Source organism: Aedes aegypti, chromosome 2, assembly GCF_002204515.2.
Source record: "Aedes aegypti strain LVP_AGWG chromosome 2, AaegL5.0 Primary Assembly, whole genome shotgun sequence".
Classification (NCBI taxonomy): Eukaryota; Metazoa; Arthropoda; class Insecta; order Diptera; family Culicidae; genus Aedes; species Aedes aegypti.
Window position 1 is genome coordinate 301,631,074 of NC_035108.1, and position 120,678 is coordinate 301,751,751.

The following is a 120,678-nucleotide window of genomic DNA, read 5'->3' on the forward strand; positions in this document are numbered from 1 at the left end:
CACATCTCGCATAACCTGTGATCTCGCCCTAAAAGCCATTGGTAATATACTACCGATTTGAATATAAATTTATAAGCGTATATGTTTATTGAACAGAAATCATAAATGTCTATTTCTACTTAAACATGTTAACTCCACTTCTACAATCAATTTGACGTTGAAAAAAATGAAATATTATTGCTCTGAATATTTCTTTACAAGCATAAATATCTATCAAACTTGGTTTTGCGTAGTTTTTTGGGCAAAATAAATACTGAGTGTAATTAAAAAATTGTATTACTCCTCAAACATATTAACTTGACTTTCAAAACAATTTAATACTCGAAAACATAACATACTATACTATTTGAATTTTTATTTGCAAGTATATATATTAAGTAAACAGGGTTTGACGAAGTTTCTTGGGTAATATACATTTTAGTGTATTCAGGAATATCTATTTCTACTTAAACATATTAACCTAACTTCTATAAATTATCTATAATATTTTTTTTTTTCGAAAAACCCATGAGCCATTGCTTTGAATTCAGATTTACTGATAAACAAGCTCATTAAATAGGGTTTCTCTTAGATTCTTAAGTTAAATAAATTAGAAATGTTATCATAAAATGTCATTTCTACTCAAAAATGTTCACTTAACTTCCATAAGCAAGTTCATGTCAAGATAACTATTTGCCATTGCTTTGGATTTCGATCTACCGGCAGACATACTCATAAAATTGAGTTTTAAGCAGTTTCTTTTGTAAAATAAATTTTAAGTGTAATCAGAAGTTTTTTTCTTATTCAAACATCTTCACTTGACTTGTGAAATTAATTGAATGGCGAAAAAAGTACATGTAGTTGCTTTGAATTTTAAGCTACAGACAATCATGTTAAAAAAATTTCGTAATATTTCAGGTGAAATAAATTTTTAGTGTTTAGTGTTTTCAAAAATGTGTATCTTCATTGAAATTTATCAAGTTCACTTCGACAATCAACAATATGGAGAAAAAAACTACATGTCATAGCTATGAATTTCAATTTACAGGCAAACTGGACCAAGAAATATGGGATACCCCTTAAAAACCTTATATCTTACTACGACTATGTGTAATATTATTTTTCTCTGAAATACACAACTATAAGCATTGAAATGGTGAAAGAAAATCGAAAATCGGTTGGCTCATTATAAAGTTATGGTTTTTTGAAGTTTTTAATCAATTTTTTAATGGGAGCCGCTTATTCCTGTTTTTCCTCGCTTCGACCATGTTGAGTATTTTTCATTTAAAGACCTGCACTAGAAGTGTCGAATTGTGAAACAAATTCGAAAATTGATTGCATAGTGGCACTGAAATATTTTTTTATAGGTTTGGTAAACATTCCAAATAGGAGCCCCCCATTCTCCATTTGCCTTGCTACGACAATGTTTGGAATTTTTCCCTGCAAGGCTGGTCTTCAATGTTTTCAACGGTGAAATAAAATTATAATAGGGCCCATTCACAAATTTCATAACGCTGAAGGGGGTGGGTGGGTGTTCTAACAATGTTACGGCCCATACAAAAACTGAAAAATATTCATACAAAAAGCGTTACAAGGGGGTGGGTGGGTGTCAAAAATGGCCAATTTCAGCGTTATGAAATAAATGAATGAGCCCACATTGTTGTCTGATGGCTGAGATATAAGCTCTGAACCATTGTAACGCTGTTTTTTTTCTGAGTTTGACCATCTTTGCTCAGCCCCTCACGGACCTTCTACCTTGCTACGATCATGTGTGTTATTTTTCTATAAGCGTTTGACCACAATGTAGCGAAAAACTTTTAGCATTTGGACAAATATTTGTGAAGTCATGATTTTTTGAAAAGTCCGTGTAACGCTGTTTTGGGGTCACCGTTGTCTACGGTTTTTTTTTTTCTCACAGTAGCGTGACCAGGGATGCCAAGTCATTTTTTTTTAAATCTGGAAGATTTTGGAAATTTGTCTGGAAAAGTCAGGATCGTTTATGTCGTACATGGAGAACCTTACAAATTATTTACAAAATCTTACAAATTCATTTAAAATTTTATCTGGATCTTCCAGATTTTTGTAAAATGGGACCTCAAAAATCTGGAATGTTCTAGACAAATCTGGAAGGTTGGCAACGCTGAGCGTGACAGTTAATACGATCGTAGCAAACAATGCTATCGCAGTTGGCTGGTTGAATGGGCCGCTTCTCCACACGCTGTTGGGTGGATCAAAGTAGCCTTCGATGACGACGACGGCGGAGCGAGATCGAACCGTTGGATTTCTTGACAACATCGGAACTCAGTAACGTCAGTGACGTCCGGAATTCTTTGGCTGTCGAAGACTTGAACTTGGTATTTCATTAGAAACACGATACAGAAGTAGCTTGAAATTCTTCATTCAACATGTTCACTACCGCCACCTAGTGACAATTATTAATTAAGAGCTAAACTGTTTACTTTTCGGATTACCTTGACCTTATCAAAATTATGAGATAGAACTTGTATGCAGTTGTTTATAAAAACATCTGTTTTTCGGATGCCCTTGACTTCGATCTTTCTATCTTATTTGTATCAAAAGATAAAACTAGCTAAGGATGTTCAATTTCACATGCTCACTAGCGCCACCTAGCAGCAACATTTAGAACCAATATGCAATTTGCATTTCGGATGTCCTTGAACTTATAATCATGATTATCAGAGATCTCTGCTTAGCATTTTTTCGCTCCCTCGAAATAAGACAAAGGCACCACGCTGCTCTAGAGTATGTCACCGAACTCTGATGATGTTGAGGAGTATTATCAAGCCTGGTACCACTTTCCTACGCACCACCTGTTCATCGATTTCAAAGCGGTATACGACAGTATTGACCATGGACGAGAACAGCTTTGCGAGGGAAGCTCACAAGATTGATTGAATCAACGATGGACGGTATCCGATCTAACAAATCTGAAGGCTATTCTACTGGTCTTGCTCTTCTAGAAATAGAAAAAGCATTCGACAGTGTTTGGCATGAAGGTTTGATAGTAAAATTAAAAAACTTTAATTTTCCAACAAACATTGCTAGAATAATTCAAAGCTAATTGCCAAATCGCACACTTCAGGTTAATTATCAGAACTCCAGGTCTGAAAGACTTCCTGTAAGAGCTGGTGTTCCTCAAGGCAGCATTTTGGGACCAATATTATACAATATTTTCACATTTGACTTACCTGAGTTACCTCAGGGATGTCAAAAATCCATGTTTGCGGATAACACAGGCTTCTCCGACAAAGGACGAAGCCTGCGTGTCATGTGTCGTCGATTGCAAAAAAGTTTGGATATTTTTTCTTCATACTTGCAAAAATGGTAAATTTCTCCTTATGCTTCCAAAACTCAACTAATAATATTCCCACATAAACCAAAAGCTCTTTATTTGAAACCTTCAAGTAGACATGTTGTCAATAAATTGGTCAGATGAAGTTAAGTATCAGCTAGATAAAAATTTTCAAAATTTTCAAAAATCACATTGAAAGCATTCAATCCAAATGTAACAAATATGTAAAATGTCTCTATCCCCTCAAAAAAAAATCAAAACTTTGTCTTAAGAACAAGCTTTCAGCATACAAATTTTCAGACCAGCCATGTTGTATGCTGTACCAATATGGTCTAGCTGTTGTAATACCAGGAAGAAAGCTCAGAAAGGATTCAAAATAAAATTTTGAAAATGATTCTGAAGCTTCCTCCCTGGTATAGTACCAATTAGTTGCATAGAATATCCAGTGTTGAAACATTGGAACAAATGTCAAATAAAATAATGATAATTTCAGGCAAAAATCGTTACATTCTATTGCCACGATTAATGCGTTATATATTTAGGTTAAGTTAGATTAAGTAAATTGAAAACGTGTTTTTTTTTCTCTCTTATAAGCACGTGAAATCAACTCACCTGTAAAAAATCTGAACTGCTACGGCAAATGGAATGTAATATGTTGTTAACAAAATATTAATAAAATCTTAAATTTGTTTTACCAAATTAGGATGGTAGTGTTCTCTAACACAGAACACCTAGATATAAGAAATGAATGTAATGTTTGGAATGATACTAATAAATAAAAAATGTTCTGTTGCCTCACCGCTACATTTTGTATCAAAAGTTGTAAAAAAAATTGATAAGTGAAACTATTGTATTAAGACATAGGCCCTTGAATTTCTCAACTTTCTATGCAGAACTAACTTCCGACGAGGAAAATAATAAAGAAAACAACATTTATTTGGGAATGTTGAATTGTCTATTTTTACAATGATTTTGTTCTGGTTTCGTTTCTCCTTCGTCTTTTGTCGTCTTCAATTAAAATATTTTTGCTAAATCTTTAATATGACTTCTCCAACGTTTCCCGCCGCACTTCTGTCTACCTCTTTATACTACTATAGTGTGGAAGTGTGTCTGTGTATGTGTTTGTAACATTGTGTGTGTATGTGTGATCTGAGTACACGAAAGTGGTTGCTCTATTCAAAATTAGCACGACTTTCCTTCCATTCGCAATTGTTAGTATCGTACTTGAGTATTATTCCAAAATGTTAACAATGGTGGCCAAAAGGTGAATATGTGATTGTGAGTGCCACCGGAAACAGTGCACTTCTAAGCGGTGCACACTTCCGAGGAATGGGAGCTTACGTGAGGAAACAATATTCTGTTGGTTTGTAATAGTTTGACTGGCTTTGTATACTTCCAAAAGGGGAAAACCTATGATTTTGTGAATTGTAGTTTTGTGAGTAGAGATTACATCAGAGATAAATAGAGAAATGTTGCCTAGAAAGCAGTTGTGCCTATATGTTTGCAACGTCGGCGCAGGAGGGATTGCTCGGTGAACAAAATAGTGTTGTAAGGACCGTGGTTGTAGTGCTTTCACTTACGGGGAGAGAATCTATCGAAAAAACTGTTCGTTAAAGAGATTGTTTGGAGAAGACTATATTGTCTAAAATTAGGCACTTTCCTCTATTACAAATCGATAGAAGCATTTACGACTATTAGTGTCTATAACCGGGAATAAGGAAAGAAATCGATTGCACGTTGACTTTCTAGGAATACAAGCTGTTTGATGGGGGTAGATTCTATAGTAATAATTAATTGAAAATTAAAGCAATGTCTTTACAATGTAGAAACGATAGCACTGTAATGCTGCTACTTTTTCCTTTACTTCTAAAGTACTGTACTCCAACTGGTTCTCTTATGTTCACAAGCTTATGTGGAATTTACGTTTGTTTATACAGGTTTATTTTTCGTTTGTCGGCTTTTTTCACAAATTACGATGCCCACATGATTTCATATTTAACAATTCTATCTACATCGTTTTTTTTTTGTTTTGTCAAAACCGTACTTTATGCTTAAATATTGAATTGGTTTCCTGTTTTCAAATTTCCATCACTGGCGCGTGTCTTCTACTTCGCTCTTCCGGACTGTATTTAGACCCACTTATTAATTGCGGAGAGTTACCGTATCGTGTTTCCGATCAGAGTTGCTTGTTTCTTTTTTCCGATTTTTAGTTTTGTTCTTACACAATAGGTTGTCATGTTCAAATCACATTTGAAACGTAATTTTACCTCGATACCCTGTAAAATTATGGTATATAAAACTGGAATCTTACTCATGGTTGATTTTCTCCTATTTTACTTTAAACCTTAATTTTGATTACACTTTTTTTGAAGAAAGAAATATTTCACATTCGCATTTGCTATATCGTTTCGTTAAGAATTTATGCAAAGATTATACAAAAGGGTAAGAAATGTTTTTTTTTTGTTTTACTTTTTATTTCGTTTGTGCTTGTGCTTTTTTCTAAGCGAAATATTTTAATCGAGATGTAAGATTTTGGTTTCTCTGATTGTAAGAATCGAATTTCGTTTGGAAATCAATACCAATTGCCTAAAAGGGAAAAATTATATTCGAGTAAACATGGTTGAATTTTATTCTCTAAGTTAAATAAAAAAATGTTTACGGTTGTTTTGTTGCTTTCAATTTTCATTGTTATCACTAAAGACGACTATCGTTTCAGGATAATTCTTTGGCAGTAGTTCTCTTCTATTTTATTGGTATGTTACTCTTCATTTTGTTTTTGTTTTATATAAATCTTTCTACAACCGTCTTCAAAACTATCTAAAACTATATTTACATCCATACTGTTCGCGTTATATACGAAGTACATATGTCAAACTTTGTGTCTTTTTGTTTTATGTTTTTTTTTTTGCTTTTCGTTTACAATTGGACATTCTAGTGTCTATAACGAATGTGCCAATTTTTACTAATTTCCTAATGTTTCACCACTCTCGTGTTAAAGCCATTAAATTTCTCTATGTTGCTGGTTGTTGTTTTTTTAATAGGAAAAGTAAAGTTATGTTATCGTTTTCAAAGGCACTGTGCACAAGACTGGAGAACTGTAATGGAACATCCTTTTCAGCATCCACCAATCATGAATACAGTGCCTTTTTTAACTCTACCGAACGAATAAAAGAAGATACCCAGAATATCTATGATCGATTCAACGCAGAACGAGAAAACACTATTTGAAACCATAACAAGTAATTCATTTGTTATTGGACCATGTCTGCCAACTATTGATAATTTAAGTACTGTACTTTTTCATTCTTAGAAACGTAACTATATGACTAGTTACTTGGAAGAACAGGAAGTTAATCATTAATGTTAACTTCTCTCCTGATTTATGGCCATTAAGGCTAAGTAAACATTCAGTACCAGGGAACCCTCCACAGTATTGTGCCCTTCTTGAGCTACGTAACGATGCAGGTGTTCTTGTGTTTTTATCCAAGATAAATGAAAATCCTTCTTCTTTCTCATAACTGCTGGTGAGTAAGTTGTTATTTGCTTTGAATGGCAGTAAAATCCTGATTATGGTATACTGGCCGCAACCAACATGGACACGATACGTATAGACTCCGATAATGCAGAGCTGACAGCCGTGCTACTCCACTTCCCTAGTAAGGATGGATGACACCTCCCCGAACCCGAAACGGCGAGTGGGCTTATAGTGCGGTTGCCCCCTTCCCATTAAAACTTTGGCAAGCCTCCAAATACGTTCCAAATCGACCACCTTAGCCGGCGGAAGTATTTAGGCCCAGTTGTATGTTTCCTGTCCTGTGCCGATCTGGCTCTAAACACGGTACCCCATGATGGACCGGTCAACCCTGGCTCTCACTGCTTGCAAAGATCACCATGAATTCACGAAGGCGACTACTTACGACGGAGGAAGCTAGCGGCTTGGAGAGGGGACCCAACAAAATGGAGAACATCAGTAAACCTTTTGAAGGTAAATGTTCCACTTAGTCAACTTTATAATAAAGTTCTCTTATCATTATTCCAATCTATGTAGACGTACTTTTTCAATAGTTGGCAAACTATGGTCCCACTAAATCGAAAGTTATTCGATAACGACCGTAACAAAACTAATCCATTTATCTTGTTATACGGCAATTATAGTAGTAATCAGTATGGGAGGGAAGTAAAAAACTGACATTTTCCCATACAGTAAAAATAATACTCTCCGTTAGAACAGGTAGAAACTGTAATTAGTAGGGACCTCATTAATACCGGTGCGGTTTGATTCAGTAATGCTAGGGAAAATCAGGTGTTGATCTTTAAATTTACTCATGTCCATAGAAAGTTGAAATCAAGCTACTGTTACTTCTATTGCACTAATCAAAAGGGCACAGTGGGCATGTGAAGCATCGCAGTATTTCAAGTTCAACCAATTTATTTATTGTCCTTGGATGGTATTTATCATGTTTGGTGATGGAGGATGATCGATGATGAAGCCTGAACTATGGTGATATTGCAACAAATGTATGTGAGTGTTTGTGTGTATGATACAAATGCGATCGTGGAAACGTAAAATTCTTTATTGTCCAACCGATCGTTGTGCGTGACGCGCTTTCTACAAAACGGATTCTTCTAACAGTGTCGAAAAATAGTGGGCGGATCTCTCGGCTTCTGTTCTGTCCTATCCTTTTACTATTCTTCTCTAGAGTTTTCTCCAATAATATCGGTTGAGTTCGGGTTACGCCTTTTTCTTTACTATATGGACGGCAGATAAGATAAATATTCCAAAAAACTGACTCAGTTGCGTACCTTGGCTCTCGCTCTACAGAGAGATTTTAATGTAGATGAAAGATTCAACTAAATTTGAAAATTCCTATAAAATATTTGCACTGGGACGGATGTGGCGTATGTTATAATGTCGTAAGTCGAAAAGTATTTAAGCAGGTCTCACCTATGCTGTTGTACACGTAGCTATGATATAGGATTGAATATAGGAGAAAAATACAGATCTTTGCCATCGAACAACTCTAAACTGATTTTCTATACGCTACGGATAGGGCTAAGCAGCATTTTGCGAAAAACATACTGCTGAAAGTACTTGCCCAGAACTAGCTTTGCTATTCGGGAGCATTCCCAAAATGGAACTGATACTGCAAGGTAATGGGCATAAGATAAACCAATGGTTCTACTATCGAAATTGTAAATAAATTGTTTGCCACTTTTGCCCACTGTGCAAGTAAATAGTGATTTAAACCTGATTATACAGATATATTTATGGAAAATAAGATCTGAAAGACTGAAGATCTTTCCTCGAAACAATATGATATGTTAATGAGTTAAACAAATATAAACTCTTCGTCTTAGTAGATTGGTAAATGACAATAATATTCTCACAACACTTCACCTAGTTCTTCTCTCTTCGAATCTCGTTAGGATGTGTCATCGTTTCACACCCATCTTATTCGGTTTGCTGTTACTACATAGCCTGTGTGACTGTTTAAACCTCGTTTACAGCGGAAATCCTTTTTGTTCATGATGGTTTTCTACAACTTTTTAATCACCTTTTTTCCACCATAAAACCAATCACCTAGTTTGCTGCTTCTAGTTAATGTAAATGCGTTACGAAATTATACACTTTGAAGTATTTTCTTCGCACTTCAGGCTTCAATTTCATACAACTGGTTATCCAAAACGTGTTCTTCATTCTGCCTACCATTATTACTTTTAACTCTTCCATCTATTACTGTACGAAATCTTCTTCTTGCTAAATTAATATAATTCATATCTTGTATTGTTGTCTCTGGTTTGCTTTCATATTCTTCCCCATATCAAACTTCTTTTACACTTTTACACGAAAACTGAACCAATGTATGCAAATTACCTCACATACAAAAGTCTAGATTCAGGATCCAGATCCCAGAAACACCTTCCGTAACTACCTTGAACCGCTTGCGAAAAAAGAAACTAGTGGATCAAAGAACGTAACTGGAAAATCCGCTTAAACCTAACCCCTTAAGGTAATGTGACCTACGTACTACTGCATTGATGTTACTTGTTATGATCAGTTGAGTTACCGGTATAGCCGTCCCGAAAGGTACTGATGATTACTAGTTCCGTTCGGTAGAGAAGAAAAGGTCGAATAAATATGGTCGTACACGCTATATAATCCTATGAACGTTTCTTTGTATCGCTTGCACCGCTGCGATGGAGAAAAAGTGATGGTAGACCCTCTGTGAACTTGCTACGCTAGTACTTCTTCGTCTTCTGTGGGGTGTTGGCAAGCCAAGTCCAGGATGTGGTGTATAGGGGGCAAAACAAGAAGAACAGCTCCTCTAATTATCACGCGCTGGAGTAGTCGAGGGATCGGTTCGACGGTCCCGGAATGGCGTCGTCGTCCAGGACAAACGTGGGACTTTGCCGTGAGGTTGAGGCAATTGGTTGGTAGTGGTAACCCTGACGGTTGCGGTGATTCGATTTCTGCATATTACCTAAGGTAGGACGCTGATTATACGATTGGTCGGGACGTTTCACTGCAATGGAAGATAAATGGCATATAAATGGAAATTCATTCACTGCGTAATTTAAACTGGCCAAAAGGGTTTGAAATGCACTTGAAAAATACCACGATAATACGTTTGATGTGTATCTACTGGAAGGTGGAAGCCGCACTTCGATGAATACCCGAATGGTGCAGAGAGCAAAGGTCAACAGAGAAAATGTCTACAACTGTAGTGTGGACAATGGGAACTAGTCAGCTCCCCATTTGAGGAAGGTTAGGAATGCCAGTCAATAGCTTGAGAATAATAAAGCAGCTAGTAAGGCTATCCATTTGTCTGGACCGAATGACCTTGCTTACATTCCAAATGCAGTTTACAAAATGTTATCCCAGTCAGATAATCATTCGTCATCTGCCACTAGTAAAGGGCCGTCCATAAATGACGTAGCATTTTTTCACTGATTTTTTACATCCCCCTCCCCCCTCGTAGCATTTCGTCACAAATGCTGATACCCCCCTTGGAAAATACGTAGCATTTCAAGTATCCCCCCTATCTTCTTTTTATTTGTTTTCCTTAGCAATTGGGTTAAAACAAAAAAAAATAATTCAAAAGTTCAATACAAAGTTTGATATTAATTACTGACTGAAACGTCAGGATAATCTAACGAATAATAATTTGATATACAGAAGCGCTCAAAAGTAATTTGGCAAATAGTTTTGAATAAACTTTTTCCTGTCTAAGTTGTTAGCTAATTTGTTTTATTTTTGCTGTTGCTACCATTAAAATAAGTTTACAGCTGAAAATATAAAAAAAAATGATTGGAGCTTACAGTAACGTGTACAATAGATTTTATAATATGTCGAGAAGAAATTTTGTTATATTATTAGAGGATTGTTTTTTTAGTTATTCGATATTAGGAAATAGATTTCAATGAAGATGATCAACAATATATCATAATTTGAAATGGATGTTCGTCACTATTACCCAAATTCAAATCCATTGAGCAATCAGTGGCCAGATATAGAAAAGATAACAATATTATTAATATTTGGAATGTTTAGAAAATCTTAGCGATTATTATAGAAATAATTCATCTATATTAATATTTCAGCTAAACTTCATTATCGTTCCCCATACTGAAATAATCTTACACAGCCTATAATGAAACAATTAAATAAACTATTTATTTATTTATTTGATTTCGTCTTCGATTGGTTCGTACAGACTACTTCTAATTAACTTAAATTAACATAAACAATATTGATTCAACGAGACATGATACAGAATTTGAAACGATATTAAAAACGTAAATAAAACAACGTGAGTCATCAAAACATATTCAACAGAAGTAATGCTAACAGTCAAAACATTCATACAGTTAGTTTGGAACACAATGAAAATTATTCAGATCTATTGTTGAGCAGTTGACGGTCTCCAAGCTCTTCGAGTATAGCTTCGAAATTCGCGACATCTTACTCCATCGGGCCAGCTTGAACTTTTCGTTGCAGTACTCCGGAATTGTGCGTCGACGGTCACTTTATACGAAACGTAGTCCAACGTTGCAATATTCGTCCCATATGCAACTAAACGTTTGATGCCCAATACTTCTCTTGCACCTATGGACTCGCACACCATATCTTTAACCTCATCATCAGATACATCGTTTGCAATATTTGTTACGTACAATTGCAGATTATCATCTGTAGAGGGGCTGTGATTTTCAACTATTGCATCAAGCTTAGTAGACGACAATGGAGAAGTATTCCCGGTAAGCTCCTGGCTACATTGTAATTTCGAAGACTCATTCGGATCAGTGAAATTTCCTTCAATTTTCAAGACCGTTTGGCTGATTCGATTCAATTCACTTTTAATTGAATTTAATTCCGTTATCATGGCGAAATTGTTCACCTCTTTCATTGCCTCCCGACAACGACCCTTTGCGATGACATCTTTGCAGGTATCGCACATCCAAAATATATTTTCATGCAGGCAGGCACATCCTTCATCATAGGATAGTCCAACGCATTTCGCATGGAAGTATCGGAATTGTTCGCAAAATCCTTCGCAGCTTACAACTATGTCTTCTGCAGTAATTTCAACATTGCATGCCGTTCAGTGCGCATCGTACCTTCGTGCTGTGCGTACACGAATTCTCTCTGCTCTTGGAAGTTTTCTTAAAAACTACCTAAAGCAATAAAACAGTACTTTTCAGTGCTACAAAAACAGTACTTTTCAGTGCTAAAATTAAAAACGGTACTTTTCAGTGCTACTAAAACAGTACTTTTCAGTACTATTTTTTCTACTATTGATCCCTTTACGATCCTTGTTTGGACCCGTGCCTTCGATTTTTCGTTGGACCCGTTGGCGAAAGCTAGCGGTGGTAATCCTTCTTGGACACCGTCTTGGGAAAAAACCTTTCGAAGGTCACGTCTTCTTTCGTTTATTAATTAAACATGGTATCAACAACAAACAAAAGGAAGGGTGAATCTCTGAATTCACTACTTCCTTCCAAAAAAGTGGGTTTTAAAACCGTCACTACATGTGGCAAGAATGGAAGAAAGGACGCTTCCCCGGAATGCGAAGTTTCTTCCAAGGGTGAAATGAATAATTGTATCGAAATGAGCAATCAGTTCGATGCTCTAGACAAATTTTCCGAACACCAAATCGAAGCAGCCTCTAGCCCAGGCTCTTTGATTCAAGTGAGGAAGCAAAGAGTGCCGCCTATCGTGGTCAGTTGTTCCGAATTTGGGGGATTTAGGCAGGAGATCTTGAACTCCATTAGGGGAATCAAGGTTTCCTTCCAAATCGCAAAGAAAGGAGACTGTCGCGTTTTGCCGGAAACTCTTAAAGATCGTGAGCTTCTTCTCAAACATCTTGAAGAGAAGAAGCACAAATTTTTTACTTATGACGACAAAACTGAACGTTTGTTCAAAGTTGTCTTGAAAGGTCTCTCAAGTGACTATAAATCACCTGAAGAGATCAAAAATGGAATAAATGATTTACTTGGATTTTCCCCAGTCCAAGTAATCATTATGAAAAAGAGAACCCAATCTGGCATTGTTCGGAAAGGGCTTTCTCAAGAATTTTATTTAGTTCACTTTAACAAAAAAGAACTAAATAATATGAAAGCTTTAGAAAAAGCAAAACTTTTGTTTGATGTCCGTGTGACATGGGAACATTTCCAGAAACCTGGAGGAAATTACCAGAACCCCACTCAGTGCCGTCGGTGCCAAAAGTGGGGTCATGGTACAAAAAATTGTCGCATGGATGCTAAATGCATGATTTGCGGAGGTTCTTCTCACGCCAAAGACGTCTGTCCAGTGAAGGAAGATACCACCAAATTCATATGTTGTAATTGCGGGGCTAACCATAAGTCCAATTTTTGGAATTGTCCTTCACGAAAAAAGGTCATTGAGGCTCGTGCCAGGCAGATGAAAGATAATATCCGTTACGATAACGGTCGTTTCCGGAATTTGCCTGGTAGAGTATCGAACAATGCTCATTTTTCAGTTAACGATCGCTTGATCATGAATCATACCCATCAGGAAGATCATAATCATGCTCAGTCACAAACTAATTTTAATCCGTCGGGTAGCCATTCGAATCTTTCTATTTCGAATGTATCTACCCACGGTAAATCCTTTGCCGATATCGTAGCAGGAAATTCGAACTCCTCCCCTGTTCGATCCATGGGTACCCATTCTACTAGTTTCAAATCAAATGGAAAAAACCCTACCGCCACAGGTAACTCCGCTTCTTCGTCTACCGAAAATTCCAATGGGAAATCACATGACATGTCTGCCTCTGATTTTAATTTTCTAACTGAACAATTGAATCTAATGATTGATGCAATGTTCAAAGCCACCACTATGACTGAAGCAGTCCAAGTAGGTGTAAAATTTACTAATCAAATTGTTATTGGATTACGTTTTTCTAATGGATCCAAATAATAATATAAATATTTTAAATTGGAATGCTCGTTCTCTGAATGGTAAAGAGGACGAGCTGTTTAATTTTCTTACGGTTAATAACGTGCATATAGCAGTTATTACCGAAACGTATTTAAAACCTGGATCTAAACTCAAAAGAGATCCTAACTTTTTTGTTTATCGTAATGATCGACTTGATGGGGCATGTGGGGGAGTTGCAATCATCATTCATAGGCGTATAAAACATCAACTGTTTTCATCATTTGAAACTAAAGTTTTTGAAACTTTAGGTGTTTCTGTTGAAACACAGTTTGGTAAATATACTTTCATAGCTGCCTATTTGCCTTTTCAATGCTCTGGTGAGCAAGTTAATTTGCTCCAAACTGACTTGCGTAAATTGACTCGCAATAAGTCAAAATTTTTTGTCATTGGTGACTTTAATGCCAAACATCGGTCATGGAATAATTCTCAAAGTAATTCCAACGGCAGAATTTTATTTGATGAGTGCTCTTCAGGATATTTCTCAATTCAATACCCTGATAGCCCCACATGTTTTTCCTCTTCTAGAAATCCATCTACGATTGATTTGGTCTTAACCGACTCTAGTCATCTTTGTAGCCAACTGATTACTCATGCTGATTTTGATTCTGATCATGTCCCTGTTACATTTCAAATATCCCAAGAAGCGATTCTCAATCCTATCAGCTCCACTTTCAATTATTTACGAGCCGACTGGAATATATATAAAACGTATGTTGACTCCAATCTTGATGTTAACATTTCTTTAGAAACTAAACTTGATATTGACAATGCTCTTGAAACTTTGACAAATTCCATTGTTGAAGCCCGGAGCATTGCAATTCCAAAATGTGAAGTAAAATTTGAATCCGTGATTATAGACGATGATCTTAAACTCTTGATCCGTCTTAAAAACGTGAGGAGAAGGCAATTTCAACGCACTCGCGATCCTGCTATGAAAATTATATGGCAGGATTTGCAGAAAGAAATCAAGAAACGTTTTGCTCAATTGAGAAACAAAAATTTTGAAAATAAAATTTCTCAATTGGACCCTGGCTCTAAGCCCTTTTGGAAATTATCGAAAATCTTGAAAAAACCTCAGAAGCCAATACCGGCATTGAAAGAGGAAAACAAATTATTACTAACTAATTGCGAAAAAGCTCAAAAACTTGCTATGCAGTTTGAAAGTGCGCACAATTTTAATTTAGGACTTACTAGTCCAATTGAAATGAAGTTACTCAGGAGTTAGAAAATATTCTCAATCAAGAGAACGTTTTCGAAAATGCCTGGGAGACTGATTTGGAAGAAGTGAGAACTATTATTAAAAAATTCAAAAACATGAAAGCTCCTGGCGATGATGGAATTTTCTACATCCTCATCAAGAAACTTCCAGAAAGTAGCTTATCATTTTTAGTTGATATATTTAACAAATGTTTTCAATTAGCATATTTTCCTGACAAATGGAAAAATGCTAAGGTTGTTCCAATTTTAAAACCAGACAAAAATCCTGCAGAAGCTTCTAGCTATCGTCCAATCAGTTTGCTTTCCTCCATCAGTAAACTTTTTGAAAAGGTTATTTTGAACAGAATGATAGCCCACATCAACGAAAATTCAATTTTTGCCAATGAACAGTTCGGATTCCGCCATGGACATTCGACCACTCATCAACTTTTACGTGTAACAAATTTGATCCGTTCCAACAAATCTGAAGGCTATTCTACTGGTCTTGCTCTTCTAGACATAGAAAAAGCATTCGACAGTGTTTGGCATGAAGGTTTGATTGTAAAATTGAAAAACTTTAATTTTCCAACATACATTGTTAGAATAATTCAAAGTTATCTGTCAAATCGTACACTTCAGGTTAATTATCAGAACTCCAGATCTGAAAGACTTCCTGTAAGAGCTGGAGTTCCTCAAGGCAGCATTTTGGGACCAATATTATACAATATTTTCACATCTGACTTACCTGAGTTACCTCAGGAATGTCAAAAATCTTTGTTTGCGGATGACACAGGCCTCTCCGCCAAAGGACGAAGCCTGCGTGTCATCTGTAGTCGATTGCAAAAAAGTTTGGATATTTTTTCTTCATACTTGCAAAAATGGAAGATTTCTCCTAATGCTTCCAAAACTCAACTAATAATATTCCCACATAAACCAAAAGCTCTTTATTTGAAACCTTCAAGTAGACATGTTGTCACGATGAGAGGGGTTCCAATAAATTGGTCAGATGAAGTTAAGTATCTAGGGCTCATGCTAGATAAGAATTTAACTTTCAAAAATCACATTGAGGGCATTCAAGCCAAATGTAATAAATATGTAAAATGTCTTTATCCCCTTATTAATAGAAAATCAAAACTTTGTCTTAAGAACAAGCTGTTGATATTCAAACAAATTTTCAGGCCAGCCATGTTGTATGCTGTACCAATATGGACTAGCTGTTGTAATACCAGGAAGAAAGCTCTGCAGAGAATTCAAAATAAAATTTTGAAAATGATTCTGAGGCTTCCTCCCTGGTATAGTACCAATGAGTTACATAGAATATCCAATGTTGAAACATTGGAACAAATGTCAAATACAATCATTAATAATTTCAGGCAAAAATCGTTACAATCTTCTATTGCCACGATTAATGCGTTATATGTTTAGGTTAAGTTAGGTTAAGTATATTAAAAAACATTTTTTTTTCTCTTATAAGCAGGTGAAATCAACTCACCTGTAAAAAAAACTGAACTGCTACGGCAAATGAAATGTAATATGTTGTTAACAAAATGTTAATTAAATCTTAAATTTGTTTTACCAAATTAGGATGATAGTGTTGTCAAATAACACAGAACACCTAGATATAAGAAATGAATGTAATGTTTGGAATGATACTAATAAAGAAATTACAAAAAAAAAAAAAAACATTGCATGCCGTGCATTGGTTTCTCATTTTGAAGTTTCGTGAACCCTAGCGTCTATCTTCCACGGTAGTTCACAATATCACGACTAGATGGCAAATGCACTGCGAGTGTTGAGGCGGTCGGCGTAGTTCGGTGTAAATATCTAGATAATCAGAAATGGCAGCACCGGTGTTGTTCGATCGTTGTTTAGGTTTCTCTTCGGAGTGAAAAAAAGAAACAGGGAATGATCAGCAGCTAGTTGATGTGAAAATCCACTACTTATTGCACTTGAAGCACAAGGAAAAGCGGAGCAGAATGATGAGCAAAACAATATCGAAGCAGCAGAAAAACGATCGATTTTTGCGGAAACAAGAGCGATTGAATCAAACACGATCAACAAAGCAATGACGCACACTGCACTGTAAAGTAATAAACTTTCTTCGAATTATCGAATTATTAAGAAAATTGAATGATAGAACAATTTGGATAACACTCGAATCTGTTGTCCATGCTATTCCATCAAGAGCATTGATATATCGAAACAAATCGATGAGTTGATTGGGTCAAGTTCTCCTGCAACATTGAAAGCACAATTCACGAAATAAATATCTTGTTTTAATGTAATATTTGAAAACTGAAACTGAACTCTAACCGAAAATATAAATAGAACTAAAACAAAGTTTTCCAAGTCGTTAAAGCATAAAGTATGCTGATACTTTTTCAGCTATGTTCCAACTGATTTTCTTTGATTCGAAATCGTGAGATGAATTAGCAATAATCATTAACGACGCGTACAAATTTCAATGATGGCCTACTTCGCCTTAATTTATTTTTTTTAACTTTTAATGTGTTTATTTATAAATTAATTTAGTTAGACATCCATATAATATAATGTTTACATAATTATTTGAAGCTTTGAAAAAAATCTGTTGGATTGCATTCATCAAGAAAATATGAAATATCTTATTTTTTTCAATCTTGTCATATGCATGTTTTGAAGCTGAATCATCATTAAATAATCCAACTTTCTAAGTCACACAAAAAAAATAGTTTGATAAAAAATAATAATTGTATGTCATTTTTTCATCGCCTCTAATTTTACCGAAGTGATTCAAAATGCTACGTCCACTAGCTGAGACCCCTCCCTCCCCCTCGTCACACATCGTCATAAATTCGTGAAGACCCCCCTCCCCCCTAAAAAGCTACGTCATTTATGGACGACCCCTAACTTGCTTGAACTTGAGCTTGATTGGTCGCGCGTGGTTGCAACTCCAGTATCGCCATATCAGCTGCACTTACACAAGGAATCAACCAGATGACATCTTGGGACTAACAGGTACCCTCAGTGTATAAGTGCTGGTGATCGATCTTCTATTTTTTTCTAACAATGCCTAGCAACAATGACGCCTGCCCCGTCAGAATGCAAACCAATATGGGGAAGGGGGATGAATTGATGATGCATTATACTGACTTCCCACAGTAGACTGGATATACCCCTGCATCTACGCCAGTTTATGCGGGAAGATTTAGGGGTGGTAAATTCATGGCAGAGAGGCTTGCTGTTTGGTTAACAGACTGCCTATGTATCAGGCGTAAGGAAAAGCGTGCTAAATATAATGATGAAAGAATGGAAGCCTAGGGAAACGGTTTTTTTTTTTGTCCGACTCTAGTTCTAGCAAATACCTTGAGCTGTGTTAGATCGACTGTAATATATTAAGAGTGGAAGATAGAAGCCAGTGAAAGATACAACTACAAAGTACGAGGAAAGGGACGAGCCCCATGACCTTCTGCATATGAAGCAGTAGCGATAGCCATAGGACCACCAACCCTGTAATCATTTCTCGTGTGTCGCTTGTAGTAGTTCATGAGAAACTAACAAGCCAGCTTCGTTGACGACCAATCGACAACGGACCAATGTTTCACTCTACAGAGTCCATAAAACATGTTATGAATACAAAGATCCAACGCATCATCTTTTCAACGCTTTTAATACGGCATACGAAAATGTCATTCGCGTAGAGGTACACAAAGGCATACTGCAGCCCACAGATTCTAAAACTACGAAGAAGAGATTTTTGAGATCTTGTTTAAACATGGTCCAACAATATTGAAAAACAAAAAAGTTGTCACGATTTGAATATTTTTTGCGGAGGGGTAAACTATTGGCGAATCGGTCGGCCAAAATCAAATGAGTTTTATTTAACTCAAACCACCAGTGGGCAAAGCCAAATGTTTAGCGAACTGATCGTACTGTCTCTTTGGATGTTGCACGAACGCCGACGTCAGCTAGACAGATGCGGGGCAAGTTAAAATGCGTGAATTTACGCAGCGTCGACGCCATGGTGATGAAGGAAATGTGCACGATTGAGTTGTTTCTATATATTTCACTAGCGTTTTCTACACAATCTTTAAACAATTTCTATAGCAAATCCACTAGGGATTCTTTGAAAAATTCCTCAAAATTTTCCTCCAGAATTACACAGAAACCACCAACAGTTCTACCTATGATTCGATCAAAAATTCTTCAAGAGATTGTACCAGGAATTTCTACAGGGATTTCATTAGGGATTTCACCTGGAACTTAACCAGATAATGTATCGAAAATTTGTTTAGGAATTCTACCAAAATTCTTTCATTGATCTTTTTCTTCTTCTTTCTGGCGTTACGTCCCAACTGGGACAAAGCCTGCTTCTCAGCTTAGTGTTCTTATGAGCACTTCCACAGTTATTAACTGAGAGCTTTCTTTGTCGATTGACCATGTGTATATCGTTTGGCAGGTACAAAGATAATGCCCTGGAGAAAATTTGGAGAAAATTATCCGAGAAAATTTCCTTTACGAAAAGACCCTCGACCAGCGGGATTCGAACCCACGACCCTCAGCATGGTTATGCTGAACAACTGCGCGTTAACCGCTACGGCTATCTGGGCCCCTATATCATCATTGATATCATCAGTAATTTCTTTCTTGATTCCACCAGGTGGTTGGGTTAGTGGGATAAGGTAAAGATTTGGGAGTCACCAGTGGTTTGTGATGTGATCCATGATATAACCACGTCTAATCGGATTCACGATATAATTCGATAATCGCGTTGTACGCCGAACAAGTGTTCATAAATCGCTCACACAAGAGCAAGCGACGCGATCAATAAATCTATCACTACTAACGATCCGCGGCGCATTTTCATTTTACTACTCGCGGACGCGCGACATGTTTGATCCTGCCCTCATCGCCCGCCCCCACAGGAGCAAGCGTCAAGGTCGAAGGATCAATTCTGCACTCCATGTAAGGAGCGGCTCACAATAACGTCTCTTCCCCATGTTAGGGGCAGCTAATCATCGTCCGAGTCCCAGAGAAAGACTCTAAGCTTGCGCACTATGGTCCTCCGAGCATTTAGGGTGAATGGTCCTCCGGAAATCTAGGGAGTTGGTGTCAGGCCCTGCAAGCCAGCCGTAAAAAAATCAAGCAACAAATAATCAACTAAAGAATACGAACCGGGACAATCGGCGAAAAGCACAGCGACGTAAAGGGACTAGCGAATGGAAGCTCGATACGTGGAACTGTGAATCTCTCAACTTCATCGGAAGCATGCGCATACTCGCCGACGTGCTGAAGGACCGCGGCTTCAGCATCGTAGCGTTGCAGGAAGTGTGCTGGAAAAGACCAATGGTGCGAACGTTTAGAGGCAACCATACCATCTAGAGCTACGGCAACACACACGAGCTGGGAACAGCTTTTATAGCGATGGGTGATATGCAGAGGCGCGCGATCGGGTGGTGGCCGATCAATGAGAGAATGTGCAAGTTGAGGCTCAAAGGCCGGTTCTTCAATTTCAGCATTATAAACGTGCACAGTCCTCACTCCGGAAGCACTGATGATGACAAAGACGCTTTTTACGCGCAGCTTGAACGTGAATACGACCGCTCAGGTTGGCCAGAAGAAAGAGTTCGGACCGAATATTGGAAAGTTCAGCGCCCACCAGCTGACAAACAAAAACGGCTTACGACTAATTGATTTCGCCGCCTCCAAGAATATGGCCATTCGTAGCACCTGGAAGTAGATGCAGCCTTCCATACCGATACACCTGGAGATCATCACAGCAGACATAATCGCAAATCGACCACGTTCTAATTGATGACGGGTCTTCTCCGACATTATCGATGAATGTCGCCAATGCGTACGCGCAGCACCTCGAGGTTGCTTTACCGGAAAAGGGTGAGCTGGATGAAGCCCCTCTTGAGGACTGCTGGAGAACAGTGGAGGCAGCCATCAACAATGCAGCTGAGAGCAACGTCGGGTACGTGGGTCCCCAAGTAACCACTAGTCCGCTAATTCGCCTTTTTGGACTTATAGGACTGTTATACGGCTAATATAGGGCATGTCAGCTCCATTATAGCCCAAAATTAGCACGGAAAGCGAATTAAAGTGCTATCTAGTAACATGGGACAGAGTCGACGGAACGATTGGTTCGACGAGGAATGTAGGCAGATTCTGGAGGAGACGAATGCAGTGCGGGCGGTCATACTACAGCAAGGGACCCGACAGAACGTGGAACGTTATAGACAGAAGCGGCAACAGCAGACCCGTTTCTTTCGGAAGAAAAAAGAAGCCACCTGGAGGAGACGGAGTGCGAGGAGATGGAACAGCTGTACCGGTCTCAAGAAACAAGTAAGTTTTATCAGAAGCTCAACACATCCCGCAACGGCTTCGTGCCGCGAGCCGACATGTGCAGGGATAAGGATAGGAGCATTTCGACGAACATGAGGTGATCGAAAGGTGGAAGCAACACTTAGACAAACACCTGAATGGCACTGAGAGCACAGGCAATGAAGAACGGGACAACGGAGGAAATGCATTCGTAAGTACTGCTGGCGATGGAAACCAACTAGCCCCCACTTTGAGGGAGGTTAAGGATGCCATTCATCAACTCAAGAACAATAAAGCTGCTGGATAGGATAGTATGGGGGGCCCAGATAGCCATAGCGGTAAACGCACAGCTATTCAGCAAGACCAAGCTGAGGGTCATGGGTTCGAATCCCACTGGTCGAGGATCTTTTCGGTTTGGAAATTTTCTCGACTTCCCAGGGCATAGAGTATCTTCGTACCTGCCACACGATATACACATGCAAAAATGGTCATTGGCATAGTAAGCTCTCAGTTAATAACTGTAGAAGTGCTCATAAGAACACTAAGCTGAGATGCAGGCTCTGACCTAGTGGGGACGTAATGCCAGAAAGAAGAAGAAGAAAGGATTGTATCGGAGCTGAACTCATAAAGATGGGCCCGGCTGATAAGCACAATTTGGGAAACAGAACAGCTACCAGATGAGTGGAAGGAAGGAGTAATATATCCCATCTACAAGAAAGGCGACAAGTTAGATTGTGAGAATTTTCGAGCAATCACCATTCTAAATGCGGCCTACACAGTACTATCCCAGACTATCTTCCGTCCTGTAGTAAACGAGTTCGTGGGAAGTTATCAAGCCGGCTTCGTTGACGGCCGATCGACAACGGACCAGATCTTTACTGTACAGTATGGCCCATAAAAATATGCGAAAATCGTCATATCAGGTGTTACGGTAGTTTTTACATAGAAAATGTGAATGAAACATAGGGTAGGTGTACCAGTTATGGCCATAGTGGTTCCCTATTTCGCCATACGTGATAATTTGAATGTCTCAACATTTTGGAAAGTTTTTTTGTATTTTAGCAGTAAGATATAGGATATATCTTGATGTTAAAACATTCAAAAAGATTAAAAATGTGAAAGCTATCTGGATTTCGCATATGGCCAAATAGGGAACCACTATGTCCATAACTGGTACACTTTCCCTAAATATTATTCATTACTTGTATTGTTTAATCTATTTAGACTCAGTTTTTCGCTTTGGACATGATTTTTATCTGTTACTTTCACCTTACCAGAGAGGAATTGGAAGCATACCTTCAAATTTTATTATGCGGACGTCGAGTTCAATATCTGTGTGATGAAAGCTTCTAAAATATCAACGATGGCGTGAGATTCTTCACAGACCTTGTCTCCAACAAACGCCCATATCAAATGATTGAATTGGTTCATACTTGGGTAAATGGAGACTTAAACATAGTTTCGTAAAAACGGCTCATTTTGGAAAGCTTCGATTGAACCTTCATATAAGTGTGATAAGCGGCTCCGTTTTGCTCAAAACCTATGAGCTAGTATTGATATAAGTTGTCTCTAACCGAAGGAACAAATTTCATCCTCAAAAATCTGTTATAGGCCTCCGTATATATTTTTTATTCAACCTTAACAAAAAATAAAGGCATATCAAACCTATAAGACGCAAATGCCCTCAAAACTATGACCCTGGCAAAATATTTTATTGTGATCATGAAAAACACGTTCTCTAAGAACTCCTCCATCCTCTGATACCAAACAAACTAAAAGTTTCAACAATAAAGTGTGATTTACGAAGGCGGAAAGTTTATCACCAGAGTATACGACAATCAGACGCTGTTTCTAGCTTTGGGCGGACAAAACCTTTGAATTTATTTGCTTTATTACATTATTTAGAACAGTAAGAAAAATATGACAAAAATAGTCCTTCATAGTGAAGTTGTCTCAGAATATACTACAATAATCAGAAATTACATTCACTATCAAAAACAATGAAAATATCGCTTGTGAATGCTATATTCACGTTCAAACAATTTTCGCATTTTTTTATGGGCCATACTGTACGGCAAATCCTCCAAAAATGTCGTCAATACTAGGTCCTAATGCATCACCTTATCGTCGATTTCAAGGCGGCATACGATAGTATCGACCGCGTAGAGCTATGGAATATCATGGACGAGAACAGCTTTCCCGGGAAGCTCACGAGACTGATAAGAGCGACGATGGAAGGTGTGCCAAATTGTGTGAAGGTTTCAGGCGAACATTCCAGTTCATTTGGATCCCGCCGGGGACTACGACAAGGTGATGGACCGTGCCTGTTGTTCAATATTGTGCTAGAAGGTGTTATGCGGAGAGCCGGGCTTAACAGCCGGGGTACGATTTTAATGAGATCCAGTCAATTTGTTTGCTTCGTGGATAATATGGACATTGTCGGCCGAACATTTGAAAAGTTTGCAGACCCGCCTGAAACGCGAGGCTGCAAAAGTTGGACTGGTAGTGAATGCGACCAAGACAAAGTACATGCTAGCTGGTGATGCCGAGCGCGACAGAGCTTGTCTAGGTGGCAGTGTTACGATAGACGGGGATACGTTCGAGGTGATCGACGAGTTTGTCTACTTTGGATCCTTGCTGACGGCTGACAATAACGTTAGCCGTGAAATACGGAGGCGCATCATCAGTGGAAGTCGGACCGACTATGGCCTCCAGAAGAAGCTGCGTTCAAAAAAGATTCACGCCCGCACCAAATGTACCATGTACAAAACGCTCATAAGGCCGGTAGTCCTCTACGGGCATAAGACGTGGACGATGCTCGAGGAGGACTTGCAAGCACTTGGAGTCTTCGCACGTCGGGTGCTTTGGCGGTGTGCAGGAAAGCGGTGTGTGGCGGCGAAGGATGAACCTCGAGCTCGCCCAACTCTACGGCGAACCCTGTATCCAGAAGGTGGCCAAAGATGGAAGGATACGATGGGCAGGGCATGTTGCAAGAATGCCGGACAGCAATTCTGCAAAGATGGTGTTCGCTTCGGATCCGGTTGGTACAATTCCATCATTCCATCAGAAGTTCCTTAAGAGATTCCATCTGGAGTTTCTCTAGAAAATTCTGTTAGGAGTTCTTCTAGGGATTCCAATAGGAGTTCATATATGGATTCCATCATTTGTATCTCTAGGGATTCTATCAGAAATTCTTCTGGGAACTTCATCAAGAGTCCCTATAGCAATTCAATCAAAAGTCCCTATACGAATTCCATCAGGAGTTTCTTCAAAGATTCCACCTGGAATTCCCCCATAGATTATATTTATCAGGAGTTTCTAATGAAATTGCATCAATATCTATTTTATAGATTTTATAAGGAGTTCATAAGGGATTCCATCAGGTTCTTCATCAGGAATCTTATCAGGAAAGGGTTTTTTACAGGAGTTCCTGTAGGGATTCCATGAGGAGTACTTCTAGAGATTCCATTAGAAGTTCCTTTAGAGATTCTCTCTTCTCCAGGAATTACATCAAAAGGTTTTCTACGGATTACACCAAGAGTACTTCTGGGGATTGCATCAGGAGTTCTTTTAGGAAATTCATCAAGATTGCCTCAGCAGTTCCCCTAAGTTTTCATCATTAGTTATTCTAGGGATTTCATCAGTAGTTCCTCCAGGGATCAGAAGTTGCCATAGTTCCTGAAAGAATTCATTATATGATTCCTGGAGTAATGCGTGATGGAGTCCTTGGAAATAACTCCTAGAAGAATTCCTAAAGCAATCTTAAAATAACTTGAGGAATCTTTTGAATCGATCTTTAAAGGAATCAGTGGAGGAAATTATGAATAATTTAGAAAAGAATCTTTGAGGGAATCTCTGGAAAAATGTCTGGATGTATATCTGAAGGTATGCCTTAGGGATTTTTCTCGAAGGAATTTGTGATTAAATCTGTGGATAAATTTCCAGAGGAATTACACTGCGGCACACGATTTCGTTTCATGCACCAAAATACCGCTATTTACTTAATTTAAGGTTGCTGAATCCACTGCCATTTTCAAAAATATCATAGCACGTCTAGTTTTTGAGATATTAGCTAATGTGATAGCATAATTTGACGATTTTAACCAACTTGCATGCAAGTTCACCAGCTTGTATGGCTATTTATTTGCTTAATTTACCACATAATTCAAAGTTTATGTGTTAAAAATGCTTATCAACAAAGTTCATAATATTAAGTATGTTTAAAGTTTATGTTTTGATTGTTAAAAAATGTATTGTATTTTACCATATAAGAGAAACGAAGAATTATGTATGGAGACTGCAAGCGTGTTGAAAAAGTCGGTTTAATCAAAATATAATCGCACAATTCAAATAAAATTATATCTTTTATAAAAGTTGAAGCTCTGTTTTGCATGCTTGGTAGATGAGATCACTAAAAAAATCATATGAATCATACTTAAAATTTCATGTAAACATCTATGAAACCAATGTTTTATATAACTTTGGCGACGTGTAGCTCAAAATTGTGACGTGCTGGAACATTTATGAAAACAGCATCAGATTCAGCAACCCCAAATCTACTCGAGACACATAATTTGATCCATGAGACACGCAAAAATGTCATTTTTGTAACGCTGTGTTATTGGTGAAATTTATGGTTGAATCCCAGCAATTTCTGGAAAAATTTCAAAACATAAGCATAAGCATTGATGACCGTACAATTCGTAGTTGCTACTCCGTGGTTAACCGGAATCAAAATCCCACATAGTATCAACAAAAGGAGCTTGGGAGTAGCATGCCATCTTCAATGTACAATTTCGAAGACTCCAAACTTAGTAATGTCAATAACATCGCTGACCACTTGCCCACGGCCATCTGGGAGGGAAAGGAATGTTAGTGTGACGTCCATTGTTACTAAAGACCGAGATCACCTCTGCATTTCCTTGGTTTTCATGGAAAGTAGTTTTGTTAGTGGGAAGGTTCATTAGCTACATGATCAGGATTCACCTTGGTAAGTGATGCGATTCATAAAGCCTCAATTCGAAAAAAGCTATCTATCAGTATGTCGACAATTTTAATGTCGAACTATTCAAAGGGCATTTTTAGAAATTGCAACAAATATATAGAATAATATGTGCGTATAGCTCATACATTTATAAAACTGAAATAAGAGCTTATGCCGACACTTACAGTGACGAAGCACCCATGATACAAATTTGTGTTATCACAAACATGGAACGATTACACAAGTGGATTCCACGTAAGTTTCCATATAAGAAAAAACGGGGAACATAAATAAATGATCAAAAATCGGGGGAAAATTTGAATTATTTCTTTGAAGGAACCTTGTAGGCTTGTCAGCTTGCCAAAGCCAAAAATCTAAACTTGCTTCACAAAACTTCAATCGCACTCCAAAATTTAGAAATAATTTCCAAAATAACTAGAAGAAACCACTAAGATATTCTAAATAGAATTTTCGAATGAATTTTTGAACCAAACAAAAGATTTCAACAAAAGTATTTTCAGCATCTGTGCTCTTGCAGTTCACAAATTAGGAGAACGAAAATTTTGTGCTACTGAGAACTCCTGGAAAATGGTTAGAAAGTCCAGCCACACAATCTGTAATCTGAGGATGATTTCATGCCATAAGAGTAAAAGGTATAACAATATCCGTATAAATGAACGCACCCAAAAGACGAAGGGAGGAACAAACGGGAAAACTTTTCCGGAATATCAACTCCAAAATTAGCAAATTAGATGAACCCAGATCAACCAGAAACTGCTGATGCAATTTCAATCGATACAAATACCTAAATAATGTGGTGGTAATAGTGTGCCCCTGAACCATCTACACTCACCTGGTATATATGGTTTCTGATTACACGTTGGTGTTACACTATCACCCGTTTCCGTTTTGTTATTATAGTTCCGATGATTCGTTAGCTCGGTCGCGTTAATGTTGTTATTATCGGTAGCAGCGGTAGTGTTGTTGGCGATATTCGTTAACTCGTTACTACAGATAGGACTGAGTTCGCGCTCCTCCAGGCACATGTCACTGTAGTCGTCGATCACGTGACGGTACTGGGAGGGGCATTTCGTTAGGGCCGCCAGGATCACGGCTTCGATGGAGCAAACGTAACCAATTATCTGAAATGAAGGTTATGGTGAGTGAGATCGTTTCCCGATTCCGGAAGCAAATCCTTACCGCTGATATGAACAATGTGTCCTTCGTGTGCTTTGGCACCCACATAAATTCCTCAGCAAAAAACACCATGTGTATTAGCAATGATGAACCAACGAGAAATAATAAACCGATTGTCAGGTACATCCATGCATTCTGGAAAGATGCTAGTGATTAATTTCACGAAATGGCCTTAGTTGAGATGCCATGCTTACCAATTTTCCCCAGTTGAAGGGAAACATTAACGCTATATGTGATATATCCAAAAATAGCATTAAACACGTTACTAACAGCGAGAACAGGGCGCAAAAGACCTAAAATTAAGAATTCAAGAGACAAGTTAGTGAAAATGTAGCTGATTTATTGAAGCAATTGAAGAACCTTATACTACGTAACCAATAGAATAATAAATGCAGCTGTTATTCCGTAAAATTGCGAATTGATAAATAGGATGCATATTTTCGTCATTCAGGCACCATTGGTTATTTATTTATTTGAAGGATCAAATAAGTAAGTAATCAAATGAAAATGGTGCCTGAACAACGTAAATGTGCCAGTTCTAATTTTTAAACGTGACTTTCTAAAATCTTATTTCACTTCAATTGGCCTCCGTATCAACCGGAACACTCTGATTTATGCTCTAAATCATCCGTGCGTGATAAAAATTTATTGAAATTTGTTTTTCTATGTACATTTTACCATCACTTCCCCTACCTCTTTCCTTTGGATAACCAGAACATACGCAGAAATTCTCCCTTACGCAGTCCTTCTCAGGTCATGGATGTTCCCGAAAATATAGGGGGAGATCCCCCAGTACCGGACACTTAAGCCACTAAATTCATAATTCGAAAAATATTGATTTTATGGACTCGTATTACCCATTTATGATAAATATTATCATTTTTATAGTGTACAAAAATAAATTTGAAAATATAAATACGAATTATGACAATGCATTTTGATGATGTATTTTAGTATCAAATTGATCGATCTTGAAAGGTGGCACCCAATACCGGACACGATCTGGAAATGCCTCGAATTCTGCAAATATGAACATCATTGAATGTGTACACTATAGGAATAGTTTATAATTACCAGTTCAATGCATTTGCAACATTAACAAGAATAATTTGCGTTTTTCTTAGTTTGAAAGATGCCTATCAAATACCTCTTCCATATATGATGAAAAATAGCACATTTTACGATGTTGTTCTGAATGTTCATTCTTTTTAATTTTATTGCATGTTTGATACCATGCTCGACGGAACCCATGAAATATGAAAGTATTTTGAGACACTGGTGCAAAAATTACAAAGATATCATATAACAAATCAAGCTGTCCGAAACTGAGGGACAGGAGGTGCTTATCTAAAATTGTAATTTGTCCATATTTAGTTCAATTATGGTACAAAATACATTCATGCTATCAAATAAGGATTATGTTCGATCATGCTTGCGTGATCCAAAGTATTTTTTCATATTCAAAATAATTACTAAATAGGCTCAAAATTAAGAGAATACGTCAATTTTTTAAAGATTTTCAAACTTTTCTACTTTTTTAAAAAGGCATGCATATTTCAAGGATGTGTTATTCTACGCAAACATTAGTCTACATAATAGCTTTCTTTTCTACTAATACACCATCTTGATTGGACCGTGATTTCTCAATGTTTCGACTTTGTCCGGTATTGGGTGCTGTCCGGCACTGGGGGATCTCCCCCTATGCATAGATTCGGGCACGCAGTCTACAGACTTTGGCACTTTACACTTTATACGATACTACTTCGTCAGCGATGTGTTTGCAGGAGTATACTAACTCCTCGGTCGAGTACAAGGACGAGTAGCACCGATCGTAACGAATCACTAATATCATAAGACCGACCTCGGCATCCAACGTGTCAAACTAAAGAGCTCGAAAGCAAACAAATTTTCAGCAACAGCTGCAGAAGACAAAGCTTGATCAGCAAGCACAGAAGTGCCCAGTAGAAGTCAAACGTAGAACGCGTAGTGTGAACGAGTTTCAGAAATATCCTCGCGAGATGTGATTGGTGATGGTTAACGACGAAAACAAATTAATTGATTCGATGAAGAGTGCCAGAGAGTGACTCTGTCAAGTAGTTTTCAAGATACGTTCGAAACAACAAACTGGATCTTGGGCGTGATGATCGATAATCCTGGTCAGTCGCACAGATGGATCGGCAAAAGGCTTGGAATCCACCATTCCACCGTGTCCCGCGTTGTGAAGATGTTCCAGGAGACGAAGACCATCGAGCGGCGCGCTGCAAGCGACCGAAAATCGAAAACGGAACACCCAAAGAAGGCGCGGTATATAAGGCTGTACTTTAAGAATAACCCTTACCCGAGACGTGGCCAAAAAGGTCAATTCGTCGAAGTGGTTTGTCCAGCAAACGATGAAGTGGGCTGCGTTACGTGTTTTTAAGGTCAGGAAGGTGCCAAACCGGACTGACAAGCAAAACATGGTGGCCGAATTGCGTGCGCGCAAGGTGTACCGTGAGTGTCTGGTCAGGTCAGGACGACGAGACATACATCGAGGCGGACACCAAACAAATCCCCGGTGTCGAGTTTTTTGTCGGTCGTCCCGCATGGAGATTCCGGAAAAGTTCCGGAAGAGAAAGATGGACAAACTCGCGAAGAAGTACTTATTGTAGCAGGTGATCTGCGAGTGCGAACGGTACAGCAAGCCGTTCGTTACAACCGGCACCATAAACGGGCAGATTTATCGAGAGGATTGCTTGCAGAAGCGCTTGCTGCCCTTCCTTTGCTCTCACCGTGGTTCCACGCTGTTCTGGCCGAATCTCGCTTAGTGCCATTTCGCCAAACCTGTAATGGATTGGTACGAAACAAAGGGCGTTAATGTGGTCTCGAAGGAGGCGCACCCGCCAAATACACCAGAACTTCGTCCGATCGAAAAGTGTTGGGCGATAATGAAGAAGAAGTTGAAGAAAAGTGGGAAAACATTAAAAACCGATGAAGCTTTGAAGAAAAACTGGGAGAAATTGTGTAAGAAATATGGGCAAAGCCTCGCCCAAGATCTCATGAGCAGTGTTAAGAGAAATGTACGAGCATTCAACTTGGGGGATAAAATCCAATAAATTAATTATGCCAAAACATAGCTAATATATAGTTATTTAATCCCTGAAAATTTGAAAGCATCGATTTAAAAAGAATTTTTGGTGATCATTTTTGTGTGTCTCTTGTTTCTCGATTCCAGTCTTTATTACGCAACTTTAGTTTGGTACATTCTTAAGTTGAGTGTACTATACTCAAAACATTGAAACTTGTACTAAGCCAAGGGAACATTTTTGTGGTTATATCCTCCGTGTAGATCATCAGGAATGTCTTCTTGAACTCATGAACTCCTTAGAGTATAGGTATTCATATTCATAGAGGTAATCAGTAGGGTAGTTCAAAAAGTAATTTTGCTCCACACCGCTCTTTCGATTAAATAGTAAATTTTGAGTATCCTCCGAAAGCTTGAGCTTATGTGGATGAAAACTGAGATTGCACAAGCCCCTCAAAGTTTGGATGGGTATTACTATGGGAAAAACAACCAATTCATACAATCGGTCATAGTGTTTGCCCACGTGCTCTTGAGGGTTGGTACAATGCTGATGCTGTCAATAGCTGTCAATTACCAATTACTGAGACGTCCGATTTGAATACGGTCTTCGGCAAAGTTGTAGCTGGCAAATGTATCAGTGTTAATCTAACCCTCAAAAGCACATAGGCAAACAATAGAACCGATTGAATGAATTGCATGCTTTTCCCGTAGCAACAAACGTAACCAGTAATCTCTTGACGATAAACCAACAAGGTTTACACTCTTATGGGTTCATTATATTATAGTAAACCTAGTTAAACATTTTCCGGCAACCATTGAATTCCTTAGAGTTGAAACTTTCAGATCTACAAGCGTAGCTTGTAACGTTTCTGTTACTAATGGATAAGATTCATAGCCATACAGGCTCAATAAAAATGTCCTACTTAGCAGAGTGTCGTATTTCTCATGTATACCTGAATGAGCTAGTGTGCCATGCGATATTCCATATCGCATCTCACAGATTATGTGAGGCACGAGATTCATATAGGTACAAAATATATCTTAGTGAGCAAGTCTCATGAGACGTCTCGTGAGGCTCGTCACATGCGCTTACTAGGAGTACTTCCATGCAGTTATGTTTGCCTGGTAAAATAGCCCCACGGAAGCATACGGCTTCGGTCTATGACTATGCTTCTTTGGTGATAAACACAAGTGCTAGAATCCTAACAGCGTTGAATGTAAATGTGACATGTCAGACCTTTCAAACTGATTGCGGGCAGTTTAATCCATGGTTTACACACTAAACACACTACGGTGAATTTCACCGTAATCTCAACAGCTGAACAGTTCGGTGAAATCAAACACCGTATTTCGTCGGAATTTAACGGATTACGGGAATTTTTTACCGAATGCTGTAAAAATTTACCGTACTCCGTTAATTTATTTCACCGAACTGTTCAGCTGTTGAGATTTAACAGGAATCCGTAAAATAAGTTATTGAGCATTTTGCCCCTTATTAGACTACTGTGCAGATTTTTTTGCACAGTGAACATTTGCACACCTCACACATTAATTTGGCAGCATACTTGGATACTAACTTTTTTCGTCTTTGTTTTGATTTTGTGTGCCAAAAATTGACTCATCCACCGGTGCACACTGAGGCAGAATCGAAAAAACGCGGAAACAACCTGTAGTTCTTCGGAATGAAGAGATAGACGTTTGATGTCTTCTGCGAAAATGATCCTTCCAATAAGGCCGATGTTTTGACATAAAGTCATATTTTTTAGTGTTAAATAAATGACTCAAATACCATTTCGGCCAAATGGCAGTTTAGGTGTATGGTTTCTTCGGCAAAGTTGATCGTTATTTTATGCTGAAAATAATTGCTGAAGACGTCATATTTGCAACGCCTACTATTTTTTGAAATATTGACACTTTAAAAAAATGTACTCAAAACCGAAATAGTTGAGTTTTGCTTGTAAATTTTCAATTAAAATACCATATATCGCCTATGACTATGTGATTAACTAACATAAAGCAGGTCTGGTGAAAATTTGATCGTAGAAATTCGATTTTGTTTGATTTTTTTAGTAAAATTTAAAAAAAAGGAATATTGCGTATAGGCCATCCTTGCGATCGGGCAAGTTCGGGCAGGTTTTTTCATCGCCATCCACTTACGAAAGGTCAGAACTATCAAAATTTTGTTTGTTTCTCAAAAATAGTAGGCTTTGGAAATTTGACGCATAGGGCATTTTTGCGAATAGCAAGCATACAAGCAATGTAAAAAGCAAATGATTAAGTACATTTAGCTATAAGTAAACCGCAAGAATGTTCATGATTATGTTGAACTTTTGTTTTTACTGTAAAACTGTTACATTGTCATGTAAAATAATTTTGAACTTTTTTATAGGCTTAGCATACTTTCAGATCGCATAGAAAAAATATATTAAATATCATATCCTTGAAAAAATTAGACATGAATGTTCTGACCTTTTGTAAGTGGATGGCGATGAAAACACCTGCCCGAACTTGCCCGATCGCAAGAATGGCCTATACGCAATATTCCTGTTTTTTGGGAATTTTACTAAAAAAAATCAAACAAATTTTTATTTTAACCACCAATTTTTCACCAGAACTGCTTTATGTTAGTTATTCACATAGTCATAGACGATATATGGTATTTTAATTGAAAAATACAAGCAAAACTCAAATATTTCGGTTTTAAGTACATTTTTTTTAAGTGTCAATATTTCAAAAAAATAGTAGGCGTTGCAAATTTGACGTCTTCACCAATTATTTTCAGCATAAAATAACGATCAACTTTGCCGAAGAAACCATAACCTAAACTACCATTTGGCCGAAATGGCATTTTAGTCATTTATGCGAATAACACTATGAAATATGACTTTATGTCAAAACATCGGCCTTATTGGAAGGATCATTTTCGCAGAAGACATCAAACGTCTATCTCTACATTCCGAAGAACTACAGGTTGTTTCCGCGTTTTTTCGATTCTGCCCCAGTGTGCGGTGGATTAAATTCATTCAGTCAATGAATGGTAATGATCGGAGCCAGAAACAATGGTACAGTGCCCAGTGCAGAATGACGAGTTAAGTTCGTTTCTCAACGTGGAGTACTTGGGTGAACCGTTAGAGAACGAAGTAGATCAAGTTGCTAAAAGTTCTTCCGTTAACAGGAATGCTGAACCACTAAACGATTACGTACTGAATCTTGGGGACACAGATCTGATGACTAAATTTTTTTGGATCCAACAAACAATATCTTCTCGAAGGAAAAACTTCCCAATGAACTTTACAGCTGCTGGCTACTGGCCGTTTGAGCTTTCAAAGACCATACAAAAGGAGTAATGTAAAATAAGTCTGCTAGTGGTGTGTAGCTCTCAATACGATGGAGACTTTTTTACCTCAATGCTAATTGCTTTCTAACAAACATAACCATAAAGAAACTTTCATGCAATTTATTTGACTGGTTTGAATTATTCTGAAACGTCAATAGCTTTAAAACCATACGCCTTCTAAGTTAGTGGGTGTGCAAATTGTATCACGCACATGATTAATTTCTCTAGAATCTAAAAATTCGTGGAATAGTCAATACGTGTGTAACCACTTTTCTTTGCTTTTGAATCTTTTGCCTGCGGGTTTCAAATGCGCTGTCACATTGAGATTTTCTCATGAGATGGCGCATGAGCCAGTGCAGATGTGATTGTTTGAGCAAGTACATTGCTACATGAGGTCTAAAAAAATGTGTCTCACCATAGCACGTGCTCAAGCACGCGGATATTTTTGTGCGCTCATGGCAAGCTGATCACAAGCTCTTGATATGAAGCGCGTATACATATGTCTGCTACTTAGTTTCGAAATCAATGATTGTTTACGGTTGTCCAAAAACTTCTGTAATTGAAGACCTTTGTATATACATGCCATTATTATCATTTAAATCTTTCGAGCCGAAGCTTATGGTCCTTTAACCAAACCAGTAATCTTTCTGGAGCAATAAAACAAGTTTTTGCTCGAACAGACTCAATAAAATATGTTTTATCAAGTTTTGACATCTAGAACTGTGTGCGGTTATCCATACATTTGTTTGAGTGAAAGCCTTCGTATCTATAGGCGTAACCAGATATCTATCGGAGACTTACAAACATATTCCATCAAATTTGAAGGTCAACGGTTTTCTGAAGTTATCCAAGAAAACAATACTTGATAGAACCTATTATTGTAGTTTGCAAGGTTCTGAAACGGCACTTATGACCTATACTCCAAGTAGTAATTGTGCAACCTTAAACAGTTGTTGAACTCAAATCTTGGTAGAGTATAATTATGTAAGTATGTATAGGTATCAACCTTGTTGTGCAATCTTCAAAAGATTACTAGTTATACTTGTAGATCTGAAGCCCTGTACTCAAAGAAGTTCTTGCATAATCTTGTTCATGAACCTATTTGTGTAAAGTGTCCTTTCGGTTTTGAAAATTTTACCGTTCATATTTGGTAAAACATTGAATTTCATTGTTCTAAAGTTTTTCTTGTAACTGAACGCCACAAACACGTTGGCCGTGCGCAGTGAAAGAGCATCGCTAAACATTCGAAGCATCTGGATAAGTATTCCCCAAGAATGATGAAGATGGATGCGTCCGGTAATGACGTAACTCAAGTAACATTAGTAGCTGGACAACCGTTTATTCAGCTAAAATCTGCTTGAGAGTAATTTGTTCAGCTCTTATTCCACCAAAATGTTTGTTGGGAAATCTACTGAGATATAAGGTAGGCAACTTCATCAGAGTAAAGTTAGAAAACATCGGTAAGCAATCTTCTCCGCTTTTGAAGCGATCAAGAGAGGTAGAACAATATGACTTGATAATTCTCTGACCAAACCAGTCGACAAAGCGAGTAATATAATATATTAATTTTTCGCGAAGGGTTATCACATTATCTCATTATCATTATCCAATACATTCATTTTTCCAGTCAACGCTTATAAAACCCTTAAATCATCTCAAGCACATACTTACCATTAACCTCAACCGCCCGATCAATGGCAGTAAAAATAGTCCTACTTGTACGGTACCAGCCGAACATTCACAAGCAAGACAGGCTGCTGATGATATCTAAAATCAAGGGAAAATCTCTTTAGATGAAAGCGCTACTTGTAGCTATAATCAGTTGCGTCAGCTTACCACCAGCAATATCCTCACGATGCCCGTAGGACTGGTAAGATGTGAGGCGTCGCAGTGCAGCGCAACGCCCCACGGTAGCGGTGTATTCCCTATCCTTTGACGATAATGTACATGCGAGTCCCAGGATGTGCAGGTGCCCAACGGTGATTCGAGCGAGATTGAAAGCTCACCAGCTCTGCTGCCAGCTATCTCGAAATCCTGTGCAGAACGAAAAGAAATCATCAAATACTGTTATTAGTTTAAACTCTTACATTATTCCAAACAAAGAAAAAACGCACTCGATTTGTTCGAGCGATATTGGCAAAATCTTTTTTTTGTTGTCCAAAATGACATTTGTCAAACGTGACCTGGTGCTCTTATTTCTGAAAAAGTTCAAAAATTCAATTGTAGCACGTACACTACCCACCATAAGTATGGAATCGCATCACTTAGTATTGCAACACCCCAGTTGAATATTGCAGCACCCCAAAAAGTTTAGCATCACCTAAGCACTACCATATTAATGATGCAGTACCTCGGAATCCTTACTTTCTACGAGGTTGCGGTCTTCAGCAAAGTTTTCCAGCAGCCTTATGGATGGCATTTTTGATGCGCAATTTTGCCGCTACGTGGCGCTAGTACACATGTAGTTCGATCATATTCTAGCAGGTTCTAGCTCATGGTCCCGACCACCTAGAAAGTTCCTATCTTCAGCCAAGTTGTTAAAACACTAGAGAGAAATTTGAGTCAGCACTGTTTAGTAAGCAATTTTGCCGCTTTGTGGCGCTAGTGTACATGTAAATATGGTCATCTTTTAGAAGGCTCTAGCACATGATCCTGGTTCAGAAGCTTAAAAGCAATTTGAGGTAGTACTGCTAAGTAAGCAACTGCGTCGCTACGTGGCGGTAGTGTACATTTAAATTTGGACATATTCTAGGAGGCTCTAGCTTATGATCCCGACCACCTAAAAAGTTCGTGTTTTAAGCAAAGTTGTATAGAAGCTTGAAAGCAATTTGACGCGGCACTGTTTAGTCAGAAATTTCGCTGCTATGTGGCGCCAGTGTGCATATTAATATGATCAAGTTTAAGATGGCTCCAGCTCATGATCCTGGCCACCTAGAAAGTTCGTGTTTTAAGCAAATTTGTTCAGAAGCTTGGAAGAAGTTTGAGGCAACATTGTTTGGTTAACAAGTTTGCCATTACGTGGAGCTAGTGTGCATGTAAATTTGGTCATATTCCAGTTGAGTCTAGTTCGTAATCCTGTCCACATAGAAAGTTCGTGTCTTCAGAAAAGTTAGCGTTAGCGTTAGCGTAGTTACGGTATACTTCGTAGATTGGATACAAGCAACATTCATGTTTCTGTTTAATAATCTCATCCTGACTGCTTTCAGGAACAAGGCAGGGGAGTATACCTTGTTCTAATGATAAACAAGAATACTAAAAGCATGAACATCGCTATTCCCGGCCACGCCCATTTTTACCTAACTAGGGATAGGGGAAGGAAATGTTGATGTAGCACTTACTTGATGAGAGGACACCGACTCAGGGACACCCTCATAAGTGCTACAGAGTTGGAGGTTGGGGGAGGTATATGATCAGGATTCGCCTAGAAAGCTGGCGATAGACGGTGAGCATTTGTTGTTAAGTGTTTTCAATTTAATCTTTTGGATGCCGGCACTCAAAAAAGAGAATAGTTTATTTATTGTATAAATAGTATTTCGCGTAATGCTTGTCGATTGTACAGTAATATTTCTTGCTCGATAGCCAGTAAAAAGCAAAACCGATCCCTCCAGGGTCATCGGATTGTAAAACCCAAACATTTAAAACCGCTTGTAAAAAAAATAATTAATAAAAATCCGGCGGTACGGTATTCTTGGATATACGAAAAAAGAAAGAAAGCGCGTTCGTACTAAACACCCGAGGATAACACAGTCTGTTTTTCTGCTCAGAATTCTACGTTCCAGGGTCATCGAACGGTTAAAAAGCACCCACAACCGATTGTTAGCTGCGTAACACCCGCCTGGATAGAACGCGCAATCTGATCATAAAAAAACACACTTTTTCCGTCCAAGAAACGACCTGAACTTCCACGACACGAAAAAATACGGTCCGGAAGACTCACATAAGGAAAACTATCAAACTGGAACAAACTCACCGGATTGATTCACTCCAATGTGTTGCCGGTAACTTCCGGATGGTTCGTTGAGCTTGGGGCAGTACAGTCACAGTACCGAGGACAAAAGTTAACGAAATCACTTTTTCATTCTTCACTTTTCACTGTTACATTTCATGAGATTTTGACGATAAAATTCACTTATTATTACAAAAAAGAATCTCAGCTTTACTTGAATCAGCCTTTTTGAATTTTCAGTTCGTGTCTTCAGCAAAGTTAATCAGAAACTTGAAAATAATTTTAGACAGCTGTTGTGATTGCGATTTTGCCGCTACGTGGCGTTAGCCATATTCTACAAGGCTTTATCTCATGATCCTGGCCACCTATAAAGTTCGTATCATCAGCAAAGTTGTTCAGAAACTTGAAACAGTTTGGGACATATTTTTTTAGTTAGCAATTTTGCAACTACGTGGCGCTAGTGTGCATGTCAATTGCCCATATTCTAGAAAGCTCTAGCTTATGATGAAATTGATCAGAACAATTTTGATGAAGACATGAACCAAACAGAGCTGCCCCAAAATCCTCCAATATCTTAAGCTAATCCAACTGAAATTGAAACCGTTTTTTAATCTAAGGTACCGCGGGGCAAGTGGGAACGAAAAAAACGATAGTTCAAACAAATTGTTCAATAAAATTTTCAAATGTCAATATTTTTCAAATCCAACAACACAATCACGTTTTGGCAACATATTTGCTGGTGTGTGCATGAAACTAATCGAATAATTTCGAAATTGTGAAAACCTTGGAAGAAAGTTTTAGAATGAGCCAATGGACGCAGTTACCTCGCTAAGCGGGGCAAGTGGGACACATCCAGTTTCATGCGTCAATCCACATCAGTAAGTCAACCAGTACAATAATAGGATTGATAAGTCATAGATTTTTAATTTTAAGTACATATTGGATGTACATAAGGAATCGACCATAAAATACGTTACGTTTTAGAAAGAAACCCTTTATTTAATAGTATGTCGCCTCACATTTAATATTAACTGAAAATTCCTCAATAAAAGCGTACAGAGGAATTAAAAATGTTCAAAATATATCATTTATAAGTTGTTAATTAAAATGTAGCACATAAACATTCAATAATTGACGAAATTATAAATATGTTTTGTTATTATTTATATGCATGGCAGAAAACCACCTTATGGGATGGAATTGTTTTCCATCACTACTTAATTTGGTAGAAATAACAAATAAAGTTCAAATAACATAGAAAAGTAATCGCTCTCATGATGCATTTCAAATTTCAGCTGTGTGTTTGTTCAATTTTGAAGTCGTATTTCAAAAATAAAAAAAAATAATTAAAAAATAAAGAATAATAACACTTTTCTTCTCCCTCTTATGCAATTACGTAGTTTGAGGTTGATCTTTTTTGATAAAAATCACTTGTTTGAATGTTTAAGTGCTACTCTCTAGCAAAATGTATGAAACGTGTACGAAAAGTTTTGATTCTGGTTTTTGTTTTGATAGGTCCCACTTACCCCAGGTACAAATATATTTTGGGGTAAGATAGACCATCGAAAATTTCATATGAAATGAAAACAAAATACTGGTTTATCGTTAGCAGCTTGTAATAATACTAAAAATTATAGCTTATTGATGGAAATTCGATTTAAAACACATTTATTTTTTGCGAGTCAATGCAAGACGTGAAACGTGTCACAATTTGTCATGCAAGTTGAAAATGGCGCTGAACTGACAACTGGTACATGAACCACATGGTAATAAAAATAACAATATGTTTAGTACTAAATACATTCCTTGTCATTGTATCTTCAACTTTCTAGAAGAATACCCCCATGAAAAACTTTTCCTAGTTGAGCTATGACGAAACGCCCCACTTACCCCGGATTCTCACTTGCCCCGGGGTACCTTATAAAACTAGCGTTTTTTGAATGATTGACACTTTGAAATGTTTACTTAATTATACAGTAGGGCGATTCAAAATTTAAAAATGATTGGAAATTCAATCTCACATATCTTCCTTACCATCCTTACCATAAAAATAGTGTTCTGTCAAATTTTCAGCTTTTTCTTAAGTGATTTAAAGGTGGCCCAAAGACAATGTGGGTTTGTATAGAAATTGCTATGCTGTCTACCGGCAATCATGTACTTTGTTTCACTGGTATTGACAGTGAGTCCAATCCTCGCCTCTTCTACGACTTGACGATCAATTTCGATTATAAGGATATAATCCGCAAACCCCAGGAGCATATGCGACCGGATGACAATGGTCTCTTCTTCGAGAGCAATGTTGAACAAAAGGTTTGAAAGCGCATCTCCTTGCTTCAATCCATCTAAGGTTACGAAGGAGGTCAAAATCTTATCCGCAACCCGCACACTTGGTTTCGATCCATCTAAGGTTACGAAGGAGGTCAAAATCTTATCCGCAACCCGCACACTTGGTTTCGATCCATCTAACGTTGTTAGTCTAATCAGTTTCGTCGGAAAACCGTGGTCTATCATTACCTGCAATAACTCATTACTCTTTACTGAATCATACGCCACCTTAAAATCAATGAACAGATGGTGAGTCTGCAAGTTGTATTTCTAGAACATATCAAGGATTTGTCTCAAGGTAAACGTTTGATCCCTCGTTGATAGGTTGACAACTAGCTTTATTTTGTACGCAGAATTGAGGAGCGTTCTTCTTCTTTCTGGCGTTACGTCCCCACTGGGACAGAGCCTGCTTCTCAGCTCAATGTTCTTATGAGCACTTCCACAGTTATTAACTGAGAGCTTACTATGCCAATGACCATTTTTGCATGTGTATATCGTGTGGCAGGTACGAAGATACTCTATGCCCTGGGAAGTCGAGAAAATTTCCTTTACGAAAAGATCCTCGACCGGTGGGATTCGAACCCACGACCCTCAGCTTGGTCATGTTGAATAGCTGCGCGTTTACCGCTACGGCTATCTGGGCCCCTCACGTTATTCCTCGGTAATTAGCGCCCTCCAGTCTGTGTCCCTTCTTATACAGGTAGGGGCAGGTGAGGCCTTCCAGCCACCTAGCAGGTAATTCTTCCTCCCATATTCTTATCAGAGTACGATACAGTATTTCGTACAGATGCTCACTACCGTGCTTGAAAAGTTCGGCCGGGAGCTCGTCTTTTCCAGCAGCCTTACAGTTCTTCAACTCCTCGATCGCTCTTCTAACCTCCTCTAGCTTCGAGGGCTCCGCAGATTGTCCATCGTTGCTGATGGTTAATCTGTTCTCAGACGCGCTCGTGTTCTCTCCGTTCAACAAATGCTCAAAGTGCTCAAACGGCGCTGTCGCCTCAGTAATGATATCTTCTTCATACTGCTTTTTCTTTCGGTTGTGAATTCTTTTCTCGATTGCTCTCACTTTCTTATACTGCTCTCTATTCTTCTCTATGACATCCGGCTTCTGGTAACATTATTCTCATCCGTCACATTCTGGCACTCCTTTTCAAATCCTGTAAACTCCCCAGAGCTACAACAAATTGAAAGATTTTTAGCCATCGTGGCGCAAAATCACGTAAAAATAAAAGATGAGACAAATAATGAGAAAGGTTTTGCGAAAAAGAGGGGATATATTCCAAAACTGTAACTAACAGCACTGATACTCGATTTTTAAGGTCATATAACTCGCAAAACTCAATATATAAAGCAAAAGAATGGCCAGCCAATTTTCATGTAGTAAAATTATCTATAATTTTGCCCAAAACACTGTTGCTGTATTTTCACTTTTGTGATGACGGCTATTCCGTGATTGACCAGAATAAAAGAAGTTGCACAAGGAACCAAACGATGTAGCTTGGGAATAGCTTTCAATCTTCAATGTACACTATCGAGAAGCCAAAACATTAAAAAGTCAATAACGGCGCCGGCCACATCCTTACGGTCATCGGGGAAGGGAAGGAATGTTAGTGTGACATCCAATTTTACTAGAGACTGAGATCACCTCTGCATCCAGTGAATCAATTGTCACCCAACCCGCAGCAACATAGACATTGTCATCTCCTATTCTTGTTGCAACAATTTAATTCTGCAACAACAGTTTGAATATGACAATGATCGATCACCACGTGCGCAGCGATTTTCTGGGCTTCGCATTGCAATTTTCGAGCTCTTTCTTCGTGTTGGTAAACATTGACACATTATGAAACAGCATTTATAGAACAAATTTGGTTTTGTGTTTAAGATAACTGAGTGATTTTCATGACAATTTTGCTTTTGATTGTATTCCAATCCCCACAAGTTAGGACGAACGGTTGTGATAAAGCTTGCTGTTTTGTTTGTTTTTCATCTGTTTCGATGACAATGGGTGATATGAATAAAAAACATTGAACTTTACTACATGTAGCATCTACTCAAAAACAAAATCCACAAAGTTTACTACACTTTTGGTATGAATAAAAAACTTTTCGAACATGTAGTACTTACTACTTTCGAACATGAGCGGTGACTGAAGCTGCACGTTAAGAAATTTCCATTCAGAATGCAGAGTGATTCTGCACGTAAAGAACAATCTATTCAGAGTGATGCTTAAAATTAATACAATCACGCATATGAAGGAAATGCATGGAATCTAATCGATTAAGCGACAATTTGCACACAATCATGAAGGTACTGCAAGGGGTGGATCACTTGTTCAATGCACATTGGATGTACATCTGTTTGCATCAAATGCATTTTTTGGACGTTCACATCAACTTAGCCCTGGCCCGTTGTTGCCATATAGCAACGCGCCATTGTTTGTTGTGGAAGTCTTGAAACTGTTTCTAACAAAAACAAGCTTTCTCTGATACTATGCAATTAATCGCAAACTTTATTTGTTTCAGGTTATCAAGCAGCTGTTTAAAACTGTAAATATATAAAATTGGAAATAGAAGCCCGACTGATGGCGCTCAGGAATCTTTGAGCCATTGGGCATCTGATTTTTGAGGATATAATACATTTGTTCAAGGAAGATCACGGCGAACAATATAGGGGATAAAATAATGGCTTATCAGAAATAAATTGTCCTTCGCTCTCATAAAAGCAGTGCCCTTTAAAATCAGGATTGATTGGAACATCCTATCCGATCAACCAAAGGTATATGCTTCCAATCCGAACCTAAATGAAAATCTTTAAACATTGACCACATCCAGGGTCTTCCGGAGATCCCGAACAACTGTTGTTGTTGAGGTGTGGTTTAGTAAAGTGAAAAATATTATAATAAAAAGGTTCGAGTCTTCGTCAATTCAATTTATTTCATGACCTTGCAATCATCCTTCCATAATCCACAATCGTTTTAAAAAATATCGTAACACAGCCTTTTTTAATCCTAAACAGACATACAGCTACCCCTTCAATCTGCCGTCTAGGAATTATAAGCTTCGAAAAGAAAACTATTTACTATCATGGACAGGTTTGCTTCCTCGTTGAGCACGCCAACAATCTGCTAATGTGTTTCGCGCTCCCCCGTAGCCGGGGTCCACCTTGTCGTCAGCCTTATTGTCTAAGAGGGGATTTGAAGATTTTTAAAAATAATTAGGTATCCAAATGACGGTATCCAAAACTGATACAAGGTACTTGCTGAAAACCACGTTTTAGTCCCTCTTGGAACTGTTTTGGGTGAGGAGGCAGCTCCTCTTGAGTTTATGGAAGATAAAGTTTGACACTTCAAAAAGGATAACAGTTAGCTGGAGCAAGCCATGAATTAAAAATTTGTTGAGTGTGCATTTAAATGCATTTCAATGCATGAAATTATTCTGATTTATCAGATGCATCAGAAGTGATCCACCCCTTGAGGTACTGTAATTTGACAATATTTGTAGTGTAATTTTGCGAATAGTCTGGTATTCTCTTTATGTCTATGACAGTAAAAAATAGCACAAAACATCACGGAAACATTTTCGCTTATAATTTATTTTGAGTAAAATTGTTTACGTGATGTTTTGAGTTGATTTTTGTTGTTATTTTGTCATTTAAAGTCAGCTGATTCATAAATTGTGGACGATTCTTAATTGTGGATCCACTGTACATCAAAGAATTTTCTGGGTAGTTTTCGGTCTTCGCCAACGCCAATTTTTTTTTTTTTGTTTTTTTTTTTTTGATATTAGCTTAACATCTATCTTGAGATTACAGCTATCAAATTAGGAACCACATATTTTCTAACAACAGTACTGAGATTCTGGTGAGATTGCGGTAGAATTTTGATGCTCCCCGTTTGTGTTCTTAACAGCATGTTGAATTTCGGAAGTTATAAGTGTTTCTGTGATATTATCGTTATTTTGGTGGGGTTTCTGATAGTATCCTTAGAATTTCTAGAACTTAGAATGTAGAAATTTTTATGGGAATTGTAGTGATTCCATTGGTAGTCGTTAGAATTCAATGAGGATCTTTCCTAAAACACCTGGGTTACATTTGAAATAATTAAAATTTTTATCGATTTCACAAAAAATCCCATTGAAATCTTTAAAATATTTACCGACATTCAAAAGGTTTATATTAAAGCTTTGCTTTGAAATTCCAACGGAACTGGAAATCTGACATCCCTATCGGAATCTAAAAGTTCCTACAGGAATTCCGGAATTCCAAAGGAAATCTGAGAATCTGAGATGTCAGTATTTACACGTAAAATTCAGAATTACATTATAAATATATGAATTCCAACCAACATCCTAAAATTCCTAGAAAATAACATAATTATCGTAATGCCAGAATTCACACGGATATTCCAAATTGCTGCTGCCGGTAATCATACCGGAATCTCAGCATTGGCGGGGCGAATGTTTTCGTAGCCTCAAAATTCCTAAGTAAAACTCAAAATACCTTCCGAAATATCAAAACTTATATCGTTTTCCCATGATTTTTACTCGAAAGTAAATTATTCCATTCAATTCCGCAATCTCAAAGCATGTGTAGCAACCTCTGAAGCTAACTACCAGTAGCTTTGTAGTAAATGCTACCTTTATTCATAGCAATGCGTTGTTTGTAGTATGTTCGAAAGGTGTAGAAAGGAAAATGACACAAACATGTTCCACTCGTGTTCCACATATAGCGTTTACTACCGAGAATGTAGAAAACTCAACTTTACTACATTTTATTCATACGGCCCAATGTGATTCACTGTCTGCATCTCCAGGGTTGTCATTGGAAGAAACTTTGTTAGTGGGAAGGGATCATAGCTGCATGATCAGGATTCACCTTGGTAAGTGATGCGATTCATGCAACTTAAGTTCAAAAAATCTTTTATCAGTACTCTAACAACAACGTGAGCATACGGTAAGTCGACACTACCAGCGTCGAAAAATTCAAAAGTTATTTTTTATAATGATAAAAATCGTGTAAAAAGAAATACAGTGGGGATTCGCGCCATGGGGGTCCGCTACATGGAATGACTCGATGGTTGGATGTTCGCTGGTTGGAAAAAATGCCAACTAAAAAGCACTCGAATGTCAAGAGAAGATGTCAAACTGACGACGTCTGAGTACAGTCGCATTGAAGTCTCCTTATACAGAACAAATGTGTATGTATACGTGCGTTTCGTGACGTTTTGCGCTCCAGATGCGTTAGTCTGGTGCATTTTTGCCAGCTGTCAGTCGTTCCAACTAACGGGTCGGATTTGCTAGATAGAAGGCAGTCGTGTTCCAACCAGCGAATCCCCGCTGTATATGAGGTTTTTAATGTTAATGTATGTACAAGAGTTTATGTCGACTCTTACAGTGACGATCTGTTTATATTTTATTGAATCATTTAACTTAAATAACATTCCAACCGTTGTCATGATAAAAATAAGGTTCGTAGTACATTTATTGTACGTTTAAAATAAAAGCATGATACGAGCTCACCAAATTGATCATCCATTCTTGATTGAGCAGCTGAAGCTACTTTAATCGCACTTTCAGAAAAGCAAAACATCACTCTGGCAACGCGCAAACTTGAGCTCTATTGCACTCAGAACATGTGCAAACTAAAACGAAAAAAATTCCAGCAGCATAACGACGCAATAAAAAAAAGATTTTTCTGGTGACGATGAAACGAAGCCAAAACTCAAACCATCAAGAGCACAAATCGAAAGAACCAGACAGCGGTTCAATGGCCGTGTAGTTCCGGCGTCCAGAATAGAACTACGGACAACCCGTTCCGGTGGTAAGAGTCCACCAAACGGGGTAACCCCAATTCAAGGTGTGATGCGAAAAACCGTGCTGAGGAATGAATGGTCGAAGGGGTGAAAAAGATGTTCGGCCATTAACGGAGCCTGTGGGGCACCTGGGCACCCCTCACAGTATTTTGTCCCTTACCGCGTTAATGCAGGGCTCTGGCGTGGTGGACCTCTTTTCCCGTGCTACTCGTGGGATTCAAAAATGAGTACAATATCTAATCAAAACAATAGTAGTAGTGCAGGTAGTAGCAGTAGTAGGGAAGCGAACCCCTTCGCAAGAAGTGGGCTAGCTAGATCTCCGTTGAGGAGAGTAGAAGCAGGAGGAGGCAGCAGTGCACGTAGTGCCAGTGCTGGAACCCATATTTCATCCCCGGCTAACGCATCGGGTGAAGTTATGGATGGAGCGTGGTTGATGAGGGCCATCAATAAAAGTAGAGATGGGCTCTCTGCGATGGAAGTGGCTGCACAGCAGCTCGACTCCATAATTGACTTTGCGTCCTCGAAGTCTAACATCAGCAAGGACCTCAAGCAGGCCTTGCTTAGACTTCGTAAGTCAATGTTGGCGGCCAAGCAGAACCATGCTGAACCCATGGTGACTGTGGCTGCGGCAGAACCCGTGGAACTGAAGGTGCCGAAGTCTACCCAGACGGAACCCTTCGTTTTCGCGGGCAGCCCCAAAAGCGTGGAAGCGAATGCTTACAGCAAGCAATCGCAGAAGCGCGCGAGGCAGCCGTCAGGGGAGGAGCTACCCGGCGGCGCTCGTAAGGCCAGGCGGATACTGACCCCGAAAACCGGCAGAAGTGCCGGAAAATCGGACCCCAGCCAGGCGTCCCGGAAAGCCGAGAAGGGTGGGCCCGAAAAGGCTGGCCCCTCACGGAGTGATGGGAACAGGGGGTTGCGACCTTTGAGAGGTCCTCCATCACCACAGGTCAGGGCGGAGCAGGGGGGGGACGCCCCCTGGACAACCGTAGTGAGGAAGAAGAAGAAGAAGAAACAGGAGAAACAGGAGCGCAGGGATACCAGACCTAAGAAAGGTAGGAGGGTAGGTGCCAAGCGCGAAAAGGGTGATGCGATCATCATCAAGACGGAAGAGTCCAAGTACTCGGAAGTCCTGAAGGCGATGCGCAGTGACGCGAAGCTTGCGGATCTAGGAGCCGACGTACGCAGTGTCAGACGCACTCGTACAGGTGAAATGATCCTCGAGCTTAAGCGCGACAAGGAGCGCAAGGGCGCCGCCTACAAAAGTTTGGCGGAAGAGGTCCTTGGCGCTGGTGTTGAAGTGAAGGCTCTGACGCAGTCAGTGACTCTGAAGGTGATGAACCTTGACGAGATCACTAACGCAGAAGAGCTCGTCACGGCACTGCGGCAACAGTGCGAAGTGCAGGTGCCCACCACCGCCGTTCAGCTACGGAAAGGTCCGGCAGGTACTCAGGTGGCCTTAGTACACCTACCTGTGGCAGACGCAAATAAGTCCGCTAAGGTAGGTAAGATCAAGGTTGGTTGGTCAGTATGTTCACTGAACATACATGAGCAACCAGTGATCTGCTTTAGGTGCAGGGAACCTGGACACAAATCCTGGGGCTGTAAAGGCCCTGATAGGACTAAGTTGTGCAGGCGTTGTGGTGAGGAAGGTCATAAGGCACTAGGCTGCAAGAACCCTCCCAAGTGCTTGATTTGTTCCGGCAAGTCCGTGAACAACAATCACCCAACGGGAGGCTCAAGGTGCCCGACCTTCAAACGAGCCGTCAACGAAAAATCACAGTGCAGGTAACGCAGCTGAACCTGAACCACTGTGACGCAGCTCAGCAACTGCTGTACCAGTCAGTTGCTGAGTGGGGGACGGACATCGCCATCATATCGGACCCATACCGAGTACCCGCCGGCAACGGCAACTGGGTCGTGGATGGATCCGGAAAAATGGCGGCGATATGGACAACGGGTAAATACCCTGTCCAGCAGTTGGTGTCTACTACCTACGAGGGCTTCGTGATCGCCAAAGTAAACGGGGTCCTCTTCTGTAGCTGCTATGCGCCTCCGAGTTGGTCGACCGAGCGGTTCACGCAGATGCTGGACTGTATGACGACCGCGCTGACAGGGCGAAGGCCAGTTGTAATAGCGGGTGACTTCAATGCCTGGGCCGTGGAATGGGGAAGCCGTAACACGAACCAGCGAGGTCAAATCCTGCTAGAGGCACTGGCCGTGCTAGATGTCGATCTGGCTAATGTTGGTGCCAAAAGTACCTTCAGCCGTAACGGAGCGGAGTCGATTATCGACGTTACTTTTTGTAGTCCTGGCCTAACGAGTAGTTCGAACTGGAGGGTAGACGATGCCTACACTCACAGCGACCACCTGGCGGTTCGCTACAGTATCGACTACAACAACAGCAGGCAGCGGGTTGAGGAAGCGGCTAGGTCAAGGCCAAGCCCTCGTAGGTGGAAGACATCGTACTTCAATGATGAAGTACTTAGGGAGGCGCTCCGCCGTGAGCGTAACCTACTCGGCCTAAGCGGGGACGAACTGGTAGCGGTGCTTACGCGTGCATGCGATGCGACCATGCCTAGAAAAGTCCACCCTAGGAATGGGAGACCACCGACATACTGGTGGACTCAAGCTATTGCGAACCTGCGCCGTGCCTGCCTACGGGCCAGGAGACGGATGCAGCGAGCACGTACCGAGCAGGAGCGTGAAGAACGACGGGCGGTGTTCACCGCTGCCAAAGTCGCGCTGAAGTCTGAGATAAGGGCAAGCAAAAAGGCCTGCTTCGAGGGACTCTGTCAGAGTGCCAACGCGAACCCGTGGGGTGATGCCTACAGGATCGTAATGGCGAAGACAAGAGGTGCAATTGCTCCTACGGAGCAGTCTCCACAGATGCTGGAGGGGATCATCGAGGGGCTCTTCCCGCGCCACAACCCTAGCCCATGGCCTCCTTTTGTAGGACAGCCGGGGATTGGGGCTGGTGATGAGGATAGAGTAACTGATGAGGAACTTGTAGGGATTGCAAAATCCCTAAGCATGGGGAAGGCACCAGGTCCGGACGGAGTTCCAAACCTGGCCCTCAAAGTCGCAATCTTGGAGGCTCCCGGTATGTTCAGATCTGCTTTGCAGATATGCCTGGACGAGGGAGTATTTCCAGATGCGTGGAAGAGGCAGAGCCTGGTACTATTGCCAAAGGCGGGGAAACCACCCGGTGACCCGTCGGCGTATAGACCAATTTGCTTGATTGACACGGTGGGGAAAGTGCTCGAGAAGATCATCCTCAACAGACTGTCGAGGTACACCGAGGGTGTAAATGGTCTCTCAGGCAACCAGTTCGGCTTCCGGAAAGGGAGGTCCACTGTAGACGCTATTCTGGCGGTTAAGAAAACCGCTGAGATAGCACTCCAGCGTAAGAGGAGGGGTATTCGCTACTGCGCAGTAGTGACTCTGGATGTAAGGAATGCATTTAATAGTGCCAGTTGGGCGGCTATTGCTGATGCGCTCCTGCGTCTGGGGATACCCGAGTACCTGTACAAGATTCTCGGAAGTTACTTCCAGAATCGGGTATTAGTCTATGACACAGAGGTGGGTCGGAAGTGCTTTCACATAACCTCAGGAGTCCCGCAAGGTTCCATCCTGGGTCCGGTGTTATGGAATGTCATGTACGACGAGGTGTTGAGATTAAAATTCCCGGCGGGTGTGGTCATCGTTGGCTTTGCCGACGATATTACGCTGGAGGTCTACGGTGAATCGATCGAAGAAGTGGAATTGACTGCAGCCCACTCGATCGCAATTGTGGAGGAGTGGATGAGCTCCAGGAAACTGGAATTGGCTCACCACAAAACGGAGGCTGTTGTTGTCAACAACCGAAAGTCGGCGCAGCAAGCGGTGATCAGTGTAGGCGACTGCACAATCACTTCGAAGCGCTCCGTCAAACACTTGGGGGTGATGATCGACGACAAGCTTACCTTCGGTAGCCATGTCGATTATGCCTGCAAGAGAGCCTCCACAGCTATTGTGGCACTGTCCCGGATGATGTCCAATAGCTCTGCGGTGTACGCCAGCAAGCGTAAGCTTCTGGCCAGTGTCGCCTCGTCCATACTGAGGTATGGTGGCCCGGCTTGGGGCACGGCTTTGAGTACCGATAGCTACCGTAGCAAGCTAGAGAGTACTTATAGGCTAATGTGCCTGAGGGTTGCGAGCGCGTACCGTACCGTGTCACACGATGCACTTTGTGTCATCACCGGTATGATGCCTATTGGTATCCTTATCATGGAAGACATAGAGTGCTTCGAAATGCGCGGCACAAGAGGCATACGCAGGACTGCCAGACTGGCCTCCATGGTCAAATGGCAGCGTGCGTGGGACAGTTCCACCAAGGGAGTGTGGACTCACAGGTTGATTCCGAGGTTAGATATCTGGGTCAATAGGCGCCATGGGGAACTAACATTCCACCTAACACAGGTCCTTTCGGGTCATGGATGCTTTAGACAATATCTACACCGTTTCGGTCATGCGGGTTCTCCCGAATGTCCAGTTTGTGCAGGTTTAGAGGAAACGGCGGAACACGTTTTGTTCGTGTGCCCGCGTTTCCGCACAATGCGTGACCGCATGTTTGCCACATGCGGTCGGGACACGACTCCGGACAATTTGGTCCAGAGGATGTGTGCAGACGAGTTTGGCTGGAATGCCGTTTCATCGGCTATCACCCACATCGTCTCGGAACTCCAAAGGAGGTGGCGTGTGGACTCGAGGAGTGACTAGTGCAGACGCTAATCAACAGGTGGTCCAAGGGTTCGCAGTCGGCTACGTAGGTCATACCGGTGCCCTACGGTCGAAATCGACCCTTACAGCGATTAAGTGGCCGCGGGGAGAACATCCTGGTAGCGCTGCTGTCGTGGCGCCGGCCTACTGGGTGGGTACGAGCCTCTGGTTGTTCGGGGCAGGTGGAGGCCCCTTCGTCAGCAATCCCAGCTCGTGCTAGCTGATAGGGCCTGAGCCTTCAGTAGGTCAAATTGCGAAGCCCGCAGTATCAGTTCTTGATACCTGCGGTGCAGCTGGGCGCGGGCTTAGTGGTCGACCCTGCCCGCCTTCAGCGGACAACGGGAGGTGAGGGCCACCCGGGAAGCTGGCAATGCGCCAGCATGCTACCTTGGTGGACCCCCATAAGCGTGTCATCGATGTTCGTTGCTGCATGGCTACGCAGCTAACCTGGAGGATGCGATGTGCAATAGCCCCTCTCCGAAGCAATGCCTTCTTGGTGGTCCCGGAGAGACGAAGGGTTTGGCGGCAATGGAAATGGTTTAGTGGGTCGGGGGTGTAGTCCTGTTTACTGCTTGTACGTAGTAAATGGTCCCCAACCCCACACTCCCGGACCTCGGTCCGGAGTCTGTTGAGCAGATTATCCCCCCATTGCTTAGAAGGAAAAAAAAAAAAAAAAAAAGACAGCGGTTCAAGCTGAAAACCTGATCGATTGGTCACCATCAGCGAGTCCATCCGTCCGGCTCTCCAGATCTGCGTTCCCGAAAATTTGAGACCCGGCTTCAATGCATCTTCAACTGCTCCTTGGGCATTAACGCAGCACTGCCCAGCAGAACGCGTGCAGAACAAACCGTTTTATTTCCGCCATAGACACATTTTCCAAAAACTACACCAGCCAAATCTAATAATTTGCGGAGACGATCAAAACGTGACAGATCAATTTTCAACACATCCGTTCGCGTGCGCTGCCTACTGCGATCTTTTCTCTTGGGCCAACTTATTGGATTATTTGATCATCAACTCGAAACAATTTCATTGATGACCACTAATTGTAAGCGATGAAAAACTGTAAGCGTCCAGAGCACGGCAAAAAACATCTTCAAAAACCGACAAGGTTGGATACGACATAATCGATTCTAGTGTGAAACTACATTGTAACCAACAAGATACAACATATTCAATATATTCAATGGCCGAACTTTTACCCCATTCTACATACTATGTTCACATCATTTCTCAATTTTTCAAACAACCTTATTAACGGTACCCACACTCTCGAGCCGACTAGATTATTCATGATACCCCGTGGGTGAATAAGCTTGAATATCGTATAGTGTCCCGAAGTTCAAACCATTTAAAGTTTTTTTGTCTGCATTTCCAATTTCCGCCCTTCATCAATGATACATAAACTGCCGCGGCTAGTGTTGGCGCTTTTGGTACTCGCTGATCATAGATGTTCAGTACCCAGTCGTCTTTACAGCACATGTGCCGCCATAAAATGTGTTCCGAGAACAAATACCGCAAAAACAAGCCTCCAAAATGCATGCATTTATTGAATCAGATCAGATGCATCATTATAGCGGGTATTGATTTTGAGTACCACAAACACATATGGTTGCCCACATTACGAATAATCGTCGGCCGAAAACAATTATGATGCACCATTATCCTAGATAGAAAACTTGTTTTTCCCATCCTACTTTCCGGTATCTATTTTTAACGCATTTTTTATGGGCCGATGAACCCTTATTCCTAAGGAAAAATAAATACCTACTTGAATGTCCTCTAGCTGACAGCAGGCAGGTTCGAGATCCCGTATTTCGTCCAGGAGGAATTCTATTTCGTCTGTACCGTATAAATCAGAAACTGACGGTATGTAACGTTGGGGTGGTTGCATCTCCCGTCAGGGGGTACACCCCCATCACCGTGTGCGAAACTGGTCCGGCTGCCAAAACTGTTGGGAGAGAGAAGAGAGAGACCATTGGAAACTATTCAGTTTAAATGCAATTGTACACCATCATTTGAGAATGGCGTAACTGTATCATATACTATTCTGAGAAAAAATCTGTTTGAAGCAGTTGTGCCATTTTCAAATATTTGTGTTTAAATAATTGTTAGCTTTTCTTGCCGGTATGTTATTTAAGGATGTTGTGTTTTTCAGTTTGATCAGAGACGTCTTCGGTTTGATACAAGTAAAAGACAAGGTTCTGGAAGAGTTTCCACATACTACTCATAAAATCAATATCAATCATAGTAATAAATGTTTAGGATTTTAGTCTTTCCCCTATGAGTTCTATCGTAAGATAAATTAGGACTCAAAATATGTGTTTCAGTATAGTCAGGACTGTATCAGAAATAAGCTGGAATCATATAGGGCAAACGCTCCCTTAGTGGAGGTAGCTCCAATAGTGGAGGTAGTGTGTTTTGGCATGTTACGCAGTAATAAATGATTATATGATATTTTTCTGTGATGTGAGATGCAAAAATGATATAAGTAATCGAATAATATTCATGAAATTCAACCGTAAAACTATTTAAAACAATTATTTTGCTTAAAATGTTTGCTCCTTTGCACCTATAGTGGTGCATCAGTACCCATAGTGGAGGGTCCCATAAGAAATCAATGGATTGCGCCACTAAAGGAACCATTCTTAAAACATACCTCCACTAAAGGAACAGTGTCCCTATTATTGGTGCAAGACTTTTTGCAGGGAAAATTCAAATGAATCGTAATTTTTATACATTTGAATGATAGAAGGATTTAAGATCTATCGAATAATACGTTAAAATAATATATTTTATGATTTTATCACCGTGTTTTAGCAGTTTTCCCTTAGGTGCACCACTAATGGTACATTTGCCCTATGCAGGTCCAAAAAAATATGGGTAGATTTAGGAAAGAACTAGATAACGAAGACTTTTAAAGGTCTTTCATATCTGGCACTGATACGTTGACTGATCTATCAACTTAATGTTAAATAGTTAAACTGAATTTCCATCAAACATGAACAAAAGTTCTACTGATATTTCTCAAAACAATCTAACTGAAACATAATCTGGAAACTGAAATTGTAATCCGACGCATTGATATTGCACATTCTTGGTAGGGATCTACGCAAAAAGCAGAATTCTCAATGAATCTGTTAAACTTCTCATAAAATCTCAGGCAAGTTTTTCAGAAAATTTTGGACATGATTTTCAACATAAGCTTGGACAGGATTGTCTCAATTTTCTGAAACTTCAGAAGCATTCCACAAATATTCAGGGATTATTAAGGAATCCGGAATTTAATTTTCAAAATACTATGCTGGCTAAATTCTGAATGAATTTTGATCAGCATTCTCACAAAATCTTGGGCAAGATTTTCACAGAATTCAATGCGAATTCCTGAAACTTCTAAACATCAATGTCACAGAGTCCAGGATATAATTTTGGGAAGATTATGACATAAAAAGTGAGCACAAATCTAACATAAAAATGAGCCATATTAGCACAAATTGCTTACTCAATCCTGAGCAGACATCTTAGCAGCATTTTTTTAATCATTAGAATATTTTACTGACTGACTTTGGGTCCGATTTTACGAAAATGTTAAAATTACTAATTGAATCAACTTAATTGAACTCTGAAAGACATCTTGAAACCATTAAGACGACACTATCTATTTTGAATTATATTAAAAGATTTGAAAGTTTTATAACGATTCCATAAATTCATATTCAATAATCAGACACGAATGCCACTCAGATATGTGGTAAAGTGTCTATAATAAAGCATAATAATAATAATAAGAATAATAATATTCAATAATTAATGACTATTAAATTTCTACTAACTTTTTGGACCGTAACGAAGATGCAAGAAAACGTTAATTTTTTGCTGCAGATCGATTAAAATTAGGAAATTTCAAACTATAATTAGTTTCAATGGTTCAAATGGACCAATGGATATCGTTATAGGTAAGCAGTATCAAATCGAATGAAACGCAGATTCTTCAGTGAATAATAAACCCATGAAGGGAGGCTCTTCCCTCATGGGGGAGGGGGCGGCGGGGGTTGGTAGGCGAGTGCAAGGGGCCATGCCTACCGGACCCACACGTTTTAAGCCCCCAACAAATACCAATAAAAAGCATTAATTGTTGAACATTTTAAAATTATTAGAAACCCATAAAGTGGTACCAACTTTTTTGAGTCATATCGAACGATTTACCGATTTGGAATATTCAAGGTGATCTCGAAAATATTCAAAGTGCTTGGAAACAATAGGTGAGATTTACACTAAATAAATTCAAAGCTAAATAACTAAACAAAATATTATAAATTTTATCTTTGAAATTTAGTTGGCTCTTCGACATCGAAAGAGATTCAGAATGACTCAAAACAGTGGGTTAAAATATTAGAGTGATATGTCTCTACTTGAAATCTGAACAGTGTTTGAGCATTTATGTTGTGTGTAGTATATTTTCCCCATTATTGTGAACCTCGACCAAACAAAACTCTTATAAATAATTTCTAAGATTTCTTATACACATTTCTAAAGAACTTAGTGAGTTCTCATTTTTTTGTTTGGATCATCGTGGTATTTGGTGTACCTATTTCTTGAAGTATTTTTTTAAGAGATCCCTCAATAATATGTTACACTTTAAAATTATAAATAAAAAATGTTATATTGAAATACAATTGATGATCTCGTTACTAAGTTTTAAAATATTAATATTCGACGAGAGTTTCCTCGTGCCCTGATAATTAATCTTTTTTTTCATTTATTTCTCAGGCTCAAGCGCCATTAGGCATAACGAAGCCGAAACATTAATCTTAAAAGATATTTAGAGAAAATACTACCCAGACAACCAGATGTCGCCTAGTAGTTTACGTCATCATCATCATTCATTTATTGGTATTACATTGTTATTACAATAAAACCGCGTTAAAAATTCCACGCAATATAACTCGGTTCGCAGCTGCCCCCCTCCATCCTCGGCTGCGGCCCACACTCGCCAGATCTTGCAGCACCTGGTCAGCCCACCGTGCCCGCTGTGTTCCTCGCCTTCTTGTACCTGGCGGATCGGAAGCGAACACCATTTTTGCAGAGTAAATGGCTGGGCATGAAGTTCAATTGATACCTCGCGTACCTGCAGGAATAATATAGACCCCTTTGAGTAATCCTTAGCCTCTTGCCCAGCAACTCCTATCCCTATCTCCTCACGGCACTAGCTGGGGTACGATTAACCTTAGGGAAGATCGGGTAACCAACCCCGGTGGGAACTTTGGTCGTATGCTGACAGGGAAGGGGTGGGGGTTTGCTTTTGCTCCTGCAAACCTGGAGCGTCAGTACTCCATGTTAGGAGCGGCTCTGTTTCCCATGTCAGGGGCGGCTGATCATCGTCCGAATGCCAGAGAAGGACTCTATGCCAAACTGTGCACTATGGCTCTCTGAACATTTAGGGGGAATGTTCCTCCGGAAATCTAGGGGATTGGTGTCAGGCCATGCAAGCCAACCATAAAAAATAACAAGCACAGGAACGTCAACTGAATAATACGGACCGAAACAATCGGCATAGACCAATGCGACGAAAAAGGACTAACGATTGGATACTCGGTACGTGCAACTGTAAATCCCTCAGTTTCATCGGAAGCACCCGCATACTCTCCGATGCATTGAAACAGTTTACGTAAACACTCGTTTATTCATACAAATCACATCATATCCGCAATACACGGCCGATAAAATCGTCTGATTAATGAATTTCCTCCCATAAAACGCTACTTTTAAAGTTCGTTTGTTCATTTTGGTTTCGTCCCGTATACTCAATCCTTACAAAGTAAGTCGAATCAATCCGTAGTAGCTGACAAATCAACATTTGTTGTCATAAGTTAAATCGCATAAGATTACAGTTCAGTTCGCAACAGTGGCGCGGGAAGTGGGTAGGACAGGTAGGACATGTACTACGCATAAAAAACACCTGGGTAGGACAGGACAGTCAAAGGCTTGCCCTACCCACGATTCAACAAAAATAGGATCAGCAGAAAGCTTGCAAAATATATTAAATTATTTAACATCTGCTCAATATACATATAAAACTCGATCAACATCGCACTTATTCTAATGGTGAATGGAAGACACGATAAGGGTTTTCATGGTTTTCTTATGCCTAGTGAAGCGTGGCATGGTTTGTGCATGACCCCCAACAAGTTCTGACTTGTGTGAAGAATGATTAAGGATATTTATAGTGAAAATCTTAGAAAGCTTACTGTAAGAATTGTTACAAGAAATTTCTTTAACCGTTAGAAAATAAATGGAGCAATCCTCTATGGCATTTCTGAATGAATAAATGATCGGTTTCTAAAGCATATTTACGATCAATCCTGTACGATCTGAACGATTTTTTTGGAGTGTTGCTAAAGTAATTACAGGTGTCTTTTTAGACACTTGGTCTCTATTTTCATGAATTATCAGAAAGATTTTATTAAAAATATTTTCAGAGTCTCCTAATAGGATCGCTCCAAAAATTTTTTATAGAGATTTCTCTACTGATTGACTTAGAATTTCTTCCAGTTTTCAAAGAATGCTTAGAAGAATCTCTTCACCAACAAGCAGAGAACAAGTAAAGGCGCTTAAGCCTACACTTTAGAGTCCAGATACAAGGAAGGAATACCTGCATCCCATCCTAAGAGAATAAACATTTGGACCCATTGGAGTGTGCTTTAACCTTTTTATCTTCACCATTGCCAACCACTCCCTACGCAAATTCCCATTTCCCAAAAATTAAACGTTTAGTGTGGTTGACCCCTTTTTTTTCTGCCAACAAATTCAAAAAATCTCGCCAATCATGTTATTCACGAGTGAATAATCTGATTGCCATTAATTTCAGAATTATCTTCAACTTCATTAGTCTGCACAGTTGACCTGGCCGTTTTAATATTTGTGTCATATTACTGATGATACGTTGCAAATATTGATACTGACAAGAAAATAGGAGTACAAACGTTGATATTTTCAGGATGCTCTTCATTATTGGCTGTGCAAGCGCCAGAGTAGAATAGAATGCTTAGAAGATTTTCCCTCGAGGAAATCCGTAAAGGTTTATCCCAGGGTTTTTTTTAAACAGCTTAGGGGTTTTTTTTTTCAAGAATTCCTCCGGTAGTTCATCATTCACGTTTCCTCCTAGATATACAAAATTCTAGCATTTCCTAAAACGTTTCTCAAATAATTCTCAAATCAAAGGTCTATTTATGTTTAAAGACCAGTTAATACTACAGCAATTTTTCCAATGATTCCTCTAATCATTCCTGCACAAATTTCATCAGAGGTTCTTTCCACTCTTTTTCGAGAAATTCCTTTAGAAAATCCTGCGGAATACTATACCGAGATTCGATTTGTTTTTCTATTATCTCAGCAAATTATTTATGAAATCTTCTAAAACTTCCTCGAAAGTCCAGGAGTTCTTTCAGAGATCCATGTTTATTAAAGATGACTTCAAAGTTTACTTAGTATTTATTAGAGGCTACTTTACTTTTCTTCCAAAAATACTTCATGGATCTATTTTTCAGAAAAAAATAATCTTTACATTTCTCTAAAACAAGAAGAAATTCTGAAAAAATCAAGAAAAAGATTTACTTGAGAAAATCTCAGAATTAGTAGAAATATTAAAAAAAAGCTTCAGAGAAATCTCTTGTTTGAAATCTTATATAAATCCTGAAAAACACTTTCATGTAAATTCCCTAGAAACTACTGGAGACATTTTTGGAGAAGTTATGGATTGAATTTAAGGAGATATTTTGACCAAGAATATTGGACAATTTCCCAGAGAAATCGATGGATGAATCACTGGATAAAATCTTAGATTAGGACCATCTATAAAAAAAAATCTCAAAGATTTTTTGGAAGAATTCCGATGATTTCTGAAAAAAATCTTTCGAGGAATTCCATTTCTGTGGTTATCCTTGAAAAATACAGGTTAAATTCTTGAGGTATCTTAAATATAATTCGTGAAGAAATTCCTTGGAAAATATCACTATATATGCTATTTTAGAAATTTCCAGAGTATTATCTAAACACACCTGAAATCGTTTCTGATAAAATTTCTAAAGAAGGTCATGAGAAAACGCACATTAATACTTGTCGTATTGTCACGAGAAATTCTCGAAAAATGTGTTAGCTCTAAGAAATATATCTGCTCTGATGGTATGAAGAATCAAAATCTTATCCACAGGCTTCTATTAGGTTTCGAATTTTTTTCTTCATTCTTGTTTGGTATCTTTTCGGCCTCGTTTCTGTTTCTTTTGTGTTTCTTTTTGATCTCTTTTTTCAGGCGATAGAGTCTTCTTTCCTATTGTTAAGGTACTCAGTCGTTACCAGTCATGTAAAGACGAAAAACTTTCCTAGTCTACTAGTAATGACTGACACTCTCTGCGTTTGAGCCCCTTAAAAATAGTAATTTCCAATTTCCAGCTTAGGATTCTATAGAGTCAACATATTTCTTAGCTTCACTGTGCACAAAATATTTGTCAACGTTTGTCCTACCCATGGTTCTGAACGTGGATGCGCCTCTGGTTCGCAAGAAAATTTATACTCTCGCATTGTATGGAATCTAAGGCGGCATCCACAAATTACGTAACGCTCTAGGGGGAGGGGGGAGTAGGCTCGAGCGTTACGACTCATACAAAAATTTGAAATTTTTCATACAAAAAGCGTTACGGAGGGGGGGAGGGGGTCGAAAATTTCCAATTTTAGCGTTACGTAATAAATGGACGCCGCCTAAGATCTATTTATATTCTGTGTACTCTTGTCCGTCGTCTCATCTCGAGATGCGGTGAGTGTACCTCTATTGCGTGGAGCAGCTGATGTAGTCGCGGTTGCCTACCCTATCGGGCGGCGTTGTATGTCTATTTCTCCGAGCCATGATCCATTGTTCGATGCCTGGTTTGTTGTACCGTGTATTTCCAATCATGTGCAGGAATACCTGCGAAGAGGGTCATTTTACCTCCATCATCGCTCAATATTGTGGATCATTGAGCAACTGGGCAGTTTTTTGTTGGGGGGCTGGGAATCGAACCCATAACCATCCGCTTATGAAAGCAAACGTGTAGCCAACTACGCCATGGACCCCCCTTAACAAAACGTCTTTTATCATTCACATTAAGCTGAACGGAAATAAAAAAAAACATATCTAACATAATAAATTGATATGTTTTGTTGAGGTTTGAGTCACTTTTGATCTGGTACGTAAATAAATATTTGTGAATTGCTATTGAAAACTGTTTTTTCTATTGTCATCCAAGTGATCAATTTAACAAAGCGTAACACACTGTGGCTTGCAAATTATGTAGAATAGCCTGGATATACACTTTGCTATCTTTTTCTTTTGTACATACAATAATTGTGTACCGTAATCCGGAGGCAAATTGATCACTATTTCATAACTTTTTGTCACGTTTTCCTTCCGAATTCAAAAATTGACAAATTTATTTCGGTAAAATCAGTACTTCATTGATCTCTATCAGCTTATGTAATCGATTTTTTTTTTATGAAATATGACTTAACATATCATAAAACTAGTTATAATATCAAAAAATGAAAATGACATTGGGGCGAAATTGATCACTATATAATAAAGCATATTTTAGAATGTAAAATGTCCCGATCTACTAAATTTGGGTCTCCTGATTCTAAATATGATGTCAAAATTCTTACAACTCGTGTATATCATCATTTTATTGTAAAATTGAACTTTGTGAATCTGCATAATACGCCTAAATGTATGCAATTTACCTTGAAATGAGCACATTATTCAACAATAAACGGTTTTATGAGCAAAAAACTATTTGTGTAATGCTATACGATTTCAAAATGAGTTCAACAGTTCACACTGAAGCTAACACAATAATTTTTACACTTAAAGTTTACATGCAGGCTTGGCACCAGTGGATTGTTTAGTACCGACATTTCCATCAGTATTTCTAACACCTTAAAAAACTGCGAAAATTTCGATGCAAAACTGACCTTAACTAAAATGAAATAGCTTGAAGTCATCATTAGACATCTATAAACTAGAAAACATGGAATATCTGTGATGGCAACGAAGTATTAAGCATCCTTGAAAGGAAATGCTATTTGGTGCGATCTGATCAAATTCACCCCAGTGATCAATTTGCCCCCGGATTACGGTACCTATGGTATTTTTATTTCTATATTACGTGAAAAAATCACTTTTTCTGTACTTTAAAATTATTGTAAAACCATGAACCAACCTCACCAGGTTGGCCATTATGGGATATGTATTATTATAACAAACCATTCATTGCGTTTCTCATTCCATCTTCAAGCTTGAATATTTGGACATCAGGCAGGGTGACCACAACAGAACATCACTGTAATCCACTTCTTTTCTTGAAGTTCTTAGCATATAGAATTTAATTCACTCGACAGCTTTTATTTGTGTTTATGTGAGAAGATTGAGATCATTCAAAGTATTAACAGGAAAAAAATCAATCACTAATCGTTTCTCCACCAGCCGAAAGTTATTTTTCTTCATATGTTCGACTCACGAGACATCGTATTCAAACACCCGAGACATTTCACTCGTCTAAAATAATGATTTGATATCCCATCTGGTTTACAACTGCTTTTATGATTATTTAACTGCATCCAGAGCACTTTTCTTCTTTAGATGTTGTAATCTAGCATCTTGGGTAGTCCCAATTGCAAAGCACACTATGACACAAAGATATCCTTCACATCATTCACTTGCTAACGCTCGACTAGTCGATTATTGTAATCCCAAAATCCATCACCACTACAGCACTCGTTTTATCCTCACAAGACCATTTTTCTCCCATCAGGTTCTCTAAACGGCACTGTGCACTTATGTTGGTCGAACGTCGCGCTGGATATCGCTTCACGCTGCCATTGATGATGGCCTGGAATTCAGGAGAGTTTTCAAACTTCAATAATAATCATAGACGTCCTGCCAATGTCAATAAGAATGTACTGCTCAATGAGTACACCTTTCCATTCACGCGGTAGGCTGTGGAAAAAGGGGGGGGGGGGTTAACATGACCTGCTGATGATACCCACTGAGAGCGCACACTACAGGAAAAGCGTATGTCTCCTGTGATGCGATGTGGGATAACATTTTTCGGGAGTACGAGAGCAGCAATAAGCACAGCGAGTACTGCAGGACTGGTAGCGGTCAGACAGCAAAATAAATTGACTAGAAGGCAGACATTGCAGAATTTGTTCTCATTTGACTTAGAAGCAGGGTTGGGAAAAAATCTGAAATTCGCTCTATAGTAGCCAAACAAAACCAATCACAGTCAGCGAAGCCAGTGAAACTCACGCCCATCACTCCTGTAGGCAAAAAGCCTTGAAAATTGCAAAACACCCGTTGCCAGGGGCAACCCAAAATTACTGTAGAAAAATGTTCTATTTCCCCTGCATTTCCCGCATTTAGAGCCTTCAATGACAGATAATGACACTAACGATTTAGAAAATTCATGCACCCAACATAGGCTACTTGATGAAATTCACGTTTTTGAACTACTATACTGGGAAAAGCCACGTGATTTTCGCGAAAGTCAAGCCTACTACTATTACCATTCCCAGCACTGCTTAGAAGCACGATCAAAGCAAACGCAGAAAATTTCCCATCTGTATCGCTCTATGATCGGCAATGTTTCGCAAGTTGTAACAAGCTTGATAAACAGCAGCAGCAAACGAGGGCCCCAAAGAGAGAGCGATGATAAAATCAATAGTGTCCCCCAGGTTTGGAGCCTATTTAGAAGGGTTTTGTCATGCACGGTTGTATAGACCGCGACTTGTTGTTGCTATTTAGCGACTAGGTCGAAAATAGTGTCCAAGTCACTGTAAAGTGACTCACTACCAGCCCTGTCAAGGAAAAACTACACGCTGAAATGAGGTTATGGAAAACCCGACCGTGCGAGGGGAGGTTTTACATAACAAAAAAGCACCAAACAGTGTGTACGCTTTCCTTGTGCATGTATGAGTTGCCGTAGCACTGCGAAAACGAGACTTTTCCTCGGAAGTTCACACTCTTATCAAACGCTAATAGGTTCCTATCTTTAATCGGAGGCAGTCCACTAACTGACCTGGGCCAGGATGAAATGGTGAAATGCCTTCTTGGATTAATCACATGTCGTTACCCGTACAACCAGTAAGAGAACACTAGAACTGTAAACACACAGGCTACACAATTACGAGCCTACTAATCGATATCCAATGGAAGAAATACACTCGGATTCGGAGTGTAATATCTGTAAGATGTTCGTCCGAATGGACGAAATAGGGTGAACCAGTAATTATAATGCTTGTTGTGGAAAACAATTTATTGCAAATAGAAAAGAACAAAAGCATTTTCACAATTTTATTAACAAACAGAAATAAATAAATAATTATTGACGTATTGTAACTAATAGCTAGATAACATTGTAAATATTAATTTATTAATTTGCAACAAAACAAGAAGACATTAATTCTTAATTGATAAGTTTACCGTTGTAAATGTCAGTTAGACGGTGCATGGGGTTTTACTCAATTGGAAGAGGAGAGGTGGAACGGAAATGGAAAACCTTAAAAAAATATAAGCTATCATGCGTTCCATTGAATTCATTTTTCATATGAGCTACATAGAGCTAAATAGTAGCGAACAAGCGAAAATATGTTATAAGATAATGTGAATGCTGAATTTTAACAGTAAAAACTCAATATTCAGTACTCTCATGCTATGCCTCGACAGCTTCTCAGTTCTCAGAGCCAAAAAGGAGAACTTTTCAGTGTTACTTTTGACACCTATTTATTGCTCTTCGATACTTGTTGGCTATGTGAGGATATTTTTTGGCCTTAGCAGTCTTAAATAACGGCTAAAACAAGTTAGCCTTTACACCCGATGGTTACGGTTGTTTTATTCTACCTTTATCAAGGATTAAAGACACGTTCCTTGAAAAAGGAACACACAACAAAAACAAACCGAAACCGTCGGATTTAAAGGCAAACTTGTTTTCGTCGTTATTCAAGGCTGCTAAGGCCAAAAAATATCGTCAGATAGCTAACTTGTCCAGTCGAAAAACTGTCATTCCGACACTTGTTGGGTCTTGTAGATTTTCCTAGCTGCTAACAACTTTTTGAAGCAGTCAAAATCCTTTTTAACATGTTACAGAATGCTTAAGGTGAAACAGTTTGGAATCAACTTCTAAGATTGCACTAAAAATTCAAAGGCACAAATCTCACGAAGAATGAATCCAACAGCAATGCACTTTTTTTTGGCATTGTGCACTAGCAGAAAGCTTGCCAACTATTTCTCCAGTTTAGTGCCTTTGAAAACGTGCGTAGGAGCACAAGTCGGCCATGTTTGGATTCCAAGATGTTTCACCTTAAATTTACGCACAGTATAGGTGGAAAGCAGGAAAAAATCAAAAATATTCATCAAAATCAACTGGTTTGATACAAAAGTGAATATTTTATCCGAATTTTAAAGGCAATTGCATCATGATAATTTTTTGAACTCAACCCAAATTCATACTTCTGCCAAAGATCTTACCAGAAGGCATCCGAAGATTGTATGTACAACCCGAAATGGATCTAGCGAGTAACCTGCCAAAAAATGTAATGCAACTCAAAAGGTTTCGGTCGAGCATCTGTTAAGTTAACTTGAAATGTGTTCATCCAGGAATTCTTCCAAAAAATCGTCAATGAAAAATATGTATAGATCAGTTCACACTAATTCGAACAAAAAAAAAATTGTAACTAAAATAATTTGAAGAACATTCATCCATTTATACACATAAGCTATACAGAAGTATTGTAGGATTATTCCCAACTATGTTTTCGGAAACAATCGTAGTTTAAATATATTATTTACATTTACTTTTGAATTACAAACTGAAATTCTCCTACTCTATTTATGAATATATTTGTATCATCTGTCTAGAACAATTTATATGGTCAAAAACGGTACGATACTATGCGTTCAATTGGAAAATTAGTATATTTTGCCCTTTTGCAACTCAGCTTACATAAACCACGAAAAGTTTCATGTGAATTTTGAAATTATTATTGTTTTTTATTTTTTTTATACCAGAAATGTTAAAACAATTTTAGGTGTAATAATTTAATTTTTTTTTATGGTCAATTTGAATAATTTAAGCTGGGAATGGAAAAAATAAAGAAAAACAACATTTGCGGATATTCAAACTTAAATGATAATAATGCTTGATCCACTTACCCCACCCCATTAAAAAGTAGGGGTTAGTGTACCATGTACAATATATCTGTATTTATTTATAAAAATCATATATTTTTCATTGTGATTCATTCAATTAGAACTGAAATGCTCACCATGTGTCGAAAAAAATAATAATATTCGATTTTAGACAGAGATACAATGGATTTTTGATTGATGAAAAACAATTTTCAAATTAATCAATATTTGCAGCTAACAAGTTTGCTTGTGTTAGTGTACGTGTAGTAACAGTTTTGCAATAGTATCAGTGTGGGCGTAAGAATATAACCTAAAACAAAGCAATAGTGCGAAAACATTCAACATATTCGAGTCTTTATGCTTAATATTGACGAATGATCCACTTACCCCACTGTACCTTAATTTAAACCAGAAATCCTTCTTGGGATAGCTCGAATATGTCCTTAGCAATATCTTAAGATATTGTCCTGCCACTCAAAATTTGTCCAAAAGGTTGTCCTTGATTTCACCCGAGATTTTTTCATGAAATCTCTACAAAAAAAATCACAAAGGATTACCCTCTATTTCAAGAAATCATCTATAAAATCTTGTCAAATATTTTCCATTATACAAGATATTGTATCATGAATTGTTACGGTAATTCTAGCAAATACCTTTGGGAAATTATCTACTATCCTTTTGGGATTTTTTTCATGCATTTCCTCTTGAATTTGACTGGCAATTACATACACAGTCACGCTTCAGTAATTATTGTTTTAGGAATCAATTCAAAAATATTTTTCTTTTGTTCCTCCTTGAAAATATACCCAGTTTTTTCCTTCATAATCCCCAAGATATTCCTTAAAAAATCATCCTGATTACTCTCCCGGAATTTTGCTTTCAATGTCTCCATGAAGCCCTTCAAACATCCATTTCCTTATTCTCTGGATAACCTTGATAAAATGGAACTTGTGACTAATAAAAAAGTTTGTTCTGAGAATCCCCTGAGAACTCCTACACAATTATTTTGAAAATTCTTTCAGAAATCCCATTTCCTTCGAGAATGAATACAGAATTTACACATATCAGGAATTTCACATAGAACATTCCTAAGCATTGCCAAAGGACTATGGATTCCCAAAAAATCACTCCAAGGATTTTACCAGTAATTTGCTTTAGAAGTTTTAAGACGTTATCTTAGGAATTTATTCAGGAGTATTAAATGGGATTCTACGAGGAAGTTTGTAGAATTCTTGAAATAAATGGAATTATTTTAGAAATTTTTCCGAGCATTCTTTCTTGGATTGTTCTGGAATTTATACCAAGTATCACATACAAAGATCTTTTAATGATTTCCACAAGAATTTCTCCAAGAAATTGTCCTTAATATTATTTTAAAAATATCATAAGAAACTTGGAAATTTTTTAGAGTTTCAAGATATTTTCCAGGTAATATGACAAAATTTGTTCAGATATTGATATTGTAACTGCCCAAGAATATTTATTCTCAGAGTTGCTCCAAATATTGAAACATATTTATTTTATCTATGAATATCGCTAATTTTAATACTACTAAATATAAATCTGCATGATCAAAAAGCTGTTTCTCCGGATATTACTTCTTGGATTCTATAGATTTCTGCAAGATATATTCTTACAATAGATAAATTCTGAATTTCTGAAGTATTCACAAGCTACTGCATGGATTTTTCAAGAACTCTTGGAAAAATAAATGTAGAATGTAAATTTTGCATTGATTTCACCAGAAATTTAATACTGTGTTTTCCCTGTTTTGATTCTGAATACCTTAAAAAGGATTTTTAGATATACATGAAGCAATACTTCAGATTTGTTTCAGAACATCATCCAATGCGTTCTTCAGGTTTGATTTTTGATGATCATTTCTCAATGCATATCTATAAAAACACTACAATCAAACTAATCTGCAGAATCCAAAGGACAATGCTCAAGATATTACTCCATAAATTTCTGCAAGGAATATTCTTAGATGCTGGATGAATCCTTAGAGGTCTTTCTGAAGATTTCCTGAAATATTTTAGAAAAAAAAATCCTGAAGAAACTCCTGCATGATTTTTCCGTCAATTCTTGGGAAAATTTATGTAGAAATCTTTGGATAAAGTTCTGGAGAAATGTTTTAAGGAAGGAATGCTAAGGGTTCATTCATGTATATCATAACGCCAAAAATGGCCATTTTCCGCCTCGTAACACTTTTTGTATGGATATTATACAAATTTTGTATGAGCCGTATCATCATGAGGATAACCACCCACCCCCTCCAGCGTTATAAAATGTGTGAATAAGCCCTACATAGAGCTCCTGAGAAACCCATAGATTATATAGATTATTTATATAGAGAAGCTCTTATATAAACTTCTTTATGGGTATTGATGATTCAAGAGTAATTCTTGATTATTGGAGTAGTTTTTGGTGTTAATTCTAAAATAATCCTTTCTGAAAAATACATTAAGGAATTTTTACAGTTCTTCTCAAAGATATCACCAAAAGAAGTTTTGGATAAATCCTTAGATGTATTAAATAGGGGAACATGGTCCAATTCGGAACTAGTAACAGTTTTTTGGCCATATATTATAAGCACGATAAACGGCATGGAAAGTTTCATGTTTTCGTGGAAGCCTGATTCAGCGCGCACACTTTTCTCTCAGAGATATACCTCTTACCAGGACATGCTTGAACAAAATTCTTCGAGAGGTTCGAATTGGACTAATCCTGTTCCAGTTTGGACTTCCAATTTTCTAATTCAAACCACCATATATATTACCGTTTTCCCCATGGTAGTAATAAACTTTAACTCCGATTTGTTTGGTATCAAGGTTTTTGAACTTTTTCTGTAGAAGCAAGCATATAAAATAAATCAAAGCGTAAGAAATTTTAATTTAATTCCAGTCAGAATAATTCAAGTTAAGGTGAAGGTGAATCGAAGTCAAAGTTCAAATTTCAAGCTGAAAACTTAATCGATTGGTCACTAGCTGATGGTGACCAATCGATTAGGTTTTCAGCTCAAACGGATGTTTGGTTCTCCAGATCCGTGCTATTAAAAATTTGAACTTTGGCTTCGATTCATCTTCACCTTAAATGTAAATTTAATTCAAAAAACGTGGATGAAATCCAAAACAGATTTAAAAATGAGTACAGTCAACTTTCCCCAACTTTATTTTGAAGGGACCATTGCGTATGGGAGGTATCGATATAAAAATCACATATTTTTGAACTTTGAATGTACGTTTTGGTTATTTTGATAGAATACATTTGAAAAAAGTCATTTTATCGTTCAATATGGTTGAATTTCAACACACTGCATGAAAATGTTATGGGAAATTGAAACAAACAACATCGAGTTTCGAGTTGAAGAAGTATCAAGTTACATTTAGAGGTCAAAGTATTGGGGTATTGACACATAATTTCAAGCGGCCTTCCCCTGAAGCAACGACGCACCGCACTTTCTGACCCGTTTACTTGATTCTTATGGGAGAATAATATTGCGTTGTTTGCTCAGAGAAAAATCTTGCAAGGGAGCATACCATCTGCCGCGTGGCGTTTACAAATCAAGGAATCTGACAATACGCTTTATTGAAAGGGCTGCACATTCCATCGAGTTTTTTAACGATTTTCGGATTGTACGGATCATTGAAGGTAGTTTTTGTCAGTGCTCACCGCATCAACACAATGGCGCCACTGTATATGAGATTTAACATTGTGACAGCATTGCTGTTCTGTCAAACACACAAGGCTACGGTGGCGCTATCTATGCTTTCCATAGCGGCCGTTTTGGTTATTTTAATGATCCATTGTCAAACAATTTTTGGTACAGATTGGATGTGGCATTGATGGAGATGCTTTTCAAATAGTTGATATGTTGATTCAATCATTTTTGGTGGTCTACTGTATTTCTTAGATTTTTTTTAAAGACTTTTTCTTGACCACAGTAGAAACAAAGGTATCATTAATCAATATTGCAAATTCTATGATATTCTACCAAGCCGAGGACATTTTTACGTGATGGGGCTCTTGGAATAAGCTGAGTGCTCGTTGAAATTCAAGAGGTTTGTATTGAACCGCACCAAAGCAATTCTCGCTGAAACCAGGCCGCCATCGGCACTCATCGTTAGAATTCCAATTTTATGTCACTGATCGCTAGTATATGCTAAAACAAAAAGGGTGGTTCTTTCGTTTTTCTCAAATTGATGGACCCCTCATACGCCAGCTAGCTAAACAGTTTGCGCAAAAGCCAATTTTTTGATGAATCCCTGGTATTTCTTCACGTGATATGTCTCATATTTCCCATGGAACACATAGCAAACTTAGTGGCATCGTATAGAGGTAGGATATAGCTTTCATCTGAGACTAATTCTGGTGGCCATCTTGAATTTGGCCGCCATATTGAATTTTATTAGAAAACCCGTTTTTTCATCATTAGCGCACCGCTCGTTATGAATGCTGAGGTCACCATCAGAGAGCTGAGAAAAAAATGGGTAAGTTAGGCTACAAAAACTAGGTGAGCAATGGTATTTACTCTATGAAATAAACGATTTTCTAAATCATATTCAACGATTTTGACATACATGTAAGCAACATATTAGAGTTTAAAGGTATTTGCTCGCCTTACTAGTAATTTTTATTATTTTATTTTTACTTTTGCAAAAATGAAGTGAAGTGTTAAAGTTCAATTAGGAGTTTTTTCCAGTCACAAGTTTTCAACGTCTTCTGTAACCTTGATTACAGTGTTTTCACTAATTTTTGTTCTGAAAAGCAGACATTATTTGGAAACTTTTTTTTAATATGCCTTTGTTGCTGCATGTTCGTTGACAATTGATTCACTGATTCCAATTATTTATGCAAAAATAAGTACTCCTCAAATTATCCTTACGATAGACCTAGAAACCGAATATTAAAATTTGAACGCTTAAAAACATCAAAAAGTCTTAACATTTTCCAATTCTCAATAGATTTCTGTAATATTTGGAGTTCAAGTGTCTTACTTGAATAGCATTCGAACCACCTTGATACAGTCGAAGCTCGTTATAACGACAACTTTTATAACGACAAAAGCTCTCTATAGCGACATTTTTCGGTCCCTTGAAAAATATTTCAATGTTATATCTATTCTCTATAACGACTTTTCTCTATTGCGACGGTCCCTTGCGATGTCGTTATAATGCGCTTCGACTGTATTTATAATATTTGTTTTGAATTCAGCTATAAATCTCAAAAAGAAATCTTGAACTATTGCCCTACTTTACTATAACCACTTGAACTATTGCCCTACTTTACTATAAGTGCCTCTAAAAAGCCTCAATTCCTCAAAAATGAAGTGGGGCGTTTTTCCCCTGGGCACACCCAGGTAACATTGCTAACTAAATAACAGTTTATTCGGCTGAAATGAGTTGCATAAACAGCATTGTGGCTGAATACGCAGTTGCCAATGTTTCTTGGGTATTACACCGTATCCAGGACTCTTGTATGCTAGACGAGCGCTTTACCAACTGAGCTACTGAGCCACTCGGTAGCTTAGTTGGTAAAGCGCTCGTATAGCATACAAGAGTCCTGTGTTCGAATCTCAGCCGAGCAAGTGATTTTTTTATAATTTCACCCATACTTTATCCATCTTTACCACGCGTAATGAGTTAATTAATACAATAACCATGCGGATTTGATTACCGAACAGCTCAATATATGTGTCAATATAGTACACCGAGTTACCATAAATCGTTAAGTGTTATTTAGTTCACTTTAAAATGATATGGCAACACAAATCTCAAATTTTGCTGAAGATATGATAGAAAAAATGTTTTCCTAAAATTTCAGCTCCCTTGCATATTGTTCCTCCTGCTAAACATGAATTGAAAGCTTTCGTTTAGTATATTTACAATATTCAAAAGTATATTGATCAGTTTATTAAAATAATGTTTCCTTAGGGCGTCGAACACTGGTACACCCACCCTATAAAAAGTTATACAATAGTGATCAATTTGCCCCCGGTACAACGAGTAACTTCACAGGCTCATGTGCATAGAGTTCAAAATTCAATGACCCTTATATTCGGTTGGAATTGATCACTCGTTAAAATGATGTCGTTTGTTTCAAAAACTATTGTATTTGCTAAATTTCTCGATCCCCGAATCCAAATATGCCAACTGAATAAAATAAATAAGAATCAATAATGTAATAAAATAACCACGCATAATGTAGAAAATAATTTTTGAAGTTGCTATACGTCTTTCCATAACCACTGTGCCATTTAAAAATAAAATAATTTCGAAAAGTATTAGTATATCATCCAAAATAACTTATTTTTCGACACTATGGGGCAAGACGGCCACCGAATGAATTGAATATCGCATGTAATTCTACTTGTAATGAAATTTTTTTTTTCCTATTAATATTACTTACAAAGCAGACCCAAATGACGTGAATTTGTGTCACATTTTAAATACGATGGTGTCTGATTTGGAAAATTTCAATCATAGTGGCATAGTTTTCATGTCCTTCATCATGTAAAATTACATTTTTTTGTTCAATGAATTTTTCAGAACACATTTTTACGTCATTTCATCACTCACATCATGTGTCATTCAGTCATAATGTGAATTACTTCCGCAGTGATTTTCATTATTTTTAAGAGTGTATGTAGATCAGCTCTAAATAACGGTAAAATATTGATGTAGATATGTAAAACGGTACTTAATAAGCCGAAAAACATTTTTTTTTTTTTCTTTATTAGAGTGTATTTTAACGCACTAGGGCTAGTTCTACACTCCGAAAAACATGTTATTATTGAATATTTTGAGAAAAAATCACTTTGGGGAGCAAAAATGTTAGTTACTCCCCTACTTTACTTCAGAAACTACTACTACTGGTGCCTCATTTTGGTTTACTATTATGATTTTGTTGATGATGTTTACATTTTTATTTAGTTTCACGATGTACAGTACATTAGAAAAATCTGTTTATATTTTACCTTTCACCATGCTAGTTAGAAAAACGATATCTTATAAAAATCCACTCAAATTTGGTTGTCTTTGCACAAGTCGATTCAAATACGTGAAAAATAGAGCAATTTTCATCATATTTTGATCATTGTATTGTGAATTATAAGGGAACATATTGTTAAGCTCAAAGAGAAAATATATATTGTAGTTTTTATGAAAAGCAGGGGTGACACACTTGCCCCAAAGTCCGCTATAGAGAATCAAGTATTTTAACAAAATAAACAAATTCTTGAAACTTTAGACATGTGTTCAAATCTTCAAACAGCGACCAAGTCAAATCAGCAGTTTTACACAGATATAAACATCTGATAACGCATGAAACTTTATAAACTATAATTCAATAACACAGCTTATACAAATTCTCATGTAGCATTAGTTACATTGATGTTGTTGTTACTAAGTTATGCAATCATTTTGTTCTAGATGAGATGTTGTTATAATGTCAAGCAATTACTAGCCCACTTAGACTGGACTGGACAAAAAAGTTGAAAAACTCAACGAGGCACCCCCTAGATATAACCTTAAGGTAAGAAAAAAATTCCCTCAAAATTTCAACTCAATTGGTTGCTTCGTTTCTATTATATTGAAAATTGATCGTAAGTCACTGTTTCGTTCCGTATAATAGTTGATCGCGTTCAATTGAGCCCAGAATGACAAATATACTATTTAGTACCATTAAAAACATAATCGCAGAAGGTTGCATCTGGATTTAAGCTTATTTTCATTAAATCACTTATATGCATGTGTCTTGCGCAGCGGTTTGCCCAGCGTCATACACACTTAAATTATTTTACGGATTCCTGTAAAATCTCAACAGCTGAACAGTACGGTAAATTTTGACAGTATTCCGTGAAAAATCATCGGAATCCGTAAAATTTCGACGGAATTACGGTGTTTTATTTCACCGAACTGTTCAGCTGTTGAGATTACGGAGAAATTCACCGTATGAGCTTAGTGTGTAGGTGTGGCTTAGTGGCTACCATCAAGCTTTGCTGAACAAATACAAAGCAGTATTGCCAATCTACTTCAGATAGTTTAAACGCCAACTTTTTCAATTTTGATCATGATACAACCTTCTACAATTCTGAGTTCTTCTGACATTCTGGGTTGAATAGAACGCGATCAACAATTTTCTTGAATCAAACAGTAGATGATATGCTGCTTCCCATATGTTTGAGCTGGATGTCCTATATAAACTTCAATTCAAATTCGACCAAATGAGCTGAAATTTTCAGGAAGTCTTCCTCTAAATAATCCTGGGGGATGCCCCGTGGAATAATGCAACTTGATTTCTCTCCCATACTGAGCTGGGCTAGTTTAAGCCCACATTATAATACATTTTGTTACAAAAATTGTATTAACTTAGTGATGAATATTGAAAGATCTGGTAGATGTTATTAAAAGTCTTCCCAAGACCTTCTGTTTCATAACTCAATTGTTTTACGATAATCCTAAAAACCATCGCATGAAAACATGCCATCAGATGTTTACAAATTTTAATGCTTTCTATTGGATATATTGATACACATCACAAACATATTTTGGACCACCCTAGTAGCGTGGCACAGCAGCACAGAAAGCTACCGATACCGGAGCAAAAGAAAGAGAGCTCGAGGCCCAAGCAGCCACCGAAATGACGACGACATGGAGCTGTCCGGTCCGAGGAAGAGAAAGAAAGGTATCCGGCGAGGAAAAGCCATAGAAAACGTGAGAATGTGAGTGACCTATAATTTTTCCACCACTTGAGGTTTTTCATCAATTTTCCATCGAAGAGGGCTGCGCTTTTTCTCTATTTTCACGGGAGGGTTGGAATTTCTCTGGCTGCTACGATGAAACACTCCGCGAAATACGCACCGACGAATCACGCACCGAAAGCTCAGAACCACAACCGGAGGAACGCAAAGTATGAAACACGGCGCCGTCGTTTTTTCTGTAGGAATTTGCAGCAGCAGCACACGGACGCACGCACGCACGCACGACAGACTCCAAATTTCTCAGTAGCAGACCATGCTTCTTCGTTCGGAGAAAATGTCCTTTCGCTTATCACCACACACAACACACGCGCTGCCGACGACCGATGATGACTGTTCTGCTGCTGCTATTTAATACTGATGGTGAAGGCTTCACGCGTATCCTTAGTCCTTACGGCCCACAACTGGCGCACACACACCATTATACTGCCTATCTAACACACACGCGCGGCAGGACAATTCACAAGACATCAGAGATAATGGTGCTCTATCCTCATGGTGAATAGTGCCTTGCAGTGGGTGGGAGTGGGACTGGGAGGGCCGATACTGACACGGAATGCGGTCAGGATGGAAGGCGCTTGACGGAATGTTTTACTTGTATGTGCGAGTATGCGCTCTGAGATGGATAAAACTGGATACAGTCGCAGTTCGAGGGGTATCATACGGAGAAAATTGAAAATTATTTGTTCGATTTGTATTGGAAAAATTAAAAAAAAAACTAAAAGGGAACAAATTTAAAACGAAGGGTATGAAAGTTTGATCGATTGATTACTTGTTGGTAATGACCAATTGCTCAATTTTTTTTTCGAAAATTCCTGGGGAACTGTTTTGGAAGTAGTGAGAACTATGATTAAAATATATAAAGTCCCCTGGCGATGATGGAATTGTGTACATTCTCATGAAGAAACTTTGAAAAAGTAAATGATCATTCTTGTTGATATATTTAACAAAAAATTCCAGTTGACATATTTTCTTGGCAAATAGAAAAATTCCAAGGTTGTACCAATTTTGAAACTGGACAAAAATCTCGCTGAAGCTTCTACCTATCGTCCAATCAGCTTACTCTCCTCCATCAGTAAACTTATTGAAAAGGTCATTTTGAATAGAATTATGGTTGAACCAACATCAACGAAAATTCAATTTTTGCCAATGAACAGTTTTAATTCCGACATGGACATTCGACCACTCATCAAATCTTACGTGTAAAAAAATCGATTCTTTCCAACAAATCTGAAGGGTGTTCTACTGATCTTGCTCTTCTAGACAAAGAAAAGGCATTCGACAGTGTTAGGCATGAAGGCTCGATTGTAAAATTTAGAAAAAATATTAATTTTCCGACATACATTGTTAGAATAATTCAAAGTTATCTGACAAATCGTACACTTTAGGTTAATTATCAGAACTCCAAGTCTCAAAGACTTCCTGTAAGAGCTGGTGTTCCTCAAGGAATCAGGTATCAGGTATCGGAAGGCCGGCTTCAAAGGCACATTCCCCACCAGTTGGAAGATTTATGCCAACGCCATATTTGAGCCTATTTTATCATCTACCCGATGGGTGAGGAAAAGGAAGGGAAAGATGGGACGAAATAGCAGTGGGGCCCCTTGAAGAGGGAAGATCGCATTAACGAAATGAGAGCATGTAGCTCCACACCACAATAACAGAATGTCCTGAAGTTTAAAGCTTCTGCATTCAGTTTCACTTAATAAGTATTTACCAAGTAATTTGAATTTGCGCAAAAACTGGACAGTTACATATCATGTGATACGAAGTTCCATAATCGGAGTCACAAGTATTACAAACAAATGAGTCAGCACGCTGAATATTTGCCATGTGATAGTTGAGTCGGCAGTGGCCAACCAACGCTCTGATCAAGAGAGTGCAATTCTGCTTTGACATATTTGTTAAATACTTCGCCATCCTTTTTCCGCATGAAAAACGGTACAGTGTCTACCAAGTGAGTAAAACTGATTCAGCGAGAATATACACCTGCACCAGCTCTACCTTCAAGAAGGGAGCCATCAGTGTAACATACTATATTGTTTGATATACTTCTTTCGAAATAGCCACTCTTCTCGTGAAGGGAATTGTGTGGTAAATGTCCTGTGAGGAAAGTGACAAGCAATTGAGAGATCACTTGGAGCAAGGACAAATTTGTCCCAATTCACCAAAAGTGGAAAAAACGAAGTGTGTGCAGATCTACGATTCACTGGATCGCTCCAGTAGATCCAGTACCCATGAACGGTAATAATCTAATCTAACCTAATCTAAGCGCTTGCACAGTCCATATTGAAAAGCATCCTGGAAATACCTAAAATTAATCAGATATTTTCTTGTCAGTATTAATATTTGCAGAATATCAGCGATATGATACAAATATTAAAATGGCCAGGCCCACTGTGCAGACTTTGGGGTTGAAACAATCATGACAATTAGGCTACCCACGCATGAATAAACTAATAGACAAAAAATTTTAATTCAAGAAAAGAAGAAACGGGGAAAACCGTACCAACCGTTTCAATTCAGGGTTAATGTTAATATCGTTGGGAGTGGCGTTGCTAAGAAAGTTAATGCATATTCCATTGTTGTTCTCCTGGATTGTGACATAGGCATTTCTTCCTTATGTCCTGGCTCAAGAGCCTTGGCTTAAGCGCCTTTGCTCGCTCTCTGAAACTAAATTAAAACTTATGTTGCCCCTTTCCCGCAATAAAGGAACCAAATATAAATCTTGATTCATCTGACCAAATATGAGACCATGTGTGCAATTTGAACAAAAGTTGAGTATTAAAAACGATCTCACCAAATTTCAGTAGTAAAGGGTAACGTATATAACTTGGACATGCATATAATTTGGACAGGCGTGGATCCGATGATATTTGCTTGCATTACATGAAATTATTGATTATCACTAATATACACATAATATAAACGAAAAAATGCATAAGTCACATGTAAACTCCTAAAATTTTATGATATGATCGTCTTTTTAAGAAACCATTGCATGGATATTGAGATAACGCCTCTGTCCAAATTATATTCACATGAGGGTGTCCAAAATGTATATTTGGTGTCCGAAATGTATATCAGGCAGGTCGCCAAAAAACGCTATTTTGGAAGCTAATACTACAGTTTGTAAGCTTTTGCTCCCCAGAAACTCAAAATACAATGGAACAATAAGTATGTAAGTAACATTAGGTAATAAAATATTAGTATCTTATGCAGTTAATCAATCGCCGTTTCCAGACATATCCTTAGCCTGTCCAAAATACATAATTTACCCTACCGCCGTCTAGTGTGCTTGTACTCCTGGATTGTGGATCCCGCTGTTACCATCTATTGCGGAAACGTCTGCAAAAACAGCATTTTTCACTTCTAGGGGCCTTGGTCTAGTGGTGCTTATTGTCGTCTGCTTTGAATGTACTCGGACGCCAAGATTCACAATAAATTTTGCTTCTTGTTGATCCACAAGACAACGCAACTTCCTTCGACTGAACTCGGGCTCACACATTGATGAAAGTTCGGCAGCAGGAAAAACAGCAGCGCTTGAAAAATCTTCTCACTAAGAACAATTTGTATCACTGCTTGATGCACACACTTTAATATTGGACTTCATAAGGTAATAAATGCAACAAACAACCAAATATTAAAAATTACAAAATAATAGAAAATTATTGAATTTGACGAACGGAAATTTTTTCGCAATTTGGAATAGATTGTTCTCATATGCGCGGGGCATGGAGCACGAGTTTCCCATTTCAAGTTTGCTGAAAGAAGCAAAAATTGGGTCAACTAGGTAACCTAGATAGAAAGTAAGGTTCTTGAACTAGCGTCACTTGGCCTGTACCATTTTGCATGAGTATGCAAAGATTGATCGTTGCTTTTTTTTCGATGCTGAAGATTGATCTCAGCTATCCTAACCGTAGCTACTACCAAAACTAGGCAGGATTAAGCTTTTTACAGTCTCAGCACGAAAAAAAACCAGCAGCAAAAATACCAGATCGGTATCTATTGGAAATCACCAAGGGCGAAAAGCACAGAATACACTGTGCAAAACGCATAATGCGATACCATATAGGGAGCCGGATCCTATTCTTAGCACTTTTGATTCACTTCGGCAGTGGTTTTTTTTTTTTAAGTTACAGAGCTACAATTTTGGCCACAATATGCGTCGTACTGAAGCGCTTTTTAGTGCAAAGTTTCAGACAATTCGGCCGAGAAAAACCCCCATGCCAATGTGATTCATGGAAGTGCCCAAATGGTTCTGCATCCTAGGTGGTAATTTAAATTATATAGCAACATATTCATAATTTCACCCTTATTTAGCCTCAGATTAGAGACTGAAGAAGGGCAGCCGATTATCTTGGAGAAACACAAGGTCACCTGCGCCATTGCTCCGGGTAACACAGGAAGGACATAATACTGTAGAGGGCTCCACAGGCTCCGTTTGCGGTTAGGTTTTATTTAGACTTCCCTAACCATTCATTCTTGGGCACGGTAAGCTCAAAGTCGCATGAATTAGGGGTCAACTGTGATGTGGACTTTTACACCGGAACAGGCAGTCCGTAGTGTTAATTCTTAGCCAATTGAAACAACCGCTACCGACACTATGCGGTTATCTAGGCTGCTCGGGAAAAGAAGGTTAATATTGATGATTATAACTCCTGACGTGCCCAAGCAGCTCTGAAAGTCTTCTTGTAAGAGCTGGTGTTCCTCAAGGCAGTATTTTGGGATCAATATTATACAATATTTTCACATCTGACTTATCTGAGTTACCTCAGGGATGTCAAAAATCCTTGTTTGCGGATAACACAGGCCTCTCCGCCAAAGGACGAAGCCTGCGTGTCATCTGTTACTTACAAAAATGGAAGATTTCTCCTTATACAAAACTTCCAAAACTCAACTAATAATATTCCCACATAAACCAAAAGCTCTTTTTGAAACCTTCAAGTAGACATGTTGTCACGATGAGAGGGGTTCCAATAAATTGGTCAGATGAAGTTAAGTACCTAGGGCTCATGCTAAATAAGAATTTAACTTTCAAAAATCACATTGAGAGCATTCAAGCCAAATGTAACAAATATGTAAAATGTCTATATCCCTTATTAATGGAAAATCAAAACTTTGTCTTAAGAACAAGCTTTTGATATTCAAACAAATTTTCAGGCCAGCTATGTTGTATGCAGTACCAATATGGACTAGCTGTTGTAATATCTAGCAGCAAGCTTTGCAGAGAATTCAAAAAAAAAATTAAAATGATTCTGAAGCTTTCTCCCTGATATAGTACTAATGAATTACATAGAATATCCAATGCTGAAACATTGGAACAAATGTCAAATAATGATAATTAATGATTTCAGGCAAAAATCGTTACAATCTTCTATTGCCACGATTAATGCGTTATATATTTAGGTTAAGTAAATTGAAAAAATGTTTTTTTCTCTTATAAGCAGATGAAATCAACTCACCTGTAAATCTGAACTGCTACGGCAAATGAAATGTAATATGTTGTTAACAAAATGTTAATAAAATCTTAAATTTGTTTTACCAAATTAGGATGATAGTGTTGTCTGTTGTCTGTGCTTTCGATCCTTAAAAAAAAATTGAAATCGGTTGAGCTGTTCAAAAACTATGATATTTTTTTAAATAAAAAATCTAATGCGCTGATACCTACAGTGTATGTCGATGAAAAATGACTGATTATTTGTTTTCAAAAAAATATATCTCAAAAACTAAAAATCATACATCGCTGAAAATTTGACAGTGAACGTAGAATTTTCTGAAATTTCTAGAAAAAATGAGAACAGCAATAGCTCCTTTTGTCCCAAGGCCTTCAAAACACGAAAAAAAGTTTTTTATACATAAAAACATTTTTTGTGAAATTTTATAATTTGCTTGTAAATTCAAAATCTTTAGCTTTCATTTCGTCCAAGAAAATTGAAAATTGGTCAAGCGTTTCAAAAGTTATATTGTATTAAAAAATAAAAATTTTGCGAAACCGCCATTTTTCTGGTCACCTTATTTCGGAAATGGTCACCTTAATCAAAAAATCCATAAACACGTGTATCCTTATTTCGGATAAGGAAAAAAAAGCATATTTACACGGAATTCGGTGACCCACTAGATCGGTTTTTCATGGAATGGCTGTATAGCGATAACATGTAGTTTTTTAACATGAATTTTGAAGAATATGTTTAAGTAGAAATCCAAATTTAATCAAAAATTTGTTTTACTAAAAAAAAAACACGAAAACCCCTGTTTTTAAACCTTTCACCTGTAAATCAAAATTTATAGCGAAGACATGTAATTTTTATACATAAATTGGCTTGTAGAAGTTCATTAAACATATTTGCGTAGATTACAACCATTTTAATTACAATCAATTTAGGGTAACGTATATAACTTGGACATGTATATAATTTGGACAGGCTAGTCGTTCTATGCTCATTTCTAATGAGATGGTGAGGAATATATGTACGGGAATTCATGTATAACATTAATTATACACTATGCTACTTATTAATGAAGACCATTTTCATTACAATTCCAAATTGACTTCAAAAATATCAAAATTGTAAATTGTATCAACAGAACATCTGTAAAACCTATGAATGTCAGAGGATGTACATTTCAAAAACATACTTTAAATGCAATAATAGCGCTCAGAATTGGCATTCATAAAAAGTTATTATTATTATTATTATTTATTAACTCAATAATTTTGAAAGAGGGAAAAGCCTCTTTGAGTGATTTCCTTTCGAAATCGTTCTCAAAAAGGCACAAAACCTCTCTATCTTTTCTAATAAAACGTTATAAAATGAAAATTAAAATTAAAGGCTCATTCGGAATGGATCCATCACAGAGCCGAATTATCTGAATAAGTCGTCATGAAGGTCCTCCCAAGCGTATTCACGATGCCAGTCAACGACACGAATGGAGGCCAAACTTGGTGTACCTGAAAATGAAAAAGAAAACAAGGCAGCAAGTATCAAACATGATAAGAAATTTCACACAAATATTGATATAAAATTTTCAATATTGGTAGGTTATGATTTCCCAATATAGCACGGACCGATACAGGAATATCATTACTCAAACTACTGATTCTGTCAAAAAAATTCTCTCTAGGCAAATTGAATCGAGAACATTTAAATACAATATGATCTATATCTTCATATGTTTTATTGCAAGGGATGGTACACAAATTATGTCACGCTAAATTTCCCCTTCCTTTGTCACGTTTTTTGTATGAGTCCACCAAATTTTTTGTAAGGCTTGTCACGCTTGGATTGACCCCCCCCCCCTAGGAGCGTGACGTAATTTGTGCATGACCCCCAATCACAAATATTCGAATATATAATATTCATACGGTATAAATAGCAATTGCAAATGTAATGGTTGGACATTAATCTAGAGAAGGTACATACAAAATTACGTCCAACTGTAAAGTATTTAAACCAGGGATATATCTTTACCTTTGGACAAATAGAATAACAATATCGCCCTTGGTCACTTGTATTCCAAGAAATTTGCCAATTATTTATAGTAGATGTTTTTAATTAGAAAAATATTCAAAATAAATTATACCACGATTATATATTATACCACGTGAAACACCCAATTTTGCTAATAAATCTGCTTGTTCATTGCCATAAATATTGCAATGAGCTGGAACCCAAACAAATTTAATCATATATCCTTTAGAATATAAATTATGCAATAACCCTTTTATTGACAAGACAATATGATGGGTTTTAAAATGAAATTTATTGGAATTGAAAGCTTGCAAACAACTAAAACTATCTGAGCACACCACAAATATATTAGGAGCATAGTTTTTAATTAAACTGCATGTAAAATATAAAGCAGTTAGTTCAGCTGTAAAAATGGAGCAAGGAGAATCTATTTTATAAAAATGGGCCAAATGAAATTGTAAACTCCAAAGCCTCCCACACTTTCAATCAAAGAACCATCTGTAAAACATATTTGATCATTGTCCATTACAATGAATTTTCGTTTAAATATCATATTTGCATAATAGGACTGAACGTGACAAGGAATTTGTTTCAATTCTTCGTATGAAGAAAAATGAATGTTAGGACAAAAGGAATGAATATCTATGTTATAATCATGAAAACCAGGCGAAGAATTTCGTTTAAATATCCAAGATGGCCGCCAGATTTTTTCACTCAAAATAATATTCCTATTCTTCATCTGAATCGAATAATACACCAATGATTGAAAACTTTTATCTTTGTAGTACAAAAAGTGATGTTTGCATTGATTGCACTCGCCATATACGTCAAAATAGGAGAACATGATTTAGAAAATCGTTCGTTTCATAGGGTAAATACCATTGCTCAACTAGTTTCTGTAACCTATCTTACGCAATTTTTCTTCAGCTTTCTGATGGTGGTCTCAGAATTAAAAACTAGCGGTGCGCTAATGGTGAAAAAACGATTTTTCTAATAAAATTCAAGATGGCAAATGTAAGCTATATTCTTTCTCTATACGATGCTACTAAGTTTGCCATGTGTTTTAAGGGAAATATGAGACATATCACGTGAAGAAATACCCTAGATTTATCAAAAAATGGTATTTTTCGCAAACTGTTTAGCTAGCTGGCGTACGAGGGGTCCACCAATTTGAGAAAACCGAAAGGACCACCCTTAAGTTTTATCGAAAACTAACGATCAGTGACATAAAATTGGAATTCTAACGATGGGTGCCGATGGCGGCTTGGTTTCAGCGAGAATTGCACATTATCATCCGCAAATTGGATAAAAACATAAAAAGTTTGAAAGTGGCATTATGATAAAATATGTCCTAAATTTAAGCTAAGTTCAATATAACTCCGTAACAAGTTGGCGGCATGCAATCTTATTTTAATATTTTCAGCGAAAAAAAGTTGCGGAAAATAATTTTCTGTGCCACTTTTAAGTTGTCCCCTCTGACAATTTTAAACTGCAATAAAAAAAAGTTTTAGAATTAATTCGACATAGACCTAAAAATAACTAAATTGAAACACCGTCAATTTTCTAATCACGTGGGGCAAGTGAAAAGTTTCTTATTAGAGATTGAATTTTTGTTTTCTCTTTAGGTAGCTATAAGTATATAAGGTGCGCAATCATCATAGAATAACAGAACGTGCTGATAATTCAAGAAACACTATACTCAAAGCGTTAAAAGCTATTTTCATGGCATTCCTCTAAAAAAAGGTTGCCAAATATTACGATATTAACATGTGTACTTCGGACAGCCGATTAAAAGGAAGACGTTGATTGAAAAGTTCCAATATAAGAGAACGCACGGAAATCTCCTGAAATGTCTATGTAAAGCTAGTTCAAAACATAAAAAATGGGGTATTGGTCTACCCTATGTGGGTAAAGTTTCAAAAAAATTATTGGAGGTTTCCGTTTGATTTCTCCCGAAGAGTTAAACGACGTCAAATCCGATTTTCATAAAAACATAAACGAGCGGTGAAAATTCTACAGAGCAGAAATGCAATTGCTGTCCCATGATGTAAGAACTACCATTGGAAATGTTGCAGTTATAATGTTGAAACTTCAAGCGACAAGAATAAAATGTTCTTTGTTTATATGTTTTTTTAATATTATTGTTCATTGGGACATCTTAACAGATGTTAAAAGTATTAAAAATCGTGAATATAACTGTTAGTTTTTGAGTTTATTGCTCAAAACAATAAACTTTTCACTTGCCTCACTTGTGGGGCAAGTGAAAAGTAAAGAGACGTTTTTCAAAAACTTTTTTTGTACTTTTTTCTTTAATTTTACATAAAAATCAATTTCAGCATACTGCTTATATTTGGTGGGAGTCATGCTAAAAAACATACATGACCTCATTTGTTTTAATTTAAAGTCTCTAGAATTTGAAGAATCCCACCTATGCGAAATCCATTACCCACTTGCCCACGGTACCTTATATAAGACTTAAGTCAGGTGATTTCCAAAAAAAAAAATGGTTTTTGTTCAGTTAATATAGGGTAGGTGTATCCGTTATGGCCATAGTGGTTCCCTATTTCGGCATACGTGATATCTTTAATGCCTTCACATTTTGAAAAATCTTTTGTGTTTTAGCAGTAAAATAAAGGATAAATCTTGATGTTTAAACATTCAAAAAGATTAAAAATGTAAAAGTTATCCAAATTTTGCATATGGCCAAGTAGGGAACCACTATGGCCATAACTGGTACACTTTCCTTAATTTGGCCATCTGATGAAACACACTGAAATGTCTCATGGATGCATTCCTGCAGGCGTATTTCGTTGATCTGATGATATTTGCTTGCATTAAATGAAATTATTGATTGCCACTAATATACACATCCAATAAGCGAAAAAATGCAAAATTCACGTGTAAACTCTTACAATTGTATGATATGACCGTCTTTTTCAGAAACCATTGTATGGATATTGAGATAATGCCCCTGTCCAAATTATATTCACATAAGGGTGTCCAAAATGTATATTTGGTGTCCGAAATGTATATTAGACACGCTATTTTGGAAACTAATGCTACAGTTTATAAGTTTTTTTTCTCCCCAGAAACAATTTTAGAATCTAATGCAGTTAATCGATCGCCGTTTCCAGAAATTTTCCGAGCTCCAAAGAGCCAAATTGTAGAGCAACTTCTAGTTTTCAAAATAAACCATCTCTAAATTAAAGTAGACTAAGATTGAAAGGCCCTTGGCCGACCATATAATTTGTAAACACCGAAAACGCCGTTTCCAGACATATCCTTACCATGTCCAAAATACATGATTTACCCTAATCTCCAATTTTAGTTTCTACTCAAAAATGTTTTCTAGACTAGTGCCGAAAAAAAGACATGTTATCACTTTGAAATTTGATTTATATGCAAACAGGTTAAAAAAAAACTAGGAATTGTTGAAGTTTTTAAATTGAAATAAATTGTGAGTGTAACCTTTATTTCTATCATTGCTCAGAAATGCTCTAGACTATTGCAATTAAATTAATGTCGAAAAACTGTACACAGTCTCTATAAAATATGTGGCAATTTCTTGAAACAAATATCAAATGGGTTCAGCAAGTTTTACTATTAGAATAAAAGGCTTGCTTGAAATACCTCTGCCTTGAGTGTCATCTATTTCTATAAGATCGTCATCTATGTTTCAAAGATAATAGTGGAATTCATAAAGTCATTCAGAAGTTTTATTCACACGCAAAAACTAAAATGCAATCGGTTCATAATTAAAAAATCTCCAGCTGTTCAACCGGCATCCACTTGGAGCTTTCCAGGGCGTCGTATAAATTCCGATCCCGTTCCATAACCTCTCGGTTTAACTTCTCCACGTCCAGGGTATACTTGTGATCCACCAGCGTTAGTTCTTCATCCTCGACCTGACTGTGAGCATGATGATGCTGCTGCTGCTGTTCATATGCGTGATACGCAGAAGCATCTACTGCCGCTGCTGCTGGCATCTGATAGGCTGAGTAGTCTGCCGTTCCGGTTGCGTCGTAGTATCCTTGCCAGGCACTGTAGTTTTGCCAATACGTGGACGGGTCATAGTATTGCGAATAATCCGTGGCAGTGCCGTATCCTAGCAGACTGGCCGCGCTTGGTGTCGAACTTGTCGGCCCTGCTGGACCCAGTTCATTCTTAGGCTTCGGTACTGCGTTGCAAATCTTCAGCGGTTTGCATCCCAGACCAATGAAACCGTTCATTTCGTAAAGGGCGCTCTTCTGTTCGTCCTCCAGTCCGAACTTGACAAATCCGTAACCCTTCGAGAACCCAGAGCTATCCAGGATGACCTTGGCCGTTTTGATGGAAGTGTACTTGGCAGAGAACACCCGGTACAAACTGTAATCGTCCACATCGGAGCTCAGATCGCCCACCCAAACGCTGAACTCCCGATCGGCCAGCAGAGCTTTGTTCTGATTGTTTGTGGCGCTATTCAGGCGGAACCGAACTAATGGATTGGTACCGGGAATCGGTTTGCCGTTTAGCTTGTGCATGGCATCAATCGCCGCTTCATCTGTTTTGAAACTCACAAAGCAATATCCTGCTGGATCTCCCGTATATTTGTTTCTCATCAGTTTCACCGTTTGGGGATCTTCGCCCATTTTCCGGAATGCCGCCAGAATGAAGTTCTCCGTCATGTAAGATTCCAGCTAGAAAATTTAGAAATCAGTAACAGATTAGATTAATGCTGATTCTATTCAATTACGTATTTAACTTACACTTCCCATCCATAACTGGCACTGAATTGAGCTCATTTTGACGATAATATATAATGATTTTTAGGAATAAATTTAATTAAACTCTGAAATTTCGTTTGTTGCCACCACAGCCGCTACGCGTTTCATGATTAAATCACAAATTTTGTTTACACAGTAAAGCCGAAACGTAGGAGACGGAACGGTGGAAAATGAAAATCTTTGAAATGTCATTAAATGACCACTAGCATCTCTTTTAGTACAATGAAACCGCGGCACACGAAGTCGCGCGTCATGCGAAGCGAAACGAAAATGTTCGTCTTTTATTGCACAGTTCACACATATGGACCTGAGACATATGGACCATTGCACAAGTTCACTAAGGGTTCATTCACCAATTTCATAACGCCAAAATTGGCCATTTTTGACACCCACCCACCCCTCGTAACGCTTTTTGTATTGATATTCTATAAATTTTGTATGAGCTTTAACAAATTCGGGACACCCACCCACCCTCTTCAGCGTTATGAAATTTGTGAATAAGCCCTAATTTGACGTTTGAGCGGTGCCGAATTGTCTAGTTTCCATAGTCACATAACTAACACGGCACCGCTAAAACGTCAAATAGTGAACTCGTGCACTGGTCCATTGGACTGCACAGTTTGAAACTGCTGTAACCACCATAATGTGAAACATCTCGGAATCCAAAGATGGCCGCCACAATGACCGAATTGTGCTCGCACTCACTTTTTTTTGTACGGCCGTGTAAAAAATATCCGTGCAAAAACAGAATCGGGTGTACATATCCCAGGTAACCAACAAGCACTGTTACAAGCGGTATATGAGCCATTTAAAGGATTTTCAATGCCTACTAGCTTCATCAAATATTTTCGAATGCTTATAGGCACTGTGACCATCAGGCACTGATATTGGCCGTATATGAGTATATAACGCTTTATTTTAGTGCTTGTAAGCCCTGTGCCAATAAGCCGTACACAACGACCGTCAATTCTTCTAAACGGCCTAGTGTCATGACGTTTATCAACCAATACAAAACTGAATCGGGATTACGGCGTTGAAATAGATTTCATATCGAGGGAATGGAACGAAACACATCTCTCCGCCTCTTTGGGCTCATTCACAAATTTCATAACGCTAAAAGGGGTGGGTGGGTGTCCTCATGATGTTACGGCTCATACAAAATTTGTAAAGTGTTGGGGACACTGGCAACTCTAACCCAGAAGCTACCACAGGGCTCACCGTTGGCAGGCGACTGTCATCTGGATCGATGTCGTATGTGCCAATACCATAACAATCAATGTCTGTCTAGTATTAGTATGTTCTATTGTCTCGCAATGAAAAGAACAAGTTTTAAAGTGTCCCGCGAAATAAACCTCTTTTTTAGTTTGTAACGTTAATTTAGTCTCAATTTGTTTGAGTAGTTTCACCGCCTCGTCACGTTACAACAGTGGCGACGAGAACGCGAGTATTTCGTAAGTTTCGCCGGGAAATTCGCGTAGAGAAAACGCGATCGAATTTTAACCACGACGCCGCCGCCGAACAAAAGAAAGCGCACCTTCAGCACAATGGACGGGCAACAGCACGTGGATCAGGTATCAGAAGGCCGGCTCCAAAGGCACGTTCCCCGCCATTTGGGAGATTTGTGCCGTCGCCATATTTGAGCCTATTTCATCATCTACCCGATGGGAGAGGAAAGGGAAGGGAAAGATGGGAGGAAATAGGAGTGGGGTCCCTTGAAGAGGGAAAATCGCATAAGCGAATTGAGAGCATGTAGCTCCATACCACAATGGGTTCGAACAGCGCCCTAAAAAGGGCACTGCAAAACGCATGAGCGTAAAGAGAGCCTATTGCTCATTGCCACAGCGGGTTAAGAATAACAGAATGTCCTGAAGATTCAGGCTTCTGAATTCAGTTTCACTTAATAAGTGTTTACTAAGTAATTGGAATCGCATTTGCGCAAAAACTGGACAGTTACATATCAGGTGATACGAAGTTCCATAATCGGAGTCACAACTATCACACACAAATGAGTCAACACGCTGAATATTTGCCATGTGATAGTTGAGTCGGCAGTGGCCTGTCAACGCTCTGACCAAGAGACTGCAATTCTGCTTTGACAGATTTGTTAAATACTTCGCCACCCTTGGAGGTGGCTCAGTTATGTACAATTTTGTTTGACGACACGACTCCAAACTATTCCAATATTGCTTGTGCTGAGTTGCCGCCCTAGAATTAATCTGAAGCTTCACCCAGCACTTCGAAATTGGAATAGCCGGCTCAGGGCCAATGAAGTCATGCGATGCTCCATCGCGAGCTAGTTATCAGCCAATTCATTTCCAGCGATGGAAGAATGGCCAGGTACCCATACAAGGTTTACAGAGTTGACTGAATTCAGTTCCTCAATTTGAGTTCGACATGCGATAACAAGCTTCGACCTTGAGTTGGCCGAAGCAAGAGCTTTTATAGCAGCCTGACTATCAGACATACTTTACAAACAGCCAGACGTCCACTTCTCCTGTGAAGGGAGTTGTGTAGAACATTTACCTATGAGCAAAGTGACAAGCAATTATGAGATCACTCGAAGCAAGGACAATTATGTCCCAACTCACCGGAAGTGGAAACATCCGAAAAACTAGGATTTCCAATGAACGGAGAGAATCCATGGAATTTGGTCACAACCAATTCCCAGTGTATGTAGCGATGATCAGATAATGATTCATCATCTGATACATGCCAATTCGTCAACTTGTGACTGATTCTGTTCGAGCAGAGCATCATGTCTAACACTTCTTCTCTAGCAGATACCATGAAGGTTGGGCGATTCCCTAAAATAAGTAATCCAAGATTTGAACTACTTAAGCACATTATCAGACTGGAGCTTCTCAAATTGATAGCTGAACTGCTCCAGATGATGTGATGAGTATCAGCATCACTGCCCACAATGAGCAGAAGGCCTTTTCATAGGCAGTGAACGACAACTCGTTTGAAATCATCCATTGGGGATGGTTCATCATGTGGTAAATACACATCATAACGAAAGACGTTTTTCCTATTGAGGTCACCAACAGAAATATCAATTGTGACAGCACATACATCTCTGGTTGTTAACTCAGAAATGAGTGTAGCAACGATAGCGCTATTTACGAGCACGCATGCACGAGGCATGGCACGCGAGTTTGCCATTTCATGTTTCTGAAAGTAGCAAAAACTGGGTCCACAAGGTTACCTAGATAAAAGTTCACAAAAGTAAGGTTTTTGAACAAGCGCCATTTGAGCTGTAGCATTTGCATGAGTCTACAAAGATTGATCATTGCTGATATTTTATGCTGAAGATTGGTCTAACAAAGCTATCCTAACCGTAGCCACTACCCAAACTAGGCAGGATTAAGCTTTTCGCAATCTCAGAACGAAAAAGACCAGCAGCGAAAAAAAACCATTTCGGTATCTCTTAAAAGTCGCCAAAGGCGAAAAGCACAGAACACACTGTGTAATACGCATAATGCGAAACCATAGAGGTGAAAATTTAAACTAAGTTACAACGTATTAATAATCCCACTCTTATTTAGCCTCAGGCTTGAGACTGAAGAAGGGCAGCCGATTATCTCGGAGAAACACAAGGTCACCTGCACCATTGCTCCGGGTAGCACAGGAAGGGCATAATACTGTAGAGGGCGCCCTGGTACTCCACAGGCTCCGTTTGCGGTTAGGTTTTATTTAGACCCCCCTAACCATTCATTCTTAGGCACGGTAAGCTTAAAGCCACATGAATTAGGGGCCACCTGTTAGGTGGACTTTTACCACCGGAACAGGCAGTCCGTAGTGTTAATTCTTAGCCAATTGAAACAACCGCTACCGACACTACGCGGCTATCTAGGCTGATCGGGGAAAGGAAGTTAACATTGATGATTAACTCCTGACGTGCCCAAACAGCCAACAAAAATAAACCTCTTTTTTAGTTTGTAACGTTAATTTAGTCTCAATTTGTTTGAGTAGTTTCACCGCCTCGTCACGTTACAACAGTGGCGACGAGAACGCGAGTATTTCGTAAGTTTCGCCGGGAAATTCGCGTAGAGAAAACGCGATCGAATTTTAACCACGACGCCGCCGCCGAACAAAAGAAAGCGCACCTTCAGCACAATGGACGGGCAACAGCACGTGGATGCCAATCAGGGAAACGTCCCATCTGGTCGGAATCAACATCCGAATGGACATCCACAGTACCTTCAACAGCAGCAGCTTCCACATCAACCACAGCAAGGTCCGGGGAACAGTCCGCCCGGTCAGCATACGCAGTATCGTCAGCAGCCGATTTTCCCACCAGGCATGTCAGCGGACAATGTAATTGTGCAAATTCTGCAGCACCTCCAGCAGCAGCAGGCAGTCACGAACCAGCTTCTCCAACAGCAGCGCGAATCCACCCAACAACAACAGGATTTTCTGCAGCAGCAGGAAGCGCTTTTCCGGAATGCGATGTCGTCAATCAACGTCAGCGTTCCACCCAATCCAGAAGCCATTCTGGATTCATTAGCTGGTAACATCAAAGAGTTCCAGTTTGATTCTGAGAACCACTGCACCTTTGCTGCCTGGTATGCGCGTTATGAAGACCTGTTTGCGAAGGATGCGCGCAGACTCGATGATGATGCGAAAGTCAGGTTACTTTTGCGTCGCCTGGGAACCAACGAGCATTATAGGTACGTCAGCTATATTCTTCCAAGTACACCGAAAGACTTCACTTTCGATGTCACGGTACAAAAGCTCACGGCGCTGTTCGGGACCACCGAATCAATGGTGAAGAAACGCTACAGTACACTTTCCATCACCAAAGTCCCGACCGAAGATTACGTCACTTTTGCGTGTCGGGTGAACAAAATGTGCGTAGAATTCGAGCTGTCGAAGATGTCCGAGCAGCAATTTAAGTGCTTGATGTTCGTCTGCGGCTTGAAGGGAGAGTGCGACGCTGATGTACGAACCAGGCTGTTAGCGAAAATAGAAAGCAACGATGACGTCACCTTGGAAGCGATGATCGAGGAATGTCAGCGGCTTATAAATTTGAAAAACGACACAGCGATGATCGAAGGCCCATCGGGCCAGGTGCAAGCAATCAAGGGAGGTCCACAGCACAACAATAAGTTCCGCAGACGTTCGAAAGATCGGCGGAAATCTTCTCCAGTGCCAGCTGAGCAGAAGAAAACTCCAGCCACTCCGTGCTGGAACTGCGGCGCAATGCATTTTTCAAATCACTGCAGTTTCCGGAACCATCGATGCAGCGAATGCAGACAGCTTGGCCACAAGGAGGGTTACTGCTCCAGTGCAAAACGGTCATCCAAGCCAAATAAACAGCGTAGCGGTAAGTTCTCTACGAAGACCATCGCACTATCCGTCGGCAATGTCCAAAGCAAGCGTAGGTTTGTGCAGGTGCAAATCAACGGTGTGCCTGTGCGTTTGCAATTGGACACAGCATCGGACATAACCATTGTGTCCGAACAAGTTTGGAAGCAACTTGGCCAACCATCAGTGGTTCCAGCAACACAGATCGCCAAATCAGCATCGGGTGAACAACTCGAATTGGAGTACGAATTTGCATGTGAGGTGTCGTTCAACGGTTTGGCTCAGCAGGGCCGAATTTTCGTCTCCAAGCGTTCACTCAACTTACTTGGCATCGATCTTATCGATAAGTTCAACCTTTGGTCTCTGCCGATGGACAACTTTTGCAACCAGGTAAGCGGTGTACCAGTTGATGTCAGCTCCTTGCAGAAGGCGTATCCCAAGCTGTTCAGCAATTCTCTGGGCCTGTGCAACAAGACCAAAATCAAATTAGCCCTCAAAGAGTCTTGTCGACCGATTTACCGTCCTCGTAGACCAGTTTCCTACGCCATGCTCCCTACAGTGGATCAGGAGCTCGATCGTTTGGAACGGTTGAACATCATTTCACCAGTGGATTATTCCGAATGGGCAGCGCCAATCGTGGTGGTCAGGAAGGCAAATGGTAGCATACGGATTTGTGGGGACTACTCCACTGGGCTGAACGAGCGGCTTCAACCTCACCAATACCCGCTTCCCCTACCACAAGATATTTTCTCCAGGTTAGCGGGCTGTACGGTATTCAGCACAATCGATTTGTCCGATGCGTTCCTGCAAATGGAAATCGATGAAGGTTCTCGCAGCATGCTCACCATCAATACACACCGAGGTCTGTATCAATACAACCGTCTACCACCAGGTGTGAAGGCTGCTCCAGGAGCATTCCAGCAAATGATAGACACCATGCTAGCTGGCCTCCCGGGTACATCTGGCTATTTGGACGATGTCATCGTCGGAGGCAAAAACGCCGAGGAGCACCAACGCAATCTGCACGCAGTTCTGCAGCGGATCCAAGAGTATGGATTCACCATACGGCCAGAAAAATGCTCTTTTGCGCAACATCAACTCGGGTATTTGGGTCTTCTGTTAGATCGCCATGGAATTCGCCCGGATCCTATCAAAATCGCAGCTATAAAGAATATGCCACCACCAAAAGACCTCTCCGGCGTGCGTTCCTTTCTGGGAGCCATAAATTATTATGGGAAATTTGTCGCAAATATGAGGACTCTGCGCTATCCGCTGGACGAGTTACTCAAAAATAGCTCATCGTTCAACTGGACGTCAGAATGCCAGCAGGCATTTGACAAATTTAAGGAAATATTGTCCTCAGACCTACTGCTCACTCATTATGACCCAAAGCATGAAATAATAGTGTCCGCCGACGCGTCATCGGTTGGAGTTGGGGCAACTATAAGTCATAGATTCCCTGACGGCAAGATAAAGGTCATCCAGCACGCTTCTCGGGCACTTACTGCAGCTGAGAAAGGCTACTCCCAGCCCGATCGCGAAGGTCTAGCGATAGTGTATGCAGTAACCAAATTCCATAAATTCATTTTTGGAAGAAGATTCCGGCTCCAAACAGACCATGCGCCATTACTACGAATTTTCGGGTCCAAAAAAGGGATTCCGGTTTACACGGCCAACCGGCTCCAACGATGGGCCCTCACATTACTCAACTACGATTTCTCCATGGAATACATCTCCACTGACAAGTTCGGGAATGCTGATGTGTTGTCCAGGCTCACCAACCAGCATGCGAAGCCAGACGAAGATTTTGTCGTTGCGTGCACAGCCCTGGAGGAAGATTTGAGGTCAGTAGCGGTCAATAGCGTAAATTGTTTACCTCTCAGTTTCAGTATGGTCCAACAAGCAACCAAATCCGATCCAGTTCTTCGCAAAGTTTACCGTTTCGTCCGAGACGGTTGGCCCACATCAATGTTCGATTCGCTGGACAGCGAACTACGACGATTCCGCGACCGTCAAGAAGGGTTGTCAATCATCCAAGACTGCATTATGTTCGGGGACCGATTGGTGATCCCCACATCGTACCGGAAAAGATGCTTGAATCAACTTCACAAGGGTCATCCAGGTGTGCAACGGATGAAAGCCATAGCACGCAGCTATGTTTACTGGCCGGGATTAGACGAAGAAATAGCCAGTTTCGTTAAGAGCTGTCAGCACTGTGCATCAGCAGCACGGTCTCCTCCACAAGCCAGGCCAGAACCGTGGCCATCTACAACTGCTCCATGGCAGCGCGTTCATGCTGACTATGCGGGCCCTTTGGACGGAGAATTCTATCTCATCGTCGTCGATGCTTACAGCAAATGGCCGGAAATATTTCCAACCCGGCATATCACGACGAAAGCCACCATCAACCTGTTTCGCTCGCTCTTTGCCAACAAAGGAATGCCGGAGCTTCTCGTCACAGACAACGGCACCCAGTTCAAGAGTGCGGAGTTTAGTCAATTTTGCAACGAAAACGGTGTAAGACACGTCACAACGGCTCCTTTTCACCCGCAATCAAACGGCCAAGCCGAGAGATTTGTCGACACCTTCAAGCGGGCGATTCGAAAAATTCAGGAGGGAGAAGGCACTATCAAGCATGCTCTCGATCTTTTCTTGCTCACGTATCGGACTACACCAAACCCGAACGTGCCAGACGGAAAAACACCTGCTGAAGCCATGTACAACCGGTCACTGCGAACATCCATGGATCTTCTTCGTGTACCTCATGAACCGTTAACAAATCAAGCCAATTCAACTCAACCCCGATTGTTCCAACCTAAGGACACCGTATACGCCAAGGTCTACGCAAGCAATAAGTGGACTTGGGCGCCGGGAATTGTAATCGAGAAGCTGGGAAAAGTCATGTACAACATCTGGGTCCACAACCGGAGGATGATCAGATCTCACATCAACCAGCTTAGGGCCAGGGCTGTGTCAGGCTCAACTATTGTGGAAACATCATCGTCGAAGCAGCAGTTACCAATCAATATCCTTCTGAATGAATGGAACATGTCATCTCCGCCGGTAGCTCTGGCACCTACATTACCATCAATGGGAAACGTCAAACCTGCATCGCCAACGCCGATAGTGGTCTCCCCATCATCTAGAAGCTCAAGCCCTACATCAACTTCAACCTCATCAACGGACTTCCAGTCTGCTAACGATTCGTCTCCTGCGGTCAAGTTACCTAGACGCTCTTCACGCAACCGAAGACCGCCTCAATGGTTCCATGCGTACCGCAGATATTAAGGAGGGAGATGTTGGGGACACTGGCAACTCTAACCCAGAAGCTACCACAGGGCTCACCGTTGGCAGGCGACTGTCATCTGGATCGATGTCGTATGTGCCAATACCATAACAATCAATGTCTGTCTAGTATTAGTATGTTCTATTGTCTCGCAATGAAGAGAACAAGTTTTAAAGTGTCCCGCGAAATAAACCTCTTTTTTAGTTTGTAACGTTAATTTAGTCTCAATTTGTTTGAGTAGTTTCACCGCCTCGTCACGTTACAACATAAAGTGGTTCATACAAAAAGCGTTACGAGGGGGTGGGTGGGTGTCGAAAATGGCCATTTTCAGCGTTATGAAATAAATGAATGAACCCCTTTTCTCTCACCGCAGAAAATAAAACAATGTGTCAGGGATGTCAGGGATGACCTGAAATTCAAACAAAACTAACCTGCGATAAACGGCGTTATAATGAATGTTTTGATTTAAGATGCTCTACGATGTGAAGAGATTCGTAAATTGATTGTAATTTTTTTTCTGTTGATTTCGCTTCTTTTGCGCTGCTATACACATATGGTCAAATGCCTTGCCGGCATCGCCAGCATCACTCGTAATTCATCAGAACAAAAATAGACACATCGCTGCAAACATTTCTCTTTTAAATACGACGTTAAGCATCCCAATCCACTCGTGCATCGATGGAGCAGATGGAAAATGCGACGGAAATCATAAATATGAACTTCGATGACAGCAGTTTGAGCCTGAGTCACGCAGCAAAATTAAATAAAAAACGTCTCCAGAGGGAGCATAAAAGAAATGAAAATCGAACAGAAGATAAACAACTTTTTTTTCTCTTTTTTTGCCACTTGCTATAAAATTTTGACATCACTCATTTCAGAGACACAGTACGAGTAGGCTGTTTATCAGCCAAATAATTCGCCAAAAATGGCTTTATAACAGCCGTTTATTATGATATAGTTCCAATTAGCTCTGTCGACCAAGCCTTTAAATCGACTATACAACCGACTTGGTGCCGATATTAACAGCTTATTGGTTACTTGGGTAGTTAGGGCCCATTTACAAATTTTATAACGCTGTAGGGGGTGGGTGGGTGTCCCTAAGATGTTACAACTCACTTGGCTAATTTGAACGGTACATCATGCAAACCATCGGGGTCCATTTTTAATTTGAACATCTAGTCACCCTAGAAACGTGTTTCTGGTTACTCATTCACAAATTTCATAACGCTAAAAGGGATGGGTGGGTGTCCTCATGATGTTACGGCTCACACAAAATTTGTAAAGTGTTCATACAAAAAGCGTTACGAGGGGGTGGGTGGGTGTCGAAAATGGCCATTTTCGGCGTTATGTAATAAATGAATGAACCCTAAATGACGTTTGAACCATTTTTAATCTGAACGACGTGCAAATTAGCGGGGTACAGATTAAAAAGTGTTCAGATTAAATGTGGTCAAACCAACGGGGGTACCCGGTATTTGGCGTTATTAAATTTGTGAATAAACCCTTAGGGCTTATTCACAAATTTCATAACGGTGAAGAGGGTGGGTGGGTGTCCCGAATTTGTTACAGCTCATACAAAATTTATAGAATATCAATACAAAAAGCGTTACGAGGGGGTGGGTGGGTGTCAAAAATGGCCAATAGACCATTTCCGTCTGACCTAACACCCCTGTTTTATATTTTTTATCGAAAGATAATGATTTCTAACTAACGTTTCTGTTGTTAGTTTTTCTTTTTATGTTTTCTTGGATTTTTGATAAATTTTCAAAAATTGACAATTTCACCACTTTTGGAGACATGCGGAACAAGAATGGTAACCCTAATGGTGTTGAGTAAATCCAAGAACTGATAACCCTATACTCAGCTTATATTTACGTTTTGAAACGTCAAAAATTTAAAAGGAAATCTCAAACAACAACAATCGGCTTCGATGGTTCAGTTTTCTCCTGAACGTTGGAATTTCAGATAGGTATTATTAATAGCTGTGTTCAACGAGCTGCTCGAACTTGGTTGCAAACACTTGCGAGTCAGCTTTTGGTGTTCATTGAGCCACTCCAACCTACTTCGAGTCGCTCGGGTTTGTGTTCATTGAGCCGAGTCCAACCAACTCCGAGTCGCTCGAAACAGGTTGGAAGCTAGAGTCCGAGCTAGTTCAACCAGCTCGCAGTAGCTCGTGTTTTTGACGTTTAAAAACGTAAACATTGAAAAAAAAAGCAAAATTCCGAAGCGATACGGATTGTTAAGTGCGCGAATTTTTTTTCACGTGGAATTCCGGTAAATTAGTAAAAAGAGTAAAAAGAGCGTTCATTGAGAAAGCAGCTTGGAGTTGCTCGAAGTAGCTTTGACAGTTATTTGTTGACAAAAAATACGAGCTAGTACAACCAACCCCGAGCAAGTTCGATAAAAGTCATTGAACACAGCTAATATTATCCGAGGTATTATCCAGTCGATGGTAAATTAAATTTCGTTTAGATCATGACGGGGTCTGTTATTCGTTCACAGGAAAACCATAAAACATGAGACAGCTGAAGATTACTGGTTCTGCATTATTGAAAAAGCCGGTGACGCCAATGTTGACCGCATCGTCACACCTTGGTTTACTTGCCGGACACAAAGGCTCCGACAAAGGGTACCACCAAGACATGTCCCAGGCGATAGACAACCCCCGATGGAACGGAGCAGTTAGGCGTTGGTCTTCGGCGAATTGTCACGCTCGATGGTGTGTGCCGCTCTTCAATGGAACTGCTGCAAAAGCACGGCAAGAAACTCAATTTTCAACACGCCGCTGTGTGGACAAAGGGTTGCCGGGTTTACGATCGGCGTGACCAACACCGTAACATCTGCGATTGTTGAGATGCAGTTTGTGGACTAGACCAACGAAATGACCTCAATCGGATGGGGAACATCCATGCGATAAAGGAAGTGTTCGATGTGGCGAAAAAAGCATACGGAGCAAGGGGTGGATCACTTGTTCAATGCACATTAAATGTGCATCAGTTTGCATCAAATGCATTTTTTGGACATTCACATCAACTTAGCCCTGACCTGTTGTTGCCATATAGCAACGCGCCATTGTTTGTTTTAAAAGTTTTGAAACCGTTTCCAACAAAAATAAGCTTTCTCTGATATTAGGCAAATAATCGCATGTTTTATTTGTTTCAGGTTATGAAGTAGTTGGTTCAAACTGGAAATATATAAAATTTGAAATAGGAGCCTGACTGACGGTGCTCAGGGGTCTTTAAGCTATTGGGCGTCTGATTTTTGAGGACATCATACATTTATTCAAGGAAGATCCCTGCGTACAACATGGAGAAGATAAACATTGCTTATCAGGATTACATTGTCCTACGTTCCCATAAAAACAGTGCGCTTCAAAATCTGGATTAATTGTAACATTCTTCTCGATCAACCAACAGTGTACGCTTTACTGGTGGCGAGTATAAATCCACATCGAATTTTCCAATCCAAGTCTAGATGGAAATATTCAAAAATTACCCTCAACAAGGGTCTCGGAGTTCCGGAACAACTGTGTTTAATTGTTTAAGTGTGGTTTAGTAAATGAATCATTATAATAAAAAGGTTCGAGTCTTCGTCAATTCAATTTATTTCACGGCATTGCAAACACCCTCCTATAAACCACAACCCTGTTAAGAAAAAACCGTAACACAGTTTCCACAGATAATAGCTTCTTTTGAATCTACTCCTTCCTAACAATTATACAGCTGCCGTCTAGGAATTAGAAGTTTCGACAAGAAAACTATTTACTATTGTAGACATGTTTGCCTCTCCGTTGAGCACGCCAACAATCTGCTTTGGCGATGTGATCTGTTTTGCGCTCCCCCATAGCCGGAGTCTATCTTGTCAGCCGCCTTACTGCCAAAGGGGGGATTTGAATATTTTTTTAATTGGATTAATTACCCAAATGACAATATCCGAAACAAAAACATAAATCCAAGATATCTACAGCGTTTTTAGTCCCTCTTGAGGGCTGCTGCTGGGTGAGGTGGCAGCTCCTCTTGAGTTTGTGTAAGATGGAGTTTGACACTTCAAAAAGGACAACAGTTAGCTGAGGCAAGCCATGAATTAAAAATTTACTGAGTGTGCATTTAAATGCATTTCAATGCATGAAATTATTCTGATTTATCAGATGCATCAGAAGTGATCCACCCCTTGATACGGAGTCACCTACGAGGAGATCGATCTGATGGGAAAACCTCCTTTCAACTAGTGTTTGTACCGTTCTACATCCCGGAGTAGTTCCGGTGCCATCTTCTTCTTTTTCTTGGCATGACGTCCTTACTAGGACTAAGGCTGCTTCTCAGCTTAGTGTTCAATGAGCACTTCCACAGTTATTAACTGAGCGCTTTCTTTGTCAAAGTTGCTATTTTTGCATTTGTATATCGTGTGGCAGGTACGATGATACTCCGCTCAGAGAAGTCAAGGAAATTTCCATTACCAAAAGATCCTGGACCGAGCGGGAATCGAACCCAGGCACCTTCGCATGGCTTTGCTTTGTTGCCGAGGATTCTAACCACTCGGCTAAGGAAGTTCCGGTACCATGCCGGAATCAAAAAGGGGATCGATTATTGAGAAGAGCTGAGTCTACGAATTTTGATGGATATTTGTCTTCAGGTTTGTACGCGTCAATCTCAGTTAAGGGTTGATATTGCAAGTTGAGTCGATCAAAATTACGGCTTATTCTACTAGTGAATTGAGGAGAGAGATCTCTGTCTTGTATACTGCCCATATTCGCATAACAGTCTCATGTATATAGGAAATCCTATAGAACATGGGACTGTTATGCGAATATGGGTAGTATAGCGAGGTGACAATATTCGACTCGAATGAAGTGATTCTCCATTTGGCATACACAGCGAGTCAGTTCTTTCAATTTGAGTATATATTATCACCTCACTATAAATGTGTTCGAAATAATGGCAGTTTTTCATTTTGATTTATTTCATCTATATTTCAAAAAAAAATGTATTACACATATTTTAAACATTTTTAGTTTAGGCATACGTTTGTAATAAAAAAAAACTACTAATTGAACTTCAACCCTTCACTTTTGCAAAAGAAAAAATAAAATACCTTAAATCAAGTGTAGTGATAGCCTAAGGTTTGTAAATATAATGGACATCAAAGATTCATTATCAAAGTGGATCTCGTTCAAATAGTATGTGATATAAAATTGGAAATCTCAATGGACAGATTTTTTTTATGCTGCTTTTATTTCGAACAAATTTGTTTAGTATCTCACTTCCCGGAGCTCAGAAAAATAAAAAAATAAAATTGAACATATTTTGAGTTCGGTGAAGAAAATTTTAACCCGATTGCTTGAAAGGGAACAAAACTCTAGCATGCCAATGTTGAGCATTTTCAGGGTGTCTACTACCTGGAAAAACCTGGAATTATCAGGAAATTTCATTCAACCTGGAATTCTCAGTAAATTTTGGCTACACTCAGGTAAATTATTTTGAAGCAGTAGTAAATATATGGTAGAATATGGTAGAAAATGTCGTTTTTGTGGCACAAAATCTTGTCAATCAAAAAGTTTTCGGCTGCGCTGTTATCAAAACGTTAGATGACATGTTTGATCCTTTTAACGATTTTTATTAATTCAACATAAAACATGTGTGCGCGACGTAGCCTATTGCGTTCAGTACCGCCCCATCCACATCTGCTCCAACGGCATACTAAATGTTGCTGTCATCTCTTTGACACTGTATTTGAAGCCTATCTCTAACAAAACAACACAAAATTTCAACACGAGAACGTGAACTATCCAATTATTGTTAAAATCTTATTTTCCCCCCAAACACGTTAAAATAGTAAGTATAATGGATTAAAATTGAATTCCTTAAAACTAAAATGTACTATCTACAGAAATACACAAAACACAGAAGAATAAACAGTTACAGCAGACGGAAAACGAACGAAGAAAACTAAAAACTGTAAGTTAACCTAAAATAATTAAAACAATGAAATTAATAAACTTTTGTTGTAGCTTGAAGCTTACTCCGCCAAAAACGAGTTAGTCTAAAGATGTTTTCGAAACTCCATCCGTCCGTTCCGTAACAAACTTCAAGAGTTTTTAATTACTCTACGATCGATTGGACGAAAACATCCAGCACGGGACAATCGATAGATGTCGAATATCGATCGCACTTGCTCTCTCTGCAAAGAGCTAGACAGCCCGGGCTCAATGATCGAATGTGCTAAATGCCACAAACGGTACCACCACTCATGCGCCGGTGGGGAAGATGGAATTTCGGGCACTTCTAGTCCATTTTACTGCGTATTGTGCGTCCCCCGCGGTCCAGTCCCCTCCGTTTCTATGTCATCGACGGCTTCAACCACAGCCAGCGCGCGAGAGGCAAGACTTCAGTTGGAAATGCTGCGGTTGGAGGAGGAGAAACGTGTGGAAGAAATGCTCATGGCACAACGAGCAGAAGCGGAAAAGCAGCTACAGGAACGAGAGCTGCGGTTCGAAAGGGAAAGGAGCGAAAAAGCGATCGCCGACAAGATCGAATTGGAGAAGGTGTTCATCACGAGGAAATACGATTTGCTGCTTGCACAGGTAGACGGGAGTAACGACGGCAGGAGTGTACGGAGTCGACGGAGCAGCGCCAGAAGCATCGAAAAGGTGCAGAGTTGGATGGAGAACCACCCAGTGACCCTGAGTTCCAATTCTGGGGAACGCATCCCCACTGGAATCACGTCACAGGAGGGTGGCTCATCAAATTTGCGGCTGATTCCAAGGTCATCCACCAGCACATCTGGGCTGCCAAATCGCCCATCAGTAGCAGAAAGTAGTTTCGATGCGTCCAGTGGTGCAGCAGTTCTACCTTCAAGTAGTTTGGGAGTGATAAGTGAGATCCTGCCGTTATCTACTACCCAATCAGGTCCGACAACGAGAGCTAAACCGTTGCTTCCATCGTGCCAGTCTACCCCCTTCGCCCCTCCAACAGCTACAAGCCAGCCCGCGGTGAACGACGTCGCCTATGATGATCAGCTCAACCGAACGTATTCGGTGCAGTTGGACAAAACCGTGGACACAGGCAAGGGACTGGAGGCCGAACAGAGTATGTATATGCGTTCGGCTCCGGTAAGTACACCCAGTAGACCACCTAGGCTAGTAGAAACCAATTCAAATGCAGGCAGTAGTTCACATAATATAATTCCTCACAGTACAATACCAAACGTAAATCCCAAAGAGCAATGTTTTGATATAAGCTCTTTCTGCGTAGCTAGGGCCTTACCAATAGTAGACGATCATGTGTCGAACCAGCTTAGGGTAAAGAAACACACTATTACAGTCCCATCTGGTACAATCACACACCAAACGCTCCTTAAACCATCACACACTGATAATGCTCCATTGCTGAGTGTCTCGAGCCATTCGCGTCCAATATTCTCGCTACAATCGGGTTACTCTGCTCCCCTTTTCCCTCCCGCGTCAAACATACCATCGTCCGCGAGTGATACGATCTATGCGATCTCTACAAGCGCAGTGCCCATTCATGCGGCCGGTGTTCCAGTGACAGTGAATTCGAGAGTGAGTGATCCTGCAGTGGTTCCCAATCGTTTCAATTGCGGAACGAACACATCTGAACCAGTGATGAATTCGGGAGTGGATAACCTATGCCAGCCGTCTAATATGCCTCCAGCGAGTTCGGGATCGTTTCACGTCCCTCCAGCGGCCGGTTTGGCGTCAATACACGTTCCAGCTATGCACAACGCGGCGTCAGTCAACATCCCGGCGGCGATCAATGCGATGCCAGGAAATCCATCACAATTTTTTTACAATCCTGCGTTCCAGCAGGAGGTGGGAGGCGTTTCAATCAACCCAGTGCCGTCTTCAGGGTCTGGCGCTCAAACGATCACCTTTAACTCTCCAACCGCGCAGCAACTGGCAGCTCGTCACGTTGTCCCGAAGGAACTTCCTCATTTTTCGGGAAACCCCGCAGACTGGCCGCTTTTTTGGAGTAGCTACGATACGTCTACGAGAATGTGCGGATACAGTTATGCGGAAAACCTCATGCGCCTTCAACGCTGCCTGAAAGGGGATGCTAGGAAATCTGTCAACAGCTTCCTGCTTCATCCGTTGAACGTTCCGGAAATTATTCGCACGCTGAATACTCTCTACGGTCGGCCTGAAGCCATCATTGGAACTCTGCTGGCTGAAGTACGAGCTGCGCCAGCCCCACGGTCAGAGAAGTTGGAGAGCATCATCAATTTCGGATTGGTTGTTCGCAATCTCTGTGCTCACTTGGTCGCTACCGGTCAAGAGATGCACTTAGCCAACCCGATGTTAATCAGCGAGTTGGTGGACAGACTTCCAGCCAACATCAAATTGGATTGGGCGCTGTACACGCAACGAGTGGCACGAGCGGATCTGAGAACATTCTCGGATTACATGAACGTCATCGTCGACGCAGCGAGTCGTGTAACGCCGCTAGTTGACAAACCGGATAGAACGAAAGGGAAAGCGGTCGTAAATGCCCATGCATTCAGCGATCGTGACAACCAGAGCCAAGCAAACCACAGGTCGACGGAGACAACAGCGAATTTCAACAAAGTTTCCACTGGTGGCGGTGAACGGCCTTGCATGGTCTGCAAGATCAACGGTCACAAGCCGAAGGACTGTTCAACGTTCAAATCCAAATCACTGGAGAACCGATGGAAGGCTGCGCAAGAGTTACACCTTTGCAAAAGGTGTCTCTACCCGCACGGAAAGTGGCCTTGCAAGGCGTCGTTATGTGGAACGGACGGCTGTGAACAACGGCATCATAGACTGCTTCATCCTGGCAATCCAACAGAAAGACGACAGCCTGCGGCGTCTTCTAATGCCGTATCAGGAGTAGTCAACGTGCACCAAAACTCCCACAGCAAGGTTCTGTTCCGAATAATCCCGGTGGAACTACACGCAAACGGGAGATCTGTCCAAACGTATGCCTTCCTCGATGGAGGGTCCGACTCAACGTTGGTGGAGAAGTCGCTGGTCGAACAGCTAGGCGTACAGGGACCTGTATCACCACTGTGTATGCAGTGGACCAATGGGATCAAAAGATTGGAAGAAGATTCGAGGAAGGTGTACATCAAGATTTCCGGTGTGGGCCAACGTAAGCAGTTCCAGTTGAGAGGTGTGCAGACCGTGGACAGTTTGGACCTTCCGCGGCAGTCAGTTCGCTTCAAGGAACTAGAGGATCGTTTCGCTTACCTACGAGGGCTACCTGTTATGAGCTACGATGACGTCATTCCCGGTATTTTGATCGGGCTTGATAATACCAGTGTGAAAAACTCCTTCAAACAACGCGAAGGCAAGGCCGATGAACCAGTAGCCGCCAAAACCAGGCTAGGATGGGTTGTGTATGGCCGCACTGGATGCAAGGATCAAGCACTGTCGCATCGAATATTCCACGTTTGCACCCGTGCCCACGACGACGATCTGGATGAATCGATCAAGCAGTTCTTTTCGACGGAAAGTGTTGGCGTGTCTGTAGCGAAAGCTGTGGAATCGGCAGATGATCAACGGGCACGAGAAATACTCCAAGCGACAACTGTACGAACTCCTGCCGGTAGATACCAAACAGGTCTGCTTTGGAAGTACGACGAATTCGAATTTCCGAACAGTCGTCCGATGGCTGAACGGCGCCTCAAATGTCTCGAACGCCGTCTGTCCAAATCCCCGGAGCTTTACGCAAAGATGAGACAGCAGGTAGCAGAATACCAGACAAAAGGATACGCCCATGTAGCTACACTACGAGAACTGGAGGAATCAAACCCTAAACGCGTCTGGTATCTGCCGTTGGGTATTGTCGTAAACCCCCGGAAACCAAATAAATTGCGGATGGTCTGGGATGCTGCAGCCGTCGTACAAGGAGTGTCATTCAACTCGGTCCTACTGACAGGTCCGGATCTATTGGTGCCCCTTCAAGCGGTGCTCAGTCGCTACAGACAAAAGAAAATTGCCATTAGCGCCGATATCATGGAAATGTTCCACCAGGTGGAGATCAGGCCAGAGGACCGACAAGCTCAGAGGTTTCTATGGCGGAATAATCCAGGAGATCCAATTCAAGTTTTCGTTATGGATGTGGCCATATTCGGTTCGACTTGCTCACCGTGCTCTACGCAGTTTGCTAAGAACCTCAATGCAGATGAACATTCGGCGGAATTTCCAGAGGCAGCTGTGGCGATAAAAGAGAACCACTACGTCGACGATTATCTGGATAGCGTCGACAGCATCGACGAAGCAGTTCAACTAGCGACAGACGTGAAAACGGTACACAGTCGAGGAGGCTTCCAGATAAGACATTGGATGTCAAACTCTCCCGAAGTACTGAGGCGCATCGGAGAACAAAATTCGCTCACAGTGAAGAGCTTCGTGATGGACAAGGACAGCCAGCAAGAACGCATTCTAAGTATGGTCTGGTTACCCAACGAGGACATGTTCTCCTACAAAACAAGCTTCCGCCGCGACCTGGAGCGCTTGTTCGAAGCTTCCGTCGTTCCGACAAAACGTGAAGTGTTGAGACTGGTAATGAGCCTTTTCGACCCATTAGGGCTCATCGCATCCTATATCATCGAAGGAAAGGTCATCATCCAGGAGATATGGAGGTCTAAAGTCGGCTGGGATGAGCAAATTCCTGTCAAACTACTTAAACGCTGGGAACAATGGTTGGATATACTCCGGGCGCTGGACAAAGTGAAGATCCCGCGGTGTTACTTCCCAGAATACAGCAAGGAAGCCTATGATTCTCTGGAGTTGCATGTCTTCGTAGACGCGAGCGAAAGCGCGTTTGCTGCCGCCGCTTATTTCAGAGTTGTGGACAACGGGAGGATTCGGTGCTGCTTGGTTAGTGCAAAGACCAAAGTAGCTCCATTACAATCAATCGGGATTCCGCGTCTGGAACTGCAGGCAGCTATGATTGGAACGCGACTAATGAAGACCATCACAGACAACCACACCATTTCTATCAAACGGAGGGTTATGTGGAGCGATTCACGAACCGTTCTCACCTGGCTCCGATCCGACCATAGGAGATATCGGCATTTCGTTGCATTCCGGATTACGGAGATCCTCGAGGAGACGAACGTTGTTGATTGGAGATGGGTGCCGACTAAGTTAAACGTGGCGGACGAAGCCACAAAATGGGGAAAGGGTCCCAACTACCACGAAAATTGCAGGTGGTTTAACGGTCCAGCATTCCTTTACGAGGACGAATCGAAGTGGCCAGAGGAAGACACTACACAAGAGGAATTTGCGGACGAAGAGTTGCGAAATGTCCGTATTCATGTGCAACGAACGGCTGAACTTATCTTGGATTTCCAACGGTTCTCTAAATGGGAAAGGCTCGTAAGAACAGTTGCGTATGTACGCCGTTTCTATAGGAATTGTCAACACAAAAGGACTGGCTCAACGACCATTACGGGAGTCCTTTCACGTGAAGAACTGGAGGCAGCGCAGAATTTGATCTGGAAGCTAGTGCAAGAGGAAGCCTTCCCAGCAGAGTTTGCAGTTCTACGAAGCAACCAGCAAGTGCCTTCGGAGCAACGGAAAGCGGTGGAAAAGAGCAGCTGTGTCTACAAGCTGGCGCCTTTCCTTGACGAGGAAGGAGTAATGCGGAAGGACGGTCGAATCAAAGCTTCGCCTTACGTTCCATTCGAGACGAAATTCCCGATCATCGTACCTAAACAGCATCACGTTTCACATCTCCTGGTCGACTGGTATCACCGGCAATACGGCCACGCAAACGGAGAAACCGTGGTGAACGAAATCCGGCAAAAGTACGTCATACCGGAGCTTCGGGTTGCTGTAAGGAAGATTGCGAAACGCTGTACTTGGTGTTCGGTGTATCGAGCTGTACCCCAGGTCCCGAAAATGGGTCCTCTTCCGTTGGCGCGACTTACACCGTACGTACGAGCCTTCACGTTCGTTGGCATAGATTATTTCGGACCACTTACTGTTCGCGTCGGACGGGCTAGTGTAAAGCGGTGGGTAGCCCTATTCACTTGCCTGACTACTAGGGCAATACACTTGGAAGTTGCGGCATCGCTATCTACCGACTCCTGTAAACAGGCGATCCGCAGATTCATCGCCCGCAGAGGGGCCCCTCATGAGATGTACTCCGATCAGGGAACGAATTTTCAAGGTGTAAGCAGTGAACTGGCCAGGCAAATACGGGCCATCAACGGAGCGCTGGCAGATACTATCACCAACCACAGAACACAATGGAAGTTCAATCCACCGCACGCCCCTCATATGGGAGGCGTTTGGGAGAGACTTGTGCGCTCCGTGAAGCGCGGTCTCAGCTGTCTACTAACTGATAGGAATCCAAATGACGAGACTTTGGCAACAGCAGTTACGGAGGTGGAATCTATGGTCAATTCGCGTCCGCTGACCTATCTTCCTCTGGAGAGTGAGGAGACTGAAGCCTTGACGCCCAATCATTTTCTTCTCCTAAGCTCTAGCGGCGTAGTTCAACCACCTACGAAGATGACGGATGAAGCTGAAGCCCTGCATACCAACTGGGGAATGATCAAGGTAATGCTCGACAACTTCTGGAAGCGTTGGCTGAGAGAGTATCTTCCGGTTATGTCGCCACAATCAAAATGGTTCGGAGAGGTGCGGAATGTCCAGGTCGGCGATCTGGTGATGTTGGCGAATGAAAAGGATAGGAATAGCTGGACACGTGGACGAGTTCTCCAAGTCTATCCAGGCAGGGACGGACGAGTTCGCCGAGTCGACGTGCAGACTACCATGGGAGTTCATCAACGACCTGTTTCTAAGTTGGCTATACTGAACGTCGCTGGAGTTCCAGGTATAGCTGAAGGTTCGGGCAGCAATACGGGTGGGGGTATGTGCGCGACGTAGCCTATTGCGTTCAGTACCGCCCCATCCACATCTGCTCCAACGGCATACTAAATGTTGCTGTCATCTCTTTGACACTGTATTTGAAGCCTATCTCTAACAAAACAACACAAAATTTCAACACGAGAACGTGAACTATCCAATTATTGTTAAAATCTTATTTTCCCCCCAAACACGTTAAAATAGTAAGTATAATGGATTAAAATTGAATTCCTTAAAACTAAAATGTACTATCTACAGAAATACACAAAACACAGAAGAATAAACAGTTACAGCAGACGGAAAACGAACGAAGAAAACTAAAAACTGTAAGTTAACCTAAAATAATTAAAACAATGAAATTAATAAACTTTTGTTGTAGCTTGAAGCTTACTCCGCCAAAAACGAGTTAGTCTAAAGATGTTTTCGAAACTCCATCCGTCCGTTCCGTAACAACATGTTTAGACAAGGAATCAGAATTTAAGATTGCTATGTTGGTAAAGGCAAGTAAAGTTCCAATTGGGTGTCGTTCATGAGCATATGAAACATGGGTATAAAAATTCCAATTTTTCTTCTTAATTCTTCTGGAATACTTCCAGGAATTCTACCAGATATATTTCAATGGATGCTTATTTCTTCAGAATTTGGTGATTTTTTTCACAGATATCTTCTGTTGTTATTTCCAGAAGAATCCCCACAGATCCTTTAGGTTCTTTTTTTATTCCAGAGTTTTGTAAAAAATCGTTTCGACATTATTCCAAGAAACCCTTCACGAAGACCTACGCCGATTTTCCATTTGTTCTAGGCATTTTCATTGGGATTACTTTTTAAAATTATCTATGATTACTCTAAGGAATTGCTTCAAAACTCATTCAGGCATTGTTCGATGATTTTTTTTTTAAACTTTTCCAAGCATTCTTCGATAAATTTGACCAGGGATTCGTCATTATTTTCCTCCAGAACTTTCTCATGGCATTTCTCCAGCATTTCATCAAAATACTATTACTGCGATTCAATAATTTCCCAAAACAAAAAAAATCAATTAAAGTTTAAAAAAATTCCATGGATTTTTCAAAACTTTAATCAAAATTCTTCTCAAGTTAATACTACAGCAATTATTACAGTTATTGCTCTGAATATTCATAAATAGTTTTTTCAGGGATTCAGTCCGAATTTCATCAAAGAATTTCTTCAAAATGTCTTGTAGGACATTACTCATTGTTTTTAGTTATCTAAACAATTTATCAAGAAAATTATAAGAATAATTTTATCAAAAATATAGGAGTTCTTTTAGAGATGCTTGTAAAAATTCATCAAGGCATACGCAGAACTCACAAGTTTCAACAGAGGTTACTTTAGCATGTTTTTTTTTGAAACTTCGCCTCAATATTTTTAACAGTTCTACCCAAATCAATCTGAAAAAATTCTTTTGCATTTCTCAGGAGACATTCCTATATGAATGACTGGAAAAAAAAACTTTAAAGACTTCCTTGAATAATTTTCCAAACAAAAATTGAGTAATTTCCGCAGGAGTTTTGAGTTTTTGAAGGTGTTTTTATCGGAAATGTTGGAGGAAGTCCTAGGGAAATCAATGACATATATATTTTTGAGAATTTGATGCTTCATTGAAAAATGTCTGAAATGATCTTTGTATGGGTTTTTCATGTAATCTCCGATTTTATTTTAAAAGAATTATTTGAAAAGTTCGTGAAAAATCTCAAAATAAGCTGCTGAAGAGATCTTCGGAATAACATGAGAAGGAAATTTACAGTAAAACTTGTAATGTGACGAGTAATTTCAATGACTGTCCAATTTAGGAATCTAACTTCCATGTCGTGATTACTGTTAGGTTTGTTTTGTATACATAATTCATGTAAGTCCTCGTTTTGGTTCATAATGGATCATTGAAGGTAGTTTTTGTCAGTGTTCACTGCATCAAAAAAAAGCGCTACTTCTTCTTCTTTTTGGCGTTACGTCCTCACTGAGACAGAGCCTGCTTCTCAGCTTAGTGTTCTTATGAGCACTTCCACAGTTATTAACTGAGAGATTTATTTGCCAAAGTTGCCATTTTCGCATTCGTATATCCTGTGGCAGGTACGATGATACTCTATGCCCAGGGAAATCAAAAAAATTTCCTTTACGAAAAGTTCCTGGACCGACCGGGAATCGAAACCAGACACCTTCAGAATGGCTTTGCTTTGTAGCCGCGGACTCTAACCACTCGGCTAACGAAGGCCCCATATATGGGATTTAACATTGTGACAGCATTGCTGTTCTGTCAAACACACAAGACTACGGTGGCACTATCTATGCTTTCTATAGCGGCCGTTTTGGTTATTCAATGATCCATTATTTTCTTTCAAGCAAGAGGTCTCTAAAGTTCTTATTTTCCAGACGATAAGTCGCTACCAGCCCTGAGTTTTCCAAGATATCAATCAGGAAAAATACAGAATGTCCTCCAAAGAAATATTCTTGTACCCAGAATATTTCGCTGATGATCATAAATCTTAAATTGATTAAAAAAAGGTTATTTTTCTTTAAGATCGAATAGACTGTTTTCAGACCATTTAATAAACATTTTTGTTTTTTTGTGGAAATTGAATAAAATCCCCACTATGTTTTTTTTTTCTATGTTGGCTTACAGGTTTAGAACAAAACATATAGTTTCAAAAGGGAAAAACACTTTGCAATTTATCGTTACATTATTAATTTTTCAAAGATACCAATCTTTCAAAATATATTTTTAGTCATCTAAAATTAACTTGTATCATTTATGTATTTTGGAGATTTTTTTAAGCCCGGAATAATTTTTCAAGACCTGAAAAAACCTGGAAATATCAGCGAATTTCATTTCTGTAAACGAGTAGACACCCCAATTTTGTATGGAAATGGACATGCGCTGCTATTTTTCAAAACAGAAGTTTTTAACTGCTTTACAACCCTCATAAACATACCTTGGGATCATAACAGTTTTAGTAAAGGTTTGCCGTTGATAGCTTTCTAGAAGTATATGTATTTTTCTATGATCCACACGAAATGGGACAAACTACACATGACAGACAGACATATTAATAAATCATTCAGATTTCAAGTAAAAATTTGACTCACATAGCTTTCGATTCATTTAAGTATTTAAGTTAACTAAATCTCATTTATGAATGTTCCAATATTTTGTTTAAAATTTTGCTATGAGTTTGTTTTGTGCAATTTTTGAATAGTTTGAATTTATAGAATCACCTTGAATTTTTGGCACTTTACATTCACTTCAGCGGGGTTTTTTTAAGCAAATGAGCCTGTATTTGTTTGTTACATAAATCATCGGTTTGTTTTCAGCTGATTCTTCAAACCGTAATGAATTAGGTTGCTAAAGAGAGCATTCAATCCGACGGTTGGGAGAATAGATATTCATGAATTTGTTTGCTATTATTCATTCAACCCCATATAAGATTATTGCCTTATATCTTTAGCTATTTTTTTTTTGAATGATGGATTTTCACAATGAAATTATGAGTTATTACACGATGTGAACTATTTTGAACTAATTTTCTCCATAGTAATGTCCATATAAACCTACATCATATTTGGACCACCTTTAAATCACTACCGAGAAAGTTGAAAATTTAATAGGATACTTTTTTTGTCGTAGCAAATAAATATAATCCAAACAGGAATCAGTATACAAACATTCACAAAATAATTTTCAAAAAATCCGGCCGTACATTTTTTATATTTTTTGATTTACAAGTATTACCGCTCGTATTACTGTATACATTTCATTGAGTTTTTTTTTCAACGAATTGCATCACAAGCTAATGCCACCCAAAGAATTTATATAATGATTTTTTAACGGGCTCTTCATGTAATTCCACCATAACATTTGTATGAGATACCTTTAAGAATTCAATCTGGAACTTTTAAGGGTTACCCCAGATTCCTTCAGGAATTCCTCTAACGATTCTTTTACAAATTTATCAAGAACATTATGGAGTGCATCAAGTAATGCTTCAATCGTTTAGAGAACTTATGATAATTTGACCAAAAACAAAATGACTGCCAAAAAACATTGTATATGCAGAACGTCGGTACCCCAAGGAACATCGGAATATCTTCAAAACTAGATCACCAATGATTAATATTGACACTTTTCCTTAAACTAAAAGAGTCTTTTGAAGTCTTGTGAAAAAATGATTAACAAATACCGAGAAACAAAAAAGTTATCGCGATATGAATATATTTTTAGCGATAAAAAATTAATCCACCGGTAGAGGGGTTAATGAAACTAATGACTTATTGAGACCGTTTTGGAGACTCTACAGACCTTCCATAAAAATAGAGACCAAGTTTTTAAAGAGATCCGCTATCAGCCCTGCACATTTTGTTCAACAAATTGAGAAACATACCCGTGCCAATATATTTTTTCTCGAAAATAATCTATTTCAAATGTAACACTGGAAGAGTGGGAGATTATTGCGCCGCTAACTGTGGCATAGCTGGCATACGTGGGCATACCGCTGGCCACCACCACCAACGGATCAGCAGCAATTGCGCCTAGGTCTGTTCCACCTCGAGCACGCTCGATGTTCCAGAAATTCCAGGTTACGTTGCAGCTGCAGGTAAGCCTGGTCACGGTTTCAGGCTGGCCACGGAGAAGCTTGTCAATGCGTCGGTCACGTTCTGCACCCTCTCGGGGAACACTTCGGTAAAAGACGATCCTGTGGCCTCTCGTCCTATTAACCGTTCTGGATTCAGGTATCAGGAGGCCGAAGCTTTCGCCGTTGGTTATGGCATTGTGGTATTTCCGCCTTTTATGATGCTGGTTGTACAGGCGTCATCGCTGGCGGTGTACTTGGTGCCGGGGCGGCCGAGGTTGGGTCCGATCGTCATCTTACAGCAAGTCCTCTACTGCAAGCACACAAGGAATAAGCATCGATTTATTCAATAATTTGAAAAGTTATGCTTGAATTGCACCTTTTCACACTTACCATTCCTGTTTTGCGCTCAGGTGTGTCAATGTTGAAATTACGCCCTCATCCACTCATCCATAGGATGGATCGGAATCCATTCATACTTAGAATTAACTGCGCCGCGGTAACACTTCCTTCACCTCTAGACACGAAAAACACATGCGACCGAAATAATCCTGTTTTCGTTTCCGGTGATGAAGAGCTGGAACCGCTGGAACTTTGACGAATTTGACCAATCTGACGAAAAAATTTTCGTAGGAGTGCTAGGTAATGAAAACATATATGTTTATAAACAAAACCATATCTGTCATTTCAGTCAGCTGTTAAGTGAAGCCAGCTGATCATAAATTCACCACAACGTAATGGTAAAATCATGGGGAACAGGGGGTCGAGAGGGATAACAACATGAAATATTTTTCTGGAGACCGTGGGGTAAAACGGCGTGCCGCCAGTTTTTCATTGTTTTTCAATAGTTAGAGGCTTCAAAATGTATGGGTTACTTAGAAAAGTTTGTTCAGTAAATTGAAAGAAAGCCTATGAGCCAATAATTTTTTTTCACGGAAATGGTCTATTTACTATGTTTACGGTACATCCCACCATATAACTGGTACATTTGACAGAAATAATTTACAACAATCTGATTTCGACTACAGCCATGGTAAAATCAAGCGCTTTTCTAGTCTGCTGAAAATTGCCGGTGCGAGCGCTTAACCCGCATAGAAAAACACAATTTGTCGTAGTTTCCAAACAGTAAGTTTCTTTTTTCTGTTAAGGTTAGTGTAACACAAATGGTTGTTTTAATTTGGAACAATATGAATTAAAAAGCGTTAAACCATTAAAAACAATCTAAGAAGTCTTTACCGAATAGTTACAATACATGAAACTGTTCACGAATTGTAGCATGATATGAAAATGGAAATTTTCACTAAATGGTAACAAAATAAGATCACCATCATTCAAATTGTATGTGCTTATACTTACGCAACACACTTCCATGTAGACGTGTCACTATACATTACAATTCTGGAGCTCGATGTGAAAAGGTCGTAAGTAACAAAAGTAAAAAATCGCGTTTATTTCACCATTAGGTAGATTCTATTCAGCTTGTCATGCTGGTAAAGTATCATATCGATATCATATTTCTTCTAAAATAAACAATAAATTGACACTTTGACGTAATTAACAAAAATTAGGAATAGTAAAAATTTGTTCATTCGTCCTATTGCGCATAAGGTCCAATGTAGCAAAAACACCAAAATTTAAAAAACGCATATTCGACCTTTTTTCTTTCATCTTGGGTTTACAAAATCCCCCCATAATCAAAACCTGCTAGCTCAACACAGTTAACCATTTATATTGAGATGTTGGCAAACAGCAGAGCAACACTTGGTGCTGTATCGTTTCCTAGGAAATCAAGTTACAGCGTTTCCGATTGTTTGGAAGACCTTAGGGAAAGGTTTAAGGATCCACTTCGTGACAATTTGCACTCTTCGTTCAACTTTGGTTTAATTTTCGGCCTTTAGCATTACTGCAGAAGTACTAATGATGCCTTATGAATGTTCCTGCAACGATATAACATATACAATGAATCCATTATCCATCCGACAAGCCCATCCATAATCGCTTCCGTTGCATTTTTTCTACAGTAGACATTCAGCGCAGATGGGGATTTGCTCTGAGCAACATCGCTGATCGCATAAATCGTTTGCCAACTTCACGAAATACATACCTTCATGCAGAAAACTTCAGAAATTCTTTGAAATTCTCCATTTTTGTTTACAACGGTGGGTCGTATGTACTTCACTGGACACCAATCAGTCCGATCGTACTTTGACGTATGGACATTTTCAGATGTCAAACGTCTGAACGTACCCGTTCGAAGTGCAGCGGTGACTAGCGTTAGGTCGTATCGATTAGGTCGAATGAACAACAAACAATGTTATATCGACGGAAAGCTTTTTTATGATCATAAATCAATAAATTGAGTGTATTTTCATGGTTTTGTTCGATAGTTTATTGAAGGGGATTTCATTTTGTGTCTTAATACGTATATTGAACACTTTTGAGCTATTTGCTTGAAATAGGAATTGAATTTTGTTTGAGAAACTTCATGGAGAGTTATCTCAGATAGTCAAAAATGTCACATTCGACCTTTTCAAATCGAGCTCCAGAATTATTGAACAGTTTGGCAAACAGTTGCATGCATGAGTTTTTAGGCACGCCTAAAACAGCTCGCCACAGTGCAAATTTAACGATCAGATATTATAGGCAAATATAATGCACCACCGTCATATAGTTCACTAGGGAGGAACGAAAGAAATGTCACTGAAAAAGTTTCTTATGTCTGAATTTCAATTTTTCAACCTCAATTTAGGTCATAATCAATCGATTATTGTACTATTTTCCATTGACATAATCATTTTCATCCATTATTCTTGCAATACACCTGATATCACAAAAAATTACCAAAGAATACGAATGTTTATTACTTGATATTTATAACCTATGTCGTGAAACACAAATTTTCCTTTTTTCTCCCACTAAACTTACATGAACACCGACCGGACCTGTATATTTTCGAAGAAAAAAAAAATTTAATTATGTTTTTCAGTGCTCTCTGATAGTCTACACAATACCTATTCCTAGAAAAAGTATACATTGTGTGGTCCTTCCTATGCTGCACACAATGCGTTCTCATCCCAAACCCCTTTTTCGCCGGTTCTTCTACTGGCCACCAGATATCGAAGTGATCGTTTAGCTTTGAAAATATTTACCTGTTGTCTTTCCACACAACTCAACCAAAAAAGGAAACCAACACAAAATTTATGTTGTTTAATATTTTTGATCCAGATTAATGAAAACTAGAAATTATTTTTAATTACCGTATGAAACTTTTGTAAATTATGCTAAACTCGCTGGCATTATTCTTAGCGTGTTTGTTTGTGCTGTTCACGAAAACAGGAAAAAATTACTTCACAAGTTTGCAAAAAGTCTGTTATTCTGTTTTGTTCTAAGTTTTTTGGTAAGTAATTTGATACGAATGAGGATCAAAACAGTATTTAACATTTTATTTTCATTTCAGCATCAAAAATTTAAAATAAGCAAGCGAGAGTATCAACTGCGGATCACGGAAGGCAACCCGAAAATGTTCGCTTGTCCGCAAAAGTTCGATGATTCCAAGCAAGTTTTTCTAGCGAGTAATTTGATACGAAAGAGGATTCAAACAGTATTTAATACTTCTCTTTTTTCAGTATTTGAATCTAAAAAAAATAATCAAACCTACGAACTGCGGGAGTATGGAAACTTCCGTGAAAACCGAACTCAACAGCCCTTGCTGCCCCAATCAGCAGATATCGACAAATTATGTCCAGAAATGGAACAGCCGAACCCGAACCTACAGCTACGGGACGGGGTAAGTTCCGGAAAAACAAATCGGATAATGAAGCCCGTGATTCGGTGTACCCAACGTTTCTGATCGCTGATGAAGTTCCGGATCGACACTTGAATAAGCCCGTATGTGCATCGAATTACAAAAATCGATAACTTCGTCGTACTTTTTGTTAATTTTAAACAAAAATGTAATATTGTGAGAAATTGTGTATTCCAAGTTTTCAATAATAACTCGAGTGATAAAACTAATTGTAAGTGTTTAAGAATTTAGAGGAAAAGAAAAAAAAACAATACCGTATTTGGTGGAATAACAATAACGAACTATAAATTCATAATTATATATACCGTAAATATTTTCATGAAACCCATATAGGTTAACTACTTATGAACCGTTTGCATTACAGTAGATTGAACCAAAAATGGATTGTATATTGACTGTTTGGCGAACGGGAAACGAAAAATTTTGTTCTGGAAATTTGTCGTTTTCTAATGGTGACATAACTTAACCATTCCCCATATTGTAGTTTTTACAATTACCATTTATCAAACTGCCAAACAATTTCCGGTATTGTTGATTCATTGTTAATTTGGGTGTTATATCAAACTGTTCAGATATTGTAACATGCGGTTGAGGACTGTTTTGGAAACAGTACAAAAATGGTTCATATTTATACGGGAAATTAACCCCCTAAAATAGTAGTTCTTACCGCACAATTTTTTTTGCGTGTAGGCGGGTGTTAAAAAAAAAGTCATTTCCGGCGTTATGAAATTTGTGAATGAGCCGCTGTGCACGGATAAATAATTCGATACTAAAATGCTTAAAAGTTATACTAAAACCATATTCGGTCTATTCACTCCTTAGCATGCATATAACCGGTTTATACTTTCATAAGTATAATCGGTGTTTAAGATGCACAATGCTTTAAAACGCTTTTATATTTATGCTTCCGTTACAGTTTTGTTTACTTTTCAGACCCTAACTAGAGCACAAAGAGAACCATAATCAAGTTAACGAAACAAATTGATAAAAAGACATTTATTTATTCAATAGTATGCTGAACATTAGAATGCACTCTTCATGTAATGCAGCGTTCTTAATGGAGTTTAACACGCGCCAATAGTTGCTTGACCATGTTAAAATGCTCGATTATCTTCTTCCCGGTGCCGTTCTCAGCGCATACTACCAACTCGCCTCCATAATATTGCACTTTTCCGCTTGTAAGGAACCTTATTCCGTCAGAATTGCTGGTTGTTTTGAGAAGAAAACGACGAACGTGTTGGTAGTTATTAATTGAGCAGGTGACATCTCAGGCAGATCAAGGAAATTGCTGAAAAAGATAGCTAAATTTTTAATTGGTGGGCATGATGGTGGATGAAATGATGGCTTACCTCCGGATGGCTGAAATTTGTTTATTTTATCACTCCTTCCTGGACTCCTTACCATAGTTGTTGAAGTTTTCTCAATTAACTTTAAAGGTAATACGAGAGCTGAAAATTTTATTAATTTTGGCTATAGCCCTATGGATAGGCCCTATGAAACTTGTGAAAACGTTCTTTTTGCTAAAATGGCGTGAGATCCTGCAACAGAAACTATGGAAAAAATTCACCAAGTCCAAAGTATAAGAAAGGGTAGCCCAAAAATCAATGAAATTTATATTTTCTGAAAATGCATGGTAAAGTATAAAAAATATATTCGTGACGCATATTTGATAAGCTATGATATGCTTAAAATCCAAATATGTGAAAAATGTAATAATTGCTAATCTAACTAGCATTTCCAAAGTTCTCCGTGTGCGTTGATCAAGATTTGATTTTATTCACGTTGAGGGTTAAATTAGTACCAGTCAGCTTAGAACAAATTTCATTTCATTCCCAACTTGTCCCTTCCGTCCGTCATCATTATTTTTCTTTTCCACGCGTTTGACAGTTCGTCATCATCTTTTGGTGTGATTCGGAGACGATTTCTGTGTTTCTTCATCGCCACAGGTTGTGTGAAATTTTAAGGTCCGATTTACTTTAATTTTGCTTATATTCCGTTTAGATGTGAAAGCTTTATTCATACTCCCGGTTAAACTAGTACTCAGAAGTTCCAAATGCGCGTGAAAACAGTTCTGTACTGCTAAAATCAAGCAGCGCACCGAACATTCTTTGATTCGTTTTGTGTTACATCACCTCTTGTTTTGACAGAACTCTGTGTAGCTTCCAGTAAAAAAGTATTCCGTTCTTTTCTCCGCTCTTGCAGGATGTCTCTGGGTCCGTTCTTCCGTTCTCCCTTCACGGATTTGACCGCATCGATGGTCAACTTCCAGCAGTACGACAAGTGCGGCGAACTGGAAATGGCATCGATCGACTGTCTGGAGGCGTACGGAACGGTCAAGGGAGCCGAAAAGTGTGCAAACATTTTGGCCGATTTCCAGGAGTGCGCCTTCATGCATCTGCAGATGAAGCGATTCCAGGTAAGGCTCTAGAATCTTGTGGTTATGATAGTCAATGGGTTTTGCAATATTCTTTTTGTTTGCAGGCTATGCGTTTGGAGAGACATCGCCAAGGACTGTTGGGTGATCGGAAGTCCAGTGAATACTATGCCAAGGCGCCACGCGTCGATGCTTATTAGGCTGATCGAACGAATATCCGTTGCTGTAATAAACTAATTCGTGAATTGAGTAACATTTAATGTATATTAATTAGCAAGGAAAATAACATTATCCAAAAAAGACCTCTGCCAATCCAGCAGGAAAAATCGAGCAGGAAAAAAGCTCACATAAAGCGCCGCCTGTGTTTCAGTGTGCGAACTATGAGCAGGAAAAAAAATCTTTCCTGCTAACTTCACAGTTTTGAGCTTTTTCCCTGCTGGCTTCACAATAACTGAGCTTTTTTCCCGCTTGTTTCACATGTCGTGCTTTTTTCCTGCTGAGTTGATTTTTTTTTAATTTTGGCATAGAAAACAAGATTTTTAACGTTGTTCCTTTACATTTTTAAAAACAATGCTATTTTTGGAGACTGTGCCACGAATTGGACTCATATTTGAATAAGACAAGAAGATTTTATGTGTTATTTCAAAAAGAGGTAAACGAGCAGGGGTTGTTTTTCTACCCGCACCGTATCACAAGTTTCCGGTCAGTAGAGTCCTTGCAGGGATGGTAGCGAGTCACTTTGTTTTGTGATGGTCATTATTTAGACCTAGAAACAGGCCCCTGACAACCATATATCGATACACAGTGTTCTTCGTAGCCAGGATGTCCCGGGCGATAAGTGAATATCGCCCACTGTCAGTTGTAAGAACTGTGAAAACAAAGACCATTGTTTTGTTCGATAGTTTGTTATGGTTTAATTATCAATTTTTGATATTGTTAAATCAGCCAATAATGTGCCAAAAAGTTGAAGCACATCCAACATTTCGATATTTTTGGAAGGAGAGAAACCATTGAAAGGCATCCTGCAAGTTATTTTATTGCGACACTTGCTCGATTACTGATCATAAACATTAAACAAAACTTCGCATCCTGATTGCACTCTCGATTCAATTTACCCGAAAATGGGTAAACACATGGAGATGTCGACTACGCTAAAAGTCGTCCCGTGCCATGGGCCTGCCTAGAAACTAGTCATTTTTGTGCTTATTCTGCGCGGCGTGTGAGTCGTGACGACTCGCTCTCACCGCGAGTGACGTAAGACGACTAATGTTAATCAAATGGGAGCGATTCGACAATTGTCACCTCATTCGACTCGTGTCACCTCACACGCCGCGCAGTACATTTTTCACGAAAATAGTTAATAAAAATCGACAATCTGGATAACCCAGTTTTAGATCATCCCAGTAACCCAGTCCTAGTTCCGAAGAAGTGTCCTCCCGAAAGAGCGTAAAGTGTATCGGCTACAAAGCGAAGCGTCCAGCGAGGGATCCTTACCCTCTAGCTTCGACGTCCCCCGAAAAAGTGTTACAGTCCACTTTGCTCGTTCCCCCAGACGGAACAATCGCTCAAAATTATTTTTTATTTTTCAATCAAAAAGAAACCCTAAAATGCAACATGTATCTTAGCTGGTAAGCCAGCGGAAAATAATGCATCCTCGTTGAAAAACGTAGAACTAATTCTCCAATTGTATGCTTAGCGTTTTCGCGCTAAATGCAACTGCTTATTTACTGTCCATTGGCTTGTTATTTATTAGATGTATTTTTGGCAAAAATCTTTTAGGGAATAGCTATTTTTAGCAATTTGTTAGGAGTTTCAAGAGAAGTTGCTGGTATAAATTCTGTAAGAATTTTGGTAAGATTTCGTCGGCCAATAATTGTTCAATAAATCACAATTAAACTCAAAGTCGTTCGTGTTCAAGTGCTTCTTATTGCAAAGTTCCATACAATTTGGCCGAGAAAAACCCCCTTGCCAAAGTGAATCATGGAAATGCCCAAGTAGCTCTGCACCCTATACCTATCATATCCTTATCCTCGGACACTTTTTGTTTCAAATTATAAATTCAAAAAGTATATTATTTTTGCGTGAATTTTGTGACTCATTAAACCTTCAAATTTTAGTTTTGAAGGTTATTACACTTTTTGTACAAATATGCATGCATTTTTAGGTGTCATCTATGCCCAGACACTAAATTCATTAAACTCGTACAAATGAACCAGCTAATGAAAATTCAAACCAATACCGCAGAAGGAAGATGCATGTGTTTTTTTGCACATCAATTTGGTAGTGCTTAAGCACTTTTATCGAGAAAATGATTGCTTTTTCAAAGATTAAAATCTTGCTAAAACTTGCAATAAAGGGTCCGTGCAATAGAGGGCATGTCTCTAATTTCATATGTGAGGACATATCGTCATATTTGTGTAAGCTAATAACTGCCTTGTATAATGGTGTTAATATTTTGAAATTACTTTTGGATTCTGAAAAACGTCTAGTGTCCAGGCATACAGACTGTTTTTTCCATACATACGATGAAAATCTGCAAAATAATTGGGTAATGTCTTGTTATTTAAGTTTAAGGATCTTAT

The 120,678-nt window shown here is 39.3% G+C and overlaps 3 protein-coding genes and 3 long non-coding RNA genes across 9 annotated transcripts; 3 read left to right on the forward strand and 3 right to left on the reverse strand.

The window, feature by feature from the left end:
• Window positions 1–7,839: 7,839 nt before the first annotated feature.
• On the reverse strand, window positions 7,840–74,152 carry LOC5575679. Of its 3 annotated transcripts, none has more exons than XM_001655755.2 (8): window positions 73,624–74,152; window positions 52,452–52,631; window positions 35,673–35,870; window positions 35,508–35,603; window positions 27,633–27,731; window positions 27,442–27,573; window positions 27,095–27,383; window positions 7,840–9,816 (listed from the first exon to the last, which is right to left on the reverse strand). In XM_001655755.2, the coding sequence occupies exons 2-8, from the start codon at window positions 52,572–52,574 to the stop codon at window positions 9,626–9,628; spliced, it is 1,128 nt and encodes a 375-aa protein (XP_001655805.1). In that variant the 5' UTR covers window positions 52,575–52,631; window positions 73,624–74,152; the 3' UTR covers window positions 7,840–9,625. The 3 variants fall into 3 exon arrangements, with proteins under 3 accessions (XP_001655805.1, XP_021701225.1, XP_021701224.1); XM_021845533.1 differs by lacking the exon at window positions 73,624–74,152 and adding an exon at window positions 62,785–62,903; XM_021845532.1 differs by lacking the exon at window positions 73,624–74,152 and adding an exon at window positions 60,972–61,694.
• Window positions 74,153–84,813: 10,661 nt separating this feature from the next.
• Window positions 84,814–86,016, reverse strand: LOC5575675 (tRNA selenocysteine 1-associated protein 1). The gene is made up of 2 exons (XM_001655754.2): window positions 85,865–86,016; window positions 84,814–85,795 (listed from the first exon to the last, which is right to left on the reverse strand). The coding sequence occupies exons 1-2, from the start codon at window positions 85,898–85,900 to the stop codon at window positions 84,875–84,877; spliced, it is 957 nt and encodes a 318-aa protein (XP_001655804.1). The 5' UTR covers window positions 85,901–86,016; the 3' UTR covers window positions 84,814–84,874.
• Window positions 86,017–96,727: 10,711 nt separating this feature from the next.
• On the forward strand, window positions 96,728–98,080 carry LOC110676689. The gene is made up of 2 exons (XR_002500627.1): window positions 96,728–96,910; window positions 96,978–98,080. It is a non-coding gene; the product is annotated as an uncharacterized LOC110676689 (long non-coding RNA).
• A 13,635-nt stretch (window positions 98,081–111,715) lies between these two features.
• Window positions 111,716–112,855, reverse strand: LOC110675729. The gene is made up of 2 exons (XR_002499740.1): window positions 112,311–112,855; window positions 111,716–112,230 (listed from the first exon to the last, which is right to left on the reverse strand). It is a non-coding gene; the product is annotated as an uncharacterized LOC110675729 (long non-coding RNA).
• Window positions 112,856–115,239: 2,384 nt separating this feature from the next.
• On the forward strand, window positions 115,240–115,858 carry LOC110675730. Its single transcript, XR_002499741.1, has 3 exons — window positions 115,240–115,314; window positions 115,375–115,489; window positions 115,544–115,858. It is a non-coding gene; the product is annotated as an uncharacterized LOC110675730 (long non-coding RNA).
• A 1,704-nt stretch (window positions 115,859–117,562) lies between these two features.
• On the forward strand, window positions 117,563–118,398 carry LOC5575681. 2 transcript variants are annotated; one of them, XM_021845534.1, is made up of 3 exons: window positions 117,563–117,668; window positions 117,925–118,138; window positions 118,204–118,398. In XM_021845534.1, the coding sequence occupies exons 2-3, from the start codon at window positions 117,926–117,928 to the stop codon at window positions 118,294–118,296; spliced, it is 306 nt and encodes a 101-aa protein (XP_021701226.1). In that variant the 5' UTR covers window positions 117,563–117,668; window position 117,925; the 3' UTR covers window positions 118,297–118,398. The 2 variants fall into 2 exon arrangements, with proteins under 2 accessions (XP_021701226.1, XP_001655803.1); XM_001655753.2 differs by having other exon boundaries at window positions 117,566–117,686.
• The last annotated feature ends 2,280 nt before the right edge of the window (window positions 118,399–120,678 follow it).

Excerpts from the sequence above, each read along its gene's own strand:
- LOC5575679 (XM_001655755.2), bottom strand. The coding sequence starts at position 52,574 with ATGCAACCACCCCAACGTTACATACCGTCAGTTTCTGATTTATACGGT. Across the intron at positions 27,574-27,632 it reads CCTTCAACTGGGGAAAATTG|AATGCATGGATGTACCTGAC; the intron begins GTAAGCATGGCA and ends GCATCTTTCCAG. Across the intron at positions 9,817-27,094 it reads TCAGAAACCATATATACCAG|TGAAACGTCCCGACCAATCG; the intron begins GTGAGTGTAGAT and ends CTTCCATTGCAG.
- LOC5575675 (XM_001655754.2), bottom strand. The coding sequence starts at position 85,900 with ATGAGCTCAATTCAGTGCCAGTTATGGATGGGAAGT. Across the intron at positions 85,796-85,864 it reads GCCAGTTATGGATGGGAAGT|CTGGAATCTTACATGACGGA; the intron begins GTAAGTTAAATA and ends TAAATTTTCTAG.
- LOC5575681 (XM_021845534.1), top strand. The coding sequence starts at position 117,926 with ATGTCTCTGGGTCCGTTCTTCCGTTCTCCCTTCACGGATTTGACCGCA. Across the intron at positions 118,139-118,203 it reads TGCAGATGAAGCGATTCCAG|GCTATGCGTTTGGAGAGACA; the intron begins GTAAGGCTCTAG and ends TTTTGTTTGCAG.